This window comes from Procambarus clarkii, chromosome 21, assembly GCF_040958095.1.
Source record: "Procambarus clarkii isolate CNS0578487 chromosome 21, FALCON_Pclarkii_2.0, whole genome shotgun sequence".
In the NCBI taxonomy this organism is placed as follows: domain Eukaryota; kingdom Metazoa; phylum Arthropoda; class Malacostraca; order Decapoda; family Cambaridae; genus Procambarus; species Procambarus clarkii.
Genome location: NC_091170.1, coordinates 22,675,018 through 22,819,196, shown reverse-complemented (window position 1 = coordinate 22,819,196; position 144,179 = coordinate 22,675,018). Strand labels below are relative to the sequence as shown.

Genomic DNA, 144,179 nt, shown 5'->3' with positions numbered 1-144,179 from the left:
CTGTTTGGCGAACACGAAGTCAGCTCAGCAGAGGGAATTCAACAAGGAGACCCACTTGCACCCTTACTCTTTAGCATTGCGGTTCGAGAAACTACAACCAGACTGTCCAGTGAGCTAAACATCTGGTTCCTGGATGATGACACTCTGGCAGGCACACAAGACTCCCTGCTGGAAGACCTGCAGCTGGTGAAGACACAGGGGGAGCATCATCTTTTGTACGGTCGTGATGTTCATATGGTTAAGGTCTCCTGCACACCAGTTGCATAGTGCTCCTGGCAGTATGCGTTTGAGTCACTTCTGGGATGTGGAGTTTTCAGTTTCATATATGCCTGGGGACCATTCAGGTTTGTTTGCATTTGTATTGCTCAAGTGGCCCCTAAAAATGAGGTGATTTGATAAAATAAATATGCCCAAGATTACCATCAAAGTGCCGTCGGGATGATGGGCAAATAGCCTCGGCTACCATCATCTTTTGTACAGTCATTATGGTCGAATGGTTAAGGTCTCCTGTACACCAGTTGCATAGTGCTCCTGGCAGTATGGGTTCGAGTCACTTCTGGGGTGTGGAGTTTTCAGTTGCATATATGCCTGGGGTCCATTCAGACTTGTTCTTGTTTGTGTTGCTCACGTGGCCCCAAAATATGAGGTGATTTGATAAAAATAATTTTTGATTCATTCAATGTAATGCCTGAAGGTGTAATTGTATGACCTAGGAAATTAATCTTTTCTTTTAAAAATGAGCATTTTGCAAGTTTTATTTTTAAATTAGCTTCTGGGAGCTTTGCGAGTTCTTTCTCAAGATTCTGGAAATGAGTCTGAACATCTTGCGACATGATTATGAGATCATCAAGGTATACTAGAAGAGTACTTCCTAGCAATCTCCGAAGTAGATTCGTCATGAGCCGTGAAAAGGTCATTGGACTACTCTGCAAACCAAACGGCATTCTTTTGAAATGAAAATGACCATTGGGAGTACTAAAGGCTGTCAATTGTTTACTTTCCTCATCAAGGGGGATTTGCCAGAATCCCTGCAACAAATCTAACGTTGAGAATACTTTGTTTCGACCAATACTTTAAACGTGGTAAACATGAGAGTGTGGTAAACGATATGCTGGTACACAAATTGGCATAGTGCCTTGCTGAAGGAAAATTTTATGTGTAATAAGAGGAGTGAAACCTAACTTTTCTCCTGGTAGAGCAACAATGGCTCTATTCCTATTTAAAATTTCCAGAAGCTGAACCACAGAGTCAGGGAAGTCAGTAGGACTAAGGTGTTGCGCTTGCACCTCTGGCTGAGATCCCTGTTCTCTTGGTGTGAGTGTACAAACAGTATGTCCTATGGAGACATCATCCACCACTCGCTCCGGTAACGAGTAATGGGCAAAATCTACAACATGGGTGCCAAGCTGGAGATGGATGTTGGCATGACTAGTGTTTGCAATATACAGTGTAACAATACCATCCTGCACTGTGTGGCAGGAGGGTTCAACAAACGTACCATTCACTTTACACATATCACTTTCTGCAATGACATCCGATAACTCAGGCACTCCCTGAACTTTGACTCTTATTCTGGTGAGAGAATGATGGTGCAGCACAGTGTCAGTAGGTGTGGAACCACTGACCTCAGAGATGGAAACTGCTAGGTGAGCAAGACAACGAGAATCCGTTAGGGCGTTCCCTTCCAGAAAGTCTCGATACTCACTCTCCTTAACAACTGCACAACAAAGATGCTTCAATCGAGTGCCTGTTTTCTCGGGTATGCTACCGTGACAAGGATCTGACAAACCTACGCTAGCGAGGTTTGTCGGGCGTCGACAAAATTAACGTAATCTTATTGAAGGTTGAACTCACTGCCCTGTCGATACATGCTACACAAGGGAATGATGTGGTCTTTGATACTAATGTTCTAACGATGGGGAAACAATGCAATATTTGCATCAATCATGGTGTACAGACATAGAAGAATGTCACCAGGGAAATGGATATAGTCAACAACTAAACAGGTTATAGAAAGTGTGATGTCATCTAACTTGAGTGGAAGGTCAATTTCTCCCTGAACTTTGACCTTGTTTCCTGAAACACCACTTAGAAAAGGAATGGGTGACTTTCTTACTGGAGTAGGGTGCTTACTTGCAATGTCTCTAAGAGCTGAGGGTTTGACAATATAAATTTTTGCAACATAATCAAGAAAAACTTTTAAAACTGTACCATATACAATGGCTGAGACAAAGGGGCCATCACTTGAGACTGGACATGTTACTACTTTTGATTTATGGTGCCTAGGAAGTCTGCGTCTCGTCTGCGTCAAATACACTGTGGTTCTGTCTACATCTACAACCGGTCGAGAGTCAGTGTCCTCCCTAGTCAAGTACCCAAATGTATTTTGGGTAGCTACTGAGTACACACGGAGGGCACAAGGACTGTCTAACTTGAATTGGTTAGCGGATTGCTTTGGGAGTTTCCCAACGACATGGAATGAACATTTTGAGTTCCAGAATTCTGTGATCGATTATTATTATTGGACGTTGTATTATGACTGGGCTGGGAGTTATAATTACGAGATTTCTGATAATGTCTCGGACGCTGTGCGCCTCACCAAAACTGACCGTGGGATTTACGATGTGAGGATGTCCTACAATCAGCAGTGTGGTGACTGACTTGTTTATGATATCTGCAATATGGGAGCCTAGAATTATTAGATTGACGAGGGGACCGAGAGAATTGTCTAGGGGGTGATGACCGAGGAGCGGACCAACAGTCCCATGCAAGGTGATTAGTCTTACCACAATGCCAACATAAGGGAGTGGATGGTTGTGGGCTATGGCATTTCGGCAACTTATGAGGAGAAGAACAAGGACTGCGGGCTACGACCATGGGTGCGGTTCTGTGACCAAACGCTTTGAGAGTTTGTGGTAGGATGCTGAGGGCTTGTTACTACATTCACAGTGTCAGAGGATGGCAACAGATGAGCACTTCGGGGAACTAGTTTATCAGCGGCATTATTGATAGCCTCAAACACTTCGCCAATTTCATTTTTAACACCAAAATTTTGTTGCTCGATGATCGGTTTATTATACTCTGGGGCAAAATTAATTAAAGTCCCAAATGCAATCATTTTGGTAATGGCCTGGGGGGGAGGTCAATGTCTTGTCTGGATCAACCCATGAGGAACTAAGCATGGCAATCTCCAAGGCATACAGATACTGCCGGCGAAAGAAATCCATAAATTCTGACCATGACTGTATGCTAACAATGGCTTTCTCGCCTATAACAAAACGTACATCACCCATGGTTTTGTCAACGGCTGACCGAGCAATTGCCAAATATTCAGCATCAGTAGGCTCAGAAAAACAGGCCTTGGTTTTCGCTTCAACTATGCTAAACCAGGACTCTAACAAACGGGATTCACCAGCAAAAAGAGGAATAGCCATTTCCTGGGCTGACCTCTGAACAGGAGCACAAGCAATTGCTCCATTGGAGGCAGCAGAAGGTGCAACAGTGGAAGGCATTATCTCAGCCGTGGAAGTAATGTTTGAACGCAGATTATAATTAAGTGCACCAGGTGTGGGAACCGACCTGTGAGAATTATATTTATTTAATTTATATGAATTTATATAGAATTTATATTTACGTTAATTTATATTTTTTGATAACAATTTGTATGATGTTAAGTGGACTGTATTTCTGCAATAATCTCACAAATCGATCCACTACACATTAGGGGGGTTTATATTGAATTTGTATATATGCAGCTAATCAAACTACAGTACTAAACTACATATTAGTACACATTGAGGAGGTTCCTTATCTTATTTGTACAGCAGGCCTTAGTCCACCAGATATAACTAGGATGTAGACACCAAATTTTCCTCGTGTGAGGTGATTTCGCGTTCTAACTGGCTCGCCCTTAATCTACCTAACATTTAACTGGCCAGAAATGATTAGATAAACGGGTTTCAGCAGAACACTTTCCTTGTATTTGATGACAGCATGTTGATGATAGAAGACCTTTGGTTTCCATAACAATTCGTCCAAGAGAAATTAACAGGAGCCGAATTTGCTCCCGTGCACCTCTGGTCTAAAAACAATAACAATGGCTAACCACTCCCTCACCACTGACGCCTCCCTCACTTTGTAGAGATGACAGTAACTGATAGAATGGACACATTTAGTCTATTTTAATATTGATAATTAAGTTAATTTATATGAGAGGTTTTTATGATGGTAAAGTCCAAAGACTAATGTATTTAAGAATAATTCCCACCAGAATAGCTGGTGAATCTATAATAGTATGTGGCAATGATATCCCGTTTTCCATAGACGGAAAATTCCACTACAAGTTACATTTTCTATGGGTAACTTGTTTATACAATGCAGCAATATTATCTACAAGTGTAATATTATTAAATGGTGTCGGATTTTCCGACACCAGGCATCACAAATAGAATACACAAAAATAAACACTCAGAAATATATCAAATTTGACTAATGTAAGGAATGGCAGAAAAAAAAATATTAAATTGGGCTAGGCAACAAAATAATGAAAAACAAGCAAAATTGTGAATTAAATTAGCAATCTGGTATGAAAATGGTTGGAATTAGATGCATATAAATGAATTAAACCAGGCTAAGCACTGCAAATTTAATTATAGAACTGGGAAGTGCAATTGCAATTTTGATAAAAAAAATTCAACACAAGTGGCAACACAGGAAATATGGATGTAACACAGAAACTGGACACAGGTATAGATATAAATTGCTATGGTAAAAATTATTACATGAAATGTTGAAAGAATAAATTTTAAATTAAGACTTGTAGGAATAAAAATTTATATTGTGCAAATCCTTAACTGTTACTAAACCAAGGATTTCTTACTTCTCTTGAGTTTGAAATTGCTAATAACACTCTATTAACACAATTAATGCACAATTAAATTACTGTGAGAGGCAGGAATGTTGAAAATGACTCAGAGAAAATGTGAGTGGAGTATGTAACCAGCTCTAATATTTAAAAAGTCATTGAATTGTATGTACATGTGATGTTGTGTATATTATTATGTAAATCACTGTTAGGATATAGCACATTACGGCTCATCTATCAATTACTTATCTCGGGGGTACAATTCTTGAGAATCACCAGTAACCAAAATGGAAGAAACGTCGTGAACGTCATGCGTTGCCCGAAACGCATTGCGTAATAGTGGTTGCCCGAAACGCATTGCGTAATAGTGGCTTTAGGCATTGTATGTACTAGCTCTATCTATATATCAATCCATTAATGTAACATCACTTGTATGTATATACCTTACCTGAATAAACATCTGAATCTGAATCTGAATCTGAAGGTGTGAAGAGGCACATGCACGGTTTGTTTACAAGTGGTGCGGCGGCAGGCAGCGATCCTAGCGGCCGTGCGCGAAGCTCTTGTGGGACCCTGAACTGGAATTGATGTTGGGAGCGCGACGATAAACGCTGAGACGACGATATGGCGTCGATGGCAGTCGAGGAAGCACGATTTGCTAGGCAGGAGTTCACAGCAAAATGATGTAGTAGAGGGCTGGTGGCGATGGTGAGAGGTGGCGAGGTGTGTGAGAGTTTGGAGGCGACACTTTAGTCAGAAAATTGCAGTCCGCCAATTATTCTCAAATATCTGTACTACACACACGATTTTCAGTCGATACTTGCGAGGATGGCAGACGACGATTGCAGTAGCTTGAAACACTCACAAGGCTTGATGCTGTCGGGCTGGGTAATGATTGTGGAGGTCCACAACAATGTGTCCAAAGCAAAGTGTCTACAGCAATATGTCCTCAACAATGTGTCCTAAGCAAAGTGTCCACAACAATGTGTCCTAAGTAAAGTGTCCTCAACAATTTGTCCTCAAGGATGTGTCCTAAGCAAAGTGTCCACAACAATGTGTCCTAAGTAAAGTGTCCTCAACAATGTGTCCTCAAGGATGTGTCCTAAGCAAAGTGTCCACAACAATGTGTCCTAAGCAAAGTGTCTACAGCAATATGTCCTCAACAATGTGTCCTAAGCAAAGTGTCCACAACAATGTGTCCTAAGTAAAGTGTCCTCAACAATTTGTCCTCAAGAATGTGTCCTAACCAAAGTGTCCACAACAATGTGTCCTCATGAATGTGTCCTAAGTAAAGTGTCCACAACAATGTGTTCTCAACAATGTGTCCTCAACAATGTGTCCTAAGCAAAGTGTCCACAACAATGTGTCCTAAGCAAAGTGTCCTCAACAATTTGTCCTCAAGAATGTGTCCTAAGCAAAGTGTCCACAACAATGTGTCCTAAGCAAAGTGTCCACAACAATGTGTTCTCAACAATGTGTCCTCAAGAATGTGTCCTAAGCAAAGTGTCCACAACAATGTGTCCTCAAGAATGTGTCCTAAGCAAAGTGTCCACAACAATGTGTCCTCAAGAATGTATCATAAGCAAAGTGTCCACAACAGTGTGTCCTAAGTAAAGTGTCCACATCAATGTCATAACATAATACGCTAAACTTATTCAACAAAACATTTCACCTCACTGTATTCCAAACATTTTAAACGTTTCTTACAAACAAATACAAATTTAACCACCGAAAACCCTGAACTATTTCTGTTGACTAATACACCACACCTCCCACCCTCTACACCACCCACCCTCTACACCACCCACCCTCTACACCACACCACCCACCCTCTACACCACCCACCCTCTACACCACCCACCCTCTACATCACACCACCCACCCTCTACACCACCCACCCTCTACACCACACCACCCACCCTCTACACCACCCACCCTCTACACCACTCACCCTCTACATCACACCACCCACCCTCTACACCACACCACCCACCCTCTACACCACACCACCCTCTACACCACACCACCCTCTACACCACCCACCCTCTACACCACACCACCCTCTACACCACCCACCCTCTACACCACCCACCCTCCACACCCCCCACCCTCTACACCACCCACCCTCTACACCACCCACCCTCTACACCACACCACCCACCTTCTACACCACCCACCCTCTACACCACCCACCCTCTACACCACACCACCCTCTACACCACACCACCCTCTACACCACACCACCGACCCTCTACACTACCCACCCTCTAAACCACCCACCCTCTACACCACACCACCCTCTACACCACCCACCCTCTACACCACACCACCCACCCTCTACTCCACCCACCCTCTACACCAGCTACCCTCTACACCACACCACCCTCTACACCACACCACCCACCCTCTACACCACCCACCCTCTACACCACACCACCCTCTACACCAACCACCCTCTACACCATACCACCCTCTACACCACCCACCCTCTACACCACCCACCCTCTACACCACCAACCCTCTACACCACACCACCCACCCTCTACACCACCCACCCTCCACACCACGCACCCTCTACACCACACCACCCTCTACACCACCCACCCTCTACACCTCCCACCCTCTACACCACCCACCTTCTACAACACACAACCCTCTACACCACCAACCCTCTACACCACCCACCCTGTACACCACACCACCCTCTACACCACCCACCCTCTACACCACACCACCCTCTACACCACCCACCCTCTACACCACCCACCCTCTACACCACCCACCCTCTACACCACCCACCCTCTACACCACCAACCCTCTACACCACACCACCCTCTACACCACCCACCCTCTACACCACCCACTCTCTACACCACCCACCCTCTACACCACCCACCCTCTACACCACACCACCCTCTACACCACCCACCCTCTACACCACCCACCCTCTACACCACACCACCCTCTACACCACCCACCCTCTACACCACCCACCCTCTACACCACACCACCCGCTACACCTACCACCCTCTACACCACCCACCCTCTACAACACACCACCCACCCTCTACACCACCCACCTTCTACACCACATACCCTCTACACCTCCCACCCTCTACACCTCCCACCCTCTACACCACCCACCCTCTACAACACACCACCCACCTTCTACACCACACCACCTACCCTCTACAGCACAAAACCCACCCTCTACACCACCCACCCTCTACACCACCCACCCTCTACACCACCCACCCTCTACTCTACACTACCCACCCTCTACACAACCCACCCTCTACACCACACCACGCACCCTCTACACCACACAAGGTGGTACACAAGAGGGTCACATGTGGTACACAAAAGGAAACAGATGGTATACAAGGGGTCACAGGTGGAACACAAGTGGACACAGGTGGTACACAAGGGGACACAGGAGGAACACAAGTGGACACAGGTGGTACACAAGGGGACACAGGTGGTACATAAGGGGACACAGGTGGTACACAAGAGGGACACAGGTGGTAAACAAGAGGGACACAGCTGGTACACAAGAGGGCACAGGTGGTACACAAGAGGGACACAAAAGGTACAGAAAGGGAAACAGGTGGTACACAAGGAGATACAGGTGGTACACAAGAGGGACACAGGTGGTACACAAGAGGGACACAGGTGGTACACAAGGGGACACAGGTGGTACACAAGGAGACACAGGTGGTACACAAAAAGGACACAGGTGGTACACAAGGGGAGACAGGTGGTACATAACGGGACACAGGTGGTACACAAGGGGACACAGGTGGTACATAACGGGACACAGGTGGTAAATAAGGGGACACAGGTGGTAAACAAGAGGGACACAGGTGGTACACAAGAGGGACACAGGTGGTACACAAGGGGACACAGGTGGTACACAAGGAGACACAGGTGGTACACAAAAGGGACACAGGTGGTACACAAGGGGAGACAGGTGGTACATAACGGGACACAGGTGGTACAGAAGGAGACACAGGTGGTACAGAAGGAGACACAGGTGGTACACACGAGGGACACAGGTGGTACACAAGAGGGCACAGGTGGTACACAAGGGGTCACAGGTGGTACACATAGTTGACACAGGTGGTACACAAGGGGACAAAGGTAGTACACAAGGGGACACAAGTGGTACAAAAGGGGACACAGGTGATACACAAGGTGGGCACAGGTGGTACACAAGGGGACACAGGTTGTACACAAGGGGACACAAGTGGTGCACAAAGGGGACACAGGTGGTACACAAGGGGACACAAGTGGTACACATGGGGGACACAGGTGGTACACAAGGGGACAAAGGTTGTACACAAGGGGACACAGGTGGTACACAAGGAAAAACAGGTGGTACAGATGGGGGACACAGGTGGTACAGAAGGAGACACAGGTGGTACACACGAGGGACACAGGTGGTACACAAGAGGGCACAGGTGGTACACAAGGGGACACAGGTGGTACACAAGAGGGACACAGGTGGTACACAAGGAAAAACAGGTGGTACAGATGGGGGACACAGGTGGTACAGAAGGAGACACAGGTGGTACACACGAGGGACACAGGTGGTACACAAGAGGGCACAGGTGGTACACAAGGGGTCACAGGTGGTACAAAAGGGGGACACAGGTGGTACACAATGGGGACACTGGTGGTACACAAGGAGACACAGGTGGTACACAAGAGGGACACAGGTGGTACACAAGGGGACACAGGTGGTAGAAAAAAAGGAACACAGGAGGTACACAAGGGGACATAGGTGGTACACAAGAGGGACACACGTGGTAAACAAGGGGACACAGGTGGTACACAAGGGGACATAGGTGGTAAACAAGAGAGACACAGGTGGTACACAAAGGGACACAAGTGGTACACAAGGAGACACAGGTGGTACACAAAAGGGACACAGGTGGTACACAAGGGGAGACAGGTGGTACAGATGGGGGACACAGGTGGTACAGAAGGAGACACAGGTGGTACATAACGGGACACAGGTGGTAAATAAGAGGGACACAGGTGGTAAACAAGAGGGACACAGGTGGTACACAAGGGGACACAGGTGGTACAGAAGGGGGACACAGGTTGTACAGAAGGAGACACAGGTGGTAGAGAAGGAGACACAGGTGGTACACACGAGGGACACAGGTGGTACACAAGAGGGCACAGGTGGTACACAAGGGGTCACAGTTGGTACACAAGAGGGACACAGTGGGCACACAAGGAGACACAGGTGGTGCACAAGAGGAATACAGGAGGTACACAAGGGGACACAGGTTGTACACAAGGGGGGACACAGGTGGTACACAATGGGGACACTGGTGGTACACAAGGAGACACAGGTGGTACACAAGAGGGACACAGGTGGTACACAAGGGGACACAAGGTGGTACACAAGAGGAATACAGGAGGTACACAAGGAGACACAGGTGGTACACAAGAGGGACACAGGTGGTACACAATGGGACACAGGTGGTAAACAAGAGGGACACAGGTGGTACACAAGGGTTCACAGGTGGTAAACAAGATGGGCACAGGTGGTACACAAGGGGACACAAGGTGGTACAAAAGAGGGACACAGGTGGTACACAAGGGTTCACAGGTGGTACACAAGATGGACACAGGTGGTACACAAGGGGGACACAGGTGGTACACAAAGGGGACACAGGTGGTACACAAGGGTTCACAGGTGGTACACAAGGGGGACACAGGTGGTAAACAAGAGGGACACAGGTGGTACACAAGGGGACACAGGTGGTACAAAAAAGGAGCACAGGTGGTACACAATGGGATATAGGTGGTACACAAGAGGGACACAGGTGGTACACAAGGGGACACAGGTGGTACACAAGGGGACACAGGTGGTAAACAAGAGGTACACAGGTGGTATACAAAGGGACACAGGTGGTACACAAGTGGTACACAAGGAGACACAGGTGGTACACAAGGAGACACAGGTGGTACACAAAAGGGACACAGGTGGTACACAAGAGGACACAGGTGGTACATAACGGGACACAGGTGGTAAATAAGGGGACACAGGTGGTACACAAGGGGACACAGGTGGTGCACAAAGGGGACCCAGGTGGTACAGAAGGGGACCCAGGTGGTTCGCAAGAGGGACACAGGTGGTACACAAGGAGACACAGGTGGTACAGAAGGGGGACACAGGTGGTACAGAAGGAGACACAGGTGGTACACACGATGGACACAGGTGGTACACAAGAGGGCACAGGTGGTACACAAGGGGTCACAGCTAGGTGGTACACAAAGCGGACACAAGTGTTACACAAGGGGGACAAAGGTAGTACACAAGGGGACACAAGTGGTACAAAAGGGGACACAGGTGATACACAAGGTGGTCACAGGTGGTACACAAGGGGACACAAGTGGTACATAAGGGGACACAGGTGGTACACAAGGGGACACAGGTGGTACACAAGGAGACACAGGCGGTACACAAGAGGGACACAGGTGGTACACAAGGGGACACAAGGTGGTACAAAAGTGGTACACAGGTGGTTCACAATGGGACACAGGTGGTAAACAAGAGGAACACAGGTGGTACACAAGGGTTCACAGGTGGTACACAAGATGGACACAGGTGGTACACAAGGGGGACAAATGTGGTGCACAAGGGGGACAAAAGGGGGCACATGTGGTGCACAAGGGGGAAAAAGGGGTCACAGGTGGTACACAAGGGGACACAGGTGGTACACAAGAGGATCATAGTGGGTACACAAGGGGACACAGGTGGTGCACAAGAGGAACACAGGAGGTACACAAGGGGACACAGGTGGTACACAAGGGGACACATGTGGTGCACATGGGGGACAAAAGGGGACACATGTGGTGCACAAGGGGGAAAAAGTGGTCACAGGGGTACACAAGGGGACACAGGTGGTACACAAGAGGATCACAGTGGGTACACAAGGGGACACAGGTGGTGCACAAGAGGAACACAGGAGGTACATAAGGGGACACAGGTGGTACACAAGGGGGACACAGGTGGTACACAAAGGGGACACTGGTAGTACACAAGGATACAAAGGTGATACACAAGAGGGACACAGGTGGTACACAAGGGGACACAGGTGGTACAAAAAAGGAACACTGGTGGTACACAAGGGAACATAGGTGGTACACAAGAGGGACAAACGTGGTACACAAGGGGACACAGGTGGTACACAAGGGGACACAGGTGGTAAACAAGAGGGACACAGGTGGTACACAAAGGGACACAGGTGGAACACAAGAGGGCACAGTTGGAACACATGAGGGACACATGTGGTACACAAGAGGGCACAGGTAGTACACAAGAGGGACACAAAATGTATAGAAAGGGAAACTGGTGGTACACAAGGATATACAGGTGGTACACAAGAGGGACACAGGTGGTACACAAGAGGGAAATAGGTGGTACACAAAGGGACACAGGTGGTACACAAGGAGACACAGGTGGTACACAAAAGGGACACAGGTGGTACACAAGGGGACACAGGTGGTACATAACGGGACACAGGTGGTAAACAAGGGGACACAGGTGGTACAGAAGAGGACACAGGTGGTGCACAAGAAGACACATGATATACACAAGAGGGACACAGATGGTACACAAGGGGACACAGGTGGTACATAAGGAGACACAGGTGGTACACAAGAAGGACACAAGTGGTACACAAGAGGACTCAGGTGGTACAGAAGATGGACACAGGTGGTACACAAGAGGGACACAGGTGGTACACAAGATGGACACTGGTGGTACACAAAGGGGACACAGGTGGTACAGACAGGGACACAGGTGGTACACAAGGGGGACACAGGTGGTACACAAGAGGGACACAGATGATACACAAGAGGTACACAGGTGGTACACAAGGGGACACAGGTGGTAACAAGAGGGACACAGATGGTATACAAAAGGTACGCAGGTGGTACACAAGTGGTACGCAGGTGGTACAGAAGTAGACACAGGTGGTACATATGAGGGACACAGGTGATACACAAGGAGACACTTGTGGTACACAAGGGGGACACAGGTGGTACACAAGGGGGACACAGGTGGTACACAAGGGGAACACAGGTGATACACAAGAGGGACACAGGTGGTACATAATGGGGACACAGGTAGTACACAAGAGGTACACAGGTGGCACACAAAGGAACACAAGTGGTACAGAAGAGGGACACAGGTGGTACACAATGGCGGCTCAGGAGGTAAACAAGAGGACAAATATGGTACAAAAGGGGGACACAGGTGGTACACAAGAAGGACACAGGTGTTACAAAAGCGGACACAGGTGGTACACAAGAGGGTCACAGGTGGTACACAAAGATACACAGGTGGTACACAAGGATATACAGGTGGTACACAAGAGGGCACATTTGGTACAAAAGAGGGACACAGGTTGTCACAAGTGGGCACATGTGGTACACAAGGGGTCACAGGTGGTACACAAGGGGGACACAGGTAGTACACAAGAGGGACACAGGTGGAACACAAGGGGACACAGGTGGTACACATGTTGGACACAGGTGGAACACAATGGGACACAGGTGGTACTCAAGAGGGACACAGGTGGTACACAAGGGGTCACAGGTCGTACACAAGAGGGACACAGGTGGTACACAAGAGGACACATGTGGTACACAAGGGGGACAAAAGGGGACACAGGTGGTACACAAGGGGACACAGGTGGTACGCAAGAGGGTCACAGGTGGTACAAAAGAGGACACAGGTGGTACACAAAGGGGGACACAGGTGGTACAAATGAGGGACACAGGTGGTAAACAAAGGGACACAGGTGGTACACAAGAGGAACCCACGTGGTACACAAGGGGACACATGTGGTACACAAGGGGACACAGGTGGTACAAAAGAGGGACACAGGTGGTACACAAGAGGGCACAGGTGGTACACAAGGGGTCACAGGTGGTAATCAAGGGGGACACATATAGTACACAAGGGGACACAGGTGGTTCACAAGTGGAAACAGATTGTACAAAAGAGGACACAGGTGGTACACAAGGGTACACACGTGGTACACAAGATGACACAGGTGGTACACAAGACGGACATAGGTGGTACACAAGAGGACACAGGTGGTACACAAGCGGTCATAGGTGGTACACAAGAGGGACACAGGTGGTACACAAAGGGGACACAGGGGGAACAAAAGAGGGACACAGGTGGTCACAAGTGGGGACAGGTGGTACACAAGGGGTAACAGGTGGTACACAAGGAAACAGGTGGAACACAAGGGGACACAAGTGGTACACAAGAGGGTCACAGGTGGTACACAAGGAGACACAGTTGGTACACAAGACGGACACAGGTAGTACACAAGGGGACACAGGTGGTACACAAGCGGTCATAGGTGGTCCACAAGAGGGACACAGGTGGTACACAAGGGGACACAGGTGATACACAAGAGGGACAAAGGTGGTACACAATGGGACACAGGTGGTACACAAGAGGACACAGGTGGTACACAAGGGGTCACAGGTGGTACACAAGAGGGACACATGTGGTACACAAAGGGAACAAAAGGGGACACAGGTGGTACACAAGGGAACACAGGTGGTACACAAGAGGGTCACAGTGGGTACACAATGGGACACAGGTGTTGCACAGGAGGGACACAGGTGGTACACAAGGGGACACAGGTGGAACACAGAGGAGACACAGGTGGTACACAAAGGGGACACAGGTGGTACACAAGGATACACAGGTGGTACACAAGAGGGACACAGGTGGTACACAAGGGGACATAAGTGGTACACAAGAGGGTCAAAGGTGGTACGCAAAAGGGACACAGGTGGTGCACAAGAGGGACACAGGTGGTACACAAGGGGAAACAGGTGTGACACAAGGCGGACACAGGTGGTACACTAAAGGGACACAGGTCATTCACAGGGATACACATGGGGTACACAAGAGGGACACAGGTGGTACACAAGGAGACACAGGTGGTACAAAAGAGGCACACAGGTGGTACACAAGGGGACACAGGTGGTACAAAAGAGGGACACAGGTGGTACACAAGTGGGCACTGGTGGTACACAAGGGGTCACAGGTGGTACAAAAGAGGATACAGGTGTTACACAAGGGGACATAGGTGGCACACAAGGAGACACAGGTGATAGACAAGGGGACACAGGTGGTACACAAGTGGGACACAGGTGGAACACAATGGAACACACGTGGTACACAAGAGGGACACAGGTGGTGCCTAATGGGACACAGGTGGTACACAAAGGGGACACAGGTGGTACACAAGGAGACACAGGTGGTACACAAGACGGACACAGGTGGTACACAAGGGGACACAGGTCATACACAGGGATACACATGGGGTACACAAGAGGGACACAGGTGGTGCCTAATGGGACACAGGTGGTACACAAAGGGGACACAGGTCATACACAGGGATACACATGGGGTACACAAGAGGGACACAGGTGGTACACAAGGGGACACAGGTGGTACACAAGTGGGACACAGGTGGTACACAAGAGGGACACAGGTGGTAGAAAAAAGGGTCACAGTGGGTACACAAGGGGACACAGGTGGTGCACTAGAGGGACACAGGCGGTACACAAGTGGGACACAGGTGGTACACAAGGAGACACAGGTGGTACACAAGGAGACACAGGTGATAGACAAGAGGGTAACAGTGGGTACAAAGTGGACACAGGTGGTGCACAAGAGGGACACAGGTGGTACACAAGAGGGACACAGTTGGTACTCAAGGGGGACACAGATGGTACACAAAGGGGAAGCAAGTGGTACACAAGGATACACAGGTGGTAAACAAGAGGGACACAGGTGGTACACAAAGGGACACAGGTGGTACAAAAGAGGGACACAGGTGGTACAGAAGGGGACTCAGGTGGTACTCAAGAGAGACACAGGTGGTACACAAGGGGACACAGGTGGTACACAAGGGGACATAGGTGGTACACAAGAAGGTCACAGGTGGTACACAAAGGGGACACAGGTGGAACACAAGGGGACTCAGGTGGAACACAAGGGGACATAGGTGGTACACAAGAGGGTCACAGGTGGTACACAAAGAGGACACGTGTGGTATACAAGGAGACGCAGGTAGTACACAAGAGGGACACAGATGGTACACAAGGGGACACAGGTGGTACATATGGGGTCACAGGTGGTAAACAAGTGGGACACATATGGTACACAATGGGATACAGGTGGTACACAAGAGGGACACAGGTGTTACACAAGAGGACTCATGTGGTACACAAGGGGGACCCAGGTGGTACACAATGGGACACAGGTGGTACACAAGGGGACTCTGGTGGTACACAAGGGGACACAAGTGGTACACAAGAGGGTCACAGGTGGTACACAAAGGGGACATAGGTGGTACACAAGTGGGACACAGGTGGTACACAATGGGACACAGGTGGTACAAAAGTGTTTTACAGGTGGTACAGAAGGGGACTCAGGTGGTACTCAAGAGGGACACATGTGGTACACAAGGGGACACAGGTGTTACACAGGAGGGTCACAAGTGGTACACAAAGGGGACACAGGTGGTACACAAAGGGGACACAGGTGGTACACAAAGGGGACACAGGTGGTACACAAGGGAACACAGGTGGTACAAAAGAGGGACACAGGTGGTACAGAAGGGGACTAAGGTGGTACTCAAGAGGGTCACAGGTGGTACCCTAGGGGACACAAGTGGTACACAAGGGGGGACTAAAGTGGTTCACAAGGGGACGTAGGTGGTACACAAGAGGGTCAAAGGTGGTACACAAGGGGACTCAGGTGGTACACAAGGAGACACAGGTGGTACACAAGACGGACACAGGTGGTACACAAGGGGACACAGGTGGTACACAAGTTGGACACAGGTGGTACACAAGAGGGACACAGGTGGTAGACAAGAGGGTCACAGTGGGTACACAAGGAGACACAGGTGGGGCACAAGAGGGACACAGGTGGTACACAAGTGGGACACAGGTGGTACACAAGGGGACACAGGTGGTAGACAAGAGGGTCACAGTGGGTACACAAGGGGACACAGGTGGTGCAGAAGAGGGACACAGGTGTTACGCAAGGGCACACAGGTGGTACACAAGGGGGGACACAGGTGGTACACAAGGGGACACAAGTGGTACACTTGGATACACAGGTGGTACAAAAGAGGGACACAAGTGGTACACAAAGGGACACAGGTGGTACAAAAGAGGGACACAGGTGGTACAGAAAGGGACTCAGGTGGTACTCAAGAGGGACACAGGTGGTACACAAGGCGACACAATTGGTACACAAAGGGACATAGGTGGTACACAAGAATGTCACAGGTGGTACACAAAGGAAAGGGGACACAGGTGGAACACAAGGGGACTCAGGTGGTACACAAGAGGACATAGGTGTGTTACGGACCCGAATCCAGCGTCCGAGCACGGAGCAGTGACGACCGCGCCATCTGTGGGTCAGCTCCCGAAACCTCCTCCAAATGGACGACGACACCTGGTCAGGACGAGGTGTACTGGCCACGAGGGCCAGTTTCCAGTCGTGTTCAGCTCACAACACAGCCGCTGCTGACCTCTGGTGAGGTGGTGCTCAGACAACAACGCCATCTATGGAGTGGATGCGTCGGGCGTTTGGGTCTGAGCCTGTAAGTGAGGTGCTTTAGTGTGTCCCTGTAATTGATGACGTGTCTGCTTACAGAGTCGACCTGGGACTGCTGTAAGGGAAGTTGAGTCAGTCTACCCAAGGCAGCCTTCTCGACACCAAGTGTTTTGCTGCAGCAGCTGTGAGTCGCCTCCCGAATGAACACTGTGGTGTTACCCTGCCTGTGAAGCGGCAGTTGAAGGATTGTCATACCCAGGACTGGCTGGTGGAGACGCTTAACCACTGGGGTATTGCGGATAGGAGAGTGATCTGTGGTATCACACGAGGCTCCTGACTAGGGCGCTACCCTAGTATCGCTCGTGGAGTGGCCTAACCAGCGTTGCTGATTCGGAACCTGCCAGCCATCTGCTAGACTTGTGGTTGACGGCCTCCACAGCGGTGCCCCCAGTGGAACAGTGTTTTGGCTGACCTGTGGCCGGGGTAGACTCAGCTTCTCGAAGGATTCGTCGTGAGGCCACGAGAGCATCGAGAGCTTGGCACCGAGAGGATCCAGGGTCTTCAGAAGAAGACGACAGTGTATTATAGTGTTTATATCCCCCCCCCCCCCCCGGTGTAATCGTTTATATATATTTATTGGGGACGGTGATCATTATATTATATTAAGTTTTTGACTTTATTTCCCTTCCCCTTTTAATTTACTTGCGTTACGGATCACATCCCTTGAAATCCACTACTGGCTTGGGGCCAGATACCCTTCCTCTAACAACATCAGAGTAAGAACCCAGTTGCGACCCGAGAGGGCCGTAACAAGGTGGTACACAAGTGGGTCACAGGTGGTACACAAAGGGGACACATGTGGTATACAAGGAGACGCAGGTGGTACACAAGAGGGACACAGATGGTACACAAGGGGACACAGGTGGTACACAAGAGGGACACAGGTGGTACTCAACGGGAAACAGGTGGTACACAAGAGGGACGCAGGTGGTACACAAGGGGACACATGTGGTACACAAGGGGGGACCCAGGTGGTACACAAGGGGACACAGGTGGTACACAAGGGAACACAGGTGGTACACAAGGGGACTCAGGTGGTACACAAGGGGACACAGGTGGTACACAAGAGGGTCACAGGTGGTACACAAAGGGGACACAGGTGGTATACAAGGAGACGCAGGTGGTACACAAGAGGGACACAGATGGTACACAAGGGGACACAGGTGGTACACAAAAGGTCATAGGTGGTACACAAGAGGGACACAGGTGGTACACAAGGGGACACAGGTGGTTCACAAGGGGGACACAGGTGGTACACTAAGGGGACACAGGTGGTATACAAGGATACACAGGTGGTACATAAGATGGACACAGGTGGTAAACAAGGGGGACACAGGTGGTACACTAAGGGGACACAGGTGGTATACAAGGATACACAGGTGGTACATAAGATGGACACAGGTGGTACACAAGGAGACACAGGTGGTACAAAATACGGACACAGGTGGTACAAAAGAGGACACAGGTGGTACACAAGGGGACACAGGTGGTACACAAGGAGACACAGGTGGTACACATTGGGACAAAGGTGGTACACAAGAGGGACATAGGTGGTACAAAAGGGGTCACAAGTGGTACACAAGAGGAACACAGGTGGTACACAAGGGGGCACATGTGGTACACAAGGGGGACAAAAGGGGACACAGGTGGTACACAAGTGGACACATGTGGTACAAAAGGGGGGCAAAAGGGGACACAGGTGGTACACAAGGGGACACAGGTGGTACACAAGAGGGTCACAGTGGGTACACAAGGGGACACAGGTGGTGCAAAACAGGGACACATGTGGTACACAAGGGGACACAGGTGGTACACAAGGGGGGGCACAGGTGGTACACAAAGGGGACACAGGTGGTCCACAAGGATACGCAGGATGTGCACAAGAGGGACACAGGTGGCACACAAGGGGACACAGGTGGTACAAAAGAGGGACACAGGTGGTACACAAGAGGGCACAGGTGGTACACAAGGGGTCACAGGTGGTACACAAGGGGGAGACAGGGAGTACACAATGGGACACAGGTGGTACACAAGCGGACACAGGTGGTACAAAAGAGGACACAGGTGGTACACAAGGGGACACAGGTGGTACACAAGGAGACACAGGTGGTACACAAGGGGACACAGGTTGTACACAAGTGGGACACAGGTGGTACACAATGGGGCACAGGTGGTACACAAAAGGTCACAGGTGGTACACAAGAGGGACACAGGTGGTACACTAGGGGACACAGGTGGTACACAAAGGGGACACAGGTGGTACACAAAGAGACACAGGTGGTACACAAGCGATCATAGGCGGTACACAAGAGGGACACAGGTGGTACACAAGGGGACACAAATGGTACATAAGTGGGACACAGGTGGTACACAATGGGACAAAGGTGGTACACAAGAGGGACATAGGTGGTACACAAGGGGTCACAGGTGGTACACAAGAGAGACACAGGTGGTACACAAGGGGACACATGTGGTACACAAGGGGGACAAAAGGGGACACAGGTGGTACACAAGGGGGACAAAAGGAGACACAGGTGGTACACAATGGGACACAGGTGGTGCACAGGAGGGTCACAGTGGGTACACAAGGGAACACAGGTGGTTCAAATCAGGGACACAGGTGGTACACAAGGGGACACAGGTGGTACACAAGGGGACACAGGTGGTACACAAGTGGGGCACAGGTAATACACACAGGGGACACAGGTGGTACACAAGGATACACAGGTGGAACACAAAAGGGACACAGGTGGTACACAAGAGGGCACAGGTGGTACACAAGGGGTCACAGGTGGTACACAAGGGGGACACAGGTAGTACACAAGGGGTCACAGGTGGTACAAAAGAGCACACAGGTGGTACACAAGGGGACACATGTGGTACACAAGGGGGGACCCAGGTGGTACACAAGGGAACACAGGTGGTACACAAGGGGACTCAGGTGGTACACAAGGGGTCACAGGTGGTACACAAGAGGGTCACAGGTGGTACACAAAGGGGACACAGGTGGTATACAAGGAGACGCAGGTGGTACACAAGAGCGACACAGATGGTACACAAGGGGACACAGGTGGTACACAAAAGGTCATAGGTGGTACACAAGAGGGACACAGGTGGTACACAAGGGGACACAGGTGGTTCACAAGGGGGACACAGGTGGTACACTAAGGGGACACAGGGAGTATACAAGGATACACAGGTGGTACATAAGATGGACACAGGTGGTACACAAGGGGGACACAGGTGGTACACTAAGGGGACACAGGTGGTATACAAGGATACACAGGTGGTACATAAGATGGACACAGGTGGTACACAAGGAGACACAGGTGGTACAAAATACGGACACAGGTGGTACAAAAGAGGACACAGGTGGTACACAAGGGGACACAGGTGGTACACAAGGAGACACAGGTGGTACACATTGGGACAAAGGTGGTACACAAGAGGGACATAGGTGGTACAAAAGGGGTCACAAGTGGTACACAAGAGGAACACAGGTGGTACACAAGGGGACACATGTGGTACACAAGGGGGACAAAAGGGGACACAGGTGGTACACAAGTGGACACATGTGGTACAAAAGGGGGGCAAAAGGGGACACAGGTGGTACACAAGGGGACACAGGTGGTACACAAGAGGGTCACAGTGGGTACACAAGGGGACACAGGTGGTGCAAAACAGGGACACATGTGGTACACAAGGGGACACAGGTGGTACACAAGGGGGGGCACAGGTGGTACACAAAGGGGCACAGGTGGTCCACAAGGATACGCAGGATGTGCACAAGAGGGACACAGGTGGTACACAAGGGGACACAGGTGGTACAAAAGAGGGACACAGGTGGTACACAAGAGGGCACAGGTGGTACACAAGGGGTCACAGGTGGTACACAAGGGGGAGACAGGGAGTACACAATGGGACACAGGTGGTACACAAGCGGACACAGGTGGTACAAAAGAGGACACAGGTGGTACACAAGGGGACACAGGTGGTACACAAGGAGACACAGGTGGTACACAAGGGGACACAGGTTGTACACAAGTGGGACACAGGTGGTACACAATGGGGCACAGGTGGTACACAAAAGGTCACAGGTGGTACACAAGAGGAACACAGGTGGTACACAAAGGGGACACAGGTGGTACACAAAGAGACACAGGTGGTACACAAGCGATCATAGGCGGTACACAAGAGGGACACAGGTGGTACACAAGGGGACACAAGTGGTACATAAGTGGGTCACAGGTGGTACACAATGGGACAAAGGTGGTACACAAGAGGGACGTAGGTGGTACACAAGTGGTCACAGGTGGTACACAAGAGAGACACAGGTGGTACACAAGGGGACACATGTGGTACACAAGGGGGACAAAAGGGGACACAGGTGGTACACAAGGGGGACAAAAGGAGACACAGGTGGTACACAATGGGACACAGGTGGTGCACAGGAGGGCCACAGTGGGTACACAAGGGAACACAGGTGGTTCAAATCAGGGACACAGGTGGTACACAAGGGGACACAGGTGGTACACAAGGGGACACAGGTGGTACACAAGGGGACACAGGTGGTACACAAGGGGGGCACAGGTAATACACACAGGGGACACAGGTGGTACACAAGGATACACAGGTGGAACACAAAAGGGACACAGGTGGTACACAAGAGGGCACAGGTGGTACACAAGGGGTCACAGGTGGTACACAAGGGGGACACAGGTAGTACACAAGGGGTCACAGGTGGTACAAAAGAGCACACAGGTGGTACACAAGGGGACACAGGTGGAACACAAGGAGACACAGGTGGTACACATGGGGACACAGGTGGTACACAAGTGGGACACAGGTGGTACACAATGGGACACAGGTGGTACACGAGAGGGACACAGGTGGTACACAAAGGGGACACACGTGGTACACAAGGAGACACAGGTGGTACACAAGACGGACCTAGGTGGTACACAAGGGGATACAGGTGGTACACAAGCGGTCATAGGTGGTACACAAGAGGGACACATGTGGTACACATGGTGACACAGGTGGTACACAAGTGGGACACAGGTGGTACACAATAGGACACAGGTGATACACAAGAGGGACACAGGTGGTACACAAGCGGTCACAGGTGGTACACAAGAGGGACACAAGTGGAACACAAGTGGACATATGTGGTACACAAGGGGGACATAAGGGGACACAGGTGGTACACAAAGGGACACAGGTGGTACACAAGAGGGTCACAGTGGGTACACAAGGGGACACGGGAGGTGCACAAGAGGTACACAGGCGGTACAGAAGGGGACTCAAGTTGTACTCAAAAGTGACATAGGTGGTACACAAGAGGACACAGGTGGTACACAAAAGGGAACACAGGTGGTACACAAGGATACACAGGTGGTCCAGAAGAGGGACACAGGTGGTACACAAGGGGACACAGGTGGTACAAAAGAGGGACACAGGTGGTAAAGAATGGGACTCAGGTGGTACTCAAGAGGGACACAGGTTGTACACAAGGGGACACAGGTGTTACACAAGGGGGACACAAGTGATATACAAAGAGTACACATGTGGTACACAAAGAGGACACAGGTCGTACACAAGGATACACAGGTGGTGCACAAGAGGGACACAGGTGGTACACAAGGGGACACAGGTGGTACACAAAGGGACTCAGGTGGTACACAAGAGGGTCACAGGTGGTATACAAAGGGGACACATGTGGTATACAAGGAGACGCAGGTAGTACACAAGAGGGACACAGATGGTACACAAAGGGACACAGGTGATACACATGGGGTCACAGGTGGTACACAAGAGGGACACAGGTGGTACACAAGGGGACATATGTGGTACACAAGGGGGACATAAGGGGACACAGGTGGTACACAAGGGGACACAGGTGGTACAGAAGAGGGTCACAGTGGGTACACAAGGGGACACAGGTGTTACACAAGGAGGACACAAGTGGTATACAAAGGGTACACAGGTGGTACACAAAGGGGACACAGGTCGTACACAAGGATACACAGGTGGTGCACAAGAGGGACACAGGTGGTACACAAGGGGACACAGGTGGTACAAAAGAGGGACACAGGCGGTACAGAAGGGAACTCAAGTGATACTCAAGAGGGACACAGGTGGTACACAAGGGGACACAGGTGGTACACAAAGGGACTCAGGTGGTACACAAGAGGGTCACAGGTGGTACAAAAGAGGGACACAGGTGGTACAGAAGGGGACTCAGGTGGTACTCAAGAGGGACACAGGTGGTACACAAGGGGTCACAGGTTGTACACAAGAAGGACACAGGTGGAACACAAGGGGACACATGTGGTAAACAAGGGGGACAAAAGGGGACACAGGTGGAACACACGGGGACACAGGTGGTACACAAGTGGGACACAGGTGGAACACAATAGGACACAGGTGGTACACAAGGGGTCACAGGTGGTACACAAAAGGGGCACAGGTGGTACACAAAAGGGGCACAGGTGGTACACAAGGGGACACATGTGATACACAAGGGGGACAAAAGGAGACACAGGTGGTACACTAAGGGACACAGGTGGTACACAAGAGGGTCACAGTGGGTACACAAGGGGACACAGGTGGTGCACAAGAGGGACACAGGAGGTACACAAGGGGACACAGGTGGTACACAAGGAGGACACAGGTTTTACACAAAGCGGACACAGGTGGTAAAAAAGAGGGACACAGATGGTACACAAGGGGACATAGGTGGTACACAAGAGGGACACACGTGGTACACAAGGGGACACAGGTGGTACACAAGGGGACACAGGTGGTACAAAAGAGGGACACAGGTGATACACAAGAGGGCACAGGTGGTACACAAGGGGTCATAGGTGGTACACAATGGGGACACAGGTAGTACACAAGGGGACACAGGTGGTACACAAGCGGACACAGTTGGGAAAGAAGAGGATACAGGTGGTACACAAGGGGACACAGGTGGTACACAAGTGGGACACAGGTTGTACACAATGGGACACAGGTGGTACACAAGAGGGACACAGGAGGTACACAATGGGACACAGGTGGTACACAAAAGGGACACAGGTGGTACACTAGGGGACACAGGTGGTACACAAAGGGGACACAGGTGGTACACAAGGAGACACAGGTGGTACACAAGGGGACACAGGTGGTACACAAGGAGACACAGGTGATTCAGAAGGGGACACAGGTTGTACACAAGGGGTCACAGGTGGTGCACAAGGGGGACATAGGTGGTACACAAGGTGACACATGTGGTACACAAGAGGGACACAGGTGGTACACAAGGGGACACAGATGTTACACAAGGGGGACACAAGTGATACACAATAGGGACACAGGTGATACACAAGGCGACACAGGTGGTACAGAAGGAGGCACAGGTGGTACACAAAAGGGACACAGGTGGTTTACAAGGGGACACAGGTGGAACTCATCACTAATGTGACCAACAGAGACATTATAAAGAATTTGTTCCGTGTCAGAGACGTTAATATAGGGAACGCACAAGGCAGTGATGTAGTGGAAACAGACTCAATACACTGTTTCATTTGAAGACACGATAAAGGCCAGAATGCTGAGTTGATTGGTTGTTGAGAGGCGGGACCAGAGCCAGAACTCAACCCTCCCAAGCACAATTACGTTATTAAAGTAACTCATCATGAACACAATATTTCTATAATATAGTTTGCTAGTCATTCAGTGGCAGAATTCGGACCACAAATTCTCATTCAAGGACCTTAATGGTAATTATGACAACAAGTTCCTTCATTCGTGCTGGTGTTTGTCGCTATTGCCAGCAGTTACACCAGTGGTTAACGGGGCGTGCATGTTGTTTATAATTATTACCACGGTTATTACTTCTACAAAGTAATATATACAGCTATTGCATGTGCAGTTACCGTAACACTTGCAATATTTACTGCGGCATGACCTCATTGCTGTTGTTACTCTCTATGGATATTGCAATGCTTGGGTTCATAATTTAACAACGATGTCATACTCTGGACTCAGGTGTTATATGTATATATATATATATATATATATTGTTGGGGGTTTCACCTCTCTATTATTCTCTACCCTTACTCTGGGGTGAGCAATAGTTACGCTCAAGGTAACTCACCGTAGCCCTGCGGGTCTTCCCTCGATCCTCACGGCGCCACTGCACGCCAGGAGAGTCTCCCAGTCAATCTTAACGGCCTCTTATTAAGAAAGAGTGAGAACACGACTTGTTCACCTCGACTGTCGTGTGCCCTCCCCAACAATAGGGCTCTACGGATAAACACAAGATCGCCAACTGGTGTTTAAGGTGGCCAGTAACACCCTCAGTGGACTGGTGTATTCAGTGGCAGCCTTGGCAAGGTCACACTCAAAGATCAGGAATCAGGCAGGTACTTATTGTTATCACTCTATGCTTACCAGTATAATATAGCCACAAGATCAATGGAGGGAATGATAAAAACACTAAGATAGTTTTGTATTTTACTTAAAATGTATGAAAGATGTCACAAGGCCACACAATAATCATAAATCAACTGATCCTGACTCGGCCGGTAATTCCCACGGATATTATGCGATCACTAGAGGGCAACACTCTCCCCCTCCTCATCAAGTGTCAAGAACAGCTGATTGCAATGGCCTCTCCGCGCGAACTTTGCTTGTTTTCTAGATTCACGCGCGCTGTTCCTTTAAATTTTCCAATATTACTAGAAACTCGCACACTCGATATCGGCACAAATAAACCGAATCACTTAGTTACACTGTACTCAGGCTCAAACAGTCTTTTCTACAATCAATGCTATAATGATTCACTGTAATGGCTTCACATTGTTATTTATCCAACAATATATTATGAAATATTAACACTGGAGTTTTCAGTACTTTCTCTCGTGGGCGATAACGCAATAATTCACTGTACTCACAAATGATTATTCACTGAATGAACATAGACATATATATGGTATATAAATCAATCATCAATACATGGAAAATAAATAGTTTCTGGGCACATAGCCTAACCTCCAAATACTGGCATAATCTTATATATAATTTACCACTATATGTTCATATCAAAATCTATAGAAAGATATACACAACACAGTAAATTTATCACTGGTTCCTGGTGCCTGTACACACCAATAATCAACATAAATAATACAAGTACTCTTGATAGTACTGTCTAGCACCCTGGTGCTTTACCGTGACATAGGTGAGACTTGCTCACGACATATAAAATCTTCAGGCTAGATAATATAGCCAAATAATATAGCTAACTAAAGGGGAATGGGGAGGGAACTAGAACCACCTACTTCACCCTATCCTCCGATGAGAGTCGAGATGTAGCTCCTGGTCCTCGTGTCGGGAACGCCCCCACACTACACGTCGTCGTGTCCTACCAGAGCCTCTCGTCGTCCCACCGTTTAGCGCGTCGTCTCCGTGCCTCCTCACTGCAGGTCCGTCCTCCTCCTTGACTTCTTGAAGGTTGGAGTCGGTCTCCTGGCCGTCGTCTTCTCCCAGCAACGGCTGTCGCCTACGTCTCAGCTACAGTCGTCCGGTTTCCCCAAATAGTCCTCTCTTCCTCAGCTACCCAGTGGCTCTGTCAGCCACTACGCTGTCACGAACTGGTGAATTGCCACAGACGTCAACATACGTCACTGCACGGCTTCACTGCTACTGGCACAGTACCTGACTGGAGCACTTGTTGCTCAAATAACCGTCAATTCCCTCTTCTGGTTCAACACATGAACTAGGGAAGACTTCTCAGAGTACTGGCGGACTTCAGATGACGCGTAAATCCACGGGAGCGAGGTTCAACTGTCCTACTGACAAGACCATCCGTCACACGTCCGACCTCTATGACGTGTCGTATCTGACTGATGGCGCCAGCCCGGCGCGCGGACTGGACCCCCTTCCTTCGTGACGTCACTTTCGCCACGGGAGGTTTTCATTGGCTCCCGGTGCCACATTGCTGTCGGTGACCAATCCGGTGCCACTGACGTCACACGGTTTTGGCGGGAGATCAGGGAAGCCAGCGCCATCTTGGCTCCCTAAAGGGCCTAAACCACAGGCCAAAATATTACTATTTCACAAATTTCTCGGCTCTCCGAGAACACTTCACTCTCTCCCATATATCAAATTGTAGCCTGCAACGTAGAGAACGCTTGGGAAAAGTAGACATGACTCTTACTGCAGGCGTGGGAGAATTATAAGGGGGGGAACTCCGTCACATACCCCTCCCCTTAAAATAAGAGTCATGTCTCGTTAGTGTATGCGGGATAGGGCGTCCGCCACTACGTCGTCCTTCCCCTTGATGTGCTTGACCTTGATCCTTGTCAGACTCTCAGTGCGGGTGAGACTGGTGCCGTCCGCCCTGGACCACTTACTTTCCTCCTCCGGGAGTTCTCGGTCCCTCGGTACACTCAGACCCGTCTTCCGCTGGGTTTCTCGGGTATCCGTTCCGTCCTGCTTGGCGGCTCTACCTTCCACAGTGAAGAAATGTCTCAGGCGGCCTGCGTGACACACCTGTTTCTTTCGGGGTCCATCCGGCTTCCCAATCTCGTACGACACTGGACCCAACCGTCGCAGCACTCGGTATGCTCTCTTGAACCGCGACCTGGTCACTCTACCTTTACCTGGCAGCACAACCAATACTTTGGATCCGGCCTGAACATTCCTCTGCGCAGCTCTCCTGTTGTACCACTCCGACATCTTACGTTGCGCCTTCTTCAGGAGTTTCCTAGCCAGTTTCTTCGCTCGAGTGAGGCGTTCTCTGAACTTCTGGACATATTTATTCACCGTTCCCACGGTTGCTCCTGGCGTCCATCGTTCCTTCATCATGAATAGCATGGCATATATAATATAGATAAATGGAAAGTAAGCCTTCTCAGGACCCACACGTCCTCCTTCGGCCTTACTAACCAATTCGGGGACCTCCCCCTGCTGTAACTCTCCGGGACGAGTGCGGCTTACCCCTGGAGAACCGGTGAGTATCACCTGCAACTCACCATTCGGGCTACTCTCGCCCTCCACTCGTTCTCTGGGTCCTACGTAGAGGCGATCTGTTCCCAGGCTGTCAGTCGACTCCTCAGCCCCATCAGATCCACAACCTCCTGGTTCTTCGCGTTGTCTCGGTGTCGCCGTACAAACTGGAATCGCCACCGGTGCGATTCCCTTCTCGTCCCCACAGGCGTTCAAATCTTCGCCTGTCTCCTCGTGTTGTTCTGGGCACTCTTCGCCTTTCACGAGATGCGGGAGGACATATCCTCCACACGCGTCATTCCCCAAGATGACCTGCGCCTCCATCTTGGGCATTGATGTACAGACTCCCACCTCTAGGGTCTGGCAGCCATATTCGGAATTTAAAGTTACCTGGTGTAGGGGCATCCTCACTGGGCCTCCCACAGTGGCCACACTTGCCACCCCCACACTGGTACTTTCGTAACCCTCGGGGAACAGGGTCTCACTCACCAGGGTAAAGTCAGCCCCGGTGTCTCTTAGCATCTTCACTGGGATGGGGTCTGCGACCCCCATCCTTACGGTTCCTTGACACATGAATGGGTGAACTTTCTTCTCCCCATTCAGCACGGGTTCATCCCGCACTCCCTCGGCCCTCTGGTCCTCGAACATCACTAAAGCAACGTGTCCTCGCTGCTTAGGGCGTCTGCATTCCCGCGCGACGTGTCCGGGTATTCCGCAGTTGTAGCAGCGGCCCCTCGGCGGAGACCATCCGCCACCGCTCGCCTTAGCACTGCCTCCAGAGACCGTCACACCCAGTGTCTTTCCCGCCTCACTTGTCGTTTCTTTCCCTGCAGTAACAGTTCCCGAGCTCTCAGCTTGGTTCTCCCCTATCGGCTCTACAGCACCTTTTGATCCTCGGGTGTTCCAACTTGAGAAATGGGACTTGGGAGAACTCGTTCCTGTCCTCCATCCATCCGTCCTTCTATAACTCCGATCGTTTCCGACGTATGCGGGTGGTCGGTTCTGTCCCTCTCGGCGTGGGCGTAGGGCTTCCTCTAGCATGTCGGCCCGGTCGGCTGCGGCCCTCAGGTTCTTTATGTCCGCCTCCTTTATCCTCATCCTGATCTCAGGAGAGAGCACGGACATAAACTTTTCCATGACCATTAGTTCCTTGATTTCTTCGGCCGACTCCGCTTCTTCAGAGTCCATCCACTTAAGGAACTTTCTTTCCATGTCCCTCGCTGTCTCCGCATACGATTTTCCTGGCAACCGGGTACATTCTCTAAACCTCTTTCTGTAACACTCTGGCGTGAGCTTAAAGGAACGGAGCACAGCTCGTTTTACCGCATCGTAGTTAGTGCATTCTTGGAAATCGAGCATAGTGAAGGCTTCACGAGCTTCACCTGTGAGCCTCCCTTGGACCAACTCCGCCCACTCCGCCCTCGGCCACCTCTTCATAGCAGCAACTCTCTCAAAGTGATCAAAGAAACTTTCGGCTTCACTAGGCACAAAGACCGGCAGGTCTCGTTCCCTCACTCGTCGGTCTTCCTGTGGCGGGGCAGGGGCACCTAGTCCCAGTTCAGCTCGCTTCAGCTCCACCTCCTTGTTGGCTTCTATTTCCTGTTGTCTCAGCCTAGCTTCTTGCTCTCGTTCTTCCCTGCGTAGCTGTGCTTCTCGTTCTTGCTCTTCCCGGCGCAGCTGTGCTTCTCGCTCCTGTTCTTCCCGGCGCAGCTGTGCTTCTCGTTCCTCACGCTTCGTCTGTGCTTCTCGCTCCTGTTCTTCCCGGCGCAGCTGTGCTTCTCGCTCTTGCTCTTCTTTGCGCTGTTGTGCCTCTTCTCTCCTCAGCTGCGCTTCTGCTTCTCGCTCTTCTTTGCGCTGCTGTGCTTCTCGCTCTTCTTTGCGCTGCTGTGCTTCTCGCTCTTCTTTGCGCTGCTGTGCCTCTCGCTCTTCTTTGCGCTGCTGTGCCTCTAGCTGCAGCTTCATTATTTCCAGCTTAATGCTGTGCCTGCTGCCGCTGGATCCCCTGCTGCTTCCACCAATACTCAGGCGCTCACCCTCACTGGCAGGTGTTTGGGGCCGTTCCTCCCCCAAAGCTTCGTCTCGAGCCTTTAGCTGAGCCATTATTTCTAGTCTTCTTTCACCAACTCTGGCAGATTTCAGCTTTATTCCAAAATGATTCGCTATAGCCTGTAACTGTGCCTTGGTGCACTCTTCCAGCACCTGTTCGTCTCTAGAGTCAATAAACCTCGCTACTTTATCATCCTCCATCTTGTGCTACGAGTGATAACCTTCACCTGATCTCTAACACCACTGCCAAGTACCACTGCAACCTTTGCTCCGATCTATATCCTGGCAAGGTCGCCAATGTTGGGGGTTTCACCTCTCTATTATTCTCTACCCTTACTCTGGGGTGAGCAATAGTTACGCTCAAGGTAACTCACCGTAGCCCTGCGGGTCTTCCCTCGATCCTCACGGCGCCACTGCACGCCAGGAGAGTCTCCCAGTCAATCTTAACGGCCTCTTATTAAGAAAGAGTGAGAACACGACTTGTTCACCTCGACTGTCGTGTGCCCTCCCCAACAATAGGGCTCTACGGATAAACACAAGATCGCCAACTGGTGTTTAAGGTGGCCAGTAACACCCTCAGTGGACTGGTGTATTCAGTGGCAGCCTTGGCAAGGTCACACTCAAAGATCAGGAATCAGGCAGGTACTTATTGTTATCACTCTATGCTTACCAGTATAATATAGCCACAAGATCAATGGAGGGAATGATAAAAACACTAAGATAGTTTTGTATTTTACTTAAAATGTATGAAAGATGTCACAAGGCCACACAATAATCATAAATCAACTGATCCTGACTCGGCCGGTAATTCCCACGGATATTATGCGATCACTAGAGGGCAACACTCTCCCCCTCCTCATCAAGTGTCAAGAACAGCTGATTGCAATGGCCTCTCCGCGCGAACTTTGCTTGTTTTCTAGATTCACGCGCGCTGTTCCTTTAAATTTTCCAATATTACTAGAAACTCGCACACTCGATATCGGCACAAATAAACCGAATCACTTAGTTACACTGTACTCAGGCTCAAACAGTCTTTTCTACAATCAATGCTATAATGATTCACTGTAATGGCTTCACATTGTTATTTATCCAACAATATATTATGAAATATTAACACTGGAGTTTTCAGTACTTTCTCTCGTGGGCGATAACGCAATAATTCACTGTACTCACAAATGATTATTCACTGAATGAACATAGACATATATATGGTATATAAATCAATCATCAATACATGGAAAATAAATAGTTTCTGGGCACATAGCCTAACCTCCAAATACTGGCATAATCTTATATATAATTTACCACTATATGTTCATATCAAAATCTATAGAAAGATATACACAACACAGTAAATTTATCACTGGTTCCTGGTGCCTGTACACACCAATAATCAACATAAATAATACAAGTACTCTTGATAGTACTGTCTAGCACCCTGGTGCTTTACCGTGACATAGGTGAGACTTGCTCACGACATATAAAATCTTCAGGCTAGATAATATAGCCAAATAATATAGCTAACTAAAGGGGAATGGGGAGGGAACTAGAACCACCTACTTCACCCTATCCTCCGATGAGAGTCGAGATGTAGCTCCTGGTCCTCGTGTCGGGAACGCCCCCACACTACACGTCGTCGTGTCCTACCAGAGCCTCTCGTCGTCCCACCGTTTAGCGCGTCGTCTCCGTGCCTCCTCACTGCAGGTCCGTCCTCCTCCTTGACTTCTTGAAGGTTGGAGTCGGTCTCCTGGCCGTCGTCTTCTCCCAGCAACGGCTGTCGCCTACGTCTCAGCTACAGTCGTCCGGTTTCCCCAAATAGTCCTCTCTTCCTCAGCTACCCAGTGGCTCTGTCAGCCACTACGCTGTCACGAACTGGTGAATTGCCACAGACGTCAACATACGTCACTGCACGGCTTCACTGCTACTGGCACAGTACCTGACTGGAGCACTTGTTGCTCAAATAACCGTCAATTCCCTCTTCTGGTTCAACACATGAACTAGGGAAGACTTCTCAGAGTACTGGCGGACTTCAGATGACGCGTAAATCCACGGGAGCGAGGTTCAACTGTCCTACTGACAAGACCATCCGTCACACGTCCGACCTCTATGACGTGTCGTATCTGACTGATGGCGCCAGCCCGGCGCCCGGACTGGACCCCCTTCCTTCGTGACGTCACTTTCGCCACGGGAGGTTTTCATTGGCTCCCGGTGCCACATTGCTGTCGGTGACCAATCCGGTGCCACTGACGTCACACGGTTTTGGCGGGAGATCAGGGAAGCCAGCGCCATCTTGGCTCCCTAAAGGGCCTAAACCACAGGCCAAAATATTACTATTTCACAAATTTCTCGGCTCTCCGAGAACACTTCACTCTCTCCCATATATCAAATTGTAGCCTGCAACGTAGAGAACGCTTGGGAAAAGTAGACATGACTCTTACTGCAGGCGTGGGAGAATTATAAGGGGGGGAACTCCGTCACAATATATATATATATATATATATATATATATATATATATATATATATATATATATATATATATATATATATATATATATATAAATATATATATATATATATTGTGACGGAGTTCCCCCCCACTTATAATTCTCCCATGCCTGCAGTAAGAGTCATGTCTACTTTTCCCAAGCGTTCTCTACGTTGCAGGCTACAATTTGATATATGGGAGAGAGTGAAGTGTTCTCGGGGACCCGAGAAATTTGTGAAATAGTAATGTTTTGGCCTGTGGTTTAGGCCCTTTAGGGAGCCAAGATGGCGCTGGCCTCTCTGATCTCCCGCCAAAACCGTGTGACGTCAGTGGCACCGGATTGGTCACCGACAGCAATGTGGCACCGGGAGCCAATGAAAACTTCCCGTAGTAAAAGTGACGTCACGAAGGAAGGGGGTCCGGCCAGCGCGCCGGGCTGGCGCCAGCAGTCATACACGACACGTCATAGAGGTCGGACGTGCGACGAGTGGTCCTGTCTGTCGGACAGCTGTTTCCCACTACCGTGGATTTACGCGTCATCGGAAGTTTGCCAGTACTCTGAGAAGTCTTCCCTAGTTCATGTGTTGAACCAGAAGAGGGAATTGACGGTTATTTGAGCAACAAGTGCTCCAGTCAGGTACTGTGCCAGTAGCAGTGAAGCCGTGCAGTGACGTATGTTGACGTCTGTGGCAATTCACCAGTTCGTGACAGCGTAGTGGCTGACAGAGCCACTGGGTAGCTGAGGAAGAGAGGACTATTTGGGGAAACCGAACGACTGTAGCTGAGACGTAGGCGACAGCCGTTGCTGGGAGAAGACGACGGCCAGGAGACCGACTCCAACCTTCAAGAAGTCAAGGAGGAGGACGGACCTGCAGTGAGGAGGCACGGAGACGACGCGCTAAACGGTGGGACGACGAGAGGCTCTGGTAGGACACGACGACGTGTAGTGTGGGGGCGTTCCCGACACGAGGACCAGGAGCTACATCTCGACTCTCATCGGAGGATAGGGTGAAGTAGGTGTTTCTAGTTCCCTCCCCATTCCCCTTTAGTTAGCTATATTATTTGGCTATATTATCTAGCCTGAAGATTTTATATGTCGTGAGCAAGTCTCACCCATGTCACGGTAAAGCACCAGTGTGCTAGACAGTACTATCAAGAGTACTTGTAATATTCATGTTGATTATTGGGGTGTACAGGCACCAGGAACCAGTGATAAATTTACTGTGTTGTGTATATCTTTCTGTAGATTTTGATATGAGCATATAGTGGTGAATTATATATAATATTATGCCAGTATTTGGAGGTTAGGCTATGTGCCCAGAAACTATTTATTTTCCATGTATTGATGATTGATTTATATACCATATATATGTCTATGTTCATTCAGTGAATAATCATTTGTGAGTACAGTGAATTATTGCGTTATCGCCCACGAGAGAAAGTACTGAAAACTCCAGTGTTAATATTTCATAATATATTGTTGGATAAATAACAATGTGAAGCCATTACAGTGAATCATTATAGCATTGATTGTAGAAAAGACTGTTTGAGCCTGAGTACAGTGTAACTGAGTAATACGGTTTATTTGTGTCAATATCGAGTGTGCGAGTTTCTAGTAATATTGGAAATTTTAAAGAAACAGCGCGCGTGAATCTAGAAAACAAGCCAAGTTCGCGCGGAGAGGCCATTGCAATCAGCTGTTCTTGACACTTGATGAGGAGGGGAGAGTGTTGCCCTCTAGTGATCGCATAATATCCGTGGGAATTACCGGCCGAGTCAGGATCAGTTGATTTATAGATTATTGTGTGGCTTTGTGACATCTTTCATACATTTTAAGTAAAATACAAAACTATCTTTGTGTTTTTATCATCCCCTCCATTGATCTTGTGGCTATACTATACCTGTAAGCGTAGAGTGATAACAATAAGTACCTGCCTGATTCCTGATCTTTGAGTGTGACCTTGCCAAGGCTACCACTGAATACACCAGTCCACTGATGGTGTTATTGGCCACCTTAAACACCAATTGGCGACCTTGTGGTTTACCGTAGAGCCCTATTGTTGGGGAGGGCACACGACAGTCGAGGTGAACGAGTCGTGTTCTCACTCTTTCTTAATAAGAGGCCGTTAAGATTGACTGGGAGACTCTCCTGGCGTGCAGTGGCGCCGTGAGGATCGAGGGAAGACCCGCAGGGCTACGGTGAGTTACCTTGAGCATAACTATTGCTTACCCCAGAGTAAGGGTAGAGAATAATAGAGAGGTGGAAACCCCCAACGTTGGCGACCTTGCCAGGATTTCAATCGGAGTAAAGGTTGCAGTGGTACTTGGCAGTGGTGTTAGAGATCAGGTGCAGGTTAACACTCGTAGCACAAGATGGAGGATGATAAAGTAGCGAGGTTTATTGACTCTAGAGACGAACAGGTGCTGGAAGAGTGCACCAAGGCACAGTTACAGGCTATAGCGAATCATTTTGGAATAAAGCTGAAATCTGCCCGAGTTGGTGAAAGAAGACTAGAGATAATGGCTCAGCTAAAGGCTCGAGACGAAGCTTTGGGGGGGGAACGGCCCCAAACACCTGCCAGTGAGGGTGAACACTTGAGTATTGGTGGAAGCAGCAGGGGATCCAGCGGCAGCAGGCACAGCATTAAGCTGGAAATAATGAAGCTGCAGCTAGAGGCACAGCAGCGCAGAGAAGAGCGAGAAGCAGAGGCTCAGCAGCGCAGAGAAGAGCGAGAAGCACAGATGAAGCGTGAGGAGCGAGAAGCAGAAGCGCAGCTGAGGAGAGAAGAGGCACAACAGCGCAAGGAAGAACAGGAACGAGAAGCACAGCTGCGCCGGGAAGAGCAAGAACGAGAAGCACAGCTACGCAGGGAAGAACGAGAGCAAGAAGTTAGGCTGAGACAAATGGAAATAGAAGCCAACCAGGAGGTGGAGCTGAAGCGAGCTGAACTGGGACTAGGTGCCCCTGCCCCGCCACAGGAAGACCGACGAGTGAGGGAACGAGACCTGCCGGTCTTTGTGCCTAGTGAAGCCGAAAGTTTCTTCGATCACTTTGAGAGAGTTGCTGCTATGAAGAGGTGGCCGAGGGCGGAGTGGGCGGAGTTGGTCCAAGGGAGGCTCACAGGGGAAGCTCGCCAAGCCTTCACTATGCTCGACTTCCAAGAATGCACTAACTACGATGCGGTAAAACGAGCTGTGCTCCGTTCCTTTAAGCTCACGCCAGAGTGTTACAGAAAGAGGTTTAGAGAATGTACCCGGTTGCCAGGAAAATCGTATGCGGAGACGGCGAGGGACATTGAAAGAAAGCTCCTTAAGTGGCTGGACTCTGAAGAAGCAAGGTCGGTCGAAGAGGTCAAGGAACTAATGGCCATGGAAAAGTTTATGTCCGTGCTCTCTCCTGAGATCAGGATGAGGGTAAAGGAGGCGGACATAAAGGACCTGAGGGCCGCAGCCGACCGGGCCGACATGCTAGAAGAAGCCCTACGCCCACGCCGAGAGGGACAGAACCGACCACCCGCATACGTCGGAAACGATCGGAGTTATAGAAGGACGGATGGATGGAGGACAGGGACGAGTTCTCCCAAGTCCCATTTCTCAAGTTGGAACACCCGAGGGACAAAAGGTGTTGTAGAGCCGATAGGGGAGAACCAAGCTGAGAGCTCGGGAACTGTTACTGCAGGGAAAGAAACGACAAGTGAGGCGGGAAAGACACAGGGTGTGACGGTCTCTGGAGGCAGTGCTAAGACGAGCGGTGGTGGATGGTCTCCGCCGAGGGGCCGCTGCTACAACTGCGGAATACCCGGACACGTCGCGCGGGAATGCAGACGCCCTAAGCAGCGAGGACACGTTGCTTTAGTGATGTTCGAGGACCAGAGGGCCGAGGGAGTGCGGGATGAACCCGTGCTAAATGGGGAGAAGAAAGTTCACCCGTTTATGTGTCAAGGAACCGTAAGGATGGGGGTCGCAGACCCCATCCCCGTGAAGATCTTAAGAGACACCGGGGCTGACTTTACCCTGGTAAGTGAAACCCTGTTCCCCGAGGGTTACAAGAGCACCAGTGTGGGGGTGGCAAGTGTGACCACTGTGGGAGGCCCAGTGAGGATGCCCCTACACCAGGTAACTTTAAGTTCCGATTATGGCTGCCAGACCCTAGAGGTGGGAGTCTGTACATCAATGCCCAAGATGGAGGCACAGGTCATCTTGGGGAATGACGCGTGTGGAGGATATGTCCTCCCGCATCTCGTGAAGGGCGAAAAGTGCACAGAACAATACAAGAAGACAGGAGGAGAGTTGAACGCCTGTGGGGACGAGAAGGGAATCGCACTGGTGGCGATCCCAGTTTGTACGGCGACACCGAGACAACGCGAAGAACCAGGAGGTTGTGGATCTGATGGGGCTGAGGAGTCGACTGACAGCCTGGGAACAGATCACCTCTACGTAGGACCCAGAGAACGAGTGGAGGGCGAAAGTAGCCCGAATGGTAAGTTGCAGGTGACACTCACCGGTTCTCCAGGGGTAAACCGCACTCGTCTCGGAGAGTTACAACAGGGGGAGGTCCCCGAATTGGTTAGTAAGGCCGAAGGAGGACGTGTGGGTCCTGAAAAGGCTTACTTTCCATTTATCTATATTATATGTGCCATGCTATTCATGATGAAGGAACGATGGACACCAGGAGCGACCGTGGGAGCGGTGAATAAATATGTCCAGAAGTTCAAAGAACGTCTCACTCGAGCGGAGAAACTGGCTAGGAAACTCCTGAAGAAGGCGCAACGTAAGATGTCGGAGTGGTGCGACAGGAGAGCTGCGCAGAGGGATTTTCGGGCCGGATCACAAGTAATAGTTGTGCTGCCAGGTAAAGGTAGAGTGACCAGGTCGCGGTTCAAGAGACCATACCGAGTGCTGCGACGGTTGGGTCCAGTGTCGTACGAGATTGGGAAGCCGGATGGACCCCGGAAGAAACAGGTGTGTCGCATGGACCGCCTGAGACCTTTCTTCATTGTGGAAGGAAGAGCCGACAAGCAGGACGGAACGATGTCCCGAGAAACCCAGCGGAAGACGGGTCTGTGTGTACCGAGGAAACGAGAACTCCCGGAGGAGGAAAGTAAGTGGTCCAGGGCGGACGGCACCAGTCTCACCCGCACTGAGAGTCTGACAAGGATCAAGGTCAAGCACATCAAGGGGAAGGACGACGTAGTAGCGGACGCCCTATCCCGCATACACTAACGAGACATGACTCTTATTTTAAGGGGAGGGGTATGTGACGGAGTTCCCCCCCCCTTATAATTCTCCCATGCCTGCAGTAAGAGTCATGTCTACTTTTCCCAAGCGTTCTCTACGTTGCAGGCTACAATTTGATATATGGGAGAGAGTGAAGTGTTCTCGGGGACCCGAGAAATTTGTGAAATAGTAATGTTTTGGCCTGTGGTTTAGGCCCTTTAGGGAGCCAAGATGGCGCTGGCCTCTCTGATCTCCCGCCAAAACCGTGTGACGTCAGTGGCACCGGATTGGTCACCGACAGCAATGTGGCACCGGGAGCCAATGAAAACTTCCCGTAGTAAAAGTGACGTCACGAAGGAAGGGGGTCCGGCCAGCGCGCCGGGCTGGCGCCAGCAGTCATACACGACACGTCATAGAGGTCGGACGTGCGACGAGTGGTCCTGTCTGTCGGACAGCTGTTTCCCACTACCGTGGATTTACGCGTCATCGGAAGTTTGCCAGTACTCTGAGAAGTCTTCCCTAGTTCATGTGTTGAACCAGAAGAGGGAATTGACGGTTATTTGAGCAACAAGTGCTCCAGTCAGGTACTGTGCCAGTAGCAGTGAAGCCGTGCAGTGACGTATGTTGATGTCTGTGGCAATTCACCAGTTCGTGACAGCGTAGTGGCTGACAGAGCCACTGGGTAGCTGAGGAAGAGAGGACTATTTGGGGAAACCGAACGACTGTAGCTGAGACGTAGGCGACAGCCGTTGCTGGGAGAAGACGACGGCCAGGAGACCGACTCCAACCTTCAAGAAGTCAAGGAGGAGGACGGACCTGCAGTGAGGAGGCACGGAGACGACGCGCTAAACGGTGGGACGACGAGAGGCTCTGGTAGGACACGACGACGTGTAGTGTGGGGGCGTTCCCGACACGAGGACCAGGAGCTACATCTCGACTCTCATCGGAGGATAGGGTGAAGTAGGTGTTTCTAGTTCCCTCCCCATTCCCCTTTAGTTAGCTATATTATTTGGCTATATTATCTAGCCTGAAGATTTTATATGTCGTGAGCAAGTCTCACCCATGTCACGGTAAAGCACCAGTGTGCTAGACAGTACTATCAAGAGTACTTGTAATATTCATGTTGATTATTGGGGTGTACAGGCACCAGGAACCAGTGATAAATTTACTGTGTTGTGTATATCTTTCTGTAGATTTTGATATGAGCATATAGTGGTGAATTATATATAATATTATGCCAGTATTTGGAGGTTAGGCTATGTGCCCAGAAACTATTTATTTTCCATGTATTGATGATTGATTTATATACCATATATATGTCTATGTTCATTCAGTGAATAATCATTTGTGAGTACAGTGAATTATTGCGTTATCGCCCACGAGAGAAAGTACTGAAAACTCCAGTGTTAATATTTCATAATATATTGTTGGATAAATAACAATGTGAAGCCATTACAGTGAATCATTATAGCATTGATTGTAGAAAAGACTGTTTGAGCCTGAGTACAGTGTAACTGAGTAATACGGTTTATTTGTGCCAATATCGAGTGTGCGAGTTTCTAGTAATATTGGAAATTTTAAAGAAACAGCGCGCCTGAATCTAGAAAACAAGCCAAGTTCGCGCGGAGAGGCCATTGCAATCAGCTGTTCTTGACACTTGATGAGGAGGGGAGAGTGTTGCCCTCTAGTGATCGCATAATATCCGTGGGAATTACCGGCCGAGTCAGGATCAGTTGATTTATAGATTATTGTGTGGCTTTGTGACATCTTTCATACATTTTAAGTAAAATACAAAACTATCTTTGTGTTTTTATCATCCCCTCCATTGATCTTGTGGCTATACTATACCTGTAAGCGTAGAGTGATAACAATAAGTACCTGCCTGATTCCTGATCTTTGAGTGTGACCTTGCCAAGGCTACCACTGAATACACCAGTCCACTGATGGTGTTATTGGCCACCTTAAACACCAATTGGCGAACTTGTGGTTTACCGTAGAGCCCTATTGTTGGGGAGGGCACACGACAGTCGAGGTGAACGAGTCGTGTTCTCACTCTTTCTTAATAAGAGGCCGTTAAGATTGACTGGGAGACTCTCCTGGCGTGCAGTGGCGCCGTGAGGATCGAGGGAAGACCCGCAGGGCTACGGTGAGTTACCTTGAGCATAACTATTGCTTACCCCAGAGTAAGGGTAGAGAATAATAGAGAGGTGGAAACCCCCAACAATATATATATATATATATATATATATATATATATATATATAAATATATATATATATATATATATATATATAAATATATATATTTATATATATATATATATATATATATGGCCGGGAGACTCCCATGTGTGTCCACGCCACCCACCCACCCAATGTATACCCACATATTGTGTAGTGGGTGTGTAACACCCAGGACCTCCCCCCCCCCCCCCCTTAGAGTTCACACCCAGGGAAGCCTTCTTCAAGAGGTCATCTGGGCTGACCTCTTGAAGAAGGCTTCCCTGGGTGTGAACTCTAAGGGGGGGGGGAGGTCCTGGGTGTTGTCATCCCCGACGTGTTAAGATCATCAGCCGTGAAACTTGCGCATGCATCTAAGATCGCTGGTCACCCTGGCGTCTTTAAGACCTATATGAGAGCTAAAACTTTATTCTATTTTCCTAGGATGTTATCTTATATCACTAAGTTTGTCAGATCGTGTCCGAATTGTCAAAGGAGAAAAGGTACCCCTAAGGTACAGGCGCCACTACACGAGTTCCCTGACATTTTTGAGCCTTTAGATCGAGTTGGAGCGGATTTGATTGATTTACATAGTAGTCATTCTGGTAATCGCTACGTGTTGGTGCTAGTGGACCATCTGTCCCGGTTCACTACCTTGGTTGCTCTTCCTCGTAAGGACCCCCAGACGGTTGCAGACGCTTTCTTAAGTAAATTTGTCACTGTGTTTGGACCACCTAAAGTATTAGTATCTGACAGAGGTCAAGCGTTCGTTGGTAACACTTTTAAAGAGGTTTGTAAAATTTTAGAAACTACAACAGCCCTCACGACTGCTTACCATCCGCAAGCAAACGGTATGACTGAAAGAACCAATCGTACAATTAAGGATATGCTAGCAATTCTTGCAGAGAAAGATGCTGCCACCTGGGACGAACAACTCCCCTATGTTCAACTAGCCTTGAACACTGCCATTCATTAGTCAATTAACACACAACCACTGCTGTTTTTCACGGGGCGCTCATGTAACTTCCCATCAGGTCTGCTTAACAGACACGAGGTTGTGTACGGTGAGGATTATCCTTCAGAAATCCTCTCTAAAATGCGAAATGCTTGGAGGATTGCTGCTGAGGCTTCTAAGACAGCGAGGAGCCGGTATGCGCACTATTATGATAAGAAGGTTCAACCGTTGACACTTAGAGAGGGAAGCTTGGTTATGAGGTTAAATGAAAAGACTCCTGCCAATCAAAGTAGGAAGCTAGCACCTAGATGGCGTGGACCATATAGAGTAATTAAGAAGCTTGGACCAGTTAATTTTCTGATCAGGGGAATCTTTGATGACCAGGGGGACACAACTATTCATGTCAACAAATTAAAGTGTTACGTTGCCAGGGAGGAACTGGAACTGCCTTCAGCGATTCCCATTCCTGACCCTTCTGAGTTGACTGACCCAGCTGGGCGTGCCCAGGATGGAGAGGAGGACCTTCTGTCAACTCTCATTGGCACCCAGGTTCAGCCTTGTCACCCTATGTTAACGAGGTCACGGGCGAGGCAGGGAGAGTTTCAGTAAGCTGTCTCGTTCCTTAGTAGTTGTTTTTTTTATCAGAGTTTTTAAACTGGCAATTGTTTTGAGATTTTGTCATGGTTGTATTCAGAGAACATGCCTTACCTACCCTTGGGCTGTACCCTGTCACCAAAGCCCAGGGGAGAGTCCTTGCTTCCGCCAGTCGGAGAGTTATTCTGTCTTCCCCAGGTCTGCTTGTCCACACCGCTCTGTCCCCGGTACCAGCTACTCGTGAACCAACATTGAGGCCAGAGAGGTCACCCCTCTGGTACATTGGTGAGGGGGTTACGTTACACCTCACCCCCTTCCAACACTCCCGGTAACCCCACCACTTGGTTACCTGGGACGGTGATAATGACACCATTCACCCAGCCGACACCTCCCACCACACGAGGTTGTCCAAGCCAGAGTTCCTGCCAGCAGAGCACAGCTGTCCAGATGTCAACGTACCATGGTGGGCCCCAGTCTTGCAGTTCATCATCAGAGGCACCCACCTGCCTGCTGCGACACACCGTGCAGACACACCGGAAGTGGAGGCGCGAGGTCAACAAGCGGGTATGCCAGCAGCAGTCACCTACCAGTTCCCCCTCGACCTTGGGGATGCCACATCACTGACTCCACCAAGATGCGCAACGAGGCGGTCACATTCCAACGGCACCTCCCTACTGAGTGTGCTTGACTCGCCAATAGGGTGCACGTTTCGCACCATCGGCCCAAGGTCAGGCACATTAGGGCATGCGCGATAAGGCGTACCGGCTCAGTAGAATGTGACACAAGCAACGCCTGTACAGTGATGGGTCCCAGGAGCTGAAGTCGGGATCCACCTGGCCTGCCGCCACGCCACCCACGCCCCAACACCTGCACCTGCTCACTTCTATTTGGCAAGACATCGTCGACGTCACACTCTCTGCCCTGCTGTCACGACTCCTGCTATGTAGCTGCTGTCACTCATCATCGACCGTCAGCTTCAAGCAACTGGAGGTGAGATGTGCCTCCATACATCTCTCCTAACACCGTTCACTTGTGACCGGCCAAGTCCCCGGCCGCTGTCACTTGCCGCTGCTCTTCACACCACCACCACCTTCGAGCAGTTTGATAGCTTGACGAGGAGTCTGTCACCAGTAGACTCGCTCTGTCACCAGACGTACCCCCAGAGCTGTTACAAGAAGATCTCAGGGTATATGCAGGCATCATCGACGGGTAGACGCTGGACCAACATCAGGTCTCCAGCATCGCCACCAACATCACGTCTCCAACATCGGGACCTCCAACATCGTCACCAACATCAGGTCTCCAACATCAGGTCTCCAACATCGGGTCTCCGACATCACCACCAACATCGGGTCTCCAACATCAGGCCACCTCGCAAGAGTATAACGGATGCACGATAGAAAACGCGTATATAAACACGAACATTAATGTGTCAAGATTTACGAATGATGGTTCAGAGAAATGACTCTATTATTAACGGTGTCAAATAGTTTTGTCTAATTGGGTTAAAAGTGTAACATTTATGGGGATGTAAAGTAACTAGGCCTAGAAAAAGTGGTCCTAGACAGTGTTCTTAGCTAGATGACTTCGGTCTCTAGCACAAACTTTATCTTGGAATTTATTACTATTTTATTTCATGTATGTATCTATGTGATAAGTCTGTCCTGGTGATGAGTGTCCAGGTTTCCTGTTTGGTACCAGTGTATGGGTACATATTTTTTTTTTATTATTATTTGCATGCCTTTTTATTTCATTAAAATGTTGTAATGTTAAGTAATGTTTCTGTTGTGGTAAGAGGTAGTCTTACTTTCAGTGTGTGCAGGGTGCATAGAGATTGACCCTGGCACTATTGTCTTGTGCGGTATATGGATTGGCCCACAAGTGTTCTGTTAACGTACGGTTCTATTGATGAGTTTTCATGTCAGTTGTTGTTGTATTTTTTACCATGTTTTATAACTTGTATAACTCATACGTTTGGCTGTGGGTCATGAGGTACCCAGCAGATGTTTGGGGTATGCCCACTTAGGTATAATGTTTCCTGTTATTTTTTTAATTAGTTAGATTTAAATGTTAGAGTAGGAGTATTACATATATATTTTTTTTTTTTCATGTTACTCATCATTGTATTTTGTATGTTTTGTTCTTCAGTACTTCTGAGGAAGACTTGCTAGCCTGTCTAGTGTGCAGGCAGGATTTGTTATTGTTTTATAGTAGTCTTTATTGCCATATATTGTACCTCAGGGTTGTATTATGTAGCCTTGTGTCATTACTTGCATTTTGACATTATATTACTTTTAGTTACTTGTAATTTTCCTGTTCCATTAAAAAAATTGTTTTAATTTTTTTTTATGTCATGCTAGTTTTAAGGCGATTTTTTGTTTTGGCCTTCCAGCCTTCTGAGGGAGCCTTGCTGGACTGCCTTGGTGCAGTCGGGATTTGTTTTTTTTTTCATTGATATACCTTATTGTCATATTAGGATATCGGAATGGTATCATGTGTATCATCATATCGTTGCTTGTACTTGTGCCAAGGTATTTTTTTTGGTACTTTTGTTTCTTTCATTGTACATTTATGTGTTGTTCTTACTGAAGTGTAACTGTATATTGTACTTGGCATCATGTTAATTTAGTTAGATTACTTTTATCATTATGTCACTGGCAATTTTGTTTTCTTTTTAGGGTTAGTTGTGGTATTTTGGATGAGTTAGGATAAGACAAAATTGGGCTTAATTATCATACACCCGATTTTGTCTTAACTCCGGGGAAAGGGAGTTGTAACACCCAGGACCTCCCCCCCGCTTAGAGTTCACACCCAGGGAAGCCTTCTTCAAGAGGTCAGTCCAGATGACCTCCGGTTTATCTTGTATATTGATTAAAAATTCCTGGGTTAGTCTTAGTCAGCATAGTTTCAAGTATGTAATATTTCAGGCAAGGGCATTAGACTCCAGTCTCTTATGTGTAAACATCCCTGGTTCTCCCCCTTTTGGCCAGGTCAGAGGTCAGTCACATGTAATTAATAACTCCTCTCTTGAAGAGTGTAGGGTTAATGTCAAACAAGCTTTTTGAAATATTTCTTGAGTGTTTGTACACTCTTGGTGGGTAGCAACAGCAGATCTCCCCCTCCCCTTGTGCGGGTTGTATATAGAGGTCCTTTAGGGACTTAGGGAACTCAGAGTGCGGTACACCGGGATCGAGAGCGGGTCTGTGAAGAACATCTCAGCCAGGGAGAGACAGAGGTCTTAAGGTAATGTGTGTGATCTCTGAGTTTTTGTTCCATGTCCAAATTTCTTAACTTTTTGCCAATGTTAGAGTAGGATTTATAAGTGGTGATTGACATAATTTTGGTCTTTAATAAATCATGTTAAATTTCCCATCTGTGTCAATTGTTGAATCCTCTTAGCCTTTTGGATATAGTGGCTGACAACCGTTTTCATAATTAATGACAGTCATAGAACGTACTCTCCAAGTCAAGCAATGTTTCTTGCCTCGTTGCTTGATATAGTCTCAATGGTCAAAGGCAGATGGTGGCAGCGTATTTAATCCTTGTGTTAGCATTTCCTTATTGGCAGTGTATCTTTTGGTTCCGGTGTAACCATCATATGTCAGCTCACATTACCGTGTTTCATAACAGTGTTATCAAGTGCAACCGATGGGGAAGTGTTACTCAGGATAAGTAGTGTTTACATTATTAGTTTTAGTGTTCCATTATAGTGGTGTTCCATCATTGTAGTGGTACATTTTAGTGGCGGTGTTACACAAGAGCGGTGTTACAGGTGTATACCCACACTTTGTATAGGGGTGGTATATGTATTACCACTCATCTGAGTAGTAAGTGCCACGGCCAGCTGATCATCCCCCCAGCCTCCAACCGCCGCCCACCCTCCAGTCTCCACCCGCCGTCCTCAGCGCCCGCCCATGTCGCAGCTCTCAACAGATAGCCAGGCTTCTCCAAGCCAAGATGAGCCATCAAGCTCATCTTGATGAGCCAAGACATCTACCGTAGACACGGTAGATGTCAGACGTGTGACAGGGTATGCTATATCCGGTTGAGGGAGGAAAATGTGCGCATTCATTACCACAACGGAGCTAGGTGTTTGGGTTCTGAGCGCCCTCCCAGGGTGAACACCAATCAACAGCCCACACCGCCTGTAAGGCAAAACACCTCCCAGGCCTTCATTCCCACAGAAAATTTATTAGAAGCTATCAAAGCAACATCGGCCAGAACCTTGCAGCACATCCCTAAAGCAGCCCGCCCCCATGTAGCAGCCAAATTATCTGCCCTCCTGAGAAAGGTCAACGACTCTCCTGGAACGACTCAAGCATGGCACAACCTCCTAATGTTTGGCAACATATGTCTAGCCACCCCTGCAAGGAGAGACAAAACCTTAGCTGCCTCAGTCATCAAAGCTATAAATGATTTTCCCAGGGAGGACAACCAGGTGCGCCTTCCCACTCGCGCGAGAAACACCCACGGCAGGAAGAGCAACACTGGCATATCCGAGACATCAAAAATCAGAACATCAGTCACCAAGAAAATAGAAGAAGGAAACACTATTGGCGCAATACGAGTCATCACCAGTGAGGACTCAATTGCCGACAGAGATGCCGCAACAGCTCAAGCCCTAAGGGAGAAACACCCACCCAGGGCTCTGCGTGAGGACGACATTGTACAAGTGGGGGCTACCGGAGCAGAACCTCTATGGGTAGCTGAATCTGTGGTCCATAAAGCAGCCATGTCCTTCCCTACAGGATCAGCAGGTGGGTTCACAGGACTAAAACCCAACCACCTCAAGCAAATGCTCAACCCTGCACTGGGTGACATTGCAAAGAACCTCTTGGTGGAACTAACCAGATTCACCAACACATGTCTAGCTGGCAACATACCAGCGTCCATAAGACCTATCTTTTTTGGAGCATCTCTCTGTGCTCTAAAGAAAAAGGATGGAGGGATCAGGCCAATAGCTGTGGGCAATTCTCTCCGGCGTCTCGTCGCAAAGGCAGCTGCAAGAACAGTTAGTGATGCAGCGGCCAACATGCTGAAGCCAAAACAGCTCGGGTTTGGCATTCCACAAGGGTGTGAGGCGGCAGCCCATGCAACTCGAGCCTTCATCGCCAACATCACAGACGAAAAGGCCCTTATCAAGCTAGATTTCAAAAATGCCTTCAATTTGGTGCGGAGGGATGCTGTACTCCGTGCGGTTCATAGTCATTTCCCTTCCCTCTACCCTTTTGTACATTCATGCTACAGTATGGATCTTAAGCTACTTTTTGGCGAACATGAAATTGACTCGCAAGAAGGCGTCAAACAGTGTGACCCCCTTGCTCCTCTCCTTTTCTGCTTAGTCATCAAACAAGTCACAGAGGTCCTGTCCAGCGAGCGTAACATCTGGTTCTTGGATGATTCTTCCCTTTAACTTACAAAATATTATACCCATTGTTTCGTGTTCTGTCTTGTGTTGAAAGTTTGCTTTCACCTCATCCAAAACTGTTGTAACATACCACCTCACTCAAATGCAGGTATAAAATCAAAGCTGTTTAAATATTGTTTGCTCGTTATAGTTGTGTGTGTGTAAACTAAAGTCTTTGAAAATGTAATAAGTTATTACGAAACGCACTCAAGTGTCGCGTCAGACTAGAAATAAGATTGAATTTTGGAGAATTGATTTTTCAATTACCATCAACAGTGAAAAGAACCTTAAGAAATATTGAGAAAATTCGTGTTAGAATTAATAATCTTATTTTTTCGGTCATATTCAATAATATATGTCTACAGGAAAGACTGCTACCTAAATATACTAATATTATATATATATATATATATATATATATATATATATATATATATATATATATATATATATTAGTATATTTTGGTAGCAGTCTTTCCTGTAGACATATATTATTAAATATGACCGAAAAAGTAAGATTAATAATTCTAACACGAATTTTCTCAATCTTTCGTACATTATGCTTCACTGTTGGAGGTAAATCAAAAATCACTTCTCCAAAATTCATTTTTATTTCTAGTCTGACGCGACACGGGCGCGTTTCGTAAAACTTATTACATTTTCAAAGACTTCACAAATACACAACTGATTAGAACTTGCGTTTCCCTGATTTTATATCTACATTTGAGTGAGGTGGGAAGGGTGATGTGGCATTACATTTGAGTGAGGTGGGAAGGATGATGTGGCATTAACACAAGACAGAACACTAGAGGATATTAATAGGGTATTAAAAGTATCAACACAAGACAGAACAGAAACAATGGGTATTGAATAGAAGTGTTTGTAGAAAGCCTATTGGTCCATATTTCTTGATGCTTCTATATTGGAGCGGAGTCTTGAGGTGGGTAGAATATAGTTGTGCAATAATTGGCTGTTGATTGCTGGTGTTGACTTCTTGATGTGTAGTGCCTCGCAAACGTCAAGCCGCCTGCTATCGCTGTATCTATCGATGATTTCTGTGTTGTTTGCTAGGATTTCTCTGGCGATGGTTTGGTTATGGGAAGAGATTATATGTTCCTTAATGGAGCCCTGTTGTTTATGCATCGTTAAACGCCTAGAAAGAGATGTTGTTGTCTTATCTATATACTGGGTTTTTTGGAGCTTACAGTCCCCAAGTGGGCATTTGAAGGCATAGACGACGTTAGTCTCTTTTAAAGCGTTCTGTTTCGTGTCTGGAGAGTTTCTCATGAGTAGGCTGGCCGTTTTTCTGGTTTTATAGTAAATCGTCAGTTGTATCCTCTGATTTTTGTCTGTAGGGATAACGTTTCTATTAACAATATCTTTCAGGACCCTTTCCTCTGTTTTATGAGCTGTGGAAAAGAAGTTCCTGTAAAATAGTCTAATAGGGGGTATAGGTGTTGTGTTAGTTGTCTCTTCGGAGGTTGCATGGCTTTTCACTTTCCTTCTTATGATGTCTTCGATGAAACCATTGGAGAAGCCGTTATTGACTAGAACCTGCCTTACCCTACAGAGTTCTATATATATATATATATATATATATATATATATATATATATATATATATATATATATATATATATATATATATATATATATATATATATATATATATATATATATAGAGGGGGGTACCACCACTGGTGCAATTATAGGGACCCACAGCCTCAGAGAAGGGAACACAGAGCACTCAGGGAAAAACTTGACATTTAACTCTGAATACGAAAGAGTGTTCACTTCTCCTACCACCCCTTTTTTTTTATTATGATGTACACTTTATTATGCTAGGTTATACAGTTACATATCTGATTTTATACAAAAAATGAACATTAAGAGGACACAAGAAAAAGTTCGCTTCCTAGAGGCTGTAGATTTCCTCGAACTCCTCCGACGCCGGGCAGGAACCAAGGATGCAGCGGGCATTTCCCCTCTGGATCGCGACACTGAGGCGCTGAAAGAGAAAACTTGCTGCTCTAGGGTCTCTTGTGGTGTCAATGAGCTTGGAACCAAGATCCTTAAGAAACCTTCTTGCACTCTCACCCCATGGGCGTAGGGTCTCAGACCCTATTGGAACGAAGTTGTACCTTTGATCTAATTGCCTGTACTTGACTGACTTTTGTTTTTCTCTGTGTGTCGCTGCGGCTCCTGCCGTGCCGGCAGAGAGGGTGATGTATGTCGTTGCCAGGGTGGATACGCAAGTATAGTCCCATGCTAACTGCCTGCCACCCTTCCACGGACGCAGTGTGATTCCGTCTGGTCGGCCGGCAAAGCTAACAGAGTCACGGTTCAGTAGGTTGCGGGGCTCTCTCTCCGCTGGACACTGAGCAGAGGCAAGGCTTCTTTTAATGATGTCGTTGACTTCGTCGTGTCTAGTGTGCCAACCACCCGATTGCAGGCCATGCAATCCATATTCGTCAGCATCTGCCTCGCCGCAAATACACCTGTGAACAGTGTGGATAGGGGCAGCAAGGCGGAGAGCGACTGCAATACGGAGCTCCTGCGGATCAAGACGTGTGCCTGTCGCAGACATAGGGACTGCTAGAAGGAAGTCCCCTGCATGGGGAGCCTGCACAGCTGTGAGGCGTGCACGATCACTGGGGGTTGTTGCTGCCTCCAGCAAAGCTGTGGCTTCTTTGTCTACAATGGGGCTGTCCCAACTGGATTGTTTCTTGGCTTTCGGCATGGCTGGTCTGAGTGCTGGGTCTGTCATGGCACCCCATTTCGTGTCGCATTCCGTGTAGTGGGGGTCCTGTATCCCCGCTACATCACTCAGGGTGTCAGGTAGAATTTCCTTAACCAGGTCATCTGATCAGGAGGAAGACAGGAAGGCTGGGACAGCAATTTGGGTGGCGGTGCGGACACCCAAGCCACCGAGCCTGACAGGAAGAGTGGCTTGTTTCCACTGGCATTCGTTGAGGGAGAGGTTAACAACTTTTTCCAGCATGGTCTTCAGTAGGAGGTCATACTCGTCAAGCTTTGGGTTGTTGTAAGATGGGGCGCACCTCAGAAAGTAGGTTAGCCTCGGAAGGGATAGGCATTTGGTGAGGAGATAAAAAGCATCGTGGGCATCGATGTCACCTATTCTGTCTTCCATCCTCCTAAGGTCTGCGATTTTCTTGTCGAGGATCTCCTCAATGGCGTTAGACCCGAGGGGAGCTCCAAGGAGGGTGCTGTTCTCGGCCCTAATGACATGGGCTCCAGGCAAGGCAGACCTTATTCTAGCTACGATGTCTGGGTTGAGGCGACTACTTCACACTTGGAAGGGTTCAGGACGAGACCCAGGCTTACTTCTTGCTCCCTTATTTTCCTGATATCTGACAAGAGGTGGTCTACGGTGCCAGCTATAGTGCCATCATCCAAAAACCAGATGTTGAACTCGCTGGACAAGCTTTCGGTGATTTCTTTTAAGACTAAGCAGAAAAGAAGGGGAGCAAGAGGATCACCTTGCTGAACACCTTCACATGATCTGATTTCATGTTCACCAAAGAGCAGTTTTGACTCACCACTGTAGCAGGATAGTATGAACGGGTAGAGGGGCCGGAAATGGCGATGTACGGCACAAAGTACTGCATCTCTTCTTACCATGTTAAAGGCATTCTTAAAGTCCAGTTTGAGCAGGGCCTTTTCGTCAGAAATGTTTGTGATGTATGCTCGTGCTGCATGGGCAGCCGCTTCACAGCCTTGGGGGATTCCAAATCCTAGCTGGATTGGTTTCAGCAATTCAGCCGCTTGCTGGCTGACAACCCTCGTAGCAGCCTTGGCAATCAGGCGTCGGAGAGTGTTGCCAACAGCGATTGGCCTGATTCCTTCGTCCTTCTTTTTGAGAGCACAGAGGGAGGCACCAAAAAAGAGAGGCCTGATATATATATATATATATATATATATATATATATATATATATATATATATATATATATATATATATATATATATATATATATATATATATATATATATATATATATATATATATATATATATATATATGTCGTACCTAGTAGCCAGAACGCACTTCTCAGCCTACTATGCAAGGCCCAATTTGCCTAATAAGCCAAGTTTTCATGAATTAATGTTTTTTCGACTACCTAACCTACCTAACCTGACCTAACCTAACTTTTTTGGCTACCTAACCTAACCTAACCTATAAAGATAGGTTAGGTTAGGTTAGGTAGGGTTGGTTAGGTTCGGTCATATAACTACGTTAATTTTAACTCCAATAAAAAAAATTGACCTCATACATAATGAAATGGGTAGCTTTATCATTTCATAAGAAAAAAATTAGAGAAAATATATTAATTCATGAAAACTTGGCTTATTAGGCAAATCGGGCCTTGCATAGTAGGCTGAGAAGTGCGTTCTGGCTACTAGGTACGACATATATATATATATATATATATATATATATATGTCGTACCTAATAGCCAGAACGCACTTCTCAGCCTACTATTCAAGGCCCGATTTGCCTAATAAGCCAAGTTTTCATGAATTAATGTTTTTTCGTCTACCTAACCTACCTAACCTAACCTAACCTAGCTTTTTTTGGCTACCTAACCTAACCTTACCTATAAATATAGGTTAGGTTAGGTTAGGTAGGGTTGGTTAGGTTCGGTCAAATATCTACGTTAATTTTAACTCCAATAAAAAAAAATTGACCTCATACATAGAGAAAAGGGTTGCTTTATCATTTCATAAGAAAAAAATTATAGTAAATATATTAATTCAGGAAAACTTGGCTTATTAGGCAAATCGGGCCTTGAATAGTAGGCTGAGAAGTGAGTTCTGGCTATTAGGTACGACATATATATATATATATATATATATATATATATATATATATATATATATATATATATATATATATATATATATAAATATATATATATATATATATATATATATATATATATATATATATATATATATATATATATATATATATATATATATATATGTCGTACCTAGTAGCCAGAATGCACTTCTAGGCCTACTATTCAAGGCCCGATTTGCCTAATAAGCCAAGTTTTCCTGAATTAATATATTTTCTCTAATTTTTTTCTTATGAAATGATAAAGCTACCCATTTCATTATGTATGAGGTGAATTTTTTTTTTATTGGAGTTAAAATTAACGTAGATATATGACCGAACCTAACCAACCCTACCTATCCTAACCTAACCTATCTTTATAGGTTAGGTTAGGTTAGGTAGCCGAAAAAGTTAGGTTAGGTTAGGTTAGGTAGGTTAGGTAGTCGAAAAACAATTAATTCATGAAAACGTGGCTTATTAGGCAAATTGGGCCTTGCATAGTAGGCTGAGAAGTGCGTTCTGGCTACTAGGTACGACATATATATATATATATATATATATATATATATATATATATATATATATATATATATATATATATATATATATATATATATATATATATATATAATACATATATATACATATATATATATATACATATATATATGTATATATGTCGTACCTAGTAGCCAGAACGCACTCCTCAGCCTACTATGCAAGGCCCGATTTGCCTAGTAGGCTGATATATATATATATATATATATATATATATATATATATATATATATTGTTGGGGTTCTCACCTCTCTATTATTCTCTACCCTTACTCTGGGGTGAGCAATAGTTACGCTCAAGGTAACTCACCGTAGCCCTGCGGGTCTTCCCTCGATCCTCACGGCGCCACTGCACGCCAGGAGAGTCTCCCAGTCAATCTTAACGGCCTCTTATTAAGAAAGAGTGAGAACACGACTCGTTCACCTCGACTGTCGTGTGCCCTCCCCAACAATAGGGCTCTACGGTTAAACACAAGATCGCCAACTGGTGTTTAAGGTGGCCAGTAACACCCTCAGTGGACTGGTGTATTCAGTGGTAGCCTTGGCAAGGTCACACTCAAAGATCAGGAATCAGGCAGGTACTTATTGTTATCACTCTATGCTTACAGGTATAGTATAGCCACAAGATCAATGGAGGGGATGATAAAAACACAAAGATAGTTTTGTATTTTACTTAAAATGTATGAAAGATGTCACAAAGCCACACAATAATCTATAAATCAACTGATCCTGACTCGGCCGGTAATTCCCACGGATATTATGCGATCACTAGAGGGCAACACTCTCCCCTCCTCATCAAGTGTCAAGAACAGCTGATTGCAATGGCCTCTCCGCGCGAACTTGGCTTGTTTTCTAGATTCACGCGCGCTGTTTCTTTAAAATTCTCAATATTACTAGAAACTCGCACACTCGATATTGGCACAAATAAACCGTATTACTCAGTTACACTGTACTCAGGCTTAAACCGTCTTTTCTACAATCAATTCTACAATGATTCACTGTAATGGTCTTACACTGTTATTTATCCAACAATATATTATGAAATATTAACACGGGAGTTTTCAGTACTTTCTCTCGTGGGCGATAACGCAATAATTCACTGTACTCACAAATGATTATTCACTGAATGAACATAGACATATATATGGTATATAAATCAATCATCAATACATGGAAAATAAATAGTTTCTGGGCACCTAGCCTAACCTCCAAATACTGGCATAATCTTATATATAATTTACCACTATATGTTCATATCAAAAATCTATAGAAAGATATACACAACACAGTAAATTTATCACTGGTTCCTGGTGCCTGTACACACCAATAATCAACATGAATGTTACAAGTACTCTTGATAGTACTGTCTAGCACACTGGTGCTTTACCGTGACATAGGTGAGACTTGCTCACGACATATAAAATCTTCAGGCTAGATAATATAGCCAAATAATATAGCTAACTAAAGGGGAATGGGGAGGGAACTAGAACCACCTACTTCACCCTATCCTCCGATGAAAGTCGAGATGTAGCTCCTGGTCCTCGTGTCGGGAACGCCCCCACACTACACGTCGTCGTGTCCTACCAGAGCCTCTCGTCGTCCCACCGTTTAGCGCGTCGTCTCCGTGCCCTCTTCACTGCAGGTCCGTCCTCCTTCTTGACTTCTTGAAGGTTGGAGTCGGTCTCCTGGCCGTCGTCTTCTCCCAGCAACGGCTGTCGCCTACGTCTCAGCTACAGTCGTTCGGTTTCCCCAAATAGTCCTCTCTTCCTCAGCTACCCAGTGGCTCTGTCAGCCACTACGCTGTCACGAACTGGTGAATTGCCACAGACGTCAACATACGTCACTGCACGGCTTCACTGCTACTGGCACAGTACCTGACTGGAGCACTTGTTGCTCAAATAACCGTCAATTCCCTCTTCTGGTTCAACACATGAACTAGGGAAGACTTCTCAGAGTACTGGCGGACTTCAGGTGACGCGTAAATCCACGGTAGTGGGAAACAGCTGTCCGACAGACAGGACCACTCGTCGCACGTCCGACCTCTATGACGTGTCGTGTATGACTGATGGCGCCAGCCCGGCGCGCTGGCCGGACCCCTTTCCTTCGTGACGTCACTTTTACTATGGGAGGTTTTCATTGGCTCCCGGTGCCACACTGCTGTCGGTGACCAATCCGGTGCCACTGACGTCACACGGTTTTGGCGGGAGATCAGAGAGGTAAGCGCCATCTTGGCTCCCTAAAGGGCCTAAACCACAGGCCAAAATATTACTATTTCACAAATTTCTCGGCTCTCCGAGAACACTTCACTCTCTCCCATATATCAAATTGTAGCCTGCAACGTAGAGAACGCTTGGGAAAAGTAGACATGACTCTTACTGCAGGCGTGGGAGAAATATAAGGGGGGGAACTCCGTCACATACCCCTCCCCTTAAAATAAGAGTCATGTCTGGTTAGTGCATGCGGGATAGGGCGTCCGCTACTGCGTCGTCCTTCCCCTTGATGTGCTTGACCTTGATCCTTGTTCGACTCTCAGTGCGGGTGAGACTGGTGCCGTCCGCCCTGGACCACTTACTTTCCTCCTCCGGGAGTTCTCGGTCCCTCGGTACACTCAGACCCGTCTTCCGCTGGGTTTCTCGGGTATTCGTTCCGTCCTGCTTGGCGGCTCTTCCTTCCACATTGAAGAGAGGTCTCAGCCGGCCTGCGTGACACACCTGTTTCTTCCGGGGTCCATCCGGCTTCCCAATCTCGTACGACACTGAACCCAACCGTCGCAGCACTCGGTATGGTCTCTTGAACCGCGACCTGGTCACTCTACCTTTACCTGGCAGCACCATCATTACTTTGGATCCGGCCTGAAAATCCCTCTGCGCAGCTCTCCTGTCGTACCACTTCGACATCTTACGTTGCGCCTTCTTCAGGAGTTTCCTAGCCAGTCCCTTCGCTCTAGTGAGACGTTCTTTGAACTTCTGGACATATTTATTCACCGTTCCCACGGTCGCTCCTAGTGTCCATCGTTCCTTCATCATGAATAGCATGGCATATATAATATAGATAAATGGGAAGTAAGCCTTCTCAGGACCCACACGTCCTCCTTCGGCCTTACTAACCAATTCGGGGAACTCCTGCTGTAACTCTCCGAGACGAGTGCGGTTTACCCCTGGAGAACTGGTGAGTGTCACCTGCAACTCACCATTCGGGCTACTCTCGCCCTCCACTCGTTCTCTGGGTCCTACGTAGAGGCGATCTGTTCCCAGGCTGTCAGTCGACTCCTCAGCCCCATCAGATCCACAACCTCCTGGTTCTTCGCGTTGTCTCGGTGTCTCAGTACAAACTGGGATCGCCACCGGTGCGATTCCCTTCTCGTCCCCACAGACGTTCAACTCTTCGCCTGTCTCCTTGTTTTGTTCTGGGCACTCTTCGCCTTTCACGAGATGCGGAAGGACATACCCTCCACACGCGTCATTCCCCAAGATGACCTGTGCCTCCATCTTGGGCATTGATGTACAGACTCCCACCACTAGGGTCTGGCAGCCATATTCGGAATTTAAAGTTACCTGGTGTAGGGGCATCCTCACTGGGCCTCCCACAGTGGCCACACTAGCCACCCCCACACTGGTACTTTCGTAACCCTCGGGGAACAGGGTTTCACTTACCAGGGTAAAGTCAGCCCCGGTGTCTCTTATCATCTTCACTGGGATGGGGTCTGCGACCCCCATCCTTACGGTTCCTTGACACATGAATGGGTGAACTTTCTTCTCCCCATTTAGCACGGGTTCATCCCGCACTCCCTCGGCCCTCTGGTCCTCGAACATCACTAAAGCAACATGTCCCCGCTGCTTAGGGCGTCTGCATTCCCGCGCGACGTGTCCGGGTATTCCGCAGTTGTAGCAGCGGCCCCTCGGCGGAGACCATCCGCCACCGCTCGTCTTAGCACTGCCTCCAGAGACAGTCACACCCTGTGTCTTTCCCGCCTCACTTGTCGTTTCTTTCCCTGCAGTAACAGTTCCCGAGCTCTCAGCTTGGTTCTCCTCTATCGGCTCTACAACACCTTTTGTTCCTCGGGTGTTCCAACTTGAGAAATGGGATTTGGGAGAACTCGCTCCTGTCCTCCATCCATCCGTCCTTCTATAACTCCGATCGTTTCCGACGTATGCGGGTGGTCGGTTCTGTCCCTCTCGGCGTGGGCGTAGGGCTTCCTCTAGCATGTCGGCCCGGTCGGCTGCGGCCCTCAGGTTCTTTATGTCCGCCTCCTTTATCCTCATCCTGATCTCAGGAGAGAGCACGGACATAAACTTTTCCATGGCCATTAGTTCCTTGACCTCTTCGACCGACCTTGCTTCTTCAGAGTCCAGCCACTTAAGGAGCTTTCTTTCAATGTCCCTCGCCGTCTCCGCATACGATTTTCCTGGCAACCGGGTACATTCTCTAAACCTCTTTCTGTAACACTCTGGCGTGAGCTTAAAGGAACGGAGCACAGCTCGTTTTACCGCATCGTAGTTAGTGCATTCTTGGAAGTCGAGCATGGTGAAGGCTTGGCGAGCTTCCCCTGTGAGCCTCCCTTGGACCAACTCCGCCCACTCCGCCCTCGGCCACCTCTTCATAGCAGCAACTCTCTCAAAGTGATCGAAGAAACTTTCGGCTTCACTAGGCACAAAGACCGGCAGGTCTCGTTCCCTCACTCGTCGGTCTTCCTGTGGCGGGGCAGGGGCACCTAGTCCCAGTTCAGCTCGCTTCAGCTCCACCTCCTGGTTGGCTTCTATTTCCATTTGTCTCAGCCTAACTTCTTGCTCTCGTTCTTCCCTGCGTAGCTGTGCTTCTCGTTCTTGTTCTTCCTTGCGCTGTTGTGCCTCTTCTCTCGTCAGCTGCGCTTCTGCTTCTCGCTCCTCACGCTTCATCTGTGCTTCTCGCTCTTCACGCTTCATCTGTGCTTCTCGCTCTTCACGCTTCATCTGTGCTTCTCGCTCTTGCTCTTCCCGGCGCAGCTGTGCTTCTCGCTCTTCTTTGCGCTGCTGTGCCTCTGCTTCTCGCTCTTCTTTGCGCTGCTGTGCCTCTCGCTCTTCCTTGCGCTGCTGTGCTTCTAGCTGCAGCTTCATTATTTCCAGCTTAATGCTGTGCCTGCTGCCGCTGGATCCCCTGCTGCTTCCACCAATACTCAGGTGTTCACCCTCACTGGCAGGTGTTTGGGGCCGTTCCTCCCCCAAAGCTTCGTCTCGAGCCTTGAGCTGAGCCATTATTTCTAGTCTTCTTTCACCAACTCTGGCAGATTTCAGCTTTATTCCAAAATGATTCGCTATAGCCTGTAACTGTGCCTTGGTGCACTCTTCCAGCACCTGTTCGTCTCTAGAGTCAATAAACCTCGCTACTTTATCATCCTCCATCTTGTGCTACGAGTGTTAACCTGCACCTGATCTCTAACACCACTGCCAAGTACCACTGCAACCTTTACTCCGATCTATAGATCCTGGCGAGGTCGCCAATGTTGGGGTTCTCACCTCTCTATTATTCTCTACCCTTACTCTGGGGTGAGCAATAGTTACGCTCAAGGTAACTCACCGTAGCCCTGCGGGTCTTCCCTCGATCCTCACGGCGCCACTGCACGCCAGGAGAGTCTCCCAGTCAATCTTAACGGCCTCTTATTAAGAAAGAGTGAGAACACGACTCGTTCACCTCGACTGTCGTGTGCCCTCCCCAACAATAGGGCTCTACGGTTAAACACAAGATCGCCAACTGGTGTTTAAGGTGGCCAGTAACACCCTCAGTGGACTGGTGTATTCAGTGGTAGCCTTGGCAAGGTCACACTCAAAGATCAGGAATCAGGCAGGTACTTATTGTTATCACTCTATGCTTACAGGTATAGTATAGCCACAAGATCAATGGAGGGGATGATAAAAACACAAAGATAGTTTTGTATTTTACTTAAAATGTATGAAAGATGTCACAAAGCCACACAATAATCTATAAATCAACTGATCCTGACTCGGCCGGTAATTCCCACGGATATTATGCGATCACTAGAGGGCAACACTCTCCCCTCCTCATCAAGTGTCAAGAACAGCTGATTGCAATGGCCTCTCCGCGCGAACTTGGCTTGTTTTCTAGATTCACGCGCGCTGTTTCTTTAAAATTCTCAATATTACTAGAAACTCGCACACTCGATATTGGCACAAATAAACCGTATTACTCAGTTACACTGTACTCAGGCTTAAACCGTCTTTTCTACAATCAATTCTACAATGATTCACTGTAATGGTCTTACACTGTTATTTATCCAACAATATATTATGAAATATTAACACGGGAGTTTTCAGTACTTTCTCTCGTGGGCGATAACGCAATAATTCACTGTACTCACAAATGATTATTCACTGAATGAACATAGACATATATATGGTATATAAATCAATCATCAATACATGGAAAATAAATAGTTTCTGGGCACCTAGCCTAACCTCCAAATACTGGCATAATCTTATATATAATTTACCACTATATGTTCATATCAAAAATCTATAGAAAGATATACACAACACAGTAAATTTATCACTGGTTCCTGGTGCCTGTACACACCAATAATCAACATGAATGTTACAAGTACTCTTGATAGTACTGTCTAGCACACTGGTGCTTTACCGTGACATAGGTGAGACTTGCTCATGACATATAAAATCTTCAGGCTAGATAATATAGCCAAATAATATAGCTAACTAAAGGGGAATGGGGAGGGAACTAGAACCACCTACTTCACCCTATCCTCCGATGAAAGTCGAGATGTAGCTCCTGGTCCTCGTGTCGGGAACGCCCCCACACTACACGTCGTCGTGTCCTACCAGAGCCTCTCGTCGTCCCACCGTTTAGCGCGTCGTCTCCGTGCCCTCTTCACTGCAGGTCCGTCCTCCTTCTTGACTTCTTGAAGGTTGGAGTCGGTCTCCTGGCCGTCGTCTTCTCCCAGCAACGGCTGTCGCCTACGTCTCAGCTACAGTCGTTCGGTTTCCCCAAATAGTCCTCTCTTCCTCAGCTACCCAGTGGCTCTGTCAGCCACTACGCTGTCACGAACTGGTGAATTGCCACAGACGTCAACATACGTCACTGCACGGCTTCACTGCTACTGGCACAGTACCTGACTGGAGCACTTGTTGCTCAAATAACCGTCAATTCCCTCTTCTGGTTCAACACATGAACTAGGGAAGACTTCTCAGAGTACTGGCGGACTTCAGGTGACGCGTAAATCCACGGTAGTGGGAAACAGCTGTCAGACAGACAGGACCACTCGTCGCACGTCCGACCTCTATGACGTGTCGTGTATGACTGATGGCGCCAGCCCGGCGCGCTGGCCGGACCCCTTTCCTTCGTGACGTCACTTTTACTATGGGAGGTTTTCATTGGCTCCCGGTGCCACACTGCTGTCGGTGACCAATCCGGTGCCACTGACGTCACACGGTTTTGGCGGGAGATCAGAGAGGTAAGCGCCATCTTGGCTCCCTAAAGGGCCTAAACCACAGGCCAAAATATTACTATTTCACAAATTTCTCGGCTCTCCGAGAACACTTCACTCTCTCCCATATATCAAATTGTAGCCTGCAACGTAGAGAACGCTTGGGAAAAGTAGACATGACTCTTACTGCAGGCGTGGGAGAAATATAAGGGGGGGAACTCCGTCACAATATATATATATATATATATATATATATATATATATGTATATATGTCGTACCTAGTAGCCAGAACGCACTCCTCAGCCTACTATGCAAGGCCCGATTTGCCTAATAAGCCAAGTTTTCCTGAATTAATATATTTTCTCTAATTTTTTTCTGATGAAATGATAAAGCTACCCATTTCATTATGTATAAGGTCACTTTTTTTTATTGGAGTTAAAATTAACGTAGATATATGACCGAACCTAACCAACCCTACCTAACCTAACCTAACCTATCCTTTTAGGTTAGGTAGCCGAAAAAGTTAGGTTAGGTTAGGTTAGGTAGGTTAGGTAGTAGAAAAACAATTAATTCATGAAAACTTGGCTTACTAGGCAAATCGGGCCTTGCATAGTAGGCTGAGAAGTGCGTTCTGGCTACTAGGTACGACATATATATATATATATATATATATATATATATATATATATATATATATATATATATATATATATATATATATATATATATATATGTCGTACCTAGTTGCCAGAACGCACTTCTCAGCCTACTATAGAAGGCCCAATTTGCCTAATAAGCCAAGTTTTCATGAATTATTTGTTTTTCGGCTACCTAACCTACCTAACCTAACCTAACATTTTCGGCTACCTAACCTAACCTAACCTATAAAGATAGGTTAGGTTAGGTTAGGTAGGGTTGGTTAGGTTCGGTCATATATCTACGTTAATTTTTACTCCAATAAAAAAAATTGACCTCTTACATAATGAAATGGGTTGCTTTATCATTTCATAAGAAAAAATTTAGAGTAAATATATTAATTCATGAAAACTTGGCTTATTAGGCAAATCGGGCCTTGCATTGTAGGCTGAAAAGTGAGTTCTGGCTACTAGGTACGACATATATATATATATATATATATATATATATATATATATATATATATATATATATATATATATATATATATATATATATATATATATATATATATATATGTCGTACCTAGTAGCCAGAACGCACTTCTCGGCCTACTATGCAAGGCCCGATTTGCCTAATAAGCCAAGTTTTCCAGAATTAATATATTTTCTCTAATTTTTTTCTGTTGAAATGATAAAGCTACCCATTTCATTATGTATGAGGTCAATTTTTTTTTATTGGAGTTAAAATTAACGTAGATATATGACCGAACCTAACCAACCCTACCTAACCTAACCTAACCTATCTTTATAGGTTAGGTCAGGTTAGGTAGCCGAAAAAGTTAGGTTAGGTTAGGTTAGGTAGGTTAGGTAGTCGAAAATCAATTAATTCATGAAAACTTGGCTTATTAGGCAAATCGAGCTTTGCATAGTAGGCTGAGAAGTGCGTTCTGGCTACTAGGTACGACATATATATATATATACACTCTCAGGACTTCATAGAAAGACTGCGCCTGCAACCCTCTTGTAAGATGCTTAGTCTTGATGTCGACTCTCTGTTCACTAATGTTCCGCTCGATGACGTTCTCTCTTTCCTCAGACAGAAGGCGTCAGAGGGCCTCCTTCCTCTCCCACTTCCCACTGACGTTTTCCTCGATCTCATTAGACTCAGTGTTGAATCTAACTCTTTCTCTTTCAACGGTAAATATTACACTCAAACTTTCGGCGTCGCTATGGGTTCCCCTCTCTCCCCTGTTCTTGCTAATTTCTACATGGAATACTTCGAAACTGTTCTTCTTCCTTCTATTGATACTCGTCCCTCTCTCTGGCTTCGATATGTTGATGACATTTTTGCTTTATGGCCTCATGACCTTAATCTTTTCCAGCCTTTCCTCGCCTCTCTTAACAATCTGGCTCCTTCTATCCATTTCAAAGTTGAGTGGGAATCTAATTCCCTCCTTCCTTTTCTTGATGTTCATGTGCACAGCTCTGTGTCTGGGTTCTCTTTCTCTGTCTACCGTAAACCCATGCATAGTGGCATGTACATTCACTGCTTTTCCTACCATCCTCCTTCTGTTAAGAAAAGTGTCCTCATCTCTCTCTTCCTCCGCGCTCTACGCATCAGCGACCCTCAGTTTCTTGATTCTGAAATTGCCTTTATCTACAAATCATTCTCTCGCCTTGGTTATCCTTTGCATTTCATCAACTGTGCCCACTCTCAAGCTAAACGAAATTTCTTTCATCCTAAACCTGCTTCCAACACTACTAGCACTGTACTATGCCTTCCCTTCATATCTGAACTCAAAACTTTTACCAATACCTTTCGTCCTCTTGACATTAAACTCGCCTTTCGACAAACTAACACACTTCGTAGCAATCTAGTTCACACTGCTCCTCCTGCTTCTAATGCTGCTGGTGTCTACTCTATTTCCTGTTCATCTTGTCCTCTCCAATACTTTGGCGAAACTGGCCGTACACTGAATGACAGACTTAAAGAACACAAGAGAAGTGTTAAGTCTGCAGACACTAACAATGCTCTCTTCTGCCATGTGAGGGATTCTAATCATCCCATTGATTGGTCTTCCTCCAAAATAATCTTTCCTGCCTCTACTCTACACAGACGCCGTCTTGTAGAATCGGCTCTTATAAACAATGTACCCAACATGAACTTGAGTCCTGGCTTTGTTGCTGTGGACTCTTCTCTTTCACAGTATATACTCAAATGCTCTAATCTTTCTAACAAACGTGACTTAACATAAGCTTTCCCCCTTCCATTTCTTTCTTTCTCTTTCCTTTTCTTTCTCTCTTCTCCCTTTTTCTGTTCATTGTCTTCTCCTACGCTCCCTTGCTATCCTCTTCTTTTTCCTATTACTTCTCCTTCGTTGGTTATAATAGGAGCTGCCTCGTATGGGCCAATAGGCCTGCTGCAGTTTCCATTACTACTATCCCCTACACCTGACTTTCCTCCTCAGCTCTCTCTTGCCTATTTATTGCCTGTCCCTACCTCCTCATCACAATCGACTTGAGAATGGTCCAGGACGGACCGAAACGTCGTCGTCCCTTCAATTTCTAGTGTGTGGTCTGGTCAACATACTTCAGCCACGTTATTGTGATTCATCGCCTGCACTTAGGTAGGGTAGGTTAGGTTCAGTCATATATCTACGTTAATTTTAACTCCAACAAAAAAAATTACCTCATACATAATGAAATGGGTAGCTTTATCATTTCATAAGAAAAAAATTCGAAAAAATTTATTAATGCAGGAAAACTTGGCTTATTAGGCAAATCGGGCCCTGCATAGTAGGCTGAGAAGTGCGTTCTGGCTACTAGGTACGACATATGTATATATATATATATATATATATATGTGTGTGTGTGTGTGTGTGTGTGTGTGTGTGTGTGTGCAAAACATGAAAAATAAACACGTGATTCAAAATGTGACATTGGCAGACCACGGAGGATAATTGAAACAGGAATTTCCTTAAGTACTTTCGTATATTAATACATCTTCAGAAGGAGTGATTTTACAGATCAAGTATTGGAGATATATAGGCAGGAGAGAGTGATGGAGTGAGGTGAGGTTCAAATGAAAGGAAATTAGGTGGACACAAATATGAGCCGCATAAGAACTCCAGAAGGCCTATTGGCGCATACGATGCAGCTCCTATTCATACCCATGAACAGGCCCATACATGGATAATAATAGCATAGGATAATAAATACTTACAAAGAATTAGTGAGAATGCCCGAAACGCTATGCGTACTAGTGGTTTTAGGTATTGTATGTGCTACCTCTATCTCTAAATCTAACAGAATGTTTGTACTGTAACGCTGCAACTATGTATGTACTGTTCCTAAATAAATTATTTTTATTATTATTATTATTATTATTATTATTATTATTATTATTGTGTACCAATGATCCTACTCATATCGCCCTTTAATTGATCTATCAAAAATGGATCTAAGTTATATAAACCACTGCTAATGTTTGAATTACTTTCTTTTGTAATCTGTATCAAAGCAGATTCAATTATGTTCCAGTTATAAGTGCTTTTACAATTCGTTATTGAAGAAGCCATCTCCCAATCAGTTTGGTGAGCATCTTCTGAGAGATGAACAAACAAAGCATTAGACAATTGGTCATGTCTTACAGAGTATTTATGTTGCGAAAATCTACATTTCAAATCTTTAGATGTTTGCCCAACACAGAACTTATTGCAGTCTTTACAATGTATTTTATAAATGACGCAATTATCACTGCGAGAGCTGTTTCAATGACGAAAACTTATTACAGTGTAATAACTGCTTTGAAATTTTGACACGACATTGTATTCGAATAGGCGAATGTTTTTATACACCTACTATATACATGTCCTACCTGGGACAGGAAAAAACATGCTTTTTCAAAAAACAGCGCCATCTGTTGGATGTAAGATCAACACACTGTAATCTCCCAAAATTCTTCACCGATTTCTTTGAAATTCTAACACAACGTTCCATTCGAATATGCACATGTTTTTTATACTTACCATATAGATGTAACACCTGTGACAAATAAAATCATGTTTTTTTTTTAAAGCAGCACCATCTGTTGCACGTAATAGCAACACACACACGCAATGCTAAATATGTTACGAATTCCATTTCAATGTTTCCGATTGCCTTGATAAATTTAATCTTCATAGATTTCGATTTATTTAAATTTTTATTTAATTATTTTGTGTGACATTGTATTGGAATTGAGCTGTGTTGTTTACCATACCGTTCATTTCATAAGTATATATATAAATGCCACACCTATGACAGGTATTTTTTTTTAAGAAACAGCACCATCTGTTGCACGTAAGAACCATACACACTATGCTAAATATGTTACGATTCCATTTCAATGTCTTTGATTGCATTGACAAATTCAATTTTCATGCATTTTGATATATTTTCATTTTGATTTAATTATTTTGTGTGACATTGCATTGAAACTGAGCTATGTTGTCTATCATACAATTCATTTCGTGAGTATAATTATAGATGCCACACCTGTGATAGGTAAAAACATGATTTTTTTTTTAAATACAGCGCAATCTGTTGCACGTTGGAGCAACTCACGATATACTAAATATGTTTCCATTCCATTTCACTGTTTCCAATTTCATTGATAAATTGAATTTTTATAGATATCAAAATATTTTCATTTTGATTAAATTATTTTGTTTGACATTGTGTTGGAATTGAGCTTTGTTGTTTACCATACCATTCATTTCGTGAGTATAGTTTATTTTTTTATTTTTTCATTTTTTCATTTCGTTTTTAAATGTTTTCTTATATTTCAGTGATGGGAACATCAGATCATTTGATGTTCCCAATTTTCTGATGGGAATATCAGATCATTTGGGAATGCATCGGACGAAGGAGTGCAGAATGGTGGGGAAGACGAGGGGACAGGAGTAGGGGTTGGTGCGGAGAACGAGGGAATGGGGAAGTTGGGGATGGTGGGGACAAGGGGACAGGGGAATGGAGATTGGTGGGGGAGACAAGGGGGGCAGGGAAGTGGGGGATGGTGGGGAGAACAAGGGGACTGGGGAGGGGGGAATGGTTAGGAGGACAAAGGGAAGGGGGAGTGGGAGATGATGGAGAGGACGAGGGGACGGGGGAGTGGGGAATGCTTACGAGGACGAGAGGACAGTGGAGTGGTGGATGATGGGGAAGACATAGGGATGGAGGAGGGAGGAAATGGTGGAGGAAGACGAGGGGATGGAGTAGTGGGGAATGGTTGGGAGGACGAGGGGACGAGGAGTGGCGAATGGTGGGGAGGACTGGGAAACATGGGGAGGGTTGCTGTTGGTCAGCAATGCACATGTGTTGTTGAGCCACAGCAATGCGTGGCCGGGTACTGGTAGTATATTAATAAAAATGGAAATGTTCGTTTGTTCAAACCCGCTAATTTCCGAAAGTTCTTCACCGATTGCTTTGAAATTTTCACACAACGTTCCATTCGTATCCGAGCGGGTTTATACATACATTTTATATAGTTATCATGTTTGTGACGGGAAAAAACATGCTTTTTTAGAAAAACTGTGTTTTTCATGTGTTTTTCATGGAAGGGAAATCTTCGAAACCTCTTTACTGATTGCTTTGAAATTACGACACAACTTTGCATTCGAATAAGTGCGTGTTTTTATATACCTACTATATACAAGCCTCACCTGTAACAGGAAAAAACATGCTTTTTTGAAAAACAGCACCATCTGTTAGACGTAAGAGCAACACACGCTGTAATCTCAGAAAGTTCTTCATAGATTGCTTTGAAATTTAGACACAACGTTACATTCGAATACACGCAAGTATTACGGGATTTGGCTGATTCCTTGTGGGTGGCAGCGCCACCTAGTTGTGCAACACTGAAGTCAATGTAGGTGTTAGTCAGGGTTAGCCACTGTGATACCATCTGGGCGACCAATAAGAGCATCAGAGTTACGGGGCGTTAGGTAACAGGGCTCTCTTTAAGCTGGGCATCCAGCTGTGGCGAGGCTCCTCTTGATGATGTCGTTAACTTCACTGTGCCTCGAGTGCCATCCCCCTGTGCTTTGGCAGAGTAAGCTATGGTGGGTGTACCTGTCAGCCACCAACTCGCAACAAATACACTTATATTTGGTGTGGATTGGGGCAGCAAGGCAGAGGGCCACAGCAATTCGGAGGGAGAGTGGTGCGAGACGTGTGCCAGTTGCCGACATTGGGGTTGCTACCAGGAAATCCCCTGCATATGGTGCTGCTACTGCTGTGAGGCAAGCAATGTCGTGTTGTGTTGTTGCAGCAACTTGGTCTACAATGGGGCCACCCCAGCTGGATTGCTTGTGGACTTTTGAGGATGGTGGTTGAGGTGATGTGTTATACTCAAATTCTATGTCAGTTGGAATATAACCAATCACAGGCAAGTAGGCCTCAGACGTCATGCCAGACAGAGGAGCATCAGCCATGCTCCCAGCAGGCTCAGTACTCCTCACAGACACAGAGTAGGTGGACCTCGGCTGGCCAGTTATACACCTGTTTGCCTCACTCAAAAAATATATACAGAAGCGACTACTGTGTCTACATTCAACCCGAACAAGGCAAACGAATACTGGTAGCAGCAGTGGGACCCAGAAATTTTTTTCTGGAAACGAAAACTTCAAGTACCCAGCATCACCTTGTGTTTCACAGTACAGCCACCACCGCCGCCACCGCCATCAGCCGCCTCCATAAGCCGCCATCCTGCCACCCACGCATCAAATATTGTGCCAGACTGGGGTCCTGCCATCAACCACTACTCCAGGCCAACGTCTCGGCAGTAAGGGTCAATAATTTCCTGTTTGAGCGTTAATTCATCAGTGAGGAGGAAGGAAGCTTCAACGCCAGCCATTTTTTAATCTCGCGCCACCACGTGGGAACCTGCACCCACCACCACCGCCGCCGCCCAAGCTGACAGTATCAAGCTTTGTGAGTGTTCAAGCTACTGAAATCGTCGCAAGTATCAACTGATTATTGTGGGTGTTGTACAGTTATTCAAGAGGAATTGGTGAAAAAAAAAGACTACAATTGTTTGACTAAGTGTCGCCACCTTGCCTCTCTCCCAAGCTCACACACCTCGCCACCTATCACCATCGCCACAGCCTCCTGCTACACCACTCTGCTGTGAACTCCTGTCTCCCTATCGTGCTTTCCCCACCGCCATCGTCGCAATATCGTCGTCGTCCGAATTTATCTTCGCGCTTCCAACATCAACAGAGTGTGGGGTCCCCGAGCTTTGCGCCACCGCCGCCGGGAGCGCTGCCATCGCACCAGTTTATAAACAAGCCCTCACATGGGCCTCTTCACACGTCTTGTCACCGTTTTTCGTTTGACCACTGTTATATTGCAAATCCTGCAGCCCTGAGTTAAGTAATTATGAGCTAAGATATCGTGTGCTATGATTTAATGAGGTTTAACGTAAATATATCCATAATATCCTGTGAATTAACCATTCAGTGACTTGTTAAATATTGGAGCCGGTTTAGTACTCCAGGCCCACAGTTTCTCTGAGTCATTTCAATATTCCCTGCATTGATTCCATTATTCATTAATTGTTACTAGTGTCATTAGTGTTTTCAAAGGTGAGAGAAGTAAGAAATAATTGTTTCTAGCAGTTTATTTTGCATAATAGAAATTTGTTTTTGAGATTTCCATAGACAATAGAAAAGAAAATTTTTGGTATTTCTCCAGACCTAACTTTGAAATTTATCCTTTAAGCATTTTATTTTAAACTTTTACCATAGCAGTTATATACATTCCTGTGTCCAGCTTATGTGCTACATCCATATTTCTTGCATTGCCACATGTTGTGTTGAATCTTTTTAATGAAATTTTGCAATTGCATTTTGCAGCTTTTATTCTAAATTGCTGTGCTTAGACTGAGTTTAATTAATTTGCATGCTTCTAATCCCAGCCATATTCATACCAGATTGCTAATTTAATTCACAATTTTGCTAGTTCTTAATTAATTGTGCTAATTTAATTCACAATTTTGCTTGTTCTTAATTATTTGTTGCCTAGCCCAATTTAATAGTTTTATTTGTGCCATTTTTTTCTTACTTTAGCCAAGTTGATATTTTTTTGTGTGTTTATTTTTGTGTATACCATTTCTGATGCCAGGTGCACTTAATTATAATCTGCGTTCAAATATTCCTTCCATGGCTGTGACAATGCCTACCACTGTTGAAACCCCTTCAGAATCAACGGGAACAGTTGCTCATCCCAATGGCCAGAGATCAGCTCAGGAAATGGCTATTCCTCTTTTTGCTGCTGAATCCCGCTTATTAGAGTCATGGTTTAGTAAGGTTGAAGCGAAAACAGTTGCACGTTTTTCTAAGCCTACTGATGCCAAATACTTAGCAATTGCACGGTCAGCTGTGGACACAACCAAAGGTGATGCACGTTTTGTTGTTGATGAGAAAGCCATTGTTAGCCTCCAGTCTTGGCCCGAATTTAAGGATTTCTTTCGCCGTCGCTTTGTTAATAAAGGAGACCTTGACCCGTATAGGTTAGTCAAGAAAATTGCCAATGCCACCATGCAGCCTGGCGAATCGTTTAATGCGTTTACTAGCCGTCTCGATCAGTATCTGTATGCCTTAGTTTCTGCTATGAATAATTCGATTTCGTTAGATAAAGACAATAATCTGTCCCCTGAGGCTATGGCCAAGATGATAGCATTTGGGACTTTAATGCATTTTGCCCCAGAGCATACTAAACCAATCATTGAGCAACAAAATTTTGGTGTTAAACATGAAATTGGTGAAGTATTTGAGGCCATTAACAATGCCGCCGATAAACTAGCTCCCCAAAGTGCTCAACTGTTGCCACCCTCTGATACTGTAAATGTAGTAACAAGCTCTCAGCATCCTCCCACAAACTCTTGGTCGCAGAGCGTACCCATGCTCGTAGCCCCCAGTCAAATTCGCCGCCTCATAAATTGCCGACATGCCATAGTCCACAACCATCCACTCCCTCATGTTGGCATTGTGGTAAGAGTAACCACCTCGAAGAGACTGTTGGTCCGCCCCTAGTTCATCACCTCCTAGACAATTCTCTCGGTCCCCTCGTCAATTTAATCATTCTAGGCTCCCATATTGCACGTACCATAAACAAGTTGGTCACCACACTGCGGATTGTAGAGCTAGGCAAAGGACATCTCCACCTCGTAACTCCCACGGTCAGTCTCGGCGAGGCACACAGCGTCCAAGACATTATCAGAACTCACGTAATTACAACTCCCAGCCCAGTTATAATGCAACTTCAAATTATAATGCTCGGTCACAGAATGCTGGAGCTCAGAATGTTCACTCCATGTCGTCGGGAAACCCCCAAGGCCATCCGCTAACCAATTCCAGCTAGCCAATCCTAGTGCCCTCCCTGTGTATTCAGTAGCTACCCAAAATAGATTTGGACACTTGACAGAGGAGGACACTGACTCTAGACCAGTTGTAGATGTTGACGGATCCACAGTAAATTTGACCCAAACAAGACGCAGATATCCCAGACAACATAAGTCAAAAGTGGTAACTTGTCCAGTCTCAAGTGATGGTCCCCTTGTCTCAGCCATTGTTCATGGTAGAGTTTTAAAAGTTTTTCTTGACTCAGGTGCAAAAATTAATATTGTCAAGCCCTCAGCTCTTAGAGACATTGAAAGTAGGCACCCTACTACTTTAAAACAGTCACACATACCTTTTCTAAGTGGTATTTCATGAAATAAAGTAAAAGTTCAGGGTGAAATTAACCTCCCACTCAAGTTCAATGATGTCACATTGTCTATAACATGTTTAGTTGTTGACATTATTCATTTTCCTGGAGACATTCTCTTAGGTCTGTACACCATGATTGATGAAAATATTGCATTGTTTTCCCATCGTTGGAACATAAGTATCAAAGACCACATCATACCCTTGTGTAGCATGTATCGACAGGGCCATGAGTTCAACCTTCAATCAGATTACGATAATTTTGTTGACACCCGCCTTGCTAGCGTAGGTTTGTCAGATCATTGTCGTGGTAGCATACCCGAGAAAACGGGCACTTGATTGAAGCATAGTAGTTGTGCAGTTGTTAAGGAGAATGAGTATCGGGAATTTCTGGAAGGGGATGCCCTAACGGTCTCCAGTCTGGTACCCATGTTGTAGATTTTGCCCATTACTCGTTACCGGTGCAAGTTGTGGATGATGTCTCCATGGATCATACTGTTTGTACTCTCACACCAGAAGAACAGGGATCTCATTCAGAGGTGCAAGCACAACACCTCAGTCCTACTGATTCTCCTGACTCTGTGGCTCAGCTTTTGGAAATTTTGAACAGGAATAGAGCTGTTGTTGCTCTACCAGGAGAAAAATTAGTGTGTGTGTGTGTGTGTGTGTGTGTGTGTGTGTGTGTGTGTGTGTGTGTGTGTGTGCAAAACATGAAAAATAAACACGTGATTCAAAATGTGACATTGGCAGACCACGGAGGATAATTGAAACAGGAATTTCCTTAAGTACTTTCGTATATTAATACATCTTCAGAAGGAGTGATTTTACAGATCAAGTATTGGAGATATATAGGCAGGAGAGAGTGATGGAGTGAGGTGAGGTTCAAATGAAAGGAAATTAGGTGGACAGAAATATGAGCCGCATAAGAACTCCAGAAGGCCTATTGGCGCATACGATGCAGCTCCTATTCATACCCATGAACAGGCCCATACATGGATAATAATAGCATAGGATAATAAATACTTACAAAGAATTAGTGAGAATGCCCGAAACGCTATGCGTACTAGTGGTTTTAGGTATTGTATGTGCTACCTCTATCTCTAAATCTAACAGAATGTTTGTACTGTAACGCTGCAACTATGTATGTACTGTTCCTAAATAAATTATTTTTATTATTATTATTATTATTATTATTATTATTATTATTATTGTGTACCAATGATCCTACTCATATCGCCCTTTAATTGATCTATCAAAAATGGATCTAAGTTATATAAACCACTGCTAATGTTTGAATTACTTTCTTTTGTAATCTGTATCAAAGCAGATTCAATTATGTTCCAGTTATAAGTGCTTTTACAATTCGTTATTGAAGAAGCCATCTCCCAATCAGTTTGGTGAGCATCTTCTGAGAGATGAACAAACAAAGCATTAGACAATTGGTCATGTCTTACAGAGTATTTATGTTGCGAAAATCTACATTTCAAATCTTTAGATGTTTGCCCAACACAGAACTTATTGCAGTCTTTACAATGTATTTTATAAATGACGCAATTATCACTGCGAGAGCTGTTTCAATGACGAAAACTTATTACAGTGTAATAACTGCTTTGAAATTTTGACACGACATTGTATTCGAATAGGCGAATGTTTTTATACACCTACTATATACATGTCCTACCTGGGACAGGAAAAAAACATGCTTTTTCAAAAAACAGCGCCATCTGTTGGATGTAAGATCAACACACACTGTAATCTCCCAAAATTCTTCACCGATTTCTTTGAAATTCTAACACAACGTTCCATTCGAATATGCACATGTTTTTTATACTTACCATATAGATGTAACACCTGTGACAAATAAAATCATGTTTTTTTTTAAAGCAGCACCATCTGTTGCACGTAATAGCAACACACACACGCATTGCTAAATATGTTACGAATTCCATTTCAATGTTTCCGATTGCCTTGATAAATTTAATCTTCATAGATTTCGATTTATTTAATTTTTTATTTAATTATTTTGTGTGACATTGTATTGGAATTGAGCTGTGTTGTTTACCATACCGTTCATTTCATAAGTATATATATAAATGCCACACCTATGACAGGTATTTTTTTTTAAGAAACAGCACCATCTGTTGCTCGTAAGAACCATACACACTATGCTAAATATGTTACGATTCCATTTCAATGTCTTTGATTGCATTGACAAATTCAATTTTCATGCATTTTGATATATTTTCATTTTGATTTAATTATTTTGTGTGACATTGCATTGAAACTGAGCTATGTTGTCTATCATACAATTCATTTCGTGAGTATAATTATAGATGCCACACCTGTGATAGGTAAAAACATGATTTTTTTTTTAAATACAGCGCAATCTGTTGCATGTTGGAGCAACTCACGATATACTAAATATGTTTCCATTCCATTTCACTGTTTCCAATTTCATTGATAAATTGAATTTTTATAGATATCAAAATATTTTCATTTTGATTAAATTATTTTGTTTGACATTGTGTTGGAATTGAGCTTTGTTGTTTACCATACCATTCATTTCGTGAGTATAGTTTATTTTTTTATTTTTTCATTTTTTCATTTCGTTTTTAAATGTTTTCTTATATTTCAGTGATGGGAACATCAGATCATTTGATGTTCCCAATTTTCTGATGGGAATATCAGATCATTTGGGAATGCATCGGACGAAGGAGTGCAGAATGGTGGGGAAGACGAGGGGACAGGAGTAGGGGTTGGTGCGGAGAACGAGGGAATGGGGAAGTTGGGGATGGTGGGGACAAGGGGACAGGGGAATGGAGATTGGTGGGGGAGACAAGGGGGGCAGGGAAGTGGGGGATGGTGGGGAGAACAAGGGGACTGGGGAGGGGGGAATGGTTAGGAGGACAAAGGGAAGGGGGAGTGGGAGATGATGGAGAGGACGAGGGGACGGGGGAGTGGGGAATGCTTACGAGGACGAGAGGACAGTGGAGTGGTGGATGATGGGGAAGACATAGGGATGGAGGAGGGAGGAAATGGTGGAGGAAGACGAGGGGATGGAGTAGTGGGGAATGGTTGGGAGGACGAGGGGACGAGGAGTGGCGAATGGTGGGGAGGACTGGGAAACATGGGGAGGGTTGCTGTTGGTCAGCAATGCACATGTGTTGTTGAGCCACAGCAATGCGTGGCCGGGTACTGGTAGTATATTAATAAAAATGGAAATGTTCGTTTGTTCAAACCCGCTAATTTCCGAAAGTTCTTCACCGATTGCTTTGAAATTTTCACACAACGTTCCATTCGTATCCGAGCGGGTTTATACATACATTTTATATAGTTATCATGTTTGTGACGGGAAAAAACATGCTTTTTTAGAAAAACTGTGTTTTTCATGTGTTTTTCATGGAAGGGAAATCTTCGAAACCTCTTTACTGATTGCTTTGAAATTACGACACAACTTTGCATTCGAATAAGTGCGTGTTTTTATATACCTACTATATACAAGCCTCACCTGTAACAGGAAAAAACATGCTTTTTTGAAAAACAGCACCATCTGTTAGACGTAAGAGCAACACACGCTGTAATCTCAGAAAGTTCTTCATAGATTGCTTTGAAATTTAGACACAACGTTACATTCGAATACACGCAAGTATTACGGGATTTGGCTGATTCCTTGTGGGTGGCAGCGCCACCTAGTTGTGCAACACTGAAGTCAATGTAGGTGTTAGTCAGGGTTAGCCACTGTGATACCATCTGGGCGACCAATAAGAGCATCAGAGTTACGGGGCGTTAGGTAACAGGGCTCTCTTTAAGCTGGGCATCCAGCTGTGGCGAGGCTCCTCTTGATGATGTCGTTAACTTCACTGTGCCTCGAGTGCCATCCCCCTGTGCTTTGGCAGAGTAAGCTATGGTGGGTGTACCTGTCAGCCACCAACTCGCAACAAATACACTTATATTTGGTGTGGATTGGGGCAGCAAGGCAGAGGGCCACAGCAATTCGGAGGGAGAGTGGTGCGAGACGTGTGCCAGTTGCCGACATTGGGGTTGCTACCAGGAAATCCCCTGCATATGGTGCTGCTACTGCTGTGAGGCAAGCAATGTCGTGTTGTGTTGTTGCAGCAACTTGGTCTACAATGGGGCCACCCCAGCTGGATTGCTTGTGGACTTTTGAGGATGGTGGTTGAGGTGATGTGTTATACTCAAATTCTATGTCAGTTGGAATATAACCAATCACAGGCAAGTAGGCCTCAGACGTCATGCCAGACAGAGGAGCATCAGCCATGCTCCCAGCAGGCTCAGTACTCCTCACAGACACAGAGTAGGTGGACCTCGGCTGGCCAGTTATACACCTGTTTGCCTCACTCAAAAAATATATACAGAAGCGACTACTGTGTCTACATTCAACCCGAACAAGGCAAACGAATACTGGTAGCAGCAGTGGGACCCAGAAATTTTTTTCTGGAAACGAAAACTTCAAGTACCCAGCATCACCTTGTGTTTCACAGTACAGCCACCACCGCCGCCACCGCCATCAGCCGCCTCCATAAGCCGCCATCCTGCCACCCACGCATCAAATATTGTGCCAGACTGGGGTCCTGCCATCAACCACTACTCCAGGCCAACGTCTCGGCAGTAAGGGTCAATAATTTCCTGTTTGAGCGTTAATTCATCAGTGAGGAGGAAGGAAGCTTCAACGCCAGCCATTTTTTAATCTCGCGCCACCACGTGGGAACCTGCACCCACCACCACCGCCGCCGCCCAAGCTGACAGTATCAAGCTTTGTGAGTGTTCAAGCTACTGAAATCGTCGCAAGTATCAACTGATTATTGTGGGTGTTGTACAGTTATTCAAGAGGAATTGGTGAAAAAAAAAGACTACAATTGTTTGACTAAGTGTCGCCACCTTGCCTCTCTCCCAAGCTCACACACCTCGCCACCTATCACCATCGCCACAGCCTCCTGCTACACCACTCTGCTGTGAACTCCTGTCTCCCTATCGTGCTTTCCCCACCGCCATCGTCGCAATATCGTCGTCGTCCGAATTTATCTTCGCGCTTCCAACATCAACAGAGTGTGGGGTCCCCGAGCTTTGCGCCACCGCCGCCGGGAGCGCTGCCATCGCACCAGTTTATAAACAAGCCCTCACATGGGCCTCTTCACACGTCTTGTCACCGTTTTTCGTTTGACCACTGTTATATTGCAAATCCTGCAGCCCTGAGTTAAGTAATTATGAGCTAAGATATCGTGTGCTATGATTTAATGAGGTTTAACGTAAATATATCCATAATATCCTGTGAATTAACCATTCAGTGACTTGTTAAATATTGGAGCCGGTTTAGTACTCCAGGCCCACAGTTTCTCTGAGTCATTTCAATATTCCCTGCATTGATTCCATTATTCATTAATTGTTACTAGTGTCATTAGTGTTTTCAAAGGTGAGAGAAGTAAGAAATAATTGTTTCTAGCAGTTTATTTTGCATAATAGAAATTTGTTTTTGAGATTTCCATAGACAATAGAAAAGAAAATTTTTGGTATTTCTCCAGACCTAACTTTGAAATTTATCCTTTAAGCATTTTATTTTAAACTTTTACCATAGCAGTTATATACATTCCTGTGTCCAGCTTATGTGCTACATCCATATTTCTTGCATTGCCACATGTTGTGTTGAATCTTTTTAATGAAATTTTGCAATTGCATTTTGCAGCTTTTATTCTAAATTGCTGTGCTTAGACTGAGTTTAATTAATTTGCATGCTTCTAATCCCAGCCATATTCATACCAGATTGCTAATTTAATTCACAATTTTGCTAGTTCTTAATTAATTGTGCTAATTTAATTCACAATTTTGCTTGTTCTTAATTATTTGTTGCCTAGCCCAATTTAATAGTTTTATTTGTGCCATTTTTTTCTTACTTTAGCCAAGTTGATATTTTTTTGTGTGTTTATTTTTGTGTATACCATTTCTGATGCCAGGTGCACTTAATTATAATCTGCGTTCAAATATTCCTTCCATGGCTGTGACAATGCCTACCACTGTTGAAACCCCTTCAGAATCAACGGGAACAGTTGCTCATCCCAATGGCCAGAGATCAGCTCAGGAAATGGCTATTCCTCTTTTTGCTGCTGAATCCCGCTTATTAGAGTCATGGTTTAGTAAGGTTGAAGCGAAAACAGTTGCACGTTTTTCTAAGCCTACTGATGCCAAATACTTAGCAATTGCACGGTCAGCTGTGGACACAACCAAAGGTGATGCACGTTTTGTTGTTGATGAGAAAGCCATTGTTAGCCTCCAGTCTTGGCCCGAATTTAAGGATTTCTTTCGCCGTCGCTTTGTTAATAAAGGAGACCTTGACCCGTATAGGTTAGTCAAGAAAATTGCCAATGCCACCATGCAGCCTGGCGAATCGTTTAATGCGTTTACTAGCCGTCTCGATCAGTATCTGTATGCCTTAGTTTCTGCTATGAATAATTCGATTTCGTTAGATAAAGACAATAATCTGTCCCCTGAGGCTATGGCCAAGATGATAGCATTTGGGACTTTAATGCATTTTGCCCCAGAGCATACTAAACCAATCATTGAGCAACAAAATTTTGGTGTTAAACATGAAATTGGTGAAGTATTTGAGGCCATTAACAATGCCGCCGATAAACTAGCTCCCCAAAGTGCTCAACTGTTGCCACCCTCTGATACTGTAAATGTAGTAACAAGCTCTCAGCATCCTCCCACAAACTCTTGGTCGCAGAGCGTACCCATGCTCGTAGCCCCCAGTCAAATTCGCCGCCTCATAAATTGCCGACATGCCATAGTCCACAACCATCCACTCCCTCATGTTGGCATTGTGGTAAGAGTAACCACCTCGAAGAGACTGTTGGTCCGCCCCTAGTTCATCACCTCCTAGACAATTCTCTCGGTCCCCTCGTCAATTTAATCATTCTAGGCTCCCATATTGCACGTACCATAAACAAGTTGGTCACCACACTGCGGATTGTAGAGCTAGGCAAAGGACATCTCCACCTCGTAACTCCCACGGTCAGTCTCGGCGAGGCACACAGCGTCCAAGACATTATCAGAACTCACGTAATTACAACTCCCAGCCCAGTTATAATGCAACTTCAAATTATAATGCTCGGTCACAGAATGCTGGAGCTCAGAATGTTCACTCCATGTCGTCGGGAAACCCCCAAGGCCATCCGCTAACCAATTCCAGCTAGCCAATCCTAGTGCCCTCCCTGTGTATTCAGTAGCTACCCAAAATAGATTTGGACACTTGACAGAGGAGGACACTGACTCTAGACCAGTTGTAGATGTTGACGGATCCACAGTAAATTTGACCCAAACAAGACGCAGATATCCCAGACAACATAAGTCAAAAGTGGTAACTTGTCCAGTCTCAAGTGATGGTCCCCTTGTCTCAGCCATTGTTCATGGTAGAGTTTTAAAAGTTTTTCTTGACTCAGGTGCAAAAATTAATATTGTCAAGCCCTCAGCTCTTAGAGACATTGAAAGTAGGCACCCTACTACTTTAAAACAGTCACACATACCTTTTCTAAGTGGTATTTCATGAAATAAAGTAAAAGTTCAGGGTGAAATTAACCTCCCACTCAAGTTCAATGATGTCACATTGTCTATAACATGTTTAGTTGTTGACATTATTCATTTTCCTGGAGACATTCTCTTAGGTCTGTACACCATGATTGATGAAAATATTGCATTGTTTTCCCATCGTTGGAACATAAGTATCAAAGACCACATCATACCCTTGTGTAGCATGTATCGACAGGGCCATGAGTTCAACCTTCAATCAGATTACGATAATTTTGTTGACACCCGCCTTGCTAGCGTAGGTTTGTCAGATCATTGTCGTGGTAGCATACCCGAGAAAACGGGCACTTGATTGAAGCATAGTAGTTGTGCAGTTGTTAAGGAGAATGAGTATCGGGAATTTCTGGAAGGGGATGCCCTAACGGTCTCCAGTCTGGTACCCATGTTGTAGATTTTGCCCATTACTCGTTACCGGTGCAAGTTGTGGATGATGTCTCCATGGATCATACTGTTTGTACTCTCACACCAGAAGAACAGGGATCTCATTCAGAGGTGCAAGCACAACACCTCAGTCCTACTGATTCTCCTGACTCTGTGGCTCAGCTTTTGGAAATTTTGAACAGGAATAGAGCTGTTGTTGCTCTACCAGGAGAAAAATTAGGTCTTATTACACATAAAATTCCCCCTTGAACAAGGAACTACGCCTATTTATGTACCAGCTTACCGTCTTCCCCATTCTCAGAGAGCAGAAGCCGATAGACTTGTAGAGGAAATGTTACAGAGTGATGTAATTGAATCGAGTAATTCGCCATGGAACGCTCCATTGATTTTTGTACCAAAGCAAGATGGGACTTGGAGACCTGTAATCGATTATCGCAAGCTTAACAGAGTAACGATACCTGATCGTTTCCCACTTCCAGTTCTAAATGATTTGTTGCAAAGTATTGGTCGAAACAAAGTATTCTCAACGTTAGATTTGTTGCAGGGATTCTGGCAAATCCCCCTTGATGAGGAAAGTAAACAATTGACAGCCTTTAGTACTCCCAATGGTCATTTTCATTTCAAAAGAATGCCGTTTGGTTTGCATAGTAGTCCAATAACCTTTTCACGGCTCATGACAAATCTATTTCGTAGATTGATAGGAAGTACTCTTCTAGTGTACCTTGATGATCTCATAATCATGTCGCAAGATGTTCCGACTCATTTCCGGAACCTTGAAAAAGTACTTGCAAAGCTCGCTGAAGCTAATTTAAAAGTAAAACTTGCAAAATGTTCATTTTTAAAGCAGAAGATTAATTTCCTAGGCCATACAATTACACCTTCAGGTATTACATTGAATGAATAAAAAATTATTGGTGCCCGTGATTTTCCAACACCTCGTACTGCAGAAGCCGTAAACAGTTCACAGGTCTTGTAGGATTTTATCGTTCATTTATTGCTGGATTCTCTATTATAGCCGCTCCACTTTACAAGTTGCAAAGAAAAGATGAACCCTTTGTTTGGGGAGAGGCCCAGGATCAGTCATTCAAAAAACTCAAGTCATCCTTGATTTCATCACCTGTCCTAAGGGACCCAGATTTTTCTAAACCTTTTACGTTGGTTACAGATGCTAGTGACATAGGTTTAGGTGCTGCATTACTTCAAACAGAAGGTCACAGAGATCACGCAATAGCTTATGCTAGCCGCACATTATCTAAAGAAGAGAAAAATTATAGCGCAACAGAACGAGAAGCCTTGGCAGTTGTCTGGGCACTTAAACATTTCAAGGATACAATTTATAATTACCCAGTTCATGTTCTTACAGATCACCAGCCATTAATTCCCTTGTTCAAAAATAAGAATCCAGTTGGAAAGTTTGCTAGATATTTGCTCACAATTCAAGAATTCAATCCCACATTTGGATATATTCCAGGGAAGCAAAATGTAGGAGCCGATGCGTTTTCTCGACACGTAGCTGTGATTCAGTTAAATTACCCAGCATTAGATGCTACAGTAGTAGAAACGGAACAAAGACAAGACCCCATATGGGCACCTGTCATTAAATTTTTGACTAAGCAAGACACTCGCCCGATTCATAAACCGCCAGTACCATTGAAAGAACTAATTATGTTGGACAATTTACTGTGTAGAGTAGTAAATCTAGGGACAGCCCCGAGGAAATGTTGTCAGTTGTTCCAGCTGTCTTGGTACCAACTGTGTTAAAAATTATCCATGATGCTCCTGCAAGTGCACATCCAGGAAAGGATCGTACACTCCAACAAGGTCGATTGAAGTATTTTTGGCCAAAAATGGCTAAGGAGATTGTTCATTATGTTGACAGATGTTTAACTTGCTTACAGCACAAGGGACATGTTTCAGGACCTAATCCAATTCAGGTGTACCCAGCAACTAAAGCTCCTTGGGAACGAATATCGATGGATTTATTGACAAATTTTGCGGAAACAGAGAAAGGGAACAAACATTTGCATGCAATGGTCGATAATTTTTCACAGTTTTGCGAACTAGTTCCTATCCCGAACAAAACAGCAGAAACTATAGCCAGCGCATTCCATGACCAAATAATTTGTAGATATAGTATGCCTAAAGTAATCCTTTCAGATAATGGTCCAGAATTCAGTAATAGTATTTTAACTAGCTTGTGTGATTTATATAACATCAAAAAATGTAGCATCATGCCTTACCACCCAGCTAGCAACGAATTAGCCGAACGTACTAACAGGAAAGTGTTAGATGCCTTGAGAGTCACGTTGAATTTTGATAACAACAATTGGGATGATTTTACACCCTTAATTCAGTGTGCTATAAATTCTTCAATTAATGTTTCTACAGGTGACACACCTCACGCTATTCTTTATGGTACAGATAAGATCCTCCCTAATGAATTGATTAACGTACCTCCTACTCCCTTATATAACGTAGATGATTTTGTTCAAGTGAAGCGGAGACAGATGCAATTGGTATTCAAGAAAATATGAGAATAACTGTCCAAAGCTACAGCCGAGTTCACCCTAGCAAGGAATTATTAAAGGTAACAAATACAGACTTAAGAACTTGTTAACAGGAGAGTATATAAATGAACTTTTAGACCATATGAAGTTAGCTAAAATGACTTTTGACGAGACTGATGAGGAAGATGACAATGAACTTACCCAGACAGATCCTCCTATTGGGACACCACCTTCTGTGGTTGACAGACCACTTGATGTTCAGCAACCCCATACTAGCACTTATAACCTTAGATCTAGACCTCTCGTTTCAACCGTGCACTCACCACATGTCCAATGGCTAGATGTTAACGAGGATATCTCTCAAGATGATAGTTTGTCACATGAAGTTTCATCTGTTCCGGACCTTCAGTCAGAGCCAGAGTTGTATAGTGCTCTGGATGAGCTAGGTGTAGATATCCGCAGAATTTATAATTGAGTGCACTCTGCAGTTATTCTGTTTGTTTTGAAAAAAAACAAAAACTCATATGCAGTATTTCTACCACATGTGTCTTATTATTACCATTATATATAATGTATAGTTCTTCTCAACTTTATTTTGTTATAAATTAGATGTCATTGTTAAGTCTACTACCATTTGTATTTTTACAGTGCTTGTCATAAGAGTTATTATTGTTCTAGCAGCCACATTGAGGCCAGTGAATCCTGACTGCTATCACGCAGATGTTAGTCTTCTTGATCCAGGTCTTGTATATAGCTTGTAAATATATCGCACATTAAATATATTGTACATTGGTCTTGTAAATACATTGTATATTTCAGTGTCAAAGAAAAAAAAAAGGAAAAAAAAATCATTATCTAATCTTAAAATTCATTTGTGGTTGTTAGGTCAGAACTTTGTTCCATTAATGTAATAATTGTTTAATTTTGTATGGTTTTCAAGCACATGCCATTGACACATGTTAATAATTTTGTTTAGGCAATACCTTGAGTTGTATTGTTCATATCTGATCAGTAGACATCCACATGTTCATAATACTCTGGTTTAATCAAAGCATTGTTACCATGATTTTCACCTATTATGATGAATTTTTTTTTTTTGTGCATATGCCGAGTTGTTAGTATTACGCACACCTGATCTTCTTTCAATGTTTTATTATGCAACTTTCACATGTAAGCCATTATTGAATGCCACCGAGGTCCTTTCAGTATCATATATAGCTAGCCAGAGCTTGTCGACAAGGGACGTCGACTTGGTAGCATGTCCGAGCGGTGTTATACTCAAATTCTATGTCAGTTGGAATATAACCAATCACAGGCAAGTAGGCCTCTGACGTCATGCCAGACAGAGGAGCATCAGCATGCTCCCAGCAGGCTCAGTACTCCTCACAGACTCAAAGTAGGTGGACCTCGGCTGGCCAGTTATACACCTGTTTGCCTCACTCAATAAATATATACAGAAGCAACTACTGTGTCTACATTCAACCCGAACAAGGCAAACGAATAGATGGGCCTGCACGAGAGGCCCACTCGGTGGCAAAGCGTGAAAAATTGTGATCGTGTACAACTGCCAGCTGATGTAAGTTGGTAGGTAGAATTTCCATCATAAAGTCGTCAGATGCCAAGGAAAGGACAAAAAGGCAGGTACAGCGATTTGCGTTGCTATTCGAACTCCGAGGCCCCCCAATTCTTATGGCAAGAGAGGCTTGTTTTAACTGTAGGTAATCAAGAGAGAGGTTGAGGGCTTTTTCTAGCATTGATTTCAGTAACAGGTCATACTAGCTTTCGGCTACTGTAGGATGGTAAACACCTCACAAAGTAGGTTAACCTGGGGAGGTACAGGCATCTGGTGATGAGATAAAGTGCATCATGATAATCAATATCCTCAATCCTTCCATCCATCCTCTTAAGGTCGGCGATTTTCTTATCAAGGACCTTATCGATGGCTTTCAACCCCAAGGGGGCTCCTAGGAGTGTGCTGTCTTCAGGCTTAGTTATATGGATATTTGGCAGAACACCCTCTATTCTCTCTGTGATGCCCTGGTTGGAACATATTATTTCACACTTAGAAGGGTTCAGGGTGAGGTCTAAACTGCACCTTGCTCCTGTATTTTTGCTGATGTCTTCCAGGAGGGAGTCTTGGGAACCAGCTAAGGTACCATCATCCAAGAACCAGATGCTAAGCTCGCTGGACAGGATTTCTGTGACTTGTTTGATGACATATTCGCAAAAAAGTAGCTTTAGAACCATACTGTAGCATGAATGTACAAAAGGGTAGAGGGAAGGGAAATGACTATGAACTGCACGGAGTACAGCATCCCTCCGCACCAAATTGAGGGCATTTTTTTTTAAATCTAGCTTGATCAGGGCCTTTTCATCTGTGATGTTAGCAACAAAAGCTCGAGCTGCGTGAGCTGCTGCCTCGCACCCTTGATGAATGCCGAACCCGAGCTGTTTTGGCTTTAGTATGTTTGCTGCTGCCTCGCTAACTGTTCTCGCAGCAGCCTTTGTGACGTGACGCCGGAGGGAATTGCCTATAGCGATTGGTCTATATATATATATATATATATATATATATATATATATATATATATATATATGTATATATATATATATATATATATATATATATATATATATGTATATATATATATATATATATATATATATATATATATATATATATATATATATATATATATATATATATATATATATATATATATATATATATATATTATTAAATATGACCGAAAAAGTAAGATTAATAATTCTAACACGAATTTTCTCTATCTTTCTTATGTTTCTTTTCACTGTTGATGGTAATTCAAAGATCAATTCTCCAAAATTCATTTTTATTTCTAGTCTGACGCGACACTTGAGCGCGTTTTGTAAAACTTATTACATTTTCAAAGACTTTAGTTTACAACCACAACTGAAACTGAATAGAACTTACACATCTTCGAAGTTTATATCTACATTTGGGTGACGTGGATGAGGTGAAAAACGAACTTTCAACAATGGGTATTCAAAAGATATTAAACTCCAACACAAGACAGAACCCGAAACAATGGGTATTGGATGGGTATTAAATTCAAACACAAGACAGAACACGAAACAATGGGTATTGAATGGAAGTAATTGTAGAAAGCCTATTGGTCCATATTTCTTGATGCTTCTATATTGGAGCGGAGTCTTGAAGTGGGTAGAATATAGTTGTGCATTAATTGGCTGTTGATTGCTGGTGTTGACTTCTTGATGTGTAGTGCCTCGCAGACGTCTAGCCGCCTGCTATCGCTGTATCTATCGATGATTTCTGTGTTGTTTCCTAAGATTTCTCTGGTGATGGTTTGTTTGTGGGAAGAGGCTATATGTTCCTTAATGGAGCCCTGTTGCTTATGCATCGTTAAATGCCTGGAAGAGACGCCATGCAACCTCTGAAGAGACAACTAACACAACACCTATACCCCCTATTAGACTATTTTACAGGAACTTCTTTTCCACAGCCCATAAAACGGAGGAAAGGGTCCTGAAAGATATTGTCAGTAGAAACGTTATCCCTACAGACAAAAATCAGAAGATACAACTGACGATTTACTATAAAACCAGAAAAACGGCCAGCCTACTCATGAGAAACTCTCCAGACACAAAGCAGAACGCTTTAAAAGAGACCAACGTCGTCTATGCCTTCAAATGCCCTCTTGGGGACTGTAAGCCCAAAAAAAAACAGTATATAGGCAAGACAACAACATCTCTTTCCAGGCGTTTAACGATGCATAAGCATCAGGGCTCCATTAAGGAACATATAATCTCTTCCCACAAACAAACCATCGCCAGAGAAATCTTAGCAAACAACACAGAAATCATCGATAGATACAGCGATAGCAGGCGGCTAGACATCTGCGAGGCACTACACATCAAGAAGTCAACACCAGCAATCAACAGCCAATTAATGCACAGCTATATTCTACCCACTTCAAGACTCCGCTCCAATATAGAAGCATCAAGAAATATGGACCAATAGGCTTTCTACAATTACTTCCATTCAATACCCATTGTTTCGTGTTCTGTCTTGTGTTTGAATTTAATACCCATTCAATACCCATTGTTTTGTGTTCTGTCTTGTGTTGGAATTTAATACCTTTTGAATACCCATTGTTGAAAGTTCGTTTTTCACCTCATCCACCTCACCCAAATGTAGATATAAGCCTCGAAGATGTGTAAGCTCTATTCAGTTTCAGTTGTGGTTGTAAACTAAAGTCTTTGAAAATTTAATAAGTTTTACGAAACGCGCTCAAGTGTCGCGTCAGACTAGAAATCTAAATGAATTTTGGAGAATTGATCTTTGAATTACCATCAACAGTGAAAAGAAACATAAGAAAGATAGAGAAAATTTGTGTTAGAATTATTAATCTTACTTTTTCGGTCATATTTAATAATATATGTCTACAGGAAAGACTGCTACCAAAATATACTAATATATATATATATATATATATATATATATATATATATATATATATATATATATATATATATATATATATATATATATATATATATATGTATATATATGTATATATATATATATATATATATATATATATATATATATATATATATATATATATATATATATATATATATATATATATATATTATTAAATATGACCGAAAAAGTAAGATTAATAATTCTAACACGAATTTTCTCAATCTTTCGTACATTTCGTTTCACTGTTGGAGGTAAATCAAAAATCAATTCTCCAAAATTCATTTTTATTTCTAGTCTGACGTGACACTAGCGCGTTTCGTAAAACTTATTACATTTTCAAAGACTTTAGTTCACAAATACACAACTGAATAGAACTTACGCATCTCCGATTTTATATCTACATTTGAGTGAGGTGGAAGGGGTGATGTGGCATTAACACAAGACAGAACAAGATGTGGTATTAATAGGGTATTAATTTCATCAACACAAGACAGAACAAGAGTATTAATAGGGTATTAATTTCATCAACAGAAGACAGAACACGAAACAATGGATATTGAATAGAAGTGTTTGTAGAAAGCCTATTGGTCCATATTTCTTGATGCTTCTATATTGGAGCGGAGTCTTGAGGTGGGTAGAATATAATTGTGCAATAATTGGCTGTTGATTGCTGGTGTTGACTTCTTGATGTGTAGTGCCTCGCAAACGTCAAGCCGCCTGCTATCGCTGTATCTATCGATGATTTCTGTGTTGTTTACTAGGATTTCTCTGGCGATGGTTTGGTTGTGGGAAGAGATTATATGTTCCTTAATGGAGCCCTGTTGCTTATGCATCGTTAAACGCCTAGAAAGAGATGTTGTTGTCTTGCCTATATAAAGGGTTTTTTGGAGCTTACAGTCCCCAAGAGGGCATTTGAAGGCATAGACGACGTTAGTCTCTTTTAAAGCGTTCTGTTTTGTGTCTGGAGAGTTTCTCATGAGTAGGCTGGCCGTTTTTCTGGTTTTATAGTAAATCGTCAGTTGTATCCTCTGATTTTTGTCTGTAGGGATAACGTTTCTATTAACAATATCTTTCAGGACCCTTTCCTCCGTTTTATGAGCTGTGGAAAAGAAGTTCCTGTAAAATAGTCTAATAGGGGGTATAGGTGTTGTGTTAGTTGTCTCTTCAGAGGTTGCATGGCTTTTCACTTTCCTTCTTATGATGTCTTCGACGAAACCATTGGAGAAGCCGTTATTGACTAGGACCTGCCTTACCCTACAGAGTTCTTCGTCGACTTGCTTCCATTCTGAGCTGTGGCTGAGAGCACGGTCGACATATGCGTTAACAACACTCCTCTTGTACCTGTCTGGGCAGTCGCTGTTGGTATTTAGGCACATTCCTATGTTTGTTTCCTTAGTGTAGACTGCAGTGTGGAAACCTCCGCCCTTTTCCATGACTGTTACATCTAGAATGGGCAGCTTCCCATCCTTTTCCATCTCGTAAGTGAAACGCAGCACGGAACTCTGCTCAAATGCCTCCTTCAGCTCCTGCAGATGTCTGACATCAGGTACCTGTGTAAAAATGTCGTCAACATACCTGCAGTATATGGCCGGTATTTCATGAGAAACTCTCCAGACACAAAACAGAACGCTTTAAAAGAAACTAACGTCGTCTATGCCTTCAAATGCCCTCTTGGGGACTGTAAGCTCCAAAAAACCCTTTATATAGGCAAGACAACAACATCTCTTTCTAGGCGTTTAACGATGCATAAGCAACAGGGCTCCATTAAGGAACATATAATCTCTTCCTACAACCAAACCATCGCCAGAGAAATCCTAGTAAACAACACAGAAATCATCGATAGATACAGCGATAGCAGGCGGCTTGACGTTTGCGAGGCACTACACATCAAGAAGTCAACACCAGCAATCAACAGCCAATTATTGCACAACTATATTCTACCCACCTCAAGACTCCGCTCCAATATAGAAGCATCAAGAAATATGGACCAATAGGCTTTCTACAAACACTTCTATTCAATATCCATTGTTTCGTGTTCTGTCTTCTGTTGATGAAATTAATACCCTATTAATACTCTTGTTCTGTCTTGTGTTGATGAAATTAATACCCTATTAATACCACATCTTGTTCTGTCTTGTGTTAATGCCACATCACCCCTTCCACCTCACTCAAATGTAGATATAAAATCGGAGATGCGTAAGTTCTATTCAGTTGTGTATTTGTGAACTAAAGTCTTTGAAAATGTAATAAGTTTTACGAAACGCGCTAGTGTCGCGTCAGACTAGAAATAAAAATGAATTTTGGAGAATTGATTTTTGATTTACCTCCAACAGTGAAACGAAATGTACGAAAGATTGAGAAAATTCGTGTTAGAATTATTAATCTTACTTTTTCGGTCATATTTTTTTTGTGAGATATATACAAGAGTTGTTACATTCTTGTACAGCCACTAGTACGCGTAGCGTTTCGGGCAGGTCCTTAATCCTATGGTCCCTGGAATACGATCCCCTGCCGCGAAGAATCGTTTTTTCATCCAAGTACACATTTTACTGTTGCGTTAAACAGAGGCTACAGTTAAGGAATTGCGCCCAGTAAATCCTCCCCGGCCAGGATACGAACCCATGACATAGCGCTCGCGGAACGCCAGGCGAGTGTCTTACCACTACACCACGGAGACTATTTAATAATATATGTCTACAGGAAAGACTGCTACCAAAATATACTAATATATATATATATATATATATATATAAATATATATATATATATATATATATATATATATATATATATATATATATATATATATATATATATATATATATATATATATATATATATATATATATATATATATACAGGTCAGACTGTACTGACCTGTCCAGGCCAGACTATACTTACCTGTCCAATCCTGGGGGGGGGGGCTTGACTCTCAACCGTTCCCCCCCAAAACAGTCCCCCCCCCTCCCCCACTCTAATTACCTCAAATGCCTCTGTGAGTGTGGACATGATGTGAGAGTTTGTGTATTGTAAACTTGTGAGAAGTTTTGGAATAAATTGAAATTGGTATAAGGAATTTTAGCTCTGAAAATTTCTAAGAATTTTCTTTATTCTTTAACCTTTATTCCTGTCGTGATATTCAACTAGGTCGCCTGAGGAAGGACTTGCTTAGCTAACACACCAGTGTAGTAAACAGCTCATTCCTCACTTTGGGACCATGTATGAACAATTGACTAGGCGCGAGCAAACGCCGAGACCCCAATGAAAATTGAAATCCCCCCCACTAGGCCGCTGACCTTCGCCAATCGCCGAAGCGAATCTAACGAGTAGGTCACGGGCTCTCACAACAATAATTTATTGTTGTGTGGTGCCGTATATTTGATCCAAAGCTCAGAACTAGTCTCAACTTTATTAGTCGAGTGTGAAGAACATTTGCATAACAATAATAATGTGTGGGGGTGTAACGAAAAGACAGTGTTAACCATAACAACTTAGTTTATTCAATAAAGTACTAACTACTACAACAAAACAAAAAGAAATGTCAATGACGTTACTCGAAATCCTTCCTGTGACACTATTAATGACAGCTAGACACCAGCCCCTCGGACTGCATAATGAACTAACTCGAACATAAGCGTGTCCACAGAGGAATCAACAAGAAACAAGAACTAACAAATCTATAATCACAATTACAACAAATGACACAGTAGGTTCTGAAATACGTCTCCAGTAACCTCCTAACTGTTCTACGCCTCAGTGCAGTCTACACCTGCAATGGCGGTTGCAATGCAATCAAATCAGTAGTCTTTCAATGACAACAATAACTAATGGGTTCACTGGCAACTCCAGCACCCTTCCTCAAATTAATCCTTACGTTAACACTCCGTCCCACGGACGATCAACAATCAATAACAATTGATTTACGTTAATAACACAATAACATTTACGTTAATAACAAGGTAACATTTACGTTAAATTAATAACACTTACAACTGTCACTAGTAACGCGGAAATTACACAACACTCTACCCGTCGAGCATTCAGTGAGAAAATCCCATTAATCCCTGTACTTCCAGACAGCTGATTAATCTCTTTACTAGTTACGTTAATCGGTTACTAATCACTCTGTGATGGTAAACTCTGATTTACAATGTCCAAAGTGCTAAGAGAACGGTAATCACTCGTGATTACCTTTAGAGTAATTAATTACTATCTTCAAGATCAATAATTAACAATTAAAATACGCAACCTTTCACACTGGTTCAGCAATTTACATTAAGGTATGAATTCCGTCTAAGCCTTCCATACTCAGACCAATTCAGGTGGCTAATAACAGCAATTAGCACCACGTTTACGTTATTCTAAAATGACGTTACTCCTCCCACGAGTCAATCAAGTGCCGGTACTTCCGGGCAGATAACGACGTTACGTTAATGGAACAATGTAGCCTTCGTGTGAGTCGATCAAACACGGATCGAGGTTAATTACTTTGACTTCCTGAAACACGTCAATTACCCGGCCCACTGACCGTTAATTACGACAGACAATACTCTAATTCTTATCTGGCTGATGGCTAGGCTCCTCGAGACTACCGTAGCTGCTTGCAGGAAAGTATATTAACCCAAACGTATTCTACGTTACTCAAATTGTCAAAGAACAAATTCTCTTAAAGCAATGGGCGTTCCATTGGTTACGTTATATTAATTGCCTCGCAATCACCTCACTGAATACTGGACTTCGATGTCCTACCAGATAACCAGGAGAATATATTTGTACCCAAGTTCTCGCCGACAGCCGAGTTCCCCCACGACAATGACAAATCACACTAACAAATCACAGTGATTTACGTTACAATCCGGTTGCAATGACAATACTGAAGAACCTAGTAAAATAACATACAGAACATGAACCCTCTAGAACACTGCCCCACAATGGCTTTACTGAACTGCAATCCCATACGGTGCTGCTCAACACTAGCAACAATCACCATCAAATAACAACCCCTTTGCAATAACACACACGGCAAGTACTCTAATTTCCAAATATTAGAATACTGCACACACTTACTTACTTACTTACTGATGCAAATGACCTCAATGCTCTCAATAACCCCTAGAAAATAGGTCAATATATATCAATCACCTCACAGTAAATAACACAATAACACTGGGCACCGTGACACTACTATTATATATATATATAGATAATTATAATTACTGCTGACACATGTAGCCTACAGCTATGAAACATTATTGGGAACACTAAAGAGATCTCACACTCCTTAAATCACATGGGTGAGTGATTTATCGATCACGCATGTCGATAAACACTCTCGAGAGTTACGTTACTCGACAGAGCGGGGGCGGTCTCTCCAGACAGCCACGTCACTCACCAAAACTCACCAAAATTACGTTAATACATATATATATAAATATAAATCACACTTGTCACGGCCCTGGGAACAATACAAGAAATTAAGACCACACTGTGGTACACTCCACAATAATCATTGCCAGGAATCACTGGCGTTACCCATACCTGAGCGCTCAGTGTTGGAATTCCACACCTGCAAGACCACACATGGAAATGATATCACTCCATCCCACGGACGATCAAAAATGATTACCACAATGAAATAATATAATTATTACATGGACATCCTCTCAGTCCTTGGCTAATCTATGTATACTCTGTTCCCGTGTGTACCCACACACACACACACACACTGTACGTCTGTGTACACCAGACTTAAGTCCCTCTGGACTGACAAGATGACACAAAGGTGAATATCTCCTCGCCCACAATTCAATCCACCTGAACAGGTGCTGCGTGACAATGTGACGGAACACTTGACCTCGAATTCAAGCTTTAGAGACTACTAATCACCAGAAATACACACATAGGTACTTACTCATTCACACTGCCGGCTACACACCTTCCCATACATCAGGCACCCCGCTTCCGGTGGCTGGCTCGCTCCGGGTGGCGTAAGCGGCGGTAGTATTTATTCGAAAAAATTGGCGCACACTCGAACCCCTCCCACTCAACACGGCTGAGTTCTCACCCTCGACTCACCGGTGAAGTGAAGCGTTCATACCCAGGTGACGCGCACAACGATAGCGTCTCACACAAACATGGGAAATTTGCCTTAACACTGAAACGAATTTCCCCATTCCCATCGACTGCTACAGAGCACTAGCAAGTCTAATCATCACTGGTATGGGATCTACGAGTCTGTTGCTGCTCGAATGCACATTCCCCACGATCCCAGATCCCTGTACCTCTACCCCCTGCACAAAAATGTCTTAAACCCCTCCAAGCGACGACTTCGGCCGGATTCTGTGACGACCGTTGTCGTTGGTGAAGCAGGAAGCATCAGCAGTTGAGTAGTCCAGCCACCACGACGCCCTATACTTCAATTTGGCCGAATTGAGTACAGAGAGCGTCTTGACAAGGTGGCAGCTGTGTTCAGAATGATGCTACACCGGCTCTCCCCGCGTCCTTCTCGAAATAACCAATGAGAGGAAGGCATACAGCGGCCTACCCCTCTCATCCAATCAGCGACGGTGTAGCATAGCCCCTAGGGCAACTCCAAGATGGCCGACCAACATGGCGGCTCAAGATGTTTACTAAGATGGCGGCTGTTTCCAAGACAACGACTCAAGTGGCCAGCGAGCGCGGGAGGCCCACAGCTCACCCACGCCGGCGGCCTAGGTGTTCCCGCGCAAAGTTGTCTGGCTCCATGCCATACAATGAGATGATGCTATCAGCTCTAGCACTGTCCACAGACATGCCACCCCGGCCAGGGTAACATTTATGGACTGCTGATGACTGGGCCTCTCACATGAGCCCAAACACTAGATGTTTCGGTTGCTGGTTACCAAACTTAAGTCCGCCCACTTAACAAGTGCACTTCACAAGTGTACTGGCTCCCACAGGCATAAGAGCACTATTGTAAGTGAGCTGGTGAACCATCTCCTCACACATGAGGTGATGTATTTTGTGTTCCTAAATTATATGTTGTGAATTTTCAGGGGCAGTCAGCAGTATTGGCCTCAGTTTTCTGCGTTTAGTGACTCTGATTCTGAATCTGTATTAATTATGGTGACGTCAAAGAAAAGTTATTGTCCATCCGTATTATTTAATCATGAACGTCGTCATACGAAGTCGACGATCCAAGTATCAATGTTATGGAGCGACTTATCGAAGATATATTGATGCCTGGAGAGTGTTTGATGACACATCAGCTTCCCGTTCCTAAGTTAACCAAACCTAACCTAACCTAACCAAACCTAACCAAACCCAACCTAACCCTAACCTAATATAACCTAATATAACCTTCAGGCAACAAAATATCTTGGATAATTCGCTCCACAACATTGTCGCTTGGATCGTCGACTTCTTATGGAGTCACCTGCCACTTTGTTTCGTCTGATTTTGTTATAAAATTAAATTATTTCAAAGTAAAAATAGGTTTTTCATTTTTAACATCCACCAACAACATTTGTGTGAGTATTTATTTCACATTTGTTTATTACTTACCTAATGTTAGGAGGCTTTGGGAAGCTTTGGGTACCTTGGGTATCTTTGGGTAGCTTGGGTAGTTTTGGGTAGCTTGGGTACCTTTGGGTACATTGGTTAGCTTTGGGTACTTTGGGTAGCTTTGGGTACATTGGGTAGCTTTGGGTACATTGGTTAGCTTTGGGTACATTGGTTAGCTTTGGGTACTTTGTGTAGCTTTGGGTACATTGGTGAGCTGTGGGTACATTGGTTAGCTTTGGGTACTTTGGGTAGCTTTGGGTACTTTGGGTAGCTTTGGGTACTTTGAGTACCTTTGGGTACTTTGGGTAGGTTTGGGTACTTTGGGTAGCTTTGGGTACTTTGGGTAGGTTTGGGTAATTTGGGTAGCTCTGGGTACTTTGGGTAGCCTTGAATACTTTGGGTAGCTTTGGGTACTTTGGGTAGCTTTGGGTAATTAGACAGACCACTATGTTCTGTTCCTCTGTGCTGTTCCTCTGTGCTGTTCCTCTGTGCTGTTCCTCTGTGCTGTTCCTCTGTGCTGTTCCTCTGTGCTGTTCCTCTGTGTTGTTCCTCTGTGCTGTTCCTCTGTACTGTTCCTCTGTGCTGCTCCTCTGTGTTGTTCCTCTGTGCTGTTCCTCTGTACTGTTCCTCTGTGCTGCTCCTCTGTGCTGTTCCTCTGTGCTGTTCCTCTGTGCTGTTCCTCTGTGCTGTTCCTCTGTGCTGTTCCTCTGTGCTGTTTCCACGTTTTGACAGCACCGGTTGACACTGCGTGCATCATATTCACCATTATTGAACTGTAGTAGTCCTCCACAGTACTGTAACAGTCCTTCACAGTACTGTAACAGTCCTTCACAGAACTGCAACAGTCCACCACAGAACTGAAATAGTTTTCATAGTACTGTTACAGTCCTCCTCAGTTCTGTAACAGTCCTCCAGAGCACTGCAACAGTCTACCATAGTACTGTAACAGTCCTCCAACGTACTGTAACAGTCCTTTACAGTACTGTAACATTCCACTACAGAACTGAAACAGTTCTCATAGTACTGTTACAGTCTTCCTCAGTTCTGTAACAGTCCTCCATAGTACTGTAACAGTCCTTCACAGTACTGTAACGGTCTATCATAGTACTGTAACAGTCCTTCACAGTACAATAACAGTTCACCACAGTACTGTAACAGTTCACCACAGTACTGTAGCAGTCCACCACAGTACTGTAGCAGTCCACCACAGTACTGTAACTGTCCTCTACAGTACTGTAACACTCCATCACAGAACTGTGACAATTCTCCACAGCACTGTAACACTTCCACAGTATTGTAGCACTCCTTTATAGTACTGTAGCAGTCCACCACAGTATTGTAACAGTCCTGTTACACTATTGTATTGTAACAGTCTTTGTAATACTCTTCCGCTGAACTGTAACTGTCCTTCACAGTACTGTATCAGTCCTCCACAGTACTGTAACAGTCCTCCACAGTACCGTCACAGTCCTCCACAGTATTGTAACAGTCCACCACAGTATTGTAACAGTCCACCACTGTACTGTACCAGTCATTCACAGTACTGTAACAGTCATTCACAGTACTGTAACAGTCCTCCTCAGTCCTGTAACTGTCCTCAACAGTACTGTAACACTCCTCTAGAAAAGCAGTGTTTGTAAAGAACTGCCTTTATAAACTTGTGTAAGGAATCGTTCAGAACCCTGTATACCACTTATGTAAGACCAATCCTGGAGTATGCAGCTCCAGCCTGGAGTCCACACCTAGTTAAACACAAGACGAAGTTAGAGAAGATTCAGAGGTATGCCACCAGACTGGTCCCAGAACTGAGAGGAATGAGCTACGAGGAAAGGCTAAGGGAGCTGAATCTCACAACTCTGGAAAACAGAAGAGTAAGGGGAGACATGATAACCACCTACATAATTCTCAGGGGAATTGACAGGGTGGACAAAGACAAACTCTTTAGCGCGGGTGGAACACGAACACGGGGACACAGGTGAAAACTTAGTACCGAGATGAGCCACAGAGACGTTAGAAAGAATTTTGTCAGTGTCAGAGTAGTTAACAAATGCAATGCATTAAGCAGTGTTGTGGTGGAGGCTGACTCCATACTCAGCTTCAAATATAGATATGATAGAGCCCAATAGGCTCAGGAATCTGTACACCAGTGTATTGACAGTTGAGAGGCGGGACCAAAGAGCCAGAGCTCAACCCTCCAAACACAACTAGGTGAGTACAACTAGGTGAGTTCTCCTTCACAGGACAGTAACACTCCTCCACAGTACTGTAACTGTCCTCCACAGTACTGTAACTGTCCTCCACAGTACTGTAACTGTCCTCCACAGTACTGTAACTGTCCTCCACAGTACTGTAACAGTCCTCCACAGTACTGTAACTGTCCTCCACAGTACTGTAACTGTCGTCCACAGTACTGTAACTGTCCTCCACAGTACTGTAACTGTCCTCGACAATACTGTAACAGTCCTCCACAGTACTGTAACACTCCTCCACATTACTGTAACTGTCATCCACAGTACTGTAACTGTCCTCCACAGTACTGTAACTGTCCTCCACAGTACTGTAACTGTCCTCCACAGTGCTGTAACTGTCCTCCACAGTACTGTAACTGTCCTCCACAGTACTGTAACTGTCCTCCACAGTACTGTAACAGTCCTCCACAGTACTGTAACTGTCCTCCACAGTACTGTAACTGTCCTCCACAGTACTGTAACAGTCCTCCACAGTACTGTAACACTCCTCCACAGTACTGTAACACTCCTCCACAGTACTGTAACAGTCCTCCACAGTACTGTAACACTCCTCCACAGTACTGTAACTGTCCTCCACAGTACTGTAACAGTCCTCCACAGTACTGTAACACTCCTCCAAAGTACTGTAACACTCCTCCACAGTACTGTAACACTCCTCCACAGTACTGTAACAGTCCTCCACAGTACTGTAACAGTCCTCCACAGTACTGTAACTGTCCTCCACAATACTGTAACTGTCCTCCACAGTACTGTAACAGTCCTTCACAGTACTGTAACACTCCTCCACAGTACTGTAACTGTCCTCCACAGTACTGTAACACTTCCTCCACAGTACTGTAACAGTCCTCCACAGTACTGTAACAGTCCTCCACAGTACTGTAACAGTTCTCCACAGTACTGTAACAGTTCTCCACAGTACTGTAACTGTCCTCCACAGTACTGTAACACTCCTCCACAGTACTGTAACACTCCTCCACAGTACTGTAACAGTTCTCCACAGTACTGTAACAGTTCTCCACAGTACTGTAACAGTTCTCCACAGTACTGTAACTGTCCTCCACAGTACTGTAACACTCCTCCACAGTACTGTAACACTTCCTCCACAGTACTGTAACAGTCCTCCACAGTACTGTAACAGTCCTCCACAGTACTGTAACTGTCCTCCACAGTATTGTAACAGTTCTCCACAGCACTGTAACAGTCCTCCACAGTACTGTAACACTCCTCCACAGTACTGTAACAGTTCTCCACAGTACTGTAACACTCCTCCACAGTACTGTAACAGTTCTCCACAGTACTGTAACACTCCTCCACAGTACTGTAACAGTTCTCCACAGTACTGTAACAGTTCTCCACAGTACTGTAACAGTTCTCCACAGTACTGTAACAGTTCTCCACAGTACTGTAACTGTCCTCCACAGTACTGTAACACTCCTCCACAGTACTGTAACAGTTCTCCACAGTACTGTAACACTCCTCCACAGTACTGTAACAGTTCTCCACAGTACTGTAACAGTTCTCCACAGTACTGTAACAGTTCTCCACAGTACTGTAACAGTTCTCCACAGTACTGTAACAGTCCTCCACAGTACTGTAACACTCCTCCACAGTACTGTAACAGTTCTCCACAGTACTGTAACAGTTCTCCACAGTACTGTAACAGTCCTCCACAGTACTGTAACACTCCTCCACAGTACTGTAACAGTTCTCCACAGTACTGTAACTGTCCTCCACAGTACTGTAACACTCCTCCACAGTACTGTAACAGTTCTCCACAGTACTGTAACACTCCTCCACAGTACTGTAACAGTTCTCCACAGTACTGTAACAGTTCTCCACAGTACTGTAACAGTTCTCCACAGTACTGTAACACTCCTCCACAGTACTGTAACAGTTCTCCACAGTACTGTAACACTCCTCCACAGTACTGTAACTGTCCTCCACAGTACTGTAACAGTTCTCCACAGCACTGTAACAGTCCTCCACAGTACTGTAACACTCCTCCACAGTACTGTAACTGTCCTCCACAGTACTGTAACACTTCCTCCACAGTACTGTAACACTTCCTCCACAGTACTGTAACAGTCCTCCACAGTACTGTAACACTTCTCCACAGTACTGTAACACTTCCTCCACAGTACTGTAACTGTCCTCTACAGTACTGTAGCACTCCTTCACAGTACTGTAACACTCCTCCACAGTACTGTAACTGTCCTCCACAGTACTGTAACTGTCCTCCACAGTACTGTAACAGTCCTCCACAGTACTGTAACTGTCCTCCACAATACTGTAACTGTCCTCCACAGTACTGTAACAGTCCTCCACAGTACTGTAACTGTCCTCCACAGTACTGTAACTGTCCTCCACAGTACTGTAACAGTCCTCCACAGTACTGTAACACTCCTCCACAGTACTGTAACACTTCCTCCACAGTACTCTAACTGTCCTCCACAGTACTGTAACTGTCCTCTACAGTACTGTAGCACTCCTTCACAGTACTGTAACACTCCTCCACAGTACTGTAACAGTCCTCCACAGTACTGGAACAGTCCTCCACAGTACTGTAACATTTCTCCACAGTACTGTAACAGTTCTCCACAGTACTGTAACTGTCCTCCACAGTACTGTAACAGTTCTCCACAGTACTGTAACACTCCTCCACAGTACTGTAACACTCCTCCACAGTACTGTAACACTCCTCCACAGTACTGTAACAGTTCTCCACAGTACTGTAACAGTCCTCCACAGTACTGTAACTGTCCTCCACAGTACTGTAACTGTCCTCCACAGTACTGTAACAGTCCTCCACAGTACTGTAACAGTCCTCCACAGTACTGTAACAGTCCTCCACAGTACTGTAACTGTCCTCCACAGTACTGTAACAGTCCTCCACAGTACTGTAACAGTTCTCCACAGTACTGTAACAGTCCTCCACAGTACTGTAACTGTCCTCTACAGTACTGCAACAGTTCTCCACAGTACTGTAACTATCCTCCATTGTACTGTAACAATCCACCACAGTACTGTAACAGTCCTTCACAGTACCGTGTTGAACAGTTGGAAGAGTTCTGTATCAAAGATCTGACAATGGTTTGTCTTAGGCATATCACGAGGCTTGACACGAGGATTGACACGAGGCTTGACACTGGCTTGACACGAGGCTTGACACTGGCTTGACACGAGGCTTGATACTGGCTTAACACGAGGCTTGACACTGGCTTGACACGAGGCTTGACACGAGGCTTGACACGAAGTTTGACACGAGGCTTGACACGAGGCTTGACACGAGGCTTGACACTGGCTTGACACTGGCCTGACATGAGACTTTCCACGAGGCTTGACACTGGCTTGACACGAGGCTTGACACGAGGCTTGACACGAGGCTTGACACGAAGCTTGACACGAGGATTGACACGAGGCTTGACACAAGGCTTGACACTGGCTTAACCAATGGTTGACACAGATTTGATACAGGCTTGACACTGGCATGACACATACTTGACATTGGCTTGACAGAGGCCTGACTCTGGCATAACACTGTCTTGACACAGACTTCACACAGGCGTGACACTGGCTTGTCACTGGCTTAACAGATGCTTGACACTGGCTTGTCACAGGCTTGACACTGGCTTGATAGTGGCTTGACACTGGCTTGATACAGGCTTGACTTTGGCATGGCACAGGCTTGACACTGGCTAGACACAGGCTTGACAAAGGCTTGCCACAGACTTGACACTGGCTAGACACAGGCTTGACACTGGCTTGCCACAGACTTGACACGAGTCAGATAATGTGACATAAACCAGGAATAAAGTAATAATTCAATCCACCGCATCAAATACTCTCTAACCAAGTGTGCGGAACATTACAATATATATATTAAGGGAACTACGTGTTGATGATACAAGGTTGAAAACCTTCCCCCGAGTGAGGGAACTCCGCCCTAACACACAGTGCCGCCTTAACTACCCTGGCGATGGGGTAGTTCTTGAATGAACCACATGACATAATCACTAATAATATGTCAGTTTACACCAGAGTTGGTGCGAGTAATTTGTAGCGCAGTAGTGAGACCAACTGTGCTCTGGCATCCCTCCTCACAGTAGTGATGGTGGGCAGGTGAGCCAGGTCCCTCCTCACAGTAGTGATGGAGGCAGGTGAGCCTGGTCCCTCCTCACAGTAGTGATGGTGGGCAGGTGAGCCAGGTCCCTCCTCACAGTAGTGATGGAGGCAGGTGAGCCAGGTCCCTCCTCACAGTAGTGATGGTGGGCAGGTGAGCCAGGTCCCTCCTCACAGTAGTGATGGTGGGCAGGTGAGCCTGGTCCCTCCTCACAGTAGTGATGGTGGGCAGGTGAGCCTGGTCCCTCCTCACAGTAGTGATGGTGGGCAGGTGAGCCAAGTCCCTCCTCACAGTAGTGATGGTGGGCAGGTGAGCCTGGTCCCTCCTCACAGTAGTGATGGTGGGCAGGTGAGCCAGGTCCCTCCTCACAGTAGTGATGGTGGGCAGGTGAGCCTGGTCCCTCCTCACAGTAGTGATGGTGGGCAGGTGAGCCAGGTCCCTCCTCACAGTAGTGATGGTGGGCAGGTGAGCCAGGTCCCTCCTCACAGTAGTGATGGAGGCAGGTGAGCCAGGTCCCTCCTCACAGTAGTGATGGTGGGCAGGTAAGCCAGGTCCCTCCTCACAGTAGTGATGGTGGGCAGGTGAGCCTGGTCCCTCCTCACAGTAGTGATGGTGGGCAGGTGAGCCTGGTCCCTCCTCACAGTAGTGATGGTGGGCAGGTGAGCCTGGTCCCTCCTCACAGTAGTGATGGTGGGCAGGTGAGCCTGGTCCCTCCTCACAGTAGTGATGGTGGGCAGGTGAGCCTGGTCCCTCCTCACAGTAGTGATGGTGGGCAGGTGAGCCAGGTCCCTCCTCACAGTAGTGATGGTGGGCAGGTGAGCCTGGTCCCTCCTCACAGTAGTGATGGTGGGCAGGTGAGCCTGGTCCCTCCTCACAGTAGTGATGGAGGCAGGTGAGCCAGGTCCCTCCTCACAGTAGTGATGGAGGCAGGTGAGCCAGGTCCCTCCTCACAGTAGTGATGGAGGCAGGTGAGCCAGGTCCTTCCTCACAGTAGTGATGGTGGGCAGGTGAGCCTGGTCCCTCCTCACAGTAGTGATGGAGGCAGGTGAGCCAGGTCCCTCCTCACAGTAGTGACGGAGGCAGGTGAGCCAGGTCCCTCCTCACAGTAGTGATGGAGGGCAGGTGAACCAGGTCCCTCCTCACAGTAGTGACGGAGGCAGGTGAGCCAGGTCCCTCCTCACAGTAGTGATGGTGGGCAGGTGAGCCAGGTCCCTCCTCACAGTAGTGACGGAGGCAGGTGAGCCAGGTCCCCTTTACGAGAAGACTGGGCTGACTGCATTTTTTTGGACTGTCGATAAGCCTTTGACACAGTACCCCATAAGAGGCTGGTATATAAGCTGTAGAGACAGGCAGGTGTAGCTGGTAAGGTGCTCCAGTGGATAAGGGAGTACGTAAGCAATAGAAAGCAAAGAGTTGCAGTGAGAGATGAGACCTCAGATTGACGGGAAGTCACCAGTGGAGTCCCACAGGGCTCTGTACTCGGACCTATCCTGTTTCTGATCAGGATAGGTCCTATACCTATCTCTCAGAGGGTATAGACTCATTCCTCTTAATGTTTGCTGACGATGCCAAAATTATGAGAAGGATTAAGACAGGAGGACTGCTTGAGGATTCAAATGACCTAGACAAACTAAAGGAATGGTCGAACAAATGTTTGTTAGAGTTTAACCCAAGCAAATGTAATGTAATGAAGATAGGTGTCGGGAGCAGGAGGCCAGTTACAAGGTATCATTTGGTAGATAAAATTCTTCAAGAGTCAGAGAGAGAAAGAGGGGTCATAATATCAACCTGGGGGTTGATATTACGCCAGACCTGTCCCCTGAAGCTCATATCAAGAGGATCACATTAGCAGCATATGCCAGGTTGGCTAACATAAGAACGGCATTTAGACACTTGTGCAAGGAATCATTCATTCCACCTATGTCAGACTAATCCTGGAGTATGCAGCCCCCAGCATGGATTCCATATCTAGTCAAGCATAAGACTAAACTGGAAAAAATTCAAAGGTTTGCCACCAAACTAGTACCCGGGCTGAGAGGTATGAGCTACGAGGAGAGACTTCGGGAATTAAACCTCACGTCGCTAGAAGACAGAAGAATTAGGGGGGATATGATCACCACATTACAAGATTCTCAGAGGAATTGACAGGGTAGATAAAGACAGGCTATTTAACACAAGGGGCACACGCATTAGAGGACACAGGTGGAAACTGAGTGCCCAAATGAGCCACAGAGATATTAGAAAGAACTTTTTTAGTGTCAGAGTGGTTGACAAATGGAATGCATTAGGAAGTGATGTGGTGGAGGCTGACTCCATACACAGTTTCAAGTTTAGATATGATAGAGCCCAGTAGGCTCAGGAACCTGTACACCTGTTGATTCACAGTTGAGAGGTGGGAACAAAGAGCCAGAGCTCAACCCCCGCAAGCACAAATAGGTGAGTACAAATAGGTGAGTACACACACACACACACACACACACACACACACACACACACACACACACACACACACACACACACACACACACACACACACACACACACACCCACACACACACACACACACACACACACACACACACACACACACACACACACACACACACACACACACACACACACCCACACACACACACACACACACACACACACACACACACACACACACACATACACACACACACACACACACACACACACACACACACACACACACACACAGTGCCAGGAAGCTGCAGACAGGTTTATCCCCGTCCAAAAGGAGAAAAACGAAAAACAACAGAAAAACCCATGGTTCAACCAGGAATGTAAGGTAGCGAAACAACTGAGTAAAAGAACATGGAGAAACTACAGAAATAACAGAACACCAGAGAGCAGGGAGAGGTACCAGAGGGCCAGAAATGAGTACATCAGAGTGAGGAGGGAAGCAGAGAGACAGTTTGAAAATGACATCGCGAGTAAAGCCAAGACCCAACCAAAGCTGCTCCACAGCCATATCAGGAGGAAAACAGCAGTGAAGGAACAAGTGATGAAGCTGCGGAAAGGGGAGAACAGATACACAGAGAATGACAAGGAGGTGTGTGAAGAACTCAACAAGAGATTCCAGGAGGTCTTCACAATAGAACAAGGAGAAGCCCCTGCACTAAATGAGGAGGCGGCAACCTTGGAAACCTTGGAGGAATTTGACCACACCAGTGATGAGGTCAAAAGGTGTCTGCTGGAGCTAGATGTGACAAAGGCTGTTGGGCCTGATAGAATCTCACCATGGATACTAAAGGAAGGTGCAGAAGCACTAAGTGTGCCACTCTCTATGGTGTATAACAGGTCACTGGAAACAGGAGACTTACCAGAAAGTTGGAAGACAGCTAACGTGGTCCCAATATACAAAAAGGGTGACAGGCAAGAGGCACTGAATTACAGGCCAGTTTCCTTAACTTGTATACCATGCAAGGTGCTGGAGAAGATCGTGAGGAAAAGGCTCGTAGAGCATCTGGAGGGAAATAACTTTGTAACGCACCACCAACATGGGTTCAGAGATGGTAAATCGTGCCTCACAGGGTTAATAGAATTTTATGACCAGGCAACGAAAATTAGGCAGGAAAGAGAAGGGTGGGCCGACTGCATTTTCCTGGATTGCCAAAAAGCCTTCGACACAGTACCCCATAAAAGGCTGTTAAAAAAGTTGGAGCAACAGGCAGGAGTAAAAGGGAAGGTGCTCCAGTGGATAAGGGAGTACTTAAGCAACAGGAAACAGCGAGTAACGGTGAGGGGGAAGACATCAGAGTGGCGAGATGTCACCAGCGGAGTCCCACAGGGCTCAGTACTTGGACCCATCCTGTTTCTAATATATGTGAACGATCTTCCAGAGGGTATAGACTCATTCCTCTCGATGTTTGCTGATGATGCAAAAATTATGAGAAGAATCAAGACGGATGAAAATAGACAGAGACTACAGGATGACCTGGATAAACTGGAGGAATGGTCTAGAAAATGGCTGCTGAAGTTCAACTCTGGAAAGTGTAAGGTGATGAAATTAGGCGAAGGGAGCAGGAGGCTGAACACAAGGTATCATCTGGGAGGGGAAATCCTGCAAGAATCAAATAGAGAGAAGGATCTGGGGGTTGATATCACATCGAACCTGTCCCCAGAGGCCCACATCAAAAGAATATCATCAGCGGCATATGCTAGACTGGCCAACATAAGAACTGCCTTCAGAAACTTGTGTAAGGAATCTTTCAGAACCCTGTATACCACTTATGTAAGACCAATCCTGGAGTATGCAGCTCCAGCCTGGAGTCCATACCTAGTTAAACACAAGACAAAGTTAGAGAAGATTCAGCGGTATGCCACCAGGCTCGTCCCGGAACTGAGAGGATTGAGCTACGAGGAAAGGCTAAAGGAGCTGAACCTCACATCCCTGGAAAACAGAAGAGTAAGGGGAGACATGATAACCACCTACAAAATTCTCAGGGGAATTGACAGGGTGGACAAAGACAAACTCTTCAGCACGGGTGGGACACGAACAAGGGGACACAGGTGGAAACTTAGTACCCAGATGAGCCACAGAGACGTTAGAAAGAATTTTTTCAGTGTCAGAGTAGTTAATAAATGGAATGCACTAGGAAGTGATGTGGTGGAGGCTGACTCCATACACAGTTTCAAATGTAGGTATGATAGAGCCCAGTAGGCTCAGGAATCTGTACACCAGTTGATTGACAGTTGAGAGGCGGGACCAAAGAGCCAAAGCTCAACCCCCGCAAGCACAATTAGGTGAGTACACACACACACACACACACACACACACACACACACACACACACACACACACACACACACACACACACACACACACACACACACACACACACACCCACACACACACACACACACACACACACACACACTGCTGTTCAAGCTCGAGAGGCAGGCGGGGGTGGGGGGAAAGGTCCTAGAATGGATAAGGAACTACCTAACAGGAAGGAGCCAAAGAGTTACGGTAAGGGGCGAGAAGTCGGACTGGCGAACAGTAACAAGTGGAGTACCACAAGGATCGGTGCTGGGACCAATTCTATTTCTTGTATATGTTAACGACATGTTTACAGGCGTAGAGTCCTACATGTCGATGTTTGCGGATGATGCAAAGTTGATGAGAAGAGTTGTGACAGATGAGGATTGCAGGATCCTCCAAGAGGACCTGAACAGATTGCAGAGATGGTCAGAGAAATGGCTACTAGAATTCAACACGAGCAAATGTAAAGTTATGGAAATGGGACTAGGAGATAGGAGACCAAAGGGACAGTACACAATGAAGGGGAACAGCCTACCTGTAACGACGCGTGAAAGAGACCTGGGGGTGGACGTAACACCTAATCTATCTCCTGAGGCACATATTAATAGGATAACGACAGCAGCGTACTCTACACTGGCAAAAGTTAGAACATCATTCAGAAACCTAAGTAAGGAGGCATTTAGGGCGCTTTACACTGCCTACGTAAGGCCAGTCTTAGAGTATGCCGCCTCATCATGGAGTCCCCATCTGAAGAAGCATATAATGAAACTGGAAAAGGTTCAGAGGTTTGCAACGAGACTCGTCCCAGAGCTACGAGGGATGGGGTATGAAGAGCGCCTGAGGGAACTGTGCCTTACGACACTAGAAAGAAGAAGGGAGAGGGGGGACATGATAGGAACGTATAAGATACTCAGAGGAATTGACAGAGTGGACATAGACGAAATGTTCACACGGAATAGTAACAGAACGAGAGGACATGGATGGAAGCTTGAAACTCAGATGAGTCACAGAGATGTAAGGAAGTTTTCTTTTAGCGTGAGAGTAGTGGGGAAATGGAATGCACTTCAGGAACAGGTTGTGGAAGCAAATACTATTCATAATTTTAAAACCAGGTATGATAGGGAAATGGGACAGGAGTCATTGCTGTAAACAACCGATGCTCGAAAGGCGGGATCCAAGAGTCAATGCTCGATCCTGCAAGCACATATAGGTGAGTACATATAGGTGAGTACACACACACACACACACACACACACACACACACACACACACACACACACACACACACACACACACACACACACACACACACACACACCCACACACACACACACACACACACACACACACACACACACACACACACACACACACACACACACACACACACACACACCCACACACACACACACACACACACACTCACACACACACACACACACACACCCCTCCCCTTGCGAGCCACCCACCCCCACCTCTTCCTCCATTTCCTTCTTCTCCCCCTTCTGCCCCAATGGTCACACCTACCCCTGAGTCCCCATTGACAGGTTTGGTGTTGCAGGGGGTCTCAAAAATCTCTCTCCCACTCTCACTATCCATGATCCATCCTCTCCGTCTTCCTCCCCACCCCCCACTATCTTCCCCCCCCAACCTCTCAACCTCTATCTGCCTCTCAGCCTCATGCTACCTCTCAACCCCTTATGCTTCTCAGACCCTCTCTAATTTTTAGACCTAGTATGCCCTTTCTACTCCAGACCTACCAACCCAGACTTTACTACCCCAGACATACCTTGATAGATGCCCAGCCCCCATTCGCCCCCCAGGCACCACCCAGACCCCATTCACCCCCAGACACCCCCCTCCCCCAGATCTACCCAGACCCCCAGAGAAATGGTGAACTCAGGTACCAAAGTTTCCAAGAAGAGTCTCAAGGTTTGGTACACCAATGCTGATGGGGTAACTAATAAAGCGGAAGAGGTAAAAGAAAGAGTTAGTGAGGCAGATCCTGACATAGTTGCAATAGTGGAAACTAAAATAAATGACATGATCTCGGATGCAATCTTCCATCCGAGATCATGCCATGATGATGAGGGTGATAAGAAAAGAAAGGACACAGAGACAAGGAGGGGGAGTGGCACTCTCAATAAAGTGGAAATGAAAGTTTGAAGACCTGGAAAATCTGGATACCAATGAGAGCACAAGCTCCATACATGGAATACTGAAAGCAGATAGGTGGAAGATTGTGATCTTGGTAATCTACAATCCTGCACCACATCACTTCCTAATTCCTTCTATTTGTCAACTACTCTTGACACTAAAAAAAATATTTCTAATGTCTCTATGGCTCATTTGGGCACTCAATTTCCACCTGTGTCCCATTGCATTTTCTTCTGAGGAAAATTCCACTGAAATCTCGTTTTCTTTCAGTTAATTTGTTAGTAGTCAATCAGGAGCAATATTATTTGCCTATTGTATTAAAAGTTAGTAAATGGTGTCGGCTTTTCTGACAAGCGACGTGAGGTTTTGTTCCCGTAGTCTCTCCTCATAGCTCATGACCCTCAGTTCAGGCACTAGTCTCGTGGCATACCTCAGAACCTTCTCCAATTTAGTTATATGCTTGACGAGATGTGGACTCCATGCTGGAGCTGCATACTCCAGGATTGGTCTGACATACGTAGTAAACAAGATTCTAAATGATTCCTTACACAAGGTTCTAAAGGCCGTTCTTATGTTGGCCAACCTGGCATATGACGCTGATGTTATCCTCTTGATGTGGACTTCGGTAGACAGGTCTGGCGTGATATCAAACCTCAGGTCTTTCTCTGTCTCTGATTCTAGAAGAATTTCATCTTCCAAATGGTACCTTGTATCTAACCTCCCGCTTCCCACACTTGTCTGTGAAACATTGTATAACAACCTCCATGTCCCCAGTTGTTCATTGTGTAACACCCTACATGTACAATTGTACATTGTATAACATCCTCTATGTACAGTTGTACATTGTATAACATTCACCATGTACACAGTTGTACATTGTGTAACATCCTACATGTACACAGTTGTACATTGTGTAACATCCTACATGTACACAGTTGTACATTGTGTAACATCCTACATGTACACAGTTGTACATTGTGTAACATCCTACATGTACACAGTTGTACATTGTGTAACATCCTACATGTACACAGTTGTACATTGTGTAACATCCTACATGTACACAGTTGTACATTGTGTAACATCCTACATGTAGACAGTTGCACATTGTGTAACATCCTACATGTACACAGTTGTACATTGTGTAACATCCTACATGTACACAGTTAGCACATTGTGTAACATCCTACATGTACACAGTTGTACATTGTGTAACATCCTACATGTACACAGTTGCACATTGTGTAACACCCTACATGTACACAGTTGCACATTGTGTAACACCCTACATGTACACAGTTGTACAATGTGTAACATCCTCCATGTACACAGTTGTACATTGTGTAACATCCTACATGTACACAGTTAGCACATTGTGTAACATCCTACATGTACACAGTTGTACATTGTGTAACATCCTACATGTACACAGTTGCACATTGTGTAACACCCTACATGTACACAGTTGTACAATGTGTAACATCCTCCATGTACACAGTTGTACAGTGTACTCACCTATTTGTACTCACCTATTTGTGCTTGCATGGGTTGAGCTTTGGCTCTTTAGTCCCGCCTCTCAACTGTCAATCAACTGGTGTACAGATTCCTGAGCCTACTGGGCTCTATCATATCTACATTTAAAACTGTGTATGGAGTCAGCCTCCACCACATCACTGCCTAATGCATTCCATCTGTTAACTACTCTGACACTGAAAAAGTTCCTTCTAACTTCCCTGTGGCTCATGTGGGTACTCAGTTTCCACCTGTGTCCCCTTGCTCGCATACCACCAGTGTTGAATAGTTTATCCTTCTTTACCCGGTCGATTCCCCTGAGGATTTTGTAGGTTGTGATCATGTCTCCCCTTACTCTTCTGTCTTCCAGTGTCGTAAGGTGCATTTCCGCAGCCTTTCCTCGTAAGTCATGCCTCTTAGTTCTGGGACTAGTCTAGTGGCATATCTTTGGACTTTTTCCAGCTTCGTCTTGTGCTTGACAAGGTACGAGCTCCATGCTGGGGTCGCATACTCCAGGATTGGTCTTACATATGTGGTGTTCAAGATTCTGAATAAGTCCTTACACAGGTTCCTGAACGCTGTTCTAATGTTAGCCAGCCTCGCATATGCCGCAGACGTTATTCTTTTTATGTGGACTTCAGGAGACAGGTTTGGTGTGATATCAACTCCTAGATCTTTCTCTCTGTCCGTTTCATTAGGTACTTTATATCCTATTTTGTATCCTGTGTCTGGTCTCGTGTTTCCACTGCCTAGTTTCATTACTTTGCATTTACTCGGGTTGAACTTCAACAGCCATTTGTTGGGCCATTCACTCAGTCTGTCTAGGTCATCTTGTAGCCTCCTACTATCATCCTCTGTTTCAATCCTCCTCATAATTTTTGCATCATCGGCAAACATTGAGAGAAACGATTCTGTACCCTCTGGGAGATCATTTACATATATCAGAAACAGTATAGGTCCAAGGACTGACCCCTGCGGGACTCCACTTGTAAGGTCTCGCCAATCTGAGACCTCACCCTTCACACTAATTCATTGTCTCCTGTTGCTCAGGTACTCCTTTATCCAATGGAGTACCTTCCCTTTCACTCCAGCCTGCATCTCCAGCTTTTTCACTAGCCTCTTGTGTGGTACTGTATCTAAGGCTTTCTGACAATCCAAAAATATGCAGTCTGCCCACCCTTCTCTTTCTTGCCTTATTTTTGTTGCCTGGTCGTAGAATTCAAGTAACCCTGTGAGGCAGGACCTGCCATCCCTGCACCCATGTTGATGCTGTGTTACAAAGTTCTTTCGCTCCAGATGCTTCACTAGCTTTCTTCGCACACTCTTTTCCATCAGCTTGCATGGTATGCAGGTTAGGGACACTGGCCTGTAGTTCAGTGCCTCCTGTCAATCCCCTTTCTTGTATATCGGAACTACGTTAGCTGCTTTCCAAATATCTGGAAGTTCCCCTGTTACCAGTGATTTGTTATTCACTATGGAGAGTGGTAGGCACAGTTCTTGTGCTCCTTCCTTCAGTATCCAAGGGGAGATTCCATCTGGGCCTATAGCCTTTGTCACATTCAACTCTAGTAAACACTCCTTACTTTCCTGCTGGTAATCTAAAACTCTTCCAGTGGTTCCTGGTTAGCTATTCCCTCTCTTATCTCTGGAATTTCTCCTTGCTCTAAGGTGAAGACCTCCTGGAATTTCTTATTCAGTTCCTCACACACTTCCTTGTCGTTTGTAGTGAATCCATCCGCCCCTATCCTTAATTTCATAACCTGTTCCTTTACTGTTGTTTTTCTCCTGATGTGGCTATGTAGCAATTTAGGCTGTCTTTGCTTTGCTTGCGAAGTCATTTTCGTATTGTCTTTCTGCCTTTCTTCTCAACCTGACATATTCATTCCCGGCATTCTGGTATCTTTCTCTGCTCCCCAGTGTCCTGTTATTCTTATAGTTTCTCCATGCCCTTTTACTTTGCTGCTTAGCTAGCCTACATCTCTGATTAAACCATGGGTTTCTCATCTTCATTTCACTGTTTTCCTTTTGGACTGGGACAAACTTGTTTGCTGTGTCCTTGCACTTCTGCGTGATGTAGTCCATCATATCTTGGGTCGTCTTTTCCCTGAGCTCTGTTTCCCATGCTATATCTGTTAGGAATTTTATTATCTCCTCATAGTTTCCCTTTCGGTATGCTAACCTTTTGGTTTCGGTATCCCTCCTCGAGTTCAATAACCCTTTCTTCAACCAGGTACTCAAACACCAGTACTCTGTGGTCGCTCATTCCTACTGGGTCCTCAAAACCGATTTCTCTTATGTCGGAGTCGTACAGAGTGAAGACTAGGTCGAGTCTTGCTGTTTCGTCTTTTCCTCTCATCTTGTGGGTTCCCTGACATGCTAGGTTAAAAAGCTTCTAGTCACCACCTCCAATAGTTTGAACCTCCACGTATCCTCGCCTCCATGCAGTTCCTTGCTCTCCCAGTCAATCCTTCCGTAATTGAAGTCCCCCATGATGAGCAGGTGGGATCTATTTCTACAGGCAGCAGAGACTGCCCTCTCAATTATAGTGTTAACTGCCATGTTGTTGTTTTCATACTCTTGACTGGATCTTCTGTCATTTGGTGGAGGGTTGTATATTACTGCTACTGCTATTCTTGATCCTCCCATTGTCATGGCGCCTGCTATGTAGTCTCTGAACCCCTCACAGCCCGGGATAGCCATCTCCTAAAAACTCCATTCCTTTCTAACGAGAAGGGCCACTCCGCCTCCTCCCCGACCTTCCCTCTCTTTCCTTATTACTGTGTACTCCTGGGGAAACATGGCATTCGTTATGATTCCAGAGAGTTTTGTTTCAGTGAGTCCGATTACGTATGGGTTCACTTCTTCTGCTCTTTCCCTTAGTTCACTTGTCTTGCTTGTGATCCCATCAATGTTCGAGTACATCTCCTTGAAACTGACTCCCTTCTGCTTCTCCTCTGGGGGGGACCTGTGTGATCTGGGGTGAGTGGGAGCTGGGAGGATCTGATACGGGGAGACTAGAGGAGGAGGGAGGGCTTGGGGGTGGGGAGAGGGGGAAGGTAGGGGGGGGTGAAAGGGGGAGGGTAGGGGGGAGAGTGAGAGGGGAGGGTTGGAGGGGAGAGTGAGAAGGGGAGGGTTGGGGGGGTGAAAGGGGGAGGGTTGGGGGAGCATGTGGGGAGGAAAGACTTTGGGGGATGGGGGAGATGGGGGGCTTGGGGCAGAAAAGGGGGGAGGGCTTGGGGGCGTGAGGGGGAAAAGGAAGGCTGAGGTGGTTGAGGAAGAGAGGAGGGTTTAGGGAAGTGGTGGAGAGGGGGAAGACTTAGGTGGGGTGGGGGAGAGTGGGGGACTTAGGGTGGGGGGGGGGGGCGGGGGAGAACGGAGGGCTTGGGGGTGGGAGGGACGGGAGGGCATGTGGGAGAAGGGAGGGCTTGGGGAATGGGGGAGAAGGGAGGTCCTGGGGAGTGGGAGGAGGGGGGGGGGGTGGAGGGAGGGTGCCCTAGGTGGGTACTTAGTTGGGGGCTGACAGGGGATGGGGCAGGTTGGGTGTCTGTTGGGTAGAATGTGTGGGTGATGCCCCATTCCCTGTGGCTGTTGCACTGTTTGAGGAGGGTTCCCCACTCCCCTCTGGGATTGTAAGGTTCGGGGTTGTAGTGTATAACATCCTCCATGTACACAGTTGTACATTGTGTAACATCCTCCATGTACACAGTTGTACGTCAAAAAGGTAACATAATACAGAAAACGGTTAGAACCAATAGAAATGTAGCAAATAATAACTCACAAAGGTCAACTGAAATATGTTAAGAAGTCATCGACAAACTGATGACTTTTAACATCTTCATTGACAAAAATATTTTTTTTTGCTTAATCCGAGTAATTCAACTTGGTTTTGTTAAAGTGACGTGATGCTCAGATTCACTGCCACACAGGACTGAAGATTATTCTCAAGATAACAGGCCTAAATTGTTGACTGAAGAACATACATATTTCATGTGGTTACATGCCGTTACATCAGTTATTATTCGTTGACCAGACCACACACTAGAAATTGAAGGGACGACGACGTTTCGGTCCGTCCTGGACCAGTTATTATTCGTGTCTGATGAACTTGTAAATGCAACTTTCTATTTTTCACTACCACAAAAGACAGCGATGGAGTCATGATATATGCAACTTAAAAATTATTAATAAATAAATGAAGTTCTCGTTCTTCATTCATTAGAATGGACAAGCAAATTTAGAATAAATTGTTAGGGTGCCTTTCAATATACCAGATGCAATGAAATAACTACACAGATGATTGTATAATAGGCCAAGTCTAAAATATTGTACAATAGGCTAAAACTGAAAATGTTTTTAGTAATTGCATTAGGCGGTCCAAAGTCATAATCCGTGTTTTCTTTCCTGCAAACCTTATTGGTCAATCGATTTACAAAGTCATGTTCTCCAACCCCAACATGGGACGGGAGCCACACAAGTTTTTACAAAAGTTATTATCATTGGCAAAACGCACATTCTATTTATATTACAAGCTACTTCGAACATTAATTGTGATGGGTTATTATTTAAAGACGACAGAACACTTTTAGCCTCCCAAAATTCCACTAAAACCAATTAAGTTTAGTGTACTCAGGGGCTAGATAACTACCCAACAGCTCAGTTGGTGTCGCGCTGCCTAGTCGTTCAGACTCGGCATGCTAGACATGAACATATCATTTGCATTATGTACTGCACACGCACAACCTACTCTACCTGTGCCTAATTGCACAGAACCATCAACAAAGGCTGGAATTTAGTTGGTTTGAAGAAACTGTATATAGATGATAACTATATATATCAAGGTGAATATCAAACGTAAAGGAATAAAGTTGATGTTAACAAACGAATAGAAAGGGGGGGGAGGGAGAAAGTCACTCTCCCCACAAGAAGGTAAACTCAACAAAGAGCTAACAAGCACAATAGTGAGAATCCAAGGAGGAAAACTCCTTTCCGCCCTGTCACGAACCCCTTTCTAAACATAACAAAATGAATCGCTCATATCCCATCTTGTGACATTGGTATACAAGGCGGAGACCTAGGGATTGGGTACCACCTCCCTCACCACACGTAACTATAAATCCCCTTATTATTCTCCATTACAAACACCCGGCTCAACGGACAAGCCTGTGCAGCATATCAAACCTCTAAAAGAACCTGGCACTTCAGAATCGCCGCCCCTTTGACCAAGAGTCACCCACCTTCCAGACAACACGACACCTAAACGTAGACTCTTCAAAACTGCACTCCTGGTTTCCTTCAGAAACAACACACACGACGGACACGACCGTGTACCTAGTCATAATAAAGTCCAAGACCGGAAACCAGGATCCCACTGAGGACACCTCAGAACGCCAGGCACCAAGCCCCGTCACACAACATTTATCCCAATTTATCACCACCCAACCCGGTGCTTGTTCTAAACGAAACAAGGCCTCCTGAACCGTCCCACGACGCCTCCATGGAGACAAAAACGGACAAATCATCAGCTTACTCAACAACCGAGACCCACAAGCCATTCAGGAGAGGAGGCACAATGAATATATATATATATATATATATATATATATATATATATATATATATATATATATATATATATATATATATATATATATATATATATATATATATATGTGTCAGAGAATAAGGATTAAAGAAAACCTCATGAACATACAATATATAAATATAAAATTGTAATGAGACATTGTAACCCTCCCTATGAGAGTTTTTTCTTAAACTGTTGTGGAATATAATAACTTAAAAATGGATCAAGTTTGTACATTCCAGTACTAACATTAAGAAGATTTGGACACTGACTGATTAGAGCAGACTTCATCATAGAGCATCAAATTCCGTTCCACGAAACCCCCACAATTGGTAATGCTTTTCGCTTCATTCCAAGCATTACCAATTGCGGTGGTTTCAGAACCTCTTTAAACACATAGAAAAATCGAGAAAAGGGATGGCGGGAATACCCCTTACAGACCGACGAGGGGGTACCTTTACTGACCGACGAGGTGGGTACCCTTACAGACCGACGAGGGGTACCCTTACAGACCGACGAGGGTGGGTACCCTTACAGACCAATAAGGGGGGGGAGTAACCTTACAGACCGACGAGGAGGGTACCCTTACAGACCGACGAGGTGGGGTACCCTAACAGACCGACGATGGGGGACCCTTACAGACCGACGAGGTGGGGTATAATTACAGACCGACGAGAGGGGGGGGTGGGGTACACTTACAGACCGACGAGGGGGTTACCCTTACAGACCGATGAGGGGGTACCCTAACAGACTGACGAGGGGGGGTACCCTTAAAGACCGACGAGAGGGGGTACCCTAACAAACCAACGAGGGGGGTACCCTAACAGACCGACGAGGGGGGTACCCTAACAGACCAACGAGGGGGGTACCCTAACAGACCAACGAGGGGGGTACCCTAACAGACCGACGAGGGGGGTACCCTAACAGACCAACGAGGGGGGTACCCTAACAGACCAACGAGGGGGGTACCCTAACAGACCAACGAGGGGGGTACCCTAACAGACCAACGAGGGGGGTACCCTAACAGACCAACGAGGGGGGTACCCTAACAGACCGACGAGGGGGGTACCCTAACAGACCAACGAGGGGGGTACCCTAACAGACCAACGAGGGGGGTACCCTTACAGACCGCCGACGGGGGGTACCCTTACAGACCGACGAGGAGGGTACCCTTACATACCGACGAGGGGGGGGGGGTATCCTTACAGACCTACGAGGGGGTACCCTTACAGACCGACGAGGATGGTACCCTTAAAGACCGACGAGGGGGTACCGTTACAGACCGACGAGGAGGTACCCTTACAGACCGACGAGGGGAGGTACCCTTACAAACCGACGAGGTGGTACCCTTATAGACCGACGAGGGGGTACCCTTATAGACCGACGAGGGGGGGGGTATCCTTACAGACCAACGAGGATGGTACCGTTACAGATCGACGAGGAGGGGTACCCCTACAGACCGAGGAGGGGGGGTACCCTAACAGACCGACAAGGGTGGGGGGTATCCTTACAGACCTAGGAGGATGGTACCGTTACAGATCGACGAGGAGGGGTACCCCTACAGACCGAGGAGGGGGGTACCCTAACAGACCGACGAGGGGGGGGGGTACCCTTACACACCGACGAGGGGTTACCCTTACAGACCTACTAGGGGGTACCATTACAGACCGACGAGGGGGGGGATCCCTTACATAGCGACGAGGGGGCACCATTACAGGCCGACGAGGCGGTACCATTACAGACCGACGAGGAGGTACCCTTCCAGAGTGACGAGGGGGGGATGTCCCCTTGCAGACTGACGAGGGGGTACCCCTACAGAGCGACGAGGGGGTACCATTACAGACCGACAAAGAGGGTACCATTACAGATCGACGAGAGATGTACTCTAACAGACCGACGAGGGTGGGGACCCTTACAGACCGACGAGGGGGTACCCTTACAGACCGACTAGGGGGAGTACCCTTATAGACCGACGAGGGGGTACCCTTACAAACCGACGAGGAGGTACCCTTACAGACCGACGAGGTGGTACCCTTACAGACCGACGATGGGGTAACCTGACAGACCGACGAAGTTGGTACCCTTAAAGACCGACGAGTTGGGGTACCCTTACAGATCGATGAATGGTGAAATCTTACAGACCGAGGAGGGGGGGTACCCTTACTGACCGACTCGGGAGGTACCCTTACAGACCGACTAGGGAGGTACCCTTACAGACCGACGAGGGGGGGTTTCCTTACAGACCGATGAGAGGGGTACCATTAAAGACCGACGAGGTGGTACCCTTATAAACCGACGAGGGGGGGGATCCTTACAGACCGATGAGGGATGTACTCCTACAGACCGACGAAGTAGGGAACCCTTACAGACCGACAGACCGACGAGGGGGGGTACCCTTACAGACCGACGAGGTGGTACCCCTACAGACCGACGAGGGGGATACCCTAACATACCGACTAAGAGGTTACCATTACTGACCGACGATGGGGTACCCTTACAAACCGACAAGGGGGTACCATTACAGATCGACTAGGGGTGTACCCTTACAGACAGCCGAGGTTGATACCGATACAGACTGAAAAGGAGGTACCATTACAGACCGATTATTGGGGTACTTTTACAGACCGATAATGGGGTACCCTTACAGACTGACGAGGGGGGGGGGGTACCTTTACAGACCGACTACGGGGTACCATTACAGACCGACGAGGGGGGGTATCCTTACAGACCTACGAGGGCGGTACCCTTACAGACCGACGAGGGGAGTACCCTTACAGACCGACGAGGGGGGAACCCATACAGACCGACGAGGAGGGGCACCCTTACAGACCGATGAGGGGGGTACCCTCACAGACCGACGAGAGTGGTACCCTTACAGACCGACAAGGGGGGTACCATTATAGACCGAGGAGGTGGGTACCCTTACAGATCGACGAGGGTGGTACCCTTACAGACTGACGAGGGGGGGGGGGTACCCTTACAGACCGACGAGGAGGGGTACCCTCACAGACCGACGAGGTGGGGTACCCTCACAGACCGACGAGGTGGGGGTACCATTATAGACCGACGAAGTGGGTACCCTTACAGACCGACGAGGGTGGTACCCTTACAGACTGACGAGGGGGGTACCCTTACAGACCGATGAGGGGAGTACCCTTACAGACCGACGAGAGGGGTACCCTTACAGACCGATGAGGGGGGGTACAATTTTAGACCGACGAGGTGGGTACCCTTACAGACCGACGAGGGGAGTACCCTTACAGACCGACGAGGGGGGTACCCATACAGACCGACGAGGAGGGGCACCCTTACAGACCGATGAGGGGGGTACCCTCACAGACCGACGAGAGTGGTACCTTTACAGACCGACAAGGGGGGTACCATTATAGACCGAGGAGGTGGGTACCCTTACAGATCGACGAGGGTGGTACCCTTACAGACTGACGAGGGGGGGTACCCTTACAGACCGACGAGGAGGGGTACCCTCACAGACCGACGAGGTGGGGTACCCTCACAGACCGACGAGGTGGGGTACCATTATAGACCGACGAAGTGGGTACCCTTACAGACCGACGAGGGTGGTACCCTTACAGACTGACGAGGGGGGTACCCTTACAGACCGATGAGGGGGGTACCCTTACAGACCGACGAGAGGGGTACCCTTACAGACCGATGAGGGGGGGTTCAATTTTAGACCGACGAGGTGGGTACCCTTACAGACCGACGAGGGGGGTACCCTTATACAGATCGATTAAGAGGTAGCCTTACAGACCGAAGAGGGGGGTACCCTTACAGACAGACGAGAGGGTATCCCTACAGACCGACGAGGGGATACCCTTACAGACCGACGAGAAGGGGTACCCTTACAGACCGACGAGGAGGTATCCTTACAGACTGACAATGGGGGTACCCTTACAGATGGAATAGGGGGTACCATTACAGACCGACGAGGTGGGTTACCATTACAGACCGACGAGGTGGGTTACCATTACAGACCGACTAGGGGGTACCATTACAGACCGACGAGGGGTGGTACTCTTACAGACCGAAGAGGCGGGGGTACCCTTGCAGACTGACGACGGGGGTACCCTTTCAGACCGACGAGGGAGGGGCATACTTACAGACCGACGAGGGGGGCTACCCTTACAGACCGACGCGGGGGGTACGCTTACAGACCGATGATGGGGTACCCTTACAGACCGAATAGGGGGTACCCCTACAGACTGACGAGGGGATTTACCATTACAGACCGACAAGGGGTTACCCTTACAGACCGAATAAGGGGGTACCCTTATGGACCGACGAGGTGGGTACCCTTACAGACCGACTAGAGGGTACCCTTACAGACCGACGAGGTGGGGTACCCATACAGACCGACGAGGCGGGGGTACCCTTACAGACTGACGAAGGGGGGGTACCTTTACAGACCGACTAGGGGGGTACACTTTCAGACCGACGAGGGGGGGGGGTACACTTACAGACCGACGAGGGGGTACCCTTACAGACCGACTAGGGGGTACCCTTACAGACCGACGTGGGGGGTACCCTTACTGACCGACTAGGGGGATACACTTATAGACCGACGAGGGGGGGTACCCTTACAGACCGACGATGAGGGGGAAACCCTTACAGACCGACGAGGGGGGGAACCCTTATAGACTGACGAGGGGATACACTTACAGACCGAAGAGGGGGTACCATTATAGACCGATAGTAGTAGGGTTGGCGCCACACAGACGATATTTTTTTTTCAGGGAAAATATCGTCTGTGTGGCGCCAGGGTTTTCAGGTAAATTTAGAATATCCCCTGTGCGCCCCAAGGGTTTCAGGTAAATTTAGAAATATCGTCTGTGTGGAGCCAGGGTTTTCAGGTTAATTTTTGGAGTCACAGATTTGGAAGTAAGGATTTCTTATAACGAAAAATAATGTCATACAAGTTTGTTAAAGTTCTTATGAGAAAAATAATTTCCGAGACTTAGAAGTTTGTTAAGGCCTTATGGGAGAAATTCAAATAACGTGTGTAGCACTTTAGGGTTTCCATGAGAACTCTACGGACATATTTTACATGTTTTCAACTTACAAAATCGTCTATGTAAGCCTTAGTTATTCATATAAATTTAGAAAATCACCTGTGTAAATCATTGTTTTCAGGGTTTCGTACATCACACCCCCCTCCCTCCCCCTTACCTCGCAATCTCTCGCGTCGCCTTTATTTACTTTACGCTGTGCCAGCCAGATCTCTTATCTTATCTTATCCATAATATCTGGACCGTCCCTCCTCTCTCTCTCTCTCTCCTCTTCATATTATTCTCTCTCTTGCTATTTTCCAACATCGTATGTTTTCTCCTTTTCATTAAGCAAGTCAGTATATTTGCTCCTTTTCATTAAGCAAGTCAGTTTTACACAAATAAATCATGTTAGTAAGCAAGTTCTAGCTCACGTTCCCCCACCTTAGTCCCCTGTCATATAATGAATACTATCATTCCAATCCCTCTAAAATTTAAAAATAATCATATTCAAATGTAGTTCAATACAGTAATTAGTTACCAAGCTCCAGCTCTTGTCCTCCGCCTTAGCTCTCTCTCGTATCTTCGTTAGTATCAGTCCAATTTCCCTGAAATTTCTACCCTCTGTATTTCAGACATAGTTTAGTAAATGCAAACAATTATCAAACTCTAGCTCTTGTCCCCAGCTTAGTTCATTTGTACAAAATCATTAGTAACAGTCCAAATTCCCTGAGATTTTTAGCCTCTGTATTTCAGACACCGTAAATAAGATCAAAACAGTTACCAAGCTCCAGCTCTTGTCCTCCGCCTTAGCTCTCTCTCGTATCTTCGTTAGTAACAGATCAATTCCCCTGAAATTTCTACCCTCTGTATTTCAGACACCGTAAATAAAATCAAGTCAGTTATCGAGCTCCAGCTCTCGTCCCCGCCTTAATTCTCTTTCGTATCTTTGTAAATAACCCATCAATTTCCCTAAAATTAAAAGCAGACATACTTCAAAGTTAGTAAATAAGATCAAGTCAGTTACTGAGCTCCAGCTCTCGTCCCCGCCTTAGTTCTCTTTCATATCTTTGTAAATAAACCATCAATTTCCCTGAAATTTTTACCCTCTGTATTTCAGACATAGTAAATATGAAGTAAACAATTATAAAACTCTAGCTCTTGTCCTCTGTCCAAGCTCACTTTTGTAAAATCATTACTCTCAGTCCAAATCACCCAACTACATTTTCAGACATAGTAAATAAAACCCAGTTCAGTTATCAAGTTTCAACTCTTGTGCCCCAGCTTAGTTCATTTGTACAAGTTCTTTATTTTCCAACTAAATCACCCTGAGATTTAAGATCACCGTATTTCTAACGTAGTAAAATTAATCGGGGCATTAACCAAGCTCCATTCCCTCTGCCTTAGATCATCAGACATAAATATTTTCGATCAAGTCCGTCTCCAGCTTAACTCTTACCCTTTCCCTCCCTTACCTTCTCATCCCCAACTTATCCAAACCTTCAATAATCATACTGTATTTGCATATTTTCTCTATATTCAGCTGTGTTCTTCACATTTTGTCCATGTTTTCTGTGTTCACTCCATGTTCTTCAAATGTTCACAGTCCCATTCAGTTCATATTTTCACAAGTATCTCCATTTTTTATGTAATCTTTCTCTTAGTCTCATTATGTTCTCTACAAATTCTAGTCATATTTTCTATGTTTTCATATTCATCACATGTTCTCTTTACAACTTTTATACTCAATATTCATGCTAACTTCCATATGTTGTGTTCTTTGTCAATATTCATGTTCTCAATGTTCTTAGCTTGTTCTTCACATGTTCAGTGTTCATTCTTTGTATTCCCTATGTTCCTTATCATGTCTTCATATTCTCTATAAGTTCATATTCCCTGCATGTTCACTCTATTCATCAACTGTTTCTTACATGTTTTCTGTGTTCACCGTATGTTCACTGTGTTCATTCCCTTACTTAACCTCAATTTTTTATGTTCTTTGTTTCTTCCATTCACTAACTAGTTCTTTGTCAAATAATATTATACTGCATTACAGTTCCCTCAACAATTTTAGTCACCAAGTTTTTATTTGCAAAACTATGTCAAAGTAATTCTCGTAGTCAACTTAATAGTTCTACCAACCCCGTTCTTAAACAAATCTACACTTTATTCAGTTCCAAATTTACAAAGACAAACCTTTCTTGTAACTTCTTAACTAAAAATCTTTCGCCAATCAACTGAAACATAGTCACTTTCCTCATTTCTCAACTAAACTTATTATCCAGTCAACTAAAAATAGTCAGAAATAGCCTCGTTCAACACTGTTCTTAACTAAAACAACCTTTCTCTTAGCTAAAAATTGTCAAAGGAAACTTTTTCAGCACTTTCTTAACAGGCGCTATGTTTCATCAAGAAAAATTGTCAAAGGAAACTTTCCAAAACTGTTCATAACTAGCTTTTATCCATCGTCAATCAACTAAAAATAATAACTTTCATCATTTCTTAACTAAACTTATTCCCCCAGTCATCAGAAAATAACAGTGTTCTTCATGTTTCATTGTCATTTCTTAACTAAAATTATCTGCCAATCATCAGAAAAAGTCATGTTCATCATGTTTTGGCTTTTGCTCAACTAAAAGTATTCATCGGTCAACTAAAAATAGTTACTTCATCATGTTTCCTTGTCATTTCTTAACTGAAATATCACTTCTCTCATCTGAAAATAGTCAGGATTAACCTCATTCAACACCGTTCTTAACTAAAACAGCCTTTCGCTTAGCTAAAAATTGTCAAAGGAATCTTTTCAGCACTGTTCATAACTAACTTTATCCATCGTCAAGTAAGAAAATATAGTCAAAGATATCTATCATCGTCGTTCTTAACTGACATTTATACTTTGTGGAGCACTAAAATAGTCAAATGTAACTTTTTCAACACTTTCGTAACTAAATTATATGTCGCTAAGTAAGAAAAATAGTCAAAGGTGCTCTCCGTTACACCAAAGTTACTCTTCGAGAAGTCAAAGACACTCTTCAATACATCAAGGACTTACTCAAAGACACCAAAGTTACACTCTAAGACATCCTTCGAGACATCAAAGACTTCCTTAAGACTTCAATGGGACTCTTCCATTCATCAAAGACATTCTCTAAGCCCTCAAAGTTATTCTCAGCACAATCAAAAGTTATTCCAAGACAACAAAAGTCATTCTCAGAGCTATCAAAATTATTCTCGGAGTCATCAAAAGGTATTCTCTAACTCACTTTTGGTCATTAAAGTTAATTTCTATGTTATAAAAGTTTGTCTCAGAGACATCTAAAGTTAATCTTAGAGTTATCAAATGTAATCTCTAACTCTCTTTTTGTTCATCAAAGTTGATCTCAGAGTTAACAAAGGTAATCTCTAACTCACTCTCGTTCATCAAAGTTATTCAAAGAGCTAACAAAAGTTATTCTCAGAGTCACCTTCGTTCTTCAGAGAAACTTTCCAAAACATCTTTATTCATCAAAGTTATTCTCAGAGGCATAAAAGTCATTCTCAGAGCTATCAAACTTGTTCTCAAAGTCATCAAACTTATTCACAGAGTCATCAAAGTTAATCTAAGACATCATTTTTCATCAAAGATATTCTCTCTAAACCATCAATGTTCTTCTCTAAGACATAAAAGTTATTCTCAGAGTCACCTTCGTTCGTCAGAGAAACTTTCAAAACATCTTTGTTCATCAAACTTGTTTTCAAAGTCATCAAAAGTTAATCTAAGACATCTTCTTCCATCAAAGTTATTTTCAGAGACATCTAAAGTTATTCTCAGAGCTATCAAACTTGTTCTCAGAGTCATCAAATGTTATTCTCTAACTCACTTTGGTCATTAAAGTTAATTTCTATGTTATAAAAGTTTGTCTCAGAGACATCTAAAGTTAATCTTAGAGTTATCAAATGTAATCTCTAACTCTCTTTTGTTCATCAAAGTTGATCTCAGAGTTAGCAAAGGTAATCTCTAACTCACTCTCGTTCATCAAAGTTGTTTCAAAGACATCAAAGTTATTCAAAGAGCTAACAAAAGTTATTCTCAGAGTCACCTTCGTTCTTCAGAGAAACTTTCCAAAACACCTTTATTCATCAAAGTTATTCTCAGAGGCATAAAAGTCATTCTCAGAGCTATCAAACTTGTTCTCAAAGTCATCAAACTTATTCACAGAGTCATCAAAGTTAATCTAAGACATCATTTTTCATCAAAGATATTCTCTCTAAACCATCAATGTTCTTCTCTAAGACATAAAAGTTATTCTCAGAGTCACCTTCGTTCGTCAGAGAAACTTTCAAAACATCTTTGTTCATCAAACTTGTTTTCAAAGTCATCAAAAGTTAATCTAAGACATCTTCTTTCATCAAAGTTATTTTCAGAGACATCTAAAGTTATTCTCAGAGCTATCAAACTTGTTCTCAGAGTCATCAAATGTTATTCTCGAAGTCATCAAAGTTATTTTCAGAGACATCTAAAGTTAATTTCTATGTTATAAAGTTATTCTCAGAGACATCTAAAGTTAATCTTGGTCATCAAAGTTATTTTCAGAGACATCTAAAGTTAATCTTGGTCATCAAAGTTATTTTCAGAGACATCTAAAGTTAATTTCTATGTTATAAAGTTATTCTCAGAGACATCTAAAGTTAATCTTGGTCATCAAAGTTGTTCTCTAAACATCAATGTTGTTCTCCAAGACATCAAAGATGTTCTCAAAATCATAAAAGTTATTCCCAGAGCTATCAAAGTTAATCTCAGAGTTATCCAAAGATATTCTCATGTCCACAAAAGTTATTCCAAGAGACGTCAAAGTTGTTTCAAAGACATCAAAGTTAATCTCAGAGTTATCCAAAGACATTCTCAGAGACATCTAAAGTTATTCTCTAAGACATCAAAGTTGTTCTAAGAGTTATCAAAAGTTATTCTCAGTCATGATATGTTATTCTCTAACTCACTTCCATTCATCAAAGACATTCTCTAAGTCCTGAAAGTTATTCTCTAAGACAACAAAGTCTTTCTCAGAGCTACCAAAGATGTTCTCTAAATCATAAAAGTTAATCTTAACTCACCTTCGTTCATTAGAGAAACTTTCCAATCCATATTCGTTGACCAGAGTTATTCTCAGAGTCATCAAAGCGATCTCTAATTCATCTTCGTTCTCCAAAGTTGTTCTCTAAGACACCTTCATTCATCAAAGAAACTCTCCTTCTTCCATCATGTTATTCTTTAAGACATCTTCAGTCATAAAATTTTCTCTCCAAAATGTAACTAGTTCAGCTTTTCATACCAAACCTGCATTTCTGTTAAAACATATTTTCTTAGTTGCTTTACCCTAAAACTGTTCTCTGAACTACACTGTTCAAACCTACGTAACCTATCCTCTCCACCCAATGTTACTTAGTTAACGTAACGTTCCTAAACCTAGCTTTACCTATCCTAACATACCTTACCTTACCTTCCCTATCTTACCTAACTTTACCTATCCTAACATAACTTACCTTACCTTCCCTAACTTAACCTAACTTTACCTATCCTAACATAACTTACCTTACCTTCCCTATCTTACCTAACTTTACCTATCCTAACATAACTTACCTTACCTTCCCTAACTTAACCTAACTTTACCTATCCTAACTTAACTTACCTAACTTATTCTGCTTAACATAACTTACCTTACCTTCCCTATCTTACCTAACTTTACCTATCCTAACTTAACTTACCTAACTTATTCTGCTTAACATAACTTACCTTACCTTCCCTATCTTACCTAACTTTACCTATCCTAACTTAACTTACCTAACTTATTCTGCTTAACATAACTTACCTTACCTTCCCTATCTTACCTAACTTTACCTATCCTATCCTAACCTAACTTGTCTTACCTAACTTAATCTTACTTTCCCAAACTGATGTATCCTAACTTATCTAGTCCAACCAGACATGATCTAACTTAAGTATTCCTTCTTGTCTTTGTGTTTCGTCAATCATTGTCTCATATTCATTTACTCATTTCATTAGTTAATTTCTCAAATGGTCACTTATGCATTTCAAGTGATATTTGTTAGAGATTGGATATTTAAGCATTTCAAAGAACTATAATTTCTCAAATGGTCACTTATGCATTTCAAGTGCTATTTGTTAGAGATTGGATATTTAAGCATTTCAAAGAACTATAATTTCTCAAATGGTCACTTATGCATTTCAAGTGCTATTTGTTAGAGATTGGATATTTAAGCATTTCAAAGAATTTTTGTTATATATGGGCATTTACTCATTTCAAGGGATAATTTCTCAAATGGACGTTTTTGCATTTCAAGTGTTATTTGTTTAAGATTGGGTATTTAACCATTTCAAAGGATTTTTGTTATATATGGGAACTTACTCGTTTCAAGGGCTAATTTCTCAAATGGTCATTTTTGCAGATCAAGGGTTATTTGTTAAAGTTCATCAAGTTGCCCATAAGTTGTATTAGTAGGTTCTATCTTATGTTCTTATTCCCCAACCCTTTAACCTAACCTTTCAGATGTAGTGTATTGTGTTTTTGACGTATTTGTTGAATATATTATCCTTTTCCTAACCTTTCAGAGGTAGTTTTGTTTCTCCTTTTTGTATATTTTTACCCAAACCTTCTTTCCTTCTTTACTTTGTTTTCACATATAAGTTCATTCTTTATCATAGTAATAATAAAAATTACAATAGTAAAGAATCAGATCTACTATGACTTGAAATTGAGAAACAAGAGCTCAAGGGAGTGAGAGCATGAAAGAAGAGCAAGGAGTAAGAGAGAGGGGGCAGAAGAAAATGGGACCAAAGAAGAGAGAATGAGAGAGAGAATGTGGGCATGGGGGAACTAAGATTTGAATTTGAGAAAAAAGAAAACTAAGTGAATGAGAGTAAGGGTGTGAGAATGGGAGCATTAAGACTTGAATTTGAGAAAAAAGAAAACTAAGTGAATGAGAGTGAGGGTGTGAGAATGGGAGCACTAAGACTTGAATTGAGAAAAAGAAAAACTAAGTGAATGAGAATGAGGGTGTGAGAATGGGAGCAATAAGACTTGAATTTGAGAAACAAGAGAGCATTTGAGCAAATGAGGGAGAGAGAGGGGGAGGAAGAGAGAGAATAAGGGAGAGAGATAGAAAAGGAGGGTTAGAAGGAGTAGGAGAATCAAAGTAAAGAAGGAAAGAAGGTTAAGTGGGATGGTGGGTTTGGGTAAAAATATACAAAAAGGAGAAACAAAACTACATCTGAAAGGTTAGGAAAAGGATAATATATTCAACAAATACGTCAAAAACACAATACACTACATCTGAAAGGTTAGGTTAAAGGGTTGGGGAATAAGAACATAAGATAGAACCTACTAATACAACTTATGGGCAACTTGATGAACTTTAACAAATAACCCTTGATCTGCAAAAATGACCATTTGAGAAATTAGCCCTTGAAACGAGTAAGTTCCCATATATAACAAAAATCCTTTGAAATGGTTAAATACCCAATCTTAAACAAATAACACTTGAAATGCAAAAACGTCCATTTGAGAAATTATCCCTTGAAATGAGTAAATGCCCATATATAACAAAAATTCTTTGAAATGCTTAAATATCCAATCTCTAACAAATAGCACTTGAAATCCATAAGTGACCATTTGAGAAATTATAGTTCTTTGAAATGCTTAAATATCCAATCTCTAACAAATAGCACTTGAAATGCATAAGTGACCATTTGAGAAATTATAGTTCTTTGAAATGCTTAAATATCCAATCTCTAACAAATATCACTTGAAATGCATAAGTGACCATTTGAGAAATTAACTAATGAAATGAGTAAATGAATATGAGACAATGATTGACGAAACACAAAGACAAGAAGGAATACTTAAGTTAGATCATGTCTGGTTGGACTAGATAAGTTAGGATACATCAGTTTGGGAAAGTAAGATTAAGTTAGGTAAGACAAGTTAGGTTAGGATAGGATAGGTAAAGTTAGGTAAGATAGGGAAGGTAAGGTAAGTTATGTTAAGCAGAATAAGTTAGGTAAGTTAAGTTAGGATAGGTAAAGTTAGGTAAGATAGGGAAGGTAAGGTAAGTTATGTTAAGCAGAATAAGTTAGGTAAGTTAAGTTAGGATAGGTAAAGTTAGGTAAGATAGGGAAGGTAAGGTAAGTTATGTTAAGCAGAATAAGTTAGGTAAGTTAAGTTAGGATAGGTAAAGTTAGGTTAAGTTAGGGAAGGTAAGGTAAGTTATGTTAGGATAGGTAAAGTTAGGTAAGATAGGGAAGGTAAGGTAAGTTATGTTAGGATAGGTAAAGTTAGGTTAAGTTAGGGAAGGTAAGGTAAGTTATGTTAGGATAGGTAAAGTTAGGTAAGATAGGGAAGGTAAGGTAAGGTATGTTAGGATAGGTAAAGCTAGGTTTAGGAACGTTACGTTAACTAAGTAACATTGGGTGGAGAGGATAGGTTACGTAGGTTTGAACAGTGTAGTTCAGAGAACAGTTTTAGGGTAAAGCAACTAAGAAAATATGTTTTAACAGAAATGCAGGTTTGGTATGAAAAGCTGAACTAGTTACATTTTGGAGAGAAAATTTTATGACTGAAGATGTCTTAAAGAATAACATGATGGAAGAAGGAGAGTTTCTTTGATGAATGAAGGTGTCTTAGAGAACAACTTTGGAGAACGAAGATGAATTAGAGATCGCTTTGATGACTCTGAGAATAACTCTGGTCAACGAATATGGATTGGAAAGTTTCTCTAATGAACGAAGGTGAGTTAAGATTAACTTTTATGATTTAGAGAACATCTTTGGTAGCTCTGAGAAAGACTTTGTTGTCTTAGAGAATAACTTTCAGGACTTAGAGAATGTCTTTGATGAATGGAAGTGAGTTAGAGAATAACATATCATGACTGAGAATAACTTTTGATAACTCTTAGAACAACTTTGATGTCTTAGAGAATAACTTTAGATGTCTCTGAGAATGTCTTTGGATAACTCTGAGATTAACTTTGATGTCTTTGAAACAACTTTGACGTCTCTTGGAATAACTTTTTGTGGACATGAGAATATCTTTGGATAACTCTGAGATTAACTTTGATAGCTCTGGGAATAACTTTTATGATTTTGAGAACATCTTTGATGTCTTGGAGAACAACATTGATGTTTAGAGAACAACTTTGATGACCAAGATTAACTTTAGATGTCTCTGAAAATAACTTTGATGACTTCGAGAATAACATTTGATGACTCTGAGAACAAGTTTGATAGCTCTGAGAATAACTTTAGATGTCTCTGAAAATAACTTTGATGAAAGAAGATGTCTTAGATTAACTTTTGATGACTTTGAAAACAAGTTTGATGAACAAAGATGTTTTGAAAGTTTCTCTGACGAACGAAGGTGACTCTGAGAATAACTTTTATGTCTTAGAGAAGAACATTGATGGTTTAGAGAGAATATCTTTGATGAAAAATGATGTCTTAGATTAACTTTGATGACTCTGTGAATAAGTTTGATGACTTTGAGAACAAGTTTGATAGCTCTGAGAATGACTTTTATGCCTCTGAGAATAACTTTGATGAATAAAGATGTTTTGGAAAGTTTCTCTGAAGAACGAAGGTGACTCTGAGAATAACTTTTGTTAGCTCTTTGAATAACTTTGATGAACGAGAGTGAGTTAGAGATTACCTTTGTTAACTCTGAGATCAACTTTGATGAACAAAAAGAGAGTTAGAGATTACATTTGATAACTCTAAGATTAACTTTAGATGTCTCTGAGACAAACTTTTATAACATAGAAATTAACTTTAATGACCAAAAGTGAGTTAGAGAATACCTTTTGATGACTCCGAGAATAATTTTGATAGCTCTGAGAATGACTTTTGTTGTCTTGGAATAACTTTTGATTGTGCTGAGAATAACTTTGAGGGCTTAGAGAATGTCTTTGATGAATGGAAGAGTCCCATTGAAGTCTTAAGGAAGTCTTTGATGTCTCGAAGGATGTCTTAGAGTGTAACTTTGGTGTCTTTGAGTAAGTCCTTGATGTATTGAAGAGTGTCTTTGACTTCTCGAAGAGTAACTTTGGTGTAACGGAGAGCACCTTTGACTATTTTTCTTACTTAGCGACATATAATTTAGTTACGAAAGTGTTGAAAAAGTTACATTTGACTATTTTAGTGCTCCACAAAGTATAAATGTCAGTTAAGAACGACGATGATAGATATCTTTGACTATATTTTCTTACTTGACGATGGATAAAGTTAGTTATGAACAGTGCTGAAAAGATTCCTTTGACAATTTTTAGCTAAGCGAAAGGCTGTTTTAGTTAAGAACGGTGTTGAATGAGGTTAATCCTGACTATTTTCAGATGAGAGAAGTGATATTTCAGTTAAGAAATGACAAGGAAACATGATGAAGTAACTATTTTTAGTTGACCGATGAATACTTTTAGTTGAGCAAAAGCCAAAACATGATGAACATGACTTTTTCTGATGATTGGCAGATAATTTTAGTTAAGAAATGACAATGAAACATGAAGAACACTGTTATTTTCTGATGACTGGGGGAATAAGTTTAGTTAAGAAATGATGAAAGTTATTATTTTTAGTTGATTGACGATGGATAAAAGCTAGTTATGAACAGTTTTGGAAAGTTTCCTTTGACAATTTTTCTTGATGAAACATAGCGCCTGTTAAGAAAGTGCTGAAAAAGTTTCCTTTGACAATTTTTAGCTAAGAGAAAGGTTGTTTTAGTTAAGAACAGTGTTGAACGAGGCTATTTCTGACTATTTTTAGTTGACTGGATAATAAGTTTAGTTGAGAAATGAGGAAAGTGACTATGTTTCAGTTGATTGGCGAAAGATTTTTAGTTAAGAAGTTACAAGAAAGGTTTGTCTTTGTAAATTTGGAACTGAATAAAGTGTAGATTTGTTTAAGAACGGGGTTGGTAGAACTATTAAGTTGACTACGAGAATTACTTTGACATAGTTTTGCAAATAAAAACTTGGTGACTAAAATTGTTGAGGGAACTGTAATGCAGTATAATATTATTTGACAAAGAACTAGTTAGTGAATGGAAGAAACAAAGAACATAAAAAATTGAGGTTAAGTAAGGGAATGAACACAGTGAACATACGGTGAACACAGAAAACATGTAAGAAACAGTTGATGAATAGAGTGAACATGCAGGGAATATGAACTTATAGAGAATATGAAGACATGATAAGGAACATAGGGAATACAAAGAATGAACACTGAACATGTGAAGAACAAGCTAAGAACATTGAGAACATGAATATTGACAAAGAACACAACATATGGAAGTTAGCATGAATATTGAGTATAAAAGTTGTAAAGAGAACATGTGATGAATATGAAAACATAGAAAATATGACTAGAATTTGTAGAGAACATAATGAGACTAAGAGAAAGATTACATAAAAAATGGAGATACTTGTGAAAATATGAACTGAATGGGACTGTGAACATTTGAAGAACATGGAGTGAACACAGAAAACATGGACAAAATGTGAAGAACACAGCTGAATATAGAGAAAATATGCAAATACAGTATGATTATTGAAGGTTTGGATAAGTTGGGGATGAGAAGGTAAGGGAGGGAAAGGGTAAGAGTTAAGCTGGAGACGGACTTGATCGAAAATATTTATGTCTGATGATCTAAGGCAGAGGGAATGGAGCTTGGTTAATGCCCCGATTAATTTTACTACGTTAGAAATACGGTGATCTTAAATCTCAGGGTGATTTAGTTGGAAAATAAAGAACTTGTACAAATGAACTAAGCTGGGGCACAAGAGTTGAAACTTGATAACTGAACTGGGTTTTATTTACTATGTCTGAAAATGTAGTTGGGTGATTTGGACTGAGAGTAATGATTTTACAAAAGTGAGCTTGGACAGAGGACAAGAGCTAGAGTTTTATAATTGTTTACTTCATATTTACTATGTCTGAAATACAGAGGGTAAAAATTTCAGGGAAATTGATGGTTTATTTACAAAGATATGAAAGAGAACTAAGGCGGGGACGAGAGCTGGAGCTCAGTAACTGACTTGATCTTATTTACTAACTTTGAAGTATGTCTGCTTTTAATTTTAGGGAAATTGATGGGTTATTTACAAAGATACGAAAGAGAATTAAGGCGGGGACGAGAGCTGGAGCTCGATAACTGACTTGATTTTATTTACGGTGTCTGAAATACAGAGGGTAGAAATTTCAGGGGAATTGATCTGTTACTAACGAAGATACGAGAGAGAGCTAAGGCGGAGGACAAGAGCTGGAGCTTGGTAACTGTTTTGATCTTATTTACGGTGTCTGAAATACAGAGGCTAAAAATCTCAGGGAATTTGGACTGTTACTAATGATTTTGTACAAATGAACTAAGCTGGGGACAAGAGCTAGAGTTTGATAATTGTTTGCATTTACTAAACTATGTCTGAAATACAGAGGGTAGAAATTTCAGGGAAATTGGACTGATACTAACGAAGATACGAGAGAGAGCTAAGGCGGAGGACAAGAGCTGGAGCTTGGTAACTAATTACTGTATTGAACTACATTTGAATATGATTATTTTTAAATTTTAGAGGGATTGGAATGATAGTATTCATTATATGACAGGGGACTAAGGTGGGGGAACGTGAGCTAGAACTTGCTTACTAACATGATTTATTTGTGTAAAACTGACTTGCTTAATGAAAAGGAGCAAATATACTGACTTGCTTAATGAAAAGGAGAAAACATACGATGTTGGAAAATAGCAAGAGAGAGAATAATATGAAGAGGAGAGAGAGAGAGAGAGGAGGGACGGTCCAGATATTATGGATAAGATAAGATAAGAGATCTGGCTGGCACAGCGTAAAGTAAATAAAGGCGACGCGAGAGATTGCGAGGTAAGGGGGAGGGAGGGGGGTGTGATGTACGAAACCCTGAAAACAATGATTTACACAGGTGATTTTCTAAATTTATATGAATAACTAAGGCTTACATAGACGATTTTGTAAGTTGAAAACATGTAAAATATGTCCGTAGAGTTCTCATGGAAACCCTAAAGTGCTACACACGTTATTTGAATTTCTCCCATAAGGCCTTAACAAACTTCTAAGTCTCGGAAATTATTTTTCTCATAAGAACTTTAACAAACTTGTATGACATTATTTTTCGTTATAAGAAATCCTTACTTCCAAATCTGTGACTCCAAAAATTAACCTGAAAACCCTGGCTCCACACAGACGATATTTCTAAATTTACCTGAAACCCTTGGGGCGCACAGGGGATATTCTAAATTTACCTGAAAACCCTGGCGCCACACAGACGATATTTTCCCTGAAAAAAAAATATCGTCTGTGTGGCGCCAACCCTACTACTACCGATGAGGAGGGGTACCCTTACAGACCGACGAGGGTGGTACCCTTACAGACTGACGAGGGGGTACCCTTACAGATCGAAGAGGGGGTACCCCTTACAGACCGATGAGGAGGGGTACCCTTACAGACCGACGAGGGGGGAGTACCATTATAGACCGACGAGGTGGGTACCCTTACAGACCGACGAGGGTGGTACCCTTACAGACTGACGAGGGGGTACCCTTACAGACTGACTAGGCCTGTACCCTTACAGACTGACTATGTGGTACTGTTAAAGACCGACGAAGTGGTACCCTTACAGACCGACGAGGTGGTACCCTTACAGACCGACGAGGGGGTACCCTTACAGACCGACGAGAGGCGTACCCTTGCAGTCCGAAAAGGTAGGTACCCTTAGAGACCGACGAGGGGGGGTTCCCTTATAGACCGACGAGGGGGGGGGGGTACTCTTACAGACTGACGAGGGGGATACACTTTCGGACCGACGAGGGGGGGGTACCCTTACAGACCGACGAGGGGGGGTACCATTACAGACCGACGAAGGGGTACCCTTACAGACCGACAAGGGGTTACCCTCAGAGACCGACGAGAGGGTACCCTTACAAACCGACGAGGTTGGTAACCTTAAAGACCGACGAGATGGGGTTCCCTTACAGATCGACGAAGGGGGGTACCCTTACCGACCGATGAGGTGGTACACTTACAGACCTATGAGGGGGGGGGTACCCTTGCAGACCGACGAGAGGGTACCCTTATAAACCGATGAGGGGGGGGGAAGGGAACCCTTACAGACCGATGAGGGATGTACTCCTACAGACCGACGAGGGGGATACCCTTACAGACCGAATAGGTGATACCCTTACGGACCGACGAGGGGGGTACCCTTTCAGACCGACGAGCAGGGGTACCCTTATGTCTCTGATTAGTTCATCATTGTTTGTGAATAACAAGTCTAGTGTGTTTTCGTTCCTACTTGGTTCTGTAATCTGTTGATTGAGGGAGAATTTTTCACAGAATCTCAAAAGTTCTCTGACCTGTGGTTGGTTATTTCTCGGGTCATTCCCCGCTATGATATTTATGTTTGCCATTCTCCATCTTAGACTCGGTAAATTGAAATCTCCGAGGAAGATAATATCTGGAGCTGGGTTTGCTAGGTTGTCAAGTATGTTCTCTATTTTGTGCATCTGCTCTGTGAATTCCTCAATCGTTGTATCTGGCGGTATATATATTAGAATAATAATTAGGTTTAGTTTCTCTACCTTAATTCCAAGTACCTCTACCACCTCATTGGTTGAGTTTAGTAGCTCTGTGCATACCAGGTCTTCTTTAATATACAGACCTACTCCTCCATTTCACCTAGTTTTTCTATCACATCTATATAAATTACAATTTGGAATCCAGATTTCACCATCCATGTAATCTTTTGTATGAGTTTCCGTGAATGCCCCAAATATTGAGTTTGACTCTAATAGGAGGCCATTTATGAACTTAACTTTATTCTTCGACTTTAGCTTTAAACCTTGAATGTTTGCAAATATGAATGATTGTCCATATTGTGTGTCACTTCTGGAAGGTTTTGGTAGTTCTCCCTCCTCTCTACCCTGACCCAGGGTATGTCTTTGTGGCAATGGTTTGTTCAGTTTTGGAAGTGATACTGGGGAGTGTGGTAGTCTCTGTGTAGTTGGGGGGTGTGGTAGTCTCTGTGTAGTTGGGGGGGTGTAGTATATGGGGGCTTGATGACGAACCGTAGTCCAGTCTTGAGGATTTCCCCTTCTCCATCCGTACTCCTGCCACGTTTCTGCCTGTCTGTTTCTCCCTCTGTTTGTACCTGCCTCTAAAAAATTTTCAGGGCTATTATATTGGACTTCCTCTCTTATATAGCGCTGTGTACCTCTGACGTGGAAATCAGGGCAATGAAGATCGTAACATTTCCTCTCATTAATTGAGAGTTTGCATAGCTTAGGGTGAAAATATCTACACTATCAAAACGACATCTGCCTTTCCCTAACCAGTTTCGGCATTTCCGTGGGTGCATGAAGGAGCATTCCGTGCCTCTGGTCCCATATCTGCACTGTCCTTTTGCATAATACCTGCAAATATTTTCATCTGTGATTGTATTCTTATTGTTTGTACCCGTGCACGACTTGGCTACCTCTGTGATTTTTGTTCCAACTTTCTCGTTTCTGCATTCATTCTCGGTATTGCCCTTATCTTTCTCCTTGTAGCTTTCGTCTTTCTCATTTGTGTTCTCATTCGTCTCATTTTTTATCTCCTTATTCATATCACCAGTTTGCTCTACAATATTGCCTTCATTTTTGTGTACCTCGACGCTATGTCCTTCTACATTGCTACTTTGACTCTCTAAATTCTCAGTCCCTGCGTTGTGCTCAGAGTTCGTTGCTGTCTTTATATACTCTGCATATATTTCTAGTAGTTTTTGTGTGAATTGTAGCCTGTGTATATAAGTGTACACCCCGAGTCGGTGTGTAGGGGTACTCCCAGAGTCGGTCTGTAAGGGTACACCCCTAGTCGGTCTGTAGGGGGTACGCCCCTAGTCGGTCTGTAAGGGTACCCCCTCGTCGGTCTGTAAGGGAACCCCCCCTAGTCGGTCTGTAATGGTACTCCCCTAGTCGGTCAGTAAGGGTGCCCACCTAGTCGGTCTGTAAGGGTACTCCTCTCGTCGGTCAATAAGGGTACCCCGCTCGTCGGTCTGTAAGGGGTACCCCCCTCGTCGGTCTGTAAGGGTACCCCGCTCGTCGGTCTGTAAGGGGTACCCCCCTCGTCGGTCTGTAAGGGTACCCCTTTCGTCGGTCTGTAAGGGTACAGCCCTAGTCGGTCTGTAAGGGTACCCAACCCTCGTCGGTATGTATGGGTACCTCCCCTCGTCGGTCTATAAGGGTACCCCTTTAGTCGTTCTGTAAGGGTACCCCCCCCCCCACAACTGTCTGTAAGGGTACCCCCGAGTCGGTCTGTAAGGGTACCCCCTCATACATCTGTAAGGGTATCCACCCCAGTCGGTCTATAAGGGTTCCCCCCTCGTCTATCTGTAAGGGTACCCCCTCTTCGATCTGTTAGGGTAGCCCCTCGTCAGTCTATAAGCGTACCACCCTCGTCTCTCGCTTGTTGGGTCTAAGAGACCCAACAAGCGAGAAGGAATATTCAATCAATTAAATTTCAACAATAAGAGGATTGACTGGGAAAAAATAAATATAGACCTTGCAACCATTCAATGGGAGACGGTCTTAAGCGACAAAACTCCCACACAGGGAATAGCTCAACTGACAGCTGAAGCTTACAAGGTCTGCTTGAAGCACGTGCCTGTGAGGAGGGGCAGAAAGAGGACCACTCTAGAAAGAGAACGCAGACGACTGTACAGGAGAAGGACAAAAATAACGGAAATGCTTCTTCAGACACGACTATTACAAGCAAGGAAAACAAGCCTAAGCAGGGAGATCGGAATTGGAACGGAAAGCTATACAAGAGATAAGGAAAAATCCGAAATATTTTTTCACATACGCAAAATCAAAATCCAAAACCTCGACCAGTATTGTTCCGTTAATTACAAATGAAGGTACGTACACAGAGGACAACAAAGAGATTAGTGAAATTCTAAGAAGCCAGTATGAGGCTATGTTTTGTACACCAATACACAACATGAAAGTTGATGACCCAGACAGCTTCTTTATGAATGACATTCAAGCTGCAGATAATATAACGGATATTACCACACACTCGGAAGACTTTGAAAGAGAAATTGACAATATGCCTATGCACTCAGCTCCGGGGCCTGACTCATGGAATTCAATATTCATGAAGAAATGTAAAGTACCAGTAGCGAGAGCACTCAGCGTAATATGGAGAAAGAGCCTGGATACAGGGGAGATACCAGCAGCACTTAAATCTGCAGATATAGCTCCGTTGCACAAGGGGGGGAGTAAAGCCTTGGCAAAAAATTATAGGCCAGTTGCACTAACATCGCACATAATAAAAGTGTATGAAAGAGTGATTAGGAATCAAATTTCTAGTTTTATGGAAAACAATGAATTGCACAATCCAGGAAAACATGGATTTAGAGATGGAAGATCCTGTCTGTCACAGTTACTCAACCACTATGACAAAATCACAGAAGCCCTAGAAGAAAAGCAAAATGCAGATGTTGTATACACAGACTTTGCAAAGGCGTTCGACAAATGTGACCATGGGGTGATAGCTCACAAAATGAGGTCAATGGGAATAACTGGAAAAGTAGGACGCTGGATACTCAATTTCCTGTCGAACAGAACACAAAGAGTAACAGTCAATCAGATAAAATCGAGTCCAAGCGATGTTAAAAGCTCTGTACCTCAAGATACAGTCCTTGCACCGCTACTGTTCCTTATTCTCATATCTGATATAGACAAAAATACACGTCACAGCTTCGTGTCGTCCTTTGCAGATGACACAAAAATCAGCATGAAAATTACCTCTGCTGAAGACATTGAAAAACTACAAGCAGATGTCAACAAATTTTTCGATTGGGCAGCAGAAAATAACATGATGTTTAACAGTGAAAAATTTCAGCTACTCAGGTACGGCAAAAATGAGGATCTGAAACATAATACAGGGTATAAAACACAATCGAATCTTCCCAAAGTAGAAAAACAGCATGTCAAGGATTTGGGAATAATAATGTCCGACGATCTAACGTTTAGGGAGCATAACCAAGCAAATATCATGTCAGCGAGAAAAATGATCGGATGGATTACGAGAACTTTCAAATCCAGGGATCCCATCACAATGGTTGTACTCTTCAAGTCACTTGTCCCGTCTCGAGTACTGCTCAGTACTCACTTTCCCCTTCAGAACAGGAGAGATTGCAGAAATAGAGGGAATACAGAGAACATATACGGCACGCATAGACGAGATAGAACACCTAAATTATTGGGATCGTCTCAAAGCTCTCCAAATGTACTCTCTAGGAAGGAGACGAGAGATACCAAATAATATACACATGGAAAATACTGGAGGGTCAGGTCCCAAATCTACACAGTAAAATAACAACGTACTGGAGTGAACGATATGGAAGAAAATGCAAGATTGAACCAGTGAAGAGCAGAGGTGCCATAGGCACAATCAGAGAGCACTGTATAAACATCAGAGGTCCGCGGTTGTTCAACGTCCTTCCAGCGACTATAAGAAATATTGCCGGAACAACCGTGGACATCTTCAAGAGAAAACTGGACGGTTTTCTAAGAGAAGTTCCAGATCAGCCGGGCTGTGGTGGGTACGTGGCCCTGCGGGCCGCTGCAAACAACAGCCTGGTGGACCAAACTCTCACAAGTCGAGCCTGGCCTCGGGCCGGGCTTGGGGAGTAGAAGAACTGCCAGAACCCCATCAAGCAGGTATACCAACGAGGGGGGAACCCTTACAGACAGACAAGGGGATACCCTTACAGACCGACGAAGGGGGTACCCCTACAGACCGACAAGGGGGTACTGGAACAGACCGACTAGGGAGGTACACTTACAGACCGACGAGGGGGGTACCCCTACAGACAGACAAGGGGGGTACCCTTACAGACCGACGAGGGAGGTACTCTTGCAGAGCGACGAGGGAGGTACCCTTACAGACCGACGAGGGAGGTACCCTTACAGACCGACGAGAGAGGGTACCCTTACAGACCGACGAGTGGGGTCCCCTTACAGACCGACGAGTGTGGTACTCTTGCAGACCGACTAGTGGGGTACCTTTACAGACCGACGACTGGGGTATACTTACAGACCAACTAGGGCGTACCCTTACAGACCAACTAGGGGGTACGCTTACAGACCAACTAGGGGTACCCTTACAGACCGACGAGGGGGTACCCTTAAAGTCCGACTAGGGGGTACCCTTATAGACTGACGAGGGGGGGTACCCTTACAGACCGACGAGCGGGTACCCTTACTGACCGACGATGGAGGGTACCCATACAGACCGACTAGGGGGTACCGGTACAGGCCGATGAGGGGGAACTCCTACAGACCGACGAGGGGGAACCCCTACAGACCGACTAGTGGGGTACCCTTACAGACCGACTAGAGTGGGTACCCTTACAGACCGACGAGGAGCGTACCCTTTCAAACCGACGTGGGGGTACCCTTACAGACCGACGAGGAGGTACCCTTACAGACTTATGGCATATGGCGCTCTCAGAACCCCCGTATAAACATTACCTTTTCCAATGCCCAGAAACACAACATTCATATCCACTCCATCAAACGCTTTTGACTAATATAAATTGATCATAGACGATTAGGTCATTTTCCGATAAATGGTATACCTTATCCCTCACCAAGTGGTATACCTCATCCTACATCAAATGACATACCTCATCCCTCACAAAATGGTATACCTCATCCCGCACCAAATGGTATTTCTCCTCCCACATCATATGGTATACCTCATCCTGTACCAAATGGTATACCTTCTCCCACACCAAATGGTATATCTCATCCCTCACCATATGGTATATCTCATCCCACACGAAATGGTATATCTCATCCCACACCAAATGGAATACTTCATTCTGTAATAAGTGGTATACCTCATCCTGTACCAAATGGTATACCTCATCCTGTACTATATGGTATACCTCATCCTGTACTAAAAGGTTTACTTCATCCTGTACCAAAAGGTATACCTCATCCTGTACTAAATGGTTTACGTCATCCTATACAAAATGACATACCTCATCCTGTACTAAATGGTATACCTCATCCCGCACCAAAAGGTATACCTCATCCTGTACCAAATGGTATACCTCATTCTGTACCAAATGGTTTACCTCGTCCTGTACCAAATGGTATACCTCATCCTGTACTAAATGGTATACCTCATCCCGCACCAAAAGGTATACCTCATCCCGCACCAAATGGTATACCTCATCCTGTACCAAATGGTATACCCCATCCTGTACTAAATGGTATACCTCATCCCACACCAAATGGTATACCTTATGCTGTACCAAATGGTATACCTTATGCTGTACCAAATGGTATACCTCATCCTACACCAAATGGTATACCTCATCCTACACCAAATGGTATACCTCATTATGTATCAAATGGTATACCTCATCCCACACCAAATGGTATACCTCTTCCTACACCAAATGGTATACCTCATCCCATACCAAATGGTATACCTCATCCTGTACCAAATGGTATACCTCATCCCTCACCAAATGGTATACCTCATCCCACACCAAATGGTATTACTCATCCTGTACCAAATGGTATACCTCATCCCACACCAAATGGTATACCTCATCCCACACCAAATGGTATACCTCATCCTGTACCAAATGGTATACCTCATCCCACACCAAATGGTATACCTCATCCTGTACCAAATGAAATACCTCATCCCACACCAAATGGTATACCTCATCCCATACCAAATGGTATACCTCATTCTGTACCAAATGGTATACCTCATCCCACACCAAATGGTATACCTCATCCTACACCAAATGGTATACCTCATCCCACACCAAATGGTATACTTCATCCCACACAAAATGATATACCTCATCTCAGACCAAATGGCATACCTCATTCAATGCCAAATGGTATACCTCATCCTGCACCAAATGGTATACCTCATCCTACACCAAATGGTATACCTCATCCCGTACCAGATGATATACCTCATCCCATACCAAATGGTATACCTTATTCTTTACTATATGGTATACCTCATTCTGTTCTAAATGGTATACCTCATCCCCCAATAAATGGTATACCTCATCCCCCAATAAATGATATACCTCATCCTGTACCAAATGGTATACCTCATCCCCCAATAAATGGTATACCTCATCCTGCACCAAATGGTATACATCATCCCACTCCAAATGGTATACCTCATCCTGAAATAAATGGTATACCTCATACTGCACTATATGGTATACCTCATCCTGCTCCAAATAGTATTCCTCATCCTGTACCAAATTATATACCTCATCCTGTACCAAATAGTATACCTCATCCCGCACCAAATGGTATACCTCATCCTGTACTAAATGGTATACCTCATCCCGCACCAAAAGGTATACCTCATCCTGTACCAAATGGTATACCTCATTCTGTACCAAATGGTTTACCTCGTCCTGTACCAAATGGTATACCTCATCCTGTACTAAATGGTATACCTCATCCCGCACCAAAAGGTATACCTCATCCCGCACCAAATGGTATACCTCATCCTGTACCAAATGGTATACCCCATCCTGTACTAAATGGTATACCTCATCCCACACCAAATGGTATACCTTATGCTGTACCAAATGGTATACCTCATCCTACGCCAAATGGTATACCTCATCCTACACCAAATGGTATACCTCATTATGTATCAAATGGTATACCTCATCCCACACCAAATGGTATACCTCTTCCTACACCAAATGGTATACCTCATCCCATACCAAATGGTATACCTCATCCTGTACCAAATGGTATACCTCATCCCTCACCAAATGGTATACCTCATCCCACACCAAATGGTATTACTCATCCTGTACCAAATGGTATACCTCATCCCACACCAAATGGTATACCTCATCCCACAACAAATGGTATACCTCATCCCACACCAAATGGTATACCTCATCCCACACCAAATGGTATACCTCATCCTGTACCAAATGAAATACCTCATCCCACACCAAATGGTATACCTCATCCCATACCAAATGGTATACCTCATTCTGTACCAAATGGTATACCTCATCCCACACCAAATGGTATACCTCATCCTACACCAAATGGTATACCTCATCCCACACCAAATGGTATACTTCATCCCACACAAAATGATATACCTCATCTCAGACCAAATGGCATACCTCATTCAATGCCAAATGGTATACCTCATCCTGCACCAAATGGTATACCTCATCCTACACCAAATGGTATACCTCATCCCGTACCAGATGATATACCTCATCCCATACCAAATGGTATACCTTATTCTTTACTATATGGTATACCTCATTCTGTTCTAAATGGTATACCTCATCCCCCAATAAATGGTATACCTCATCCCCCAATAAATGATATACCTCATCCTGTACCAAATGGTATACCTCATCCCCCAATAAATGGTATACCTCATCCTGCACCAAATGGTATACATCATCCCACTCCAAATGGTATACCTCATCCTGAAATAAATGGTATACCTCATACTGCACTATATGGTATACCTCATCCTGCTCCAAATAGTATTCCTCATCCTGTACCAAATTATATACCTCATCCTGTACCAAATAGTATACCTCATCCCGCACCAAATGGTATACCTCATCCTGTACCAAATGGTATACCTCATCCCGCACCAAAAGGTATACCTCATCCTGTACCAAATGGTATACCTCATCCCATACCAAATGGTATACCTTATCCCGCACCAAATGGTATACCTCATCCTGTACCAAATGGTATACCTCATCCTGTACCAAATGGTATACCTCATCCTTTACCAAATGATATTCCTCATCCTTTACCAAATGGTATACCTCATCCCACACCAAATGGTATACTTAATCCCACACCAATTGATATACCTCATCCAGCACCAAATGGTATACCTCATCCCACACCAATTGGTATACCTCATCCAGCACCAATTGGTATACCTCATCCCGCACCAAATTGTATACCTCATCTCACACCAATTGGTATACCTCCTCCCGCACCAATTGGTATACCTCATCCCGCACCAATTGGTATACCTCATCCAGCACCAAATGGTATACCTCATCCTGTACCAAAATGTATTCCTCATCCTGTACCAAAATGTATTCCTCATCCTGTACCAAAATGTATACCTCATTCTGCACCAAATGGTATACCTCATCCCGTACCAAATGGTATACCTCATCCCGCACCAAATGGTTTACCTCATCCTGTACAAAAACGTATACCTCATCCCCCACCAAATTGTATACCTCATCCTCTACCAAATGGTATATCTCATCCCACACCAAATGGTATACCTCATCCTGTACCAAATGGTATACCTCATCCCACACCAAATGGCATACCACATGTCACACCAACTGGTATACCTCTTCCCACACCAAATGGTATACCTCATCCCACACCAAATGATATACCTCATCCCACACCAAACGGTATAACTCATCATGTACCAAATGGTATACCTTGTCACACCAAATAGTATACCTCTTCGAACACGAAATGGTATACCTCATCCCACACCAAATGATATACCTCATCCTGTACCAAATGGTTTACCTCATCCTGTACCAAATGGTATACCTCATCCTGTGCCAAAAGGTATACCTCATCCTGTACAAAATGGTATACCTCATCCCACACCAAATGGTATACCTCATCCCACACCAAATGGTATACCTCATCCCACACTAAATGGTATATCTCATCCCCCACTAAATGGTATACTTCATCCCACACTATATGTTATACCTACTTGATACCTGCTTGATGGGGTTCTGAGAGTTCTTCTACTCCCCAAGCCCGGCCCGAGGCAAGGCTCGACTTGTGAGAGTTTGGTCCACCAGGCTGTTGCTTGCAGCGGCCCGCAGGGCCACGTACCCACCACTGCCCGGCTGATCCGAAACTTCTCTTAGAAAGTAAGTAATTATCAAAAGAAGGCACCAAACCGGGAAGGCTATGTAGCACCATCAAATGTGCGGAATAATCAGAGGGCGCTAAATATCACCAAGGATGCCAATACGAGAACAAAAACGCATAAGGCGAATGATATGAAAAGTATCCGAGTCACCAAGAATTCTTTTGAGGGACAGATGACCGCGAGGGGCGGTCGGAAAGCAAAACACACGCTCGTCCTGGAAGTCAAGACATTCAAGAAGGTCATCCACAACCGTAAGAGGGACAATGCAACTAGTACAATAAGGAGTAGGGCGGCGCTCCATCAAGCGACCATGGGTTAAGCGAGTATGGCCAATACGCAACCTCGCCAGAGCTGTTTCCCATTGCCGGTTACGGTGGTAGGAGGACGGAGCCGGTCGGCCGAGCGGACAGCACGCGGGAGTTGTGATCCTGTGGTCCTGGGTTCGATCCTAGGCGCCGGCGAGAAACAATGAGCAGAGTTTCTTTCACCCTATGCCCCTGTTACCTAGCAGTAAAATAGGTACCTGGGTGTTAGTCAGCTGCCACGGGCTGCTTCCTCGGGGTGGAGGCCTGGTCGAGGACCGGGCCACGGGGACACTAAAAGCCCCGAAATCATCTCAAGATAACCTCAAGATAATGGCCACGAGGAAACTCAACACTTAAGAGTATGTAGTTTGATACCAGTAACAGACGACCAAGAAGCCTGCCAACAGGTAAGGACGGAAGAATGAATAACAGGGTAAAAGTTAGAATATGGAATACTTTTACGAGAGATGGGACAAGAGCAGACAGCTTCCTTGGCGGCAGCATCCGCACGCTCATTTAAAGACACACCAATATGGCTGGGAACCTAACAAAACTCAACCGACTTAAATTTACTGTGAACAAGAAACAGTCAATGCTGGATCTCGACAACTACTGGATGGACCGGATTAAAGGACCCGAGAGTCATGAGGGCACTACGAGAGTCAACAACAACTACAAAGGAAGACTGACAACGAGAAAGCAGGAGACGAAGAGCATAGAGAAAACCATAAAGCTCCGCTGTAAAGATGCTAGTCTCTGGAGGTAAGCGACACATATAAGTGCGATCAGGAAAAACAACAGAGTAGCCAACACCGTCCGTAGACTTAGACCCATCGGTGAAGACAGAAACGGAGCGGGAGTGAGAAGAAAAGTGCTCAAGGAAAATGCGTTTTAGAACCGTAGGAGGGGTAAAAGCTTTAGTGATGCGGGTCAAGGATGTACAAAACCGCGGAAGAGGGACTCTCCACGGGGGCAAAGATGGATCAACACGAGAAGAAACATTAGAAATACGAACGGAAAGAGAATCCTGTAGGCGAGATAAGCAGACAATAAGAGGGAGGTGGTGAAGAGGAACAGGAACCGCAGGAGGGGTAAAAGTTAAAGCACGACAGAGGCGAGAGGAAGGATGTTGTAAGGACAGCGCAAGATAGCGAAGACAGTAGCGATCACGGTGGTCCTGGAGAGACAGGAAGCCAGTGTCAACA

The 144,179-nt window shown here is 44.9% G+C and overlaps 1 protein-coding gene across 1 annotated transcript; it reads left to right on the top strand.

The window, feature by feature from the left end:
* Positions 1-37,856: 37,856 nt before the first annotated feature.
* LOC138367146 (nascent polypeptide-associated complex subunit alpha, muscle-specific form-like) lies at positions 37,857-142,231 on the top strand. Its single transcript, XM_069328550.1, has 3 exons — positions 37,857-37,932; positions 42,447-42,792; positions 138,295-142,231. Exons 1-3 carry the CDS (start codon positions 37,857-37,859, stop codon positions 142,229-142,231), a joined length of 4,359 nt encoding a protein of 1,452 aa, XP_069184651.1.
* The last annotated feature ends 1,948 nt before the right edge of the window (positions 142,232-144,179 follow it).

Bases quoted from the DNA above. Each gene is read 5' to 3' on its own strand.
- LOC138367146 (XM_069328550.1), top strand. From the start codon at position 37,857: ATGTCGGAGTGGTGCGACAGGAGAGCTGCGCAGAGGGATTTTCGGGCC. The intron at 37,933-42,446 runs GTAAAGGTAGAG...CCATTCACCCAG, and splicing joins AGTAATAGTTGTGCTGCCAG to CCGACACCTCCCACCACACG. The intron at 42,793-138,294 runs GTCAGGCACATT...AATTGATCATAG, and splicing joins TTTCGCACCATCGGCCCAAG to ACGATTAGGTCATTTTCCGA.